The following is a 141777-nucleotide window of genomic DNA, read 5'->3' as shown; positions in this document are numbered from 1 at the left end:
TTTTTTCCTTTCGATAAGGGAAATTTTGTTAAATTCAAGGTTTTTACATCGAACAAATTCCTTGAACTATTTTCCCGGCTTCTACATTACCAGGATGCACACAGCCAAAAGAAAGAAAGAAAAAATGCATAATCAGGGAGCTAATGGCTGTCAATCCGTAGACTAGACCGCCATCCATGTTTCTGGGTAAAAAACTCCTTGGCCACCTGAGCCAAGTGCTGCATGCCACTGCAAGGAAGGAAGCCCTGTGAAGCTGGTTTTTGTAGCATAATCCACGAATGAAGCCAATGGATAACTGAGAAGATAACCTGCAAAGGAGAAGGATTAAGTTTTCTTTCAAAGACACAATCATTCCTGCAAAGCCATAACGACCAACAAGTGGCAGCCGCTCCTAGCAGGACTAGTGGTTTCATTTCTTTGTTTATACCTCATAACCAATTCCCAAACATATGTGATATGCTATGAGGCTGCCGAAGACCTGAAGCTGCATGTGTGATGGACCATATTGTGCGTGCAAAATGACAATCAAAAAACAAATGCTGAATCGTTTCATCATTGGCACAGAAGCAACACTTCTTGTTGCCTTGCCAATTACGCTTAGCTAAGTTGTCTTTTATCAACACCAAGCCCCTTCCTAAGTACCACAAAAAAATCCTAACCTTTAGGGGGGCTTTTATTTTTCATAAAAGTTTGTTCAGGTTGGGGACATCTTCATGTATCATGGTTAGATAGTAAGATTTCACTGATAATTGTCCAGTAGGGTGTATGTTCCAGTGAAATTCATCTTGCTCTTGGCTCAGCACTATATTAGCAATATGTGGATATAGATTATTCCATGCTGCTAACTTATTGCCTATGAGATCCCTACGCCACGAGATATTAATGGGTGAGGAGCTTAAAACTTCTGCTATAGTATGTTGTTTGTGTCGAGCTATGTTATATAGACAAGGATACTGCTCACGCAAAGTCATGCATATTTTGTAGTGTCAATTGATTTTCTGTGATGGATGTTTCTGCAGCTACCGTTTGAATCCATGAGAAATATGTCCCTGAACCCATTCTTTCATCATGATGTAGGCAGCAGCTTTCACTTTCAATCAAACGATTGCATTTCTTCAATAATATATGAAAGATACAAAGCACTTCATGGATGAAAGGACCAGAGCCATGAAATAATCTTCAAGAGCTCTCGGTCCTCGATATATCCATACATGCAGATGACGCTAATAAACACACTAGACATAGACTACTGATGGTCCAGACCACCTTTTTTTCAAACGACAAGCAGCTAGTAACTAAATCTTCTTTGATCATCCACAGGACAATTGAAATTACTGCATCAAATATATATCACCGAGGTAGATGATCTTAGATTTCTTGATAAACACGTGAGAGCCCGCGTAACAGCTCATTGAGCTTCTCGACACTAAGGTCATCTATATTTCCATAGATAAGCTTAGCCACCTTTGAGCTTTCTTGAATCTCCTTGGAACGTGCCATAGACTCCCACATCCTCCTATCCTGCACATCCTTCAGGTTCTTTAGCTGGATTAGCTCATTTTGTAGAGAAATGATTTTGGCCTTTTGTGCCTCATCATTAGGGATTGGATCTTCCGGTGTATTCCCTGAAAGGAAAGAATCAATAATGGGATCTGCAGATGGAGTGCCGAAAGCGAACACTTTTCCACTTTCACACTCTAGTGCAACAGCAATTTTTGCGCCAGTGAGGATGGATAGTTCAGCTGCGGTTTTGAATAGTCCATTACGCTGCTTGTGGAATGTAACGGTACTCTCACTATCTCTCTTAAGATAGTTGATACTGGTTCTCCTAGGCATTCTCAGATGGAGAATTCAAAGGAACTACTACTACAAAGCTATGGGGGATTGAATGATATTTTATTTGGGAGGCGTTGTGTTTTGATGAGAAGGAGCTTGAGAAGCGTCCTATATATAGGAGAAATGGAGCAAGTGGGGTCATTTTTCTAGTGATTCAATATATTAAAGAGTCCTTTCAAAAAAGTATAATACCATGTCACTTTTGTTTTCCAATGTCATGTCACTGACACTGAAGTCCTTGTGTTTCCTCAACAAGGTGGGGCCCATTTGTCAGTAGCTGTTAGGTAATTGTACAATTAAGTTCTGCGTGGATATTCCTTTATGCTTCTTGCATGCCAAGTATTAATATAGCGTGTATATAATGTTGCCTAACATGACATGTTGCAGTTTAGTACAATGCTTATGTTAAAGCTCTTTTGATCTATGGTTAACCGTATCCTGCCTTATATAAGCATTTCATGTGAGTCGTGTATTTAATGCTAATTAAATACAGCCATAAATTATGTCTATGTGCTGTAGTAGTATTGAACTATATTGATTGGAAATAAATTTTCTCCTATTCTTGATTTGAGCACCCCATCTACCAATCCACCAACTAGCTTCACTCTATAACTAGATCTACCATGTGGAGGAGGTCAGCATAGGCTAGGCATAGCATATAGTCGCAGTTGGAGATATACCTACAGCAGCATAAGTTTGGAAATGAACACCACCAAGGCTATATTGGTGGATATCAAAAGAGATCTAGACCTTCGACACTACCGCTTACAAGTTGGTGTGGAGGTCTTAGTACAAGAAACGGAAGTAGGGACTGATGCGGATTTGGAGAGGCCTTCATGCATGAGGAGAGAGAGGGGGAGGCCGGGAAGGGATGAGAGAGAGATGGTCGGGTGTAGCTGTATAAGCATATTGTCAATAAAAGGCCCGCTATTCTTAAGGTTTTTTTTCCTTAGTGAATAAGTTCCACTTTTAACAGCGAACTACTATTAAATTTCTTAAACCAAATTTCCACTTTTTAGACCATTTAAGGAAATTCTCAAAAAAACTTAATTGTATCCCATAATAAACATGTTTTCCCACACTTTTTCTGCACACGGGATCCAAGACAGGATTGGGGGCTAGGGTTTAGTTGGGGATCATCCTATGGTGACCCGACTCACGGTGCTCTTCATCAAATCCGAACATGTTGCCGCTCATGGTGGTGGCAGATTTCAGTGCTAGCCAATGGTTACGCCGCCTACAGTGGTGTGCTAGACCTAGCTTGGAGGTTGATGCCTGCGTGCCTGGGTCCATCTGAATCTTGTGGGGTCAGCTAGTGGTCGGTTCTGCTGTTGGGCACCTTCGGCCACTCGGTCTCATTGTGTCCTTGTTGTTGCAACCTAGTGAAGACAGCGAGGAGAATACGGGAGAGCCAAAGATCCACTTGCACGTGGGGAAGAACCGTCGGCTATCTACGGAGTTACATGTCTAGGAGCTTGGCCCTTGCGCAAGCATTCCCTCGTGAGGGGGCTCCAATGAGGACTAGGGAAAACGAGAGCTTTCCGATATCTCAGTAAAAATTTATCGAGTCAGGAGTTTGCATTCTCTACCTCATTTACCTTCCATATTACTCATTGCACTTTGCATTCCATGTTTACCTTTTCTAAAATTGCTATATGTAGTTTGTAGGATTGAAAGCTAGGATGCAAAATACTTTTGCAACAAAGATAGTAACACATGGAAAAAAATCTAATGCGCATCTAGATAGAAATTGGAATAAGTTTTTATATGTGCTTGGAGTCTTAGATTTTAGAACATCTAATTTTACCCATCCCCTCCTAGGATGTCACGATCCCTTCACACCCCACAAATCTCCCACTGTGGACATCCTTCAATATTTTCTTACACATGATTCAATGATTCAACAATGTACGAGCCATGTTAATTTGGGCTGGCACTACACGAAGTTGGGTCGTTCGTGCTTGTGTCTAGGCAAAGGCTTTATTTCCATACCCATACCATGTATGGTCAAGCTCTCCTACCGGACAATCTAGGCCCAAAGCGGCCCATGGCACGAGAAGGCCGGGCTGGGCCAGCACGGCAGGGCCAAGCTCCACCTTTATTCACCAGTGTCCTACTGTTTACCAACCCAACTATCTACTCTCTGTCAAAATACTACTACGCTGGTATGGAGCACCGCCCACCTCACCGGAGGAAGGGACGTCGAATGAGGAAGCGACTCGGCGGGCTGCCAGACCTCCTCCACGCGGGTGAGCCATGGCACCGGCAACACTCATCAACCCACCCATCATCGGCTAGGCCGCGAAAAGCTACAAAGATCGATGGAGAAGATGCACGACAACATCCCTAGATCGACTTGGCTGGCATTGACATAGCAGTAGGTTGACGCCGGTTGTGGCGGAATGGCTTCCTTGATGGCGTAGCCGACATGAATGAGAACCATGGAGACCATCATGCCATCCAACTCGAGCAAATTCACGCAAGATCGAGACCCTCCTCAAGTCAAATGCCCTTTTTGTGTGCCAACAATAAAAGCCCAGTTCTAATCGCAGTATCTGATACATCTTAAAATCATCATAAATTTTTTTAATGCATTCTAACAGGTCCGCGCAGCGCTGGGACTTGAAGAGCAGTGTGACATTATTATAGTCGACGAGCGAGCCAGTGGAGTACATCAGCGTGTCGATCAGTTCAGTGGCTGGGTTTTGTTGCGGACGTTGTAGACCCACAGGAGGAGACCCCACCAGTTGCGTTCATCTGCGGTGTAGGAGTGGTTCACTATGCCAGTGCCGATGGAGGTGCGTTGGGAAAGAAGCTGGCCCGCCTGGCCTTCAGATCCGGGGAACATGGCCCAGTTGGTGGATGCTAACCAGTTCGTCCGCCACCTCCTGTGCCCGTGCTGGTGAGGGCAAGGCCGCTGATGCAAGTCTCCTGCAAGCTATCAATACTACCGCTGCTCCAGCGCGACCTCTCATGAAGCTATCGGATGACAGAGGTGGGGAAGAGACATCATGTTTGACTTTTCCAATCGAGGCCATCTTCTTGTTTTCTATTCTGTTCGAGTTCCAATTGAACTTTGGTTCGATGATTTTGTGTGGGTTGCGGTACAAGTAGGACTTGGAATGATTTGTTCATCTGACGCGGAATCGGGTTCGTCTGTCAGCGGGGTTGCATGTCTAGACCCACAATGTAGTGCCAGAGGAGGGCGACGTACCAAAGTTTAGTAGTTTTTTTAAAACATTATAATGACAGTTAACAAAAACTTACCGTACTTTTATATTAGGTAAAGATTACCGGGCTGCAGAGAGAGATCGGCACAAAAAGAAAAGGCTTGTGGAACTGCAAGACAAAAATCCTGGCCCATTCCATAGGGCCCAAACAAACAAAAGAAGCCCACATCAGATGAGAGGGCCGATGGCGCGGGCTACTTGCACGGGCTGCAAGTTTACTCTACTGCATTTCTCTGTGCGGCGGACTGATTCAGTCAGACACATTAGGAGTCAGCAGGCCATGCACCTTTTTTTTTTTACGGGTAGCCATGCTCCTTTGGAGATGGGCCATCCAGTACAGCCACCGTTCAGTAAAAATAATGTTCTGTGCATCTAAAAAAAAGTTCTGTGCCCCAGTTGCTGGCTGCGAATGCATGCTCTCCTGGATTCACGTGACAGTGAGAGCGATTGGGATGGGACTAGAACGAGGAACACGAGACAATGTTCTTGGAACCGAAGCAAGCGCGAGGAACGCTTTTCCCAGGTAACCTGGATCATGTCCTGGACATTGTCACCTCACCTCCATGCTTCCCCGGCCAGCAAAGCGAAGCAAAGTTTTCTTTCACCCCAAAGCTAGCTAGTACTACTCTGATTCTCTGAACATTTGATTGGCTCAATGCAATTTTCCATGCACATTTTTTTTTGATGTGAGTATTGCTTTAATTGGATGTGATTCACTAGGAGGTAAAAAGAACATTTTTTGTGGAACAAAATTTAAATGTTAAACGAACATTTATTTTGGGATAGAGGGAGTATTCAATTATAAGCAGGCAGGCAGACAAACGAATGCTAAACGATTAGCTCGAGCTAACACAAGATGGTGGTATATAGCATCGGTCGTGTTGTTCGATTAGTGCAGACGTGCATTGTTGTTACTGAAAAACAAGATCCGAGTCGCTAATAATATAGTACGTCTACTCAGCAAGCACACTGCATTCATCCTGGATATATTCGTTGCGTGCATAAAGTTACGATGAATCATCTATCTATCTCTGTGAAAAAAAAACTATTGATTCTCGTCGCCCCATCACCATCAGATTTGTGCAGATTTATTATGTTAGTCGCGCTACTTGTACATTAATCCGGAGTAATTTAGTCCTGCAGCCGGCAGATACAGATACGATGAACATGACAGGAGGACCGTTTCTTGCCACTCTGTCCAAACTGGCTAGCTTGCTGATGGAACAAAAAAATCCCATATTAGTAGTTGATCGAATGATTTGTGTGGTTCAGGTAATTTGGTTTCAGATGCCAGCGGCAGCAGATCCGTCACCCTCTTCCCACCGACAAAGGACGCCCTCTTGCAGCCCTTAATTCACTCTTGTAAACTGGAATCTACCCCCAGTGTAAAAATATAGATTAAGATGTATGGATTACTCCCTTCGTTCTGAATCATTATCCGATTTAATTTTCTTCTAAATCAAACTACTGGCCGACTCTATTACAATCTATTCCTTCCTGTGCAATGATTTTTTTTGGGCAAAATCAGCACCTGAATTTTAGCACGAAGCCAATACATATATGGTTTAATGGGATTCATTTCCATCTAAAAAGCTATATACATTGACAAGACAAAACAAATAGACACTGATAACATCTATGCCTGTTTATGTATGCATGACACATTCCAGCCGAGAGCGCGCGTCGGATGCTCCGATTTCCAAAATGTGCATATTGTCCGGCGCTGCGTTTCCCCAACTGCAACCTGCAGGCAGAGCTAGACGAACCGTGCATGTACCACCATCGTCTCTGTGCTGCTCGACCTGAATGGTGCCCCTAAACAATAGTTTGTTTGTTGGATCATGGATGTCACGTGCATACGTGGATAGATGGCTTTTTATGTTGACTCTAAGCACGTGTACCATGCAGGTAGGGTCATCATTTTTCACCGGGTTTGGGGTGGGGGGAGGGGGCCATAGCCCTGCCTCCATTGAGCCTAGCTCAACTGATTAAGGATTTAGAGTGGAAGGTGTGGTTGTGCATTCTAACCATCTAGGTTTAAATCCTTTGTAGCTCGAATTTGGGTGCATATTTTGTTCTACTTATTTGAAAATTCACCGCCTAATTCCTCCTAGGTGGATCTTGTTTTTTTCCATTGTTCGACGTGACTAAGACGCACCGTAACCATTTTCTTGTTAATCGCCTATTTTCCTTTTTTTTCATGTATGCATTTGAACTCTCTTCCTTCCTTCCTTTCTTTTGATCGCCATCATATCTGAGCAGAACATGGTAAGATGCAATGCACGTAGACGCCGGCCGGGAAAGACCGGCCTCTGTTGCCATGCATTCTCAGGTTGTGTTGTGCAACAACAGCCACCAGCTTATTAGTTAGTTGGTCTGACCAGTTGACACAAATGTATGGAGCAAACAAAACAATGCATACTCTTGTTGGATCACCACCTGCACGTCTCGCCAGTTGGGGCTTTGTATGGTGATTAGATGTGTGCAGTGGACTACAGCCCAGCTAAATGTTGGCCCCGCGCTCGTTGACTTGCCATCCATCTCACACCAAATACGTATATCTTTTTCTACAATGATCACAGGTCAATCCATTTTTTTCCCCTACTACACTGCTGGTATTGTTGTTGTGCAGGAATGAGCGAGCACGCATGTCGTTACTGGTACGCATTTTCCGGATACAAGAGCCATGGTTCGAGCATCAGAATTAAACGTCGGTGGCCCTGGCAAGGGCAACAGCTTTTTATTGATGGTCAAAATTGGCACAAACCTGAATTTGCGTCAACAGCTTTCAAAATAAACTTGGTCTTGTTTAGTTGCCTAAAGTTTGGAGGTGCAAAATTACTGTTACAACATTGTAGCACACTGTAACGTTTCGTTTGTATTTGTGAATTATTATCCAAATATTGACTAATTAGGCTTAAAAGATTCTCTCGCAAAGTTACAATAAAACTGTGCAATTAATTTTTGATTTCGTCTACATTTAGTATTCCATGCATGTATCGCAAGTTTGATGTGATGGAGAATCTTCTTTTTACGTAGTGTCAAAGTCGGGAGTTTTGAGGAATAAACATTTGCCTTGTACGCAAGCACCCTTCGTGGCTACGTACTGGCGCTAGTAATAAACTAATGGTAAACTTGGAGCTGTTCGCTTGTCGCAGCCAGCATGGCTCGGTCAAAGCCTATACGTTTTACATTTCGTTCGCATCTGGGTTGGTGACTGCCTCTCACTGACTGACTCACTGACTGACCCACTGAGTGACGAGGGACTAATAATTGATTTAAAACTCCAAAGCTAATCTCCTGATCGCATCCATTTGTAACCTAGCTTTGCTGTCCATACACGCACGGTGATAAAGTATTGCTACCGACGAAAGCATGGAACGCAAGTTGGCATAGAAATTACAAACGGCAGCCTGCAGCTGAGGCAGAGGCACGGACGCTTCACCTGTAGACGGCAGCGCAGCTATACATAAAAAAAACCAGAACTGTAAATCTCTCTTTATGTTTTTTCGCAGAGATTCGGCAGTACGTACGTGCAGACAAGAACGACAGGTATGGGTCGTCCGAGCAGCGACACGAACGCAGCAAGGAGAAACCAAATGAAACCAAACCCACTGTCAGCTTCAGCAGATCAAGACAAACCCTGCTGGTAGTCCTAGCTAATCTTTGGGTGTGATGGGAAGGCGATGACGACGGAGCAAAAAGTAGACGGCAGCAGCAATCGCTGTGCCCGGCCCGGCCGGCCGGCCAGCGGTCATTAGCGCCATGATTAGTGCCAGCCGGGAACAGGACATGCGGGGAGCAAAAGCTCGAGATTAGCTTTGGTTCAACAGCTAGCTTAGCTTAGCTTGAGGGTCCAAAAATGCAACCAACAAAAAGCAAAAGCTACAACGACGCACAGTGCACCTCTTTAAGCTCACTCAAAGTTGCTGTCTGATTTACATCCTCTTTTTTTAAGCTGCAGTTTTTGAGTTTTTTAAAAGAACTATTGCTATCTTCTAGAAGATGTGTTTAGCTTTCGGAGCTTAAAAAAACTACGAAAAACTTATAAAGTCGAGCTTTTCAACTTTTATATAAACTTAACTTTTCTGATCTTCCAGTTTTTCGGAAGCTATACGAGAAGATCGCTATTTATTTAAACTTCTAATTTTTCATGCTAAGAAACTGTCAGAAATCTCAAACAAACAGAGCTAGTTAGCTAGGACCCTTGTCAACAAGCAAAGATTCAAATCGACAGATCATCACGAGCAACTAGCAAAGTCCCAGTCGTCCTACTTGTGGTCGTGTCGCCTGTCCGCGCCTGCTTTGTTTGTTTTTCTTAAAAAAAAACAGAAAATGGAAACGAATTCCATTAATCATGCGCTCCAGGCAAATCGGTGGACACCAACAAAGCTAGAGAAACTCTCTTAACCTCCTGTCATTATTCACCGTATTCAGCAGCCGCCAGCACAGTTTTAACCTCCTGTCATTTCAAAAGGAGATGGTCTAATATTCGTCAAACCTCGTGCACATTGGCCACGGAGTATTTAGGTTCACTCCATTTCTTGCAATGTTTGAGTTTGACTTCACCTGCAAAACATTATTATGGGCCACACGTCGGACAAATATTTTAATTTTGTTTTGTACATTAGACTCCTCATCTTACAAGCTCCAATCAAAACAACTTCCTTCGCACGAGGGATGCATCACATCAGTTATTTTGGTGATCCCTTATCTTTGTGCCTAGAACATGCATGAGGCCAGCGGCGGCAAGCGGGGCCCAAGCTGATCCGCCCGTCCTACAACAAGAAAAGAAGATGGAATGGAGCCCCCTATGCTTAGCTGGACTGCCGGTAGACTTAAAAAAAAAGGTTTTGAATTCGAAATGGACGGCCGTCGTCTCTCTCATCACCACCGCCAACAAACAGTCGCTGGCCCGCCACGGCCGCTCGCCCGTTCATCCGTGACAGCCTGTTCGCAGCTGTACTCCAACCCCAACGAACCCAGTATTTTTTTTTCGTTTCTATTTTCCCCTTCAAAGCTTGAAAAATCACACTCGTAGTCGTAGCTTAGGTGGCTTCCAGGCGGGCCCTACGCGCCCTTGGACGGACCCACAGTTCATGGAGCATGGGCAGCACATTCCTAGTCCGCTCGTAAATTCGTGACCCCCGCCTCCCGATTATTCTCCTCCAACAAAACTAATTTCATTATTTTTTGTATAAAAAAGAAAACAGATCATTGCGTAGTATATTCGCCGGCGCATGTGACACGAGCGTGGTGTTCACGGCGGGCCGGCGGCATCCGGCAGCTCACCTCAGCTGGGAATCGCCCCCATCATTGCGCCCGTGCGACCTCTCCTGTTCTCTTCTCTTCGGGGGTGATTGGGGATGCCTGTATCCGGCCTCATCCAGGCTCACCGCATGCAGCTTGGCTGTGATTGGATGCAGGTCAAATCCTCCGCACGGCCACAAATCCGCTGTCTTCATTGACCTATTATTTAACTGCCCAAGCCGTAACCGCAGCATGCAGCAGCGGCGAAAATTTCCCTCGGCTCCCCGAAGACGCAGACCAAGCAACGCTATACCGGTTATTTTCGCTCGACAAAAACTGGGACCGTTAGAAAACTAACATTCACTGTCACCGCGCCTCGCCCGGGCCACTCCAGCTGCCACTGACAGCGGGACGGCGACGCGGGCCAATATTCGGGGGGGGGCCCCCCCCCCCCCCGGTAACTTATAAAGGGCTGGGGGCCTCCCCACCCGGGGGGGCCTTTTTTCCCCCCCCCCCCCCCCCCCCCCCCCCGCGCTGCCCTGTCCTTTTCCTCCCTTTCTCACCACCAACAAGCAATCGGATGCCCGCCCGTACGGGCACGCACGGCTCGGCACGACCCGATCTCGCCTCCCCGGCCTTTTCACCGCGGGCTCGGCAAAAAGGGGCGCGCGGTAAAAAAATCGCCTTGCCGTCGCCGTCAAGTGAGCGCGAACGCAGGCAAGGAGGAAAAGAGGCCACAGCGGGGACCCCACGGCATCCCCACCGCAAAAGCGCACCTCGTTGCCGCGCAGCTGGACTGGACTCACTTCACTCGGGCCGCGTGCTCTCTCTCCTCTCCTGATCCGGTGCGGCCGCGGGGCGCTCGCGTCTCACGCCAGCGGTCAGGCCGCCTCCGCGCCCCCGCACGCCTCCCCGTACGCCACCACCTTATCCGGACTCACCGTCTCGACGGCGACTCCACGACACTGACAGGCGGACTCGGATGACCAGGTCCCTGGTCCGGGCCCACGTGTCTGCGAGGATGGCGGCCCGGCACGGGAGCTGGAGAGGCTGGAATAGGAGGAGGCCCCGCGCACAGCTCACCGGGAGGGAGGGATCCAGGCTGGCCACGCCCGGCGCATGGCGGGGCCCCGCCAGTCTTATACCCTATGATCCCTCGTCACCACTCCTTCCTTCCCATCGCCGGAATCGAAAACCACCTCCCCTTTTCCCCTTCCCTTCCTCTCCAATCCATCCGCCATTGCTTCCATTCCATCGATCCGCATTGCGTCGCTTCAATCCGTGGAGGAGGGGGAACTAGGAAGGCGTTGCGAGTGAGCTGAGGCCTGAGGAGGGGCAGCCGCCCCGCCGGCGATGGACCCGTGCCCGTTCGTGCGGGTGCTGGTCGGCAACCTGGCGGTCAAGATGCCGGCGGCGGCCCCGCGCGGCGGGGGCACCGGCGGTTCCAGCTCCGGCGCCGGGGTGCACCCGACAACCGCGCCCTGCTACTGCCGGATCCGCCTCAACAAGCTCCCCTACCAGACGGCCTCGGCCCCGCTGCTGCCGCCCGCCGAGGAGGGGCCCGCGTCCTGCACGGGCGCATTCGCCGCGGCCTTCCACGTCTCCAAGGCCGACCTCGACCGTGCCGCCGCGAAGCCCGCGCTCTTCGGGGCGCGCCGCACCGCGCGGCTCAAGGTGGCGGTGTACGCGGGGAGGAGGGGGTCCACGTGCGGGGTCAGCTCGGGGAGATTGCTAGGGAAGGTGGTGGTGCCGCTGGACCTCAGGGCCGCTGCCGCCAAGCCCGTCGTGTTCCATAGCGGGTGGGTCGCCATCGGGAAGCGCCGCGCAGGCCGCAAGCCGGCGGCGGCGGGGGCGGCATTCGGCGGCGCTGCTGCCGGCCACGCGCAGCTGAACCTGACCGTGCGCGCGGAACCCGACCCGAGGTTCGTGTTTGAGTTCGACGGCGAGCCGGAGTGCAGCCCACAGGTGCTCCAGGTGCAGGGCCGGATGAGGCAGCCCATGTTCACCTGCAAATTCTCCTGCCGCAGCAACAGCGACCTCCGCTCAAGGTGACCACTCTTTCTACTGTCTCCTCATTGCATTCAAGCAAATGCGGCCGATTCCTGATGGAAGAATCGATGGAATCCAATACATGCAGGTCGGTGCAGTCTGATCCGGGGAACGGCGGGCGCAACTGGCTGGCCAAGTTCGGGTCGGAGCGGGAGCGCGCGGGGAAGGAGCGAAAGGGGTGGTCGGTGACGGTGCACGACCTGTCGGGCTCGCCGGTGGCGCTGGCCTCGATGGTGACTCCCTTCGTCGCCTCCCCCGGGACCGACCGCGTGAGCCGCTCCAACCCGGGCGGCTGGCTCATCCTCCGCCCCGTCGACGGGACCTGGACGCCGTGGGGCCGCCTCGAGTGCTGGCGCGAGCGCGGCGGTGCCGGCGCAGGCGGCGACTCCCTCGGCTACCGCTTCGAGCTCGTCCCGGACCACACCAACTCCGGCGTGGGCGTGTGCGTGGCCGAGTCCGGCGTCCCGGTCTCCAAGGGCGGGCGGTTCGCCATCGACCTGACGGCGGCGCAGCCGTTCGGCCGGAGCGGGTCCCCCGGCTGCAGCCCCCGCGGCAGCGGCGACTTCGGGCACGGGCTCTGGCCGTTCGGGAGCTTCCGCGGGTTCGTGATGTCGGCCGCCGTGCAGGGGGAGGGGCGGTGCAGCAAGCCCACGGTGGAGGTGGGCGTGGCCCACGTCGGGTGCGCCGAGGACGCCGCCGCGTTCGTGGCGCTGGCGGCCGCCGTCGACCTGAGCATGGACGCGTGCCGGCTCTTCTCGTGCAAGCTCCGTAGGGAGCTGTCGGCGTCCCGCGCCGAGCTGCTGCGGTGAGCTGGGAATGGTGGCGGCATTGCCGGAATTGGAAGGAACTGTACAGCAGCAGCAGTGGTAGTGTTGTGGAGAGGATGGTGGCGAGGGGAAGGGGACTGAGGGAGATGAGGGGTGGTTCGTTTGTGATCTCGCCTGGTCGCGAAAGTTTTGGCGCGGCGATCGGGTGAGCTTTTGTTCTTGTGTTTTTGGTCGCGGAGCGGAGGTGATCACTTCTCGTGATTCTTGGATCGTTTTTGTGATTTGAGAGTAGAGGTGTTGTTGTTGTTGGTCTTCTAGGTGCTTTTTAAAGTCTAGAAGCAATCAAATTGAAGCAGTAGCAGCAGTAGAGGGAGTGACGAGCGAAGCTGTGTCGGTGTTTATGCGCTATGAATTTTGAACGCTGGTGCTGCTACCGAAGTGGTAGCAAGATGTGTTTGTGTGTGGAATGGAAACAAGACTTTGTCATCAGTTTCTTCTTCTGTACCTTTTTTGTTTGCATTCAATGCTGTTCATGTTCATCGCCTTGTTCAGTGGTGGTTTTGGACTTTTGGTTTGGGGAAATTTGAGGCTTTGAGCTTGCAGTGCAAAGGCATGGGGAATGCAGGTCGGAGGATCCGAGGATGGAACTGAGGAAGGCGACGGCAGGTCGAGGGTGCAGGGGCCCAAAGCCACATGGGTTGTCCGCGGGTTGCTGGGGAGTGCGTATCGCGTGGGCCCTGGAGTGCCAGCGAGTGGGCTTCCGGAAGCGTGCACCGTGCAGCTGCAGTTCGCTCGCTTGTGTCCGGAAGTGGTTGTTGGGATTGGGCCACATGGGTATTTTTGGATGGATGGAACCTCCCTGGCTTCCGCTGTCCGCCTGCACGCCGCTGCCGTCGCGGTGCTCCGGGTAGCTGGGCATTCCTTTTTCTGTCTACCGAACCGAGGAAGGATTAGAGAGTGCTGCACACAACTGCCAGTGCAAAGGATCCGACGCCATCTCCCATCTTCCAAAAAAACAAGAAAAAAGAAAAGGAAAGAAAGAAAAACAGCGCTTCGCAAGGGGAGATCGATTCAAACATCTTCCATTGGTAGATTTTTGGTGCCAGGCCAGACTGGATGGAACGTGCTGCGTTTGCCCGGCCGATGCGTGCTGCGGTTGGTTGCCATCCAAAGGACACGAAAACAATGGTAGGTACCAATCTGCATCAGAATTTTACCCTCCGTGCGGTGCTGTAGAAACAGCAACGTCGAATAATCTCACTCGCATCAGTGATCACTCTGCTTTCCCAGCTGTTAGCTGATGAACGAGGTGCTTGCTGCTTTGTTGGCTTTGGTTTACGAAAAAAAAAAGGGGTTGCTTCTATGACCTCATTCGTCGTCGCGTAAGTGTACACGTGAACAATTCTTATTGAATGCAGGGCGCCGCCGGTCTTGGGCCCTGGGCACAGCGTCTAGGCCCCTGGGCTCTTGCACCAATCTTATCCTGCCTACGTGGGCTCCTCAATCCATACTTACTGCTCTCCAAAATTTGTTCGTCTCTTTCGGTTAAAATACCCCATTGGACGTGGAAAACAAAATGAAAATACCACATTGGCCGTGGAAGTAGGTTTAGCAACTTTCAAATATTCATGTGCACCAACGCCCATCACACCGCGCGGAACGTGTGGTCAGCAATCTTTCGAATGAAAACTCAACGGATTATTGAGAATTTCAAGCACGCTACATGATGTGCTTAGCTTTTTCTTTTTTATAAAGGGAATGCCAGTACAAGTTTTGGTTTCCTGCATATGGCTGCATGCAAATTGAGAGGATGATTGGCGGCACAGAGTGGTGGAAGAAGGAACGGTCCATGTCGTGCATGCCTGGATATGCATGGAAATTGGAAAGGATAGGATGTTCATCAGGGGGACTCAACGACGACGACCCGACCCTCCGGCAACACGAGGAAGGCTTGGATGGGGGCCGGCCGGCCTGTCGCGGCGGCCCTTAGAGCATCTCCAGTCCTGGTCCTAGCTCTCCTAGTCCTAGTCCTAGCTCTCGTGCCTTTCCTTCGCAACAACTGCTGCTACTACCAGTACCAAGCGCATGCGTACACCGAGACCACGAAGGAGAGAGACCGGGAACGGGAGGACAGCCTCCTCCAGCTGTAGGAAGCAGCAGGTTCCAAATCAGCCCTTGTTCACTTCCCACCAAACTCCCAACTTTTGCACTATGCAAAAAGAAGATTCCCCATCACATCAAACTTGCGGTACATGTATGGAGTACTAAATGTAGACGAAATCAAAAACTAATTGCACAGTTTTGTTGTACTTTGCGAGACGAATCTTTTGAGCCTAATTAGTCAATATTTGGACAATAATTCACAAATACAAACGAAACGCTACAGTGTTGCTACAGTAATTTGGCACCTCCCAAATTCCCCAAGTGAACAAGGGCTCAGTTGCGAGATGTCTTGCCCTGCCAGGCTGCCACCTTGGCCGGTTGGCCACTGCTCTGCGGCGGACCCGGCCGGTCCATGAATAATTCCAAGTGCAGACGACGACGACGAACCAAGTCGGGAGTAATGCTGCGCGCGCGCGCATCCCGTGTGTACTGTGTACATGTCTGAACGAGCGTTTACTCGGCGATCGATCGACTGCCGGACCCCACTCATTATTTGCGCGCAGGCGCTGGCGCTGGCGCAGTGTGGACCAACGTCAACGACCTGCGTAGTATATGTACACACCGCAGTATATACGGAAGCACAACGTACTCTGGGTGCACCGAATGGGCCCACAGCGTGCCCAGGTCCTGCCTGCGGTCTTGTACTGGGCCGGTTATGGCGTCTGCAACCTACAGGATGGATGGCCCACTGCCCTCGAAAATTTGTTGGTCTCTTTTTAGACACCACATCGACTGTGGAAGTAGGATTAGCGACTTCTAAATATCCATGGGCAACAAGGCCATCACGCCGCGTGGAACGTGTGGCTAGCAATCTTTCAAATTCAAACTCAACGGATTATTGAGACGCCAAGCACGCTACATGATGTGCTAAGCTTTTTTTTTTTTTGGGGGGGGGGGGGGGGGGGGGGCTTTGTTTTGCCCCTATGTAGCCTCTCTTTTATATTGTTTTGCCCAATTTTTGACGTTATATGGTCGGGTTTTTTTTTCCACGTTCCCATTCATCGGTATGTTTTTCAGTCTATGACTCGAATCAAGTAGGTAGGTTTTATCGCAAGATTTTTTAACCAGCTGAGTTTCACTTAGCTCCCAACCTGCGCTCTTCATTTTAGTACAAGTGCAATGGTAGACATAATGCCCAGAGAGCACCTATTGCTGCACACCTATTATTGCCTCGGAGGAGATGACCTTGTGCCAGAGTCAAAAGGTCCTATGGACCCAGGACGAAGTGGGCCTCACACGGCCCAAATACGTCGTAATTTACGACTTGACGAATTTGACGGGCCTATATATAATGAGCCTCGTCAAGTCGCTATTGGACTATCCATTTTTTCTTCCATCCGTATGTGCGGGCTCCGTCAATTCCTTTCCTTTGAGTTTCATTCTTGCGAACGGCACCCCCACCCAAGGAACATATTCGACGTGATTGTTTATCAAGCTAACCAACCCTCGTTCAGAGATCTCGTATAAATCCTAGTACCTAGCTTGTGTGGAATGCATGGGGGAATTAAGAAAGAAACAAAAAAGCTCTAACTACAAAAAATTAGCATCTCACACCTCTGCTCTTTGGCATGTATGAATTCAAACGGAACCATTTGGATATTTAGAATTAATCCCTGTGCTTTCTACAACGCAAATGATGTAAACAGTTTAGAAGGAAGTTCTCCGAGCAATGATGGATCCAGTCTTATTTAACACACCACTATATTAGTAATTAGCAACTCAGGTTTAGGTTATTAGGCGACCAAGTGATCCATGACTAGGAGTGTTAAAAATATAAGACTTTAATCTCTGATAATGTATGATCGATTTACTTTGAGTGTCATGAATTTCCTGTCGGTATGAGATAATGCACGATCGATTTACTTTGAGTGTCACTGACGTTCAGGGAATCACCAGTTACATTACCTTGTCGAGGCCGTACTGCTGTAAATCACATGACGCATTAGTGAGTTAATGGATGTGTAGTCTCAAGCAAGGAACATATTCGATCTGAGCCATCGATCGATCAGGACTAATATAATCATTATTCAAAGGTCTAAACCAGCTAATAAGCGCGAGCAAAGCATAATTAAAGCCTACTGCGTGGAACGCATGGACTAATTCCGAAACATATAAAAAAAAGAAACATATGCCTGCTAGCTTTTCACGTACTATATGATCAATGTCGCTTTAGTTCTTCATCCGGACACGACCTTTCGTAATGATCTAGAGTTGTTAGTCGGAGCGGTTAGTTATTTTTTCCCTTTCTTATTCTGTTAGAGTACCATTTTCTTGTCTAGTAATGTTTCACGACAAAGCTTCTTCCATCCATTCGAAAAAGGTAGGCTCCGACTAACAACTCTAAGTCAGGAAAATGGTACTATTATTTACAAGACGGAAAATGCACTATTGGGGAATTCCACCTTCAGTACTGATTCGGTATTGCTATAAGCCTCGCGTCGTGCGCGGTCCGTGGGATTCGAACTCACAACCTCAAGTCTCGCGCGAGGCTTCCTCGCCATCCCACCTATGCAATGCATGTGGAGGTAGATATGCTTTCCTTTTGAAGTAATCCGTGGAGAGCCTTTAGTACCAGGTCATAACACCACCCGGTACTATGACTTGGTACTAAGAGGCCTCCGGGGGTCCTAAATTTGGACCCGGTACTAATGTTAATGTTAGTACCGGGTCAAAATGTGACCGGTACTAAGGGAGTGGACGAAAGGTCGTTCTTAGTGGTGGTACATTTTAAAAGATTTGGAGCTACAAATTTCTATGGCAATTGCACTACAGGATAAAAAATATATTGTGAAGACTAAACTCTAAAGAGCGAAGAAGTTGGTCGGAGTGCGGAGCAAGGTCAGAGGGTGCAATGCGTATCATATTGGGTAAAGGGTGGTTGATGGGGATCGGATGAGACTTGTGGCAAGGTATCAATACATGTGCTCGCCAGTCGATGTCAACGCATTTGGAGGGCTGTCTGTTGATAGGGTTTGGACGGCTTACGGGCGTGATTAATTAGCACGATGCCGGACAGCAGCAGGCAGGTGACGTCCGGGCATAAAACAGAGAGATAATTTCCTATTTAACATCATGAAAATAATCCGTTCCTTTCTTGATCCTGAAAATTTCTTCCTTTCTTATTTAACACTCACTTCAACTTTCATCCCTAATATGACACCGCAATCCATTCCGTTAGCTAACAGCGTTAAGTGCCAGTTGAAAAGACGCTTTTGCCCCTCATCGCTCATCATAGGGTTCGGTCTGTCTGAGGCTTTGATGCTGGCATGCTGCACTGGCCTATCGGTCAGCAGCGCATGCACACTGGCATGCAGTCGTGCCGTACTGCCTGTGCATGCATGCCTGCGTGGTGCCCGTGCATGCAAGCTCCCTGATGATAACACATGATACGACATGATTTCTAACACATTTATACAACATTTTTTTCAATATTTATACAACATGAATGATGAAGGATGTGGGAGCTTCCGCAGTAGGCTTGTAGCGTTGGTGGCTGTTGTAGATGAAGGATGTGGTGGCGGTGGCGGCGGCTGTGATGGATGTGGATGGTTGGCGTGTGCGTGGCAAAGAGGAATGGCAATGGCGAGCCTTGTGTCCGGAGCGGAAGCACAAGATGCACCTAGCCGGGTCACGGCACTCACCAATGCGGTGGTCTTGGGCTAAGCACTTGAAATATCTTGAGCCAGCTTTTGCTTTCAGCAGATGGAGCCAGGGCGTGGGCACTTGTGGTAGAGCTCTAGGTGAGGCGGCGTCATGAAAACCTGCGGTAGAGCTCTAGGTGAGGCGGCATCATGAAAACTCGTGGGCGCAGAGCCGAGTTTGGACCGGACCGAGCCCTTCTTCAATCCCGGTCTCCTTCGTTCTTTCTGGAACCAAGCCTGCTTCCCGTGATGTGACCAGTCCTTGGGGAACCTTGGGGATCTAGTTCAAGGTAAAACATTCACTGAGTTGCCAGATGAAATCATATGGAAATGGTCTACTGATGGACAATACACTGCTTAGAGTGCTTATCTAATTCAGTTTAGAGTGCTTATCTAATTCAGTTTAGAGGTTCTTATTGTGCGTTTCAACCGCAAGCCATCTGGAAGGCGCAGACTAGGGCAAGCACCGTTTCTTTGCGTGGCTGCTCATCCAAAATAGATTGCTGACTGCTGACAGGCTTCAGGCGAGGAACTAGTCGTGCAATCCTTTGTGTCCACTGTGCCGAAATGATCCTGAAACGGCAACCCACCTATGCATCAAGTGCCCATTCTCTAGGCAGGTATGGCAAAGGATCATTACCTGGACGATCGAATTGGTGACAATGCCGGCAACTAATTCTGAAATTCAGGAGTGGTGGTGCTCCTCCATCAGAGTGGTCACCAAGGACAAGAGATGAGCTAAAACGACAATACTCATATACACGACATGGAACCTATGGAAAGAACGCAACCGGAGGATTTTTGAAGGTTCTCAGTGCTCAGCATTGCATGTGTTCTTCCTCATCAAAGAAGAAATCCGTTTACGACAGTCGGCTTGTGGAGCCCTGAGAATCGAGTAGTTTGACAAATATACTTATATGTGAAATGTGTGCTGAGTTTTCTTGCATATCATGTAATCTAAGCATTGTAAACTGATCCTTTCTCCTCTCCTTATATGATATGGCAGTGCTTCTGCTCTTTACTTTTCAAAAAAAAGTCCGTGTCTTCAAGAGCGCATCGCGGTAGGAGACTTGATGGCTGGTCGGCTTTACCACCAGCAAAGGATTCCGGCGAGAGGCCACAACTTCCGTGTCTTATTCAACTTCACGGTCCCTGGAATGCTGGTGTGCACTTTTCGACTGAGCTTGCGCAACCTCCGTCTTCAATGCCCGGTCGGTGCAGCGATGAGGGCATGGGCTCTCTTCCTCTGTGTCGGAGCAGTAAAGGAGGTCAAGCTCCTCCTCCGCGTATGGTAAAGGTGCAAGCGAGCTAAGGTCTACTGCGGCTGGCTGTTGATGAGGTTGGCAGGAAGGGGAAGGTGAACGGTGAGTTTTGGCTGGTTGGAGGTGGAGGAGGTGGCGATGGATGTTGGTTCCCACCGGCGAGGCATCGGTGGGCTTGGTGGGCATGGGGAGGCAGCTGGTTCAGGCTCCATCTCCAAGATCTGAGATTCTGAGCGGCCTCAACTAGCAGAGTTGGCGGAAGGCGTGGAGGAGACATGGAAGTTGTTGGCTAGCTTGTGGTCGGAGATGATCCTGTACGTCGGGCCATTGGATAATTGTGGCGGATCCACTTCGGATTAACTTGATTAAACAGGGTTAAGTCGCCCAACATGCGACACCCATGCCTAAGCCAAGTTAACACGAAGTACCGTCGGATTTCATCCGATTAACCACGTGGACAGGATCGAGTTAGCAAACTCACACGAAGGTGAGTGGTTCCAGAGAATACAACAAGTCCATCGAGTTAAACAACTTAACCATTTAGCTCGGACAGAAAAACAAATCATCAGAGTTTTACAAGGTTTCACAAGAAACCACCGAAGGTAAAAACACTAGCGGAAGCAACGTCGGGGTCGGACATCCTGTGAGGCCAACCGGGACATCACTGATCCCTCTCCTCGCCGTCCGAGGAGGGATCCCACTCGACCGTCCAACCCGGAGGGAGTTGGGGCGGCCAAGTGCCAGCGAAAGAGGGCTCGGGAGCAGCAACTTCACCTGAAAAACAGGAGCCACAACAAGGCTGAGCTACTAAGCTCAACAAGACTTAACCGGTAGGTAGTAACTATTCCACAAAACTAGACATGCCAGGCTCTTTGGCCGAGGGGGTTTGTTTGCCAAGAAGCACTAAGTAAAACCCTATTTTCAAGTTTTAGTTCCGGTTCTAAGTTCATTATTCGGTCTAAGTTTTGCAACCTATTCTAAGCAATCATAGAATCAACCAAAGGTATATATATATATATATATATATATATATATATATATATATATATATATATATATATATATCATCAAGACCAGTTCATCCTCATATTCTTTCTTACTCAGGGTGACATAGCGATCAAGCAGTCTCAAACTGTGAGAGGCAGACGAATCGATTCGAGTTCTTTAACCATGCATGGTGAACCTAACCTCACGACATCCGCGCACCCGGAGGTCGCTTCCCGTGTCGGCCTTCCCCATCAATCCCCTAACCCGTGTCGGGCCCATTTCTTTGGTGCAAGGTTCCACAGACCCGGCCTCTGCCGTTCTGTGACCACGCTTGCCACCACGTGCGACAACCAGCAGGGGAAACTCCGTTCCAAGAACAATGGGGCGACCGCTCACGTCTAGATTCAATCCGGTACTAGGCTTCCTCATCCCATACTAAGTATGAGGTTAGTACTTTCAAACACTTGATCACGAACACCACCACTGTCGGGCCTTAGCAAGTTTCATAGACAGACGGGGCGATCAACCGACCACCAAAGAGTTACCCAAAACCCTACCCCGTCCATCGTCCTTACAGTTGTGACAGGAGGAAGACAACCAATTCCTACCACTCGCGAGTGACAGGAAATCACTCAACTTTTACCGCTTCCTATTTAAGCAAGCACCTACTCGGTCCAACAGCTAGTGTTCAGATCAAGGGATCTAAGTTATACATCTATGGTTCCAAACAACTCCTATACGTAAATGCACAAACAAGATGCAGAAAGCAGGCGTAAGTTTGGAAAATATAGGGGTTTCATGCATCCGGGGCTTGCCTTCAAACGAAAAGGAAGGAAACTGCTCGACTTCTGGGTCAGCTTCGGCTTCAGGGGGCAGGAGCTCAGCTACACCGTCGTCTTCTGGCGCCAGGTGCAGCTCGTAGTAGCCGTCGGCTAGAAGCAGCTCTACACGAAATGCAATACAAGAGTTAGCACTTAGACGGTTATTTCAACAGCAACACTTGCAAGTCTGAGCCCAGAAACTTGCGACAAGTTACACGAGGGTGGGGAGGTTCAAGGGAGTTGGTGGAGATCAAGAGGTAAGGGTCGGAGGAAAGGAACTTATGATCTGACCCTTAATCTAGAGGATTTGGTGTGCTAGGGGTCCTCAGACTCAACGCTGAAAGGTCCCCAAGTTTTAAACATACACCCTTGGTTCAAAGAAAAGATACAGCCTAGCCCTCAGGCGAGGCGGAGAAGGGTCGGCGGAACAGACAGGGTCGGGCGAGACGGAATTGGGGTCGGGTGGATAAGAGGGGTCGGGCGAAGCGGACAAGGGTCGGCAGAACAGACAGGGTCGGACGAGACGGAAAAAAGGGTCGGACGAACAGAAGGGTCGGACGAGGCGGAAAAGGGGTCGGACGAACAGAAGGGTCGGACGAGATGGAAAAGGGGTCAGCAGCTTACCTTCGTCTTACAAAGAAAGCTTGGGGTCGGGAAAGAGCAGGTTCGGCGGAGGAACTGGAACACTAAGACTTGCGGCGGAGATGTCCGGCGGTGCTCCGGCGACAGCGGTGCTTCTTGTGGGTCACCAGTAAGCTCTTATGCAGCACGGAGGAGCAAGCGGCTGGGTGGATTGGGGAAAGTGGTGTGGAGCGGAGAGGAGAGTTCCTCAGGGACTTAGTGTGGTGGTGCTGTGAGCTCGAACAGGGAGCAGAGAAATGGCAACTAGGGCAAGGGGAACTCCGGCGGGGCTTGCGCATTCCCTTTTATAGTGGCGCGGGAGTGAGAAGGGGAGCGGCGCGAAGGCTGGGGAAGAAGCAATGGAGTGCTCTGCCCGGGCGGCGATTGAACGACGAGGGCGGTGGAGCAGAACTCCGGGGATGGCGCCGGCGGTCATTGGGCACTGGCGTCAGGGCGGCGCAGGCGCGGGTTTGCCGGTGGTTGAGATTTGGCGGAGGCGGGCGTCGTCGTGCGGTGGAGCTGATGGAAGTGACCGGGAAAACGGCGCTAGGAACGAGGGCGCACAGGTGAGAAGACAGGCGGCTGCTGCTGCGCGGGTGAGCGCGAAGCAACACTCTGTCGGGGCGGCTTCTGACAGGGCGGGAAAAGGAGCTGTTGCTGCCGCAGTCGGGGTTGGCGGAGGAGGAATCGTCGTGTAGCGAAGACCGGGCGGCGCGACTGCGGCGAGGTGACGGAAAAGACGGGCGACATCGGGCTCTGCGGCCGGGATCTGGCGAGGTGATGATGGGCGCGGGCGGCGAGGTGCTGCAGAAAGGTTGCAGAGGGGCTTCCGCTGCGATTGGGGAGGAGGGCGCGAGAATCCATTCGGTCGCGGGCCGAAGACGAGGCGGAGCGGCGGGCGTCGGAGGAGTTGAGCCACGCGGCGGGGAACTCTGAAGCGGCATGTAACTCGAGTGCGCCTGTCGCGGAAGATCTGGGGAAAAAGATCTCGTGGGTCCACCGGTCAGATTGAAGGGAGGTGTTGGGGAAAGACTTAGAAGAATCCGGCAGGTGAGTTGGGGTCGGCGGGGTCGGAACTGGAGGCCAGCGGAGAGGGGTCGGGTCTCAGGGGTCGGGACCGGACTGGAGGTGGAGTACTTAAACTCGGTAAAGCTGAGACGTGATTAGGGACTTGGAGTAAGATTAACTCGAGAGATTTGGGATCAGTCGTCACAATAATCTGAAAGGACACTCGGATGCCATTGCCCGGGGCGGTGAGTTGATCACGCTCCTATGGACATTGCTCTTCCATGCTGGAATCTTTAGCAGGCCGGATGAAGCCGATGGCGCTGCTGCTGCTTCTGCTAGGGTTTAATGGGGGGCTGCTACTGCTACCATAGCAGCATGAACAGTTCTTCAAGCATTCTTTGTGGCTGGTATTCTTGATGTACCGTCCTCCTTTGTGGTTTTTGCATGTACTTGTTTTTGGATATATAACATATTGGATCCTTTTTTTAGGATCTTGGAGTCCATTTGAGATGTCACTTGTTTTCAATAATGATACTTATTGGACAATTGTATCTTGCAAAGTTTGAATATGATACTACGTTTCAAGCCTATCTAGGGCTTGTTTGTTTGAGCTGCAGCTTTTGAGCTTTTTTGAAAAGCTGCTGGTGGCTTTTTGTTCTGAAAAGCTAACACTAACTTTTAGAAGATGTGTTTAGCTTTCGGGACTCAAAAAGCTCTGAAAAGCTCTGAAAATTGAGCTTTTCAACTTCCCATATAAACTCAACTTTTCTGAACTTCTAGCTTTTCAGAAAGTTTGCTGTTTGTTTGAGCTTTTAGCTTTTCACGCTGAGAAGCTGCTAGGAAGCTCAAACAAACGGAACCTAGTCTGTTGCGCTATTCTGCTGTGAAGTCGGAACTGCACTGCATCACAAGCAAGCCTCCTCACGCACGGTGAGTACTTTGATGAGGTGCTTGACGTCTACAATTAGGAAAGTTTGGTCCAGCGCTGCTGGATGTTTACTTCGAGTTTTTCCTGGGATAGTGGCCTTCCCCTTGCAATGTTTTGTGACAAGTATGGACATTTTCCATTGATAGTTTTGGCACACTAACCAGCGCCAAAAGCCACCACCGTACTGATAAAGAAAAAGAAAAAAAAGAAAAAGAAAAGGGAGCACGTACCGCACGGAGAACTTTTGGCCGGCCCAACATCACTAGCTAGGTGATGCTTATCGATCGTTATGGTAAATCAAGCGTGGATGCATAAATCAGGACCAGGGTTATATTAATGGTCATGGTCCTTCAAAGATCTAAAGCAGTCGCAAGCTTCCAAAGCATAAATCCAGGAGGCCTAAAGCAATCGAAAGTTTTCTCATCGCTTTCTACACACATGATGCATACATGGTTTGCATAGTGACATAAATTAGCCATATGTATTAGCTTCATGATATTTTTATAATGAATATGACACAGATTTAGAGACATTGCTTTAGATTATGTTTTATAATAGCATTGGTTGGTAATTTAGATGAAATTTAGAGAGTTATTTTATGTTATTTCTCATAACGATAGAGAGTGAGTAATTTAGATATAGATATAGTGTGTTATTTTAGATTTTTTTAATAAGGGTAAGGTGGGTAATTATATTTTTAGAAAAAACATAACACATCAAATGGTTATTATTCTTAATGATGATTGGAGTCCCCCGAATTAGAATCTAGATGTTCTGATTTTTTAAGCAACTTTTAGGATTTATCTTTTTTTCTTCTAACACATCTTATGATGATTAATATAGCTACTACAAAAGAAGTTTAAGCTAATAATAATAATAAGATAGCATTAGAGATATGAATCTGTCTAAGATAAAGACTTATCTTCCACGGTTCTTAGTTGTTGCCGTTGCTACGGCAGGGCATCCTGTGAGACAAAATGGAACCATTCGGTTCCTCAGGTCTTCAAAATTCTGATTATCTGAAACTAGGAACTGATCCGTTCCGGAAAACTATCAAGACCGAGGAATTCGTTCTCGGTAGGTTCGGTAGGAAAAGTATCAGAAACCAACTGCAAAAATCGCCCTCACCAGATCAGCCATGTGTCCCGCTGCCGCTATGCTCCTTCTCGACGCACAGGAGCATGGCATCGATGGCCGTGGTAATGTGCCATCCGCGCCTACACTGGAATAAAATTAACCGGCGTGACAATCATCTTCTACACATAATTAAGAAGGATACAGAGCATGTACTTACTTGGTACGAACAGTCAAAGTAGACCGCGACATTATCAAGAAAAGAAGACTGCTAGATTCTTTGTACAGATACACAGGCAAAGTGCAGACAAGGAATAAAGAAGCCCACGCATCTCCAACCTGAGCTGGTATGCGTGTGGGCAAAGGGCAATTGCAATGCGCTGCAGATTGGTGCATGATTACTTGTGCATATGGCCTCTGATCTGCACAAGACTTTGAGCTATACATTGGTGAGGCCATTCCATGCACAGCTCAATCAACCACATTACGGTAACTCCCTTGGCTATTAATTTACTTTATCTATCTAAATCGAATTCATATGTACGCAACCGATCGAATTTGATGTTAAATGTTGATTCATTAATTTGCTGCACCAGCCAGATTCCAATTTTCATCAGTTTTTACTTAATTGCTACTACTTGTAACGAGTTTGTAATTTGGCAAACAACTAGGCCATGCATGGATCCACCAAGTCCTACCAGGATCTGCTCCAATGCTGCATTGCAGGAGCAGACGCGCTGCCCCAGCGTTGCCGTGGCAGCCTTCTACGACGCCATGGGACGGCAGATATGGTTGGGGAACACGCTGCTGCTCGTGAGCGCTGCCATAACCGGAGTCATGGTTGGGATAGGCGGCTACGGCCGGCGCTACCGCCACCACCGTTTCACCCGGTTCATCTTCCTCGGAGCCAACACACTGTTCTTGCCCATCATCTCCTATGTCGTTTCCACCCTCGGCGACAACTCCAATGATTATGTCCATTTACATAAGGACAGCACCACGACTTTGTCGGCGTTGTGCGATTCGGTATTCCACCCCTGCATGATCATAACATGGGCATTCCTTGTTCAGATCGCGGCGATCAATACGACCTCTGTGGTCGCCATTGATAGTAGAGAAGGTAGTAAACTTCGGCCTCCTCCAGAGCTACTTCTCAGGGGGATCTGGATCTTTTACCTCAGTGTCAGCATCACAAAAAATCGGTTTTTTCATGGACTCTTCCGGTTTTCACCTAATGACAATCATGGACCGCTCACACTCATCTGTTCAAAGATTATGTTCACGCCCTTTGCTCTTTTATGTGCCAAAATTTGGCTCAAATGCTATTCTTTCGAAAAGGCCCGGAAATCCTTTGCACTTGGACGCAATCCTAGTCTTGTTTTTGGGTACATGCAACAGCTACAACAACAAGAAAGAAGCCAGTATGGTGGACCAGTGGCAGGTGAGGATTCAGTTCCTCCTCCTCTCTTGGTTATGGGAGAAGATAGTAGGAAAGTGGAGAAGCAACCTTGGGGGTATGTGTTCAGCGACTCATGGGCACCGCCTATTGACAGCATTGGCTTGGTGACCCTTGACACAGTTTGGCAGTTGGACAAGATGCTTCCGACTTCAACGCCAAGACCAAAAGACTTATGCCTGTCTTTTGCATTGTTCAAGCTGCTGAGGTGTCGATTTGCGAGGTATGATCTCACTAATGTTGGCTCTAGGGGGCTCAAATTTTACTGGAACTTGCTGTTGAAGGATGGTGAACATGACAGGGTGTTCAGGATTGTTGCAGATGAGCTTTCCTTCCTTAATGATTACTACTATTCATCACTCGCAGTATCCTACGCAAAGTGTTGGCTACCTGTCTTGAGCATCCTTATCTCACTCTTGAGCATAGGTTACTGCATCGTGGCAGGTTACTTCATTGTTGTCTTTGGAGCTCAGGTGCACAAGCAAGGCCGCAGTCAAATCTATTGTGAGTTCTGGTGCAACAAACTACAGGCGGTAAGCGAATGGCGGCATAAAAGATTTGGGAGCTTGTACTTTGATGTGGTACCGGAATTTGTCCTTCTTGTTTTGGTTCTAATCGCTGAGGTGAGGGAGGTGTCTTCCTACATCTGCTCCAACTGGACCAAAGTAGCCCTCATATGCGAGTGTGTAAAATCTGCCACTTTGCAACATCCATTGGGAATGCAGAAATGGATTGTTAGCCTTCTGATGCAGTGCAGATGGAAGATAATAAATCATTGGGATGAAAAAATAGGCCTGTGCTCAGTACTGGTGCTTCCCCCAACTTCAAGGACAACCCTGCTTGGTCTCATTAGACGTCTCTTCCATTTGCCAGATGAGAAGAGAAAGGTCAAGTTGCCAGCAGCAGTGAAGGTTTGCATTATGGATGTGCTACAAAGCGCTGCCAGAAGCAATGGGTTCCATCTAGGCAATGGCAAGACATCTCTGCTCCGGAGCCAAGTTGGCAAGAGCTTCCTTTGGGCCTGCAACAGCAAGGGTACATCTGATATCATACTTACATGGCACATCGCCACATCCATCCTTGAGGTGAGGCACCCTTATTCTTCGCCGGTTTCAAATCAACACAAGATTGCTGCCACTCACCTGTCACGGTACTGCGCGTACCTTATGACCTGGTCCCCGGATCTTCTTCCTGACGAGGTTGCATGGAGCAAGGGCCTGTATGAGGATGTCAAGAGGGATGCCGTGCGTGTCATCGCCGGCCGCTCGATGGCAGGGCGGCCACTGACACCCGAAGCTGAGTACCAGGATCTGGTGAAATTGCTAAGTGAAGGTTCAAACCATTTGGTGTTGAAGAATGGCGTGTGGCTCGGAAAGCAGTTTGCGGAGTTGGCTGAGGGGGAGGAAACGGCATGGGCAATCCTGGCCGGTTTTTGGGCAGAGATGATTCTATACGTGGCGCCATCGGACAATCTGAAAGGGCATAAGAAGGCCATCGCCCGTGGTGGAGAGTTGATTACTCTCCTCTGGGCATTGCTGTTTCACGCTGGGATCGTTAGTAGGCCAGGTGAAACCGGCGGAGCTGCTACAGCTGGTTTTGTATAATAATAATCTGTGGCTGCTAGTGAGCAAAGTTAGCAAGAATGCTTCACGATTGGTCTTCTTGATGTAGTATATGTCCTTGTGTTTGGATTCTCAGTAGTTGTGTTTGTGTGTGTAACTTGTTCTAGGCACTACGCAAAAAAAGATTTGTAGGAGAACTGCAAATTGATTTGTATATAAATCTTTTTGTATGGCCTGTTCATGCCCAGCTCTTTATGTTTAGATGAAGAAGAGAAGCACATCGGACTAGTTCAGGCTGGATTAGAAACTGAAATGTGCATACGAAAATGATGAAGATGAATATAAGATGAAAATTAAAGTGCCTCTAGATGAAGGCAGCGGAAGAATGATAATAATAAAGACAGAAAAAGATAAAATAATAAGAGAGTTAAATAGAACAATGACCCAACTGAGTTCATTACTAGGCCCACAGAGTACATTGGTGAGCCTCTAGCTCCTTGCAGGGTGATTGATAGTGGGCTGTCATGGGCCGATGAGAAGAAGAACAGAAAACAGAGGACAGTCGCATGTTTTTTGCTCTGGTAGTATATTATGCCCAAAAAAATCAACCTGTGAGGTTGTCACTGTGTCACGTGTGGATTATGCGCCATGAATGGCGAATCCTCCAAGTCCCATCCGCGCTGCACGCCGCCGGCCATCGTCACTCCACTCGCCGGAGCCCACCACTCACCGTCTTCCAGCTCCAGCTCCAGTAATGAGCATCAAGCTTTGGTCCTGCATCGTTTTGGAAGTAACAATAATTGTTTCGAATCTTCAATAATCAGGACACGGCCCTACAGATGTGGTCGCACGCGACGCGCCTGCTTGCAGTTGGCGCCGGCGGGATCCATCCATCGGCCGGGCCGGTCCAGCCGGCGCCATAGGCATGGCCAGGGACAGGGAGCACAGTAACTCCGCAGCCATGGCCAGGGAGGACGAGTACGTCCAGCTGGGGCATGAGAGTGAGAGCACACCACACACACACACACCATCCAGATGCTAGCTTAGCTAGCTGATGATGCTCACATGCATGCAGACAGGCACAGATCAACAGCATCTGCCGCCCGAGCTACCGTCCATGGCGCCGGTCAAGCCTTTTTCCAGTGGTCCGGCCGGCCGCCTCGTCACCGTCCATCGCCCAGCAGAAAGCTCCAATCATGTATACCACGATCCTTTTCTCTCTTTCTGGGTATCTACTTTTCAGCTAAAAAGAAAAGGAGAAACTTTCAGTAGTGCTAACGCGAGCGTTCTCTCACCGTGTCGGTGTGGAATCCATCAGCAATTCAGGCTCCAAGCACATGTGCTTCTCCGTGCACACGCCCACACCTCAACCCGTGCTGGGTCCATAGCATTCGCCGGCAATCTACTCCAGTCTCACTTAGTGTTACTGTTACCACATTTCAATTCAAATAACTAGTCCATCAACCCGTGCTCCCGCACAGACTAATATTTTTAGAAGCTATTGTATTTAAAAATTATTTAGAAATCAAACTCCTAGCTAATAATCAAAACATAATACTTATATAGATATGTACCTATCTTTATCTAGTTGTGATTGATTTTTAATTAATAATTACTCAATGCACTTTTTCATCCATATTCATATTTTTTCCATTTTGTATTACACCTCCAATCCTGCATACATTATCTTTAGCATACAAATCAATATTTTTCATCGATTCCTCACATACATGTATAAATGGTCTAAATGGTGGCACTCATCATGTGTATATACTTTAACTTAGTATTTTTATATTAACAATGACATAAATAGGTAATTTAAAATCATATATTAATTTACTTTTTGATATTTCTGTATGATGCACGTGAAGATAATTAGATTAATATTTAGGTGTTTACTTTAGGTTATTTTTAATAACGACATACGTGGATAACATAGATAAAATTTTAGAATGACATTTTAAGTTATGCTTTATAAAGATGTGTATTAGTAAATTGGATGAAGATTATGGGGTTACTTTAGATTATTTTTATGATAACTGAGCTCGGTAATTGAAATATAGGTTTAGAGCTCATTTTTGAATATTTTCAAAATAATAGTGGTGGATAACTTTTTAGAAAATATAATAGATCAATGGCTATGATTATTAGAGTTTACAGGATTGGTGTTTGATGTTTTTAATTTTTATGAGAATTTGTCTCTTTTTTCTAGCTTGTCTCGTGGGAGCTGATGCAGAGCCTCCAATGGAAAAAAAAATGAGATTACATTGCTAAAAAACTATTACCATAAGCTAGCTCTCATTTGTTAAATATTTGAACACATAATGCTTATATAGATATATATTTAATATCTTCATCCAATTGTGATAGATTTTAGTTAGTAATTACTCTATAATATTTTCATCCACATTTATAATCTTTAACTTTTCACTTTGCATCGCAGGTATGTGCTTGAATTTGTTTAATGAACCTTAAGTTTGAGATACAATTTTAGTATAGAAATCTATATTCTCATCACTTTATATCCTTATAAATGGTGACACACCTCATGCGTATAGCCTTAATTATTATATCGTATTCCAGTAATGCAAGATATAGACGATTTAGAATCATATATTGCTGTATATTTTAATTAAGGTTATTTTATTCAAATGTAGAGTTACCTCATGTTATTTTTAATAATGGCATGTGTGGGTAATATAGATGCAAATTTAAGGGGTTACTTTAAGTGTGGTAGGCAATTCAGTTGCAAATTAGGGGCTTATTTTAAATATTATTTATAATGACATAAGTGGGTAATTTTGATGAATATTAGGGGTTACTTTACTTTATTTTATATAATGGTAGAGGTGGGTAATTTATATATAAATTTAGGTGGTTACGTTAGGCTATTTTCTTAATGGTATAGGTGGATAATTTTTTTTAAAAAAAACATAATAGATCCAATGGCTATGATAATTTGAATATATCGATTGATGGTCGGATGTTTTGCTTTTTTGTGAGAATTTCTAGGATTTCTCTCTTTTTTTAGAGTGTCCACCTAGGAATCCTAGGTGGCTTCACCTGGAGGCTTCAAAAGGAGCTTCCAATTAGCAATAGTAAGATGTTAGTATTACCAAACTCCCTTCAGTCTTCAAAATAATTGTCATTTCAGACATGCAGCCACCAAGACACTATTTGATCATGGATCAATATCATTAAATATTCAATGTATAGCAAATGCCTAAAATTTTGGTACTGCTATTGAAGACATATCTTATTTTTAGGAAAGAAAAAAGAAATGGATTTGGCCTATACAGGAGTACACAACACTGTTTTTATTACAAAAAGTTTTCTGTTATCCAACTGCTTCAAAATAAAACAAAGCTGAAGATGCATCTTCTAGCCATATACCATTTTCAAAAGTTATGCTTGAAATATCCAGAGAGATACTGATGGTCAAACAAAAATATGCTGAATACAAGTATCCGAAAACATCACTTATTTGAAGATCATGGATGGCTATGTGCATCTGACAACAATGCAGAGGCCGAAAGATTGCTTCTGTTGTTATCTTATAAAACTTTGAATAACAATACTACCATCAGGGATATTTGATTTTAACACTGCTTGAACAGAAATAGGCTGTACGCGGTTGCTCTGTAGCAATGGCAGCCACCTAACAATCTGGCGCACACCAGCTACCAAAGATGGACGCATGATTTCTCTGAGCTACCTCGCACAGGCAAAAGAGCAGAGAGCAGGTGTTTGTTTGCCCCTGTCCCCACGCACAGTGTAGACGACTGCAGACCAGTGACTTGAATGCGCTCAACAAGATTAATCGCCTCCACCTCTGATTCAGGACCAAATCGAGCGCATTCAATGCCAAACTGACAAAACCTGCTGCAAGCTTACCTTAATTAAGTGCTCAATTAACTATACAACAAATTTCATTTGATTGATTTGATTTGATTTGCAGCTCCAAATAATCTGAATCTTCCCCACATCATCAACCTCACTGGAACAAAATTTAAGGGAGCAATTGCTGTTGGGGAATGAACCAAAGGAAACCAGAACAGAAGAGGAGGATGAACATGAGGGAAGAAAGAAGTGGTTTTTTACATTTTTCTGCACAGCAACGGCGAGTAGTGTGCATCATGCTTTGGGATGTCTTGTTCTTCATCATCTTCATGGATCCAGGATGGTGCCTCCACACCTGCATTTCCAGCTGAGCGGCTTGTAGTTGGTGATGCCGTCCACCCTGTAGGTGAACATGGCGGCGCTGATGGCGGCGTTGGTGGTGGCGGCGGCCCTCTTCTGAAGATGATGGTGATCCTGCGGCACGATGGGCACCTGCACCGCCTCACAGTGGCCGCAGGACATGCACACCCTCTCGCACCTCGGCGGCCTCGATCCGATCAGAGCCCTCCTCCCTTTCGTCATCTCGCCTCTCATCCCTGCGGCTTCTTGCCCCTGACATGGATGCATAACCAAAATCAGCAAACTCTTGCAAGTGACACGGGCATAGATGATCAAGCAATGTGAAATCAATGTCGTCAGCTTGTCGATGGGATTACCTTGCTGGCGCCAATCTCTAGTAGCCTCAGCGGCACCCTCCCTGCAATGGCAAAAGGTAGTTGGGTAAGAATCAAGCTTCCAAGCAATATGATGTCACAAGAACAGTGGATGAAAGGAAAATCTTACTGGCATCTGAGTGTGCTACCTCCATCGACGAGGTGAGGAGGAGGAGGATGGAGAAGAAGAGAGGCCGTAGGGGCGTGTGAGCGCTGCAGCATTGCAAGGAATGGACCATCTAGCTTCTGTGTGTGCTTGAGTATAGCTCTTGCTGCTTAGAGACAGGTGATAGTGTGAGTGTGGATTAGGGAACGAGATTAATGCAGAATTAGAGGTTGGGTGGCTGAGCTAGCTGAGGAGGGAGGGAGGAGGAAGAAGAGGGGGAGAGCTAAATAGGATAGGATATTTGCAATTGGGAGAGAAGAGCTAGGAGACGAGATCAGATGGGGTGTGCTGGTGGGCTAAGCTTTGGCGAGCCTTTCCAGGTGACCGCTGCGTTTCACAGTAATCATGTGCAGTGACTGCCGCCGCCTGACTGGTGAGTGGGTGAGTGAGAGTGAGTGAGTGAGCCTACTCAACTGCATTCGCGCGTGTCCGGATGCGCGCGTGTGCGTGCCCGTACGTGGGGGACCGCCTGCGCCTGCATGAGGGAGCACAGGGTAATTAACATTTAACCAGTGCGTGCAAGTGTGGCTCAAGTGTTTACTCGAACTAACGGAGGCAGCCATGAGCTGAACAAGTAGGTAACATAACTCCAATTATCACTGTGGAATCCGAAAGTTTCTTAGTTACCTGCAAATTCATGTAGACTGATTCTAATGGCAACAGCTTATATATATAACTACAGCAGCTCAAATTAAAAGGAAGTGAACCTAGCTTTTCTTTTTTTCTCTTTTTTTTCAAAGCACACGTTCGCTCAACCCTACACCTATTTGTTTTAAAAAAACCATACGCCAACCTTTAAGAGATAGAGCCGGTAGGTTTTGAGATTGACAAAATCATACTAAAATAATAGACGCTGTTGATTTTTTGAATAAATCTAGAAAATACGAGCATCCGTGCTGAGTTGAGGGGATTGAGACTAGCTTAACGATTATGGGAGATGTGGTAAATTCTAACTACCTATGTTCTAGTCTAATCCTCTTTAAATTAAATTTGGGTGCATATTTCTCTAGTTAATAAGAAAACCATAGAGTTCCCTTTTTTTGGACGTGGCGTTAAAAAGAAGCATCAACCTTTAACCCTGATTCTTTTTTTCTCTGGTAAAGGTAGTGGTACCTTTGCAAGCTAGGCATGAATTTAGTGTTTTTTTCATGTAATATTAAATAATAAAGGTCAATTACCTATTACATAGGTATTTTACCTCCTCTCTCACACTTTAATTCTGGACCATTAGATGTCCATCAACATTCCAATTGATGGTTCTCCTTTCTTAGTTCCTCTGGATTTTTGCCTCCATTATTCATCTTAATTCCTCTCGCGGAACCCACACTGCTGTTGCCCCAAGCAATGCGCCATTGCTCCTATGACAACACTGAGCCAGTAGGGGGACTGGCGGGGCCATGCCCCCCTCCTCAGGGTCAAGCTTTAACTCTATATCCTAGTGTTTTGTTCATGATTAACTTGGTTGCCCCCCCTAATCCTCCAATCCTAGCTTCGTCCCTGCCCTTCTTCCATGGTACCTAGCACCTTCGCCACTAGATTTTAACCGCTTTCCTTTCACCATGATAACCCGTCTGCAGGTTGGTGTTGCCCCAATGGCAACTAGCACCCCCTTTTTGTTTTCTCCACCAACACCTTCCAGCACTAGCTAGGTCAATTTTATTCAACGAGTCCTCCTTCCAGGTTCTAGGATCCTCTGTAGTCGGAACCCCAAACCCTCGTTCTTAACATTGCCAGATTTGCAGAAAATACTGAGGGTTTTGAGTAGGTGGGCAACGGCAATGTGTTATTAGTATCTCTTTTGCACTAATAGCTGACGGTGATTAAGCCTAGCCAGAGCTTTTGCTGAGCATAAACGTGGGAATCACCGTCGAACATTTGCCGACCAACCAATACCGACGAGATAAGGGTTAGTAGATAAATTAGCTGGCCACCGTCAGCCACTTGATTGAAACCCTGGGGCAAAAGCGGTGAATCTTGTATTGTAACCCCACAAATCCTAAACCCTAAAGAGCCAAGAAAGCTTGGCCTCATTGGAGATAGAGTAGTAGATGTTGGTGGATGTGTGTCCTCATAATTGGATAGAAGGGTGATGGTGAGGTAGATAAAAGTTCAGGTAGGAGTTGTCGAATTGACACGTAATTTTGTCAAAGCTGGGGTAAGCTTAGGACAGGGAAACGAGAGGGCTAGTCAGATCAAAGTAAAAAGAGAGTGCCAAGAGATAGAGGTAAAGATGATCGGTAAATAGGTTTAACCAAAGTTCGCAGGAAACCTCTACCTATTTTTGTAATAATTTTTTAAAAATCTGTTTAATTCGCTCTCACATGAAGTCAAACCCGGAACTTTGATGATAAAGGATGACCCGCAGACATGGTGAAGTGTACATGTGATTGAATTGTTGAAGTGCACTAGAGTGAGGAGGATTCTCCCCGGAAAGCCGACAAGCGGCGCGGCCCAGCTGCTCGGTACGTGCTCACTCAGCTCCCATTACATTACACGTCTGCAGGTCTGTACACGGTACGCACGTACTGCAGTGAGCAGCACAGCACATGCGTGCTTTCTCCCTCCCCTTGGTCAGGGCCTCAGGGGTTCATTTCATTTCAGCAGGCTGCAGGCCCATGAGGGGACTGCAGAATCAGACATGCCTCTATTCCAAAAAAAAAAAAGACATGCCTTTGTCCGAAGACATTTGCATTCCAGTCCATTTTTATGGCTGTGGATTTTTATAGCCACCCGCCCTGTTAGGACTCAACCACTACAAGGAAATCACGAGTGACGGTCACAGGGACCTGAATGCGTACGGTCTCCTAGGTACTGTATCTGAGATGGCCGGCGGCCTGCTTTTAGGTCGATCGGTTGGCCGTAGCTCACGGAGCGTGGTTGAGCGCCGCGCCTGCATGGCTGCATCTATCTGGGGCTGGGGCTCTGGGCATGCCGTCGTGTCTCTGTCCGGTGGGCGCGGCCTGCGCACATCTGGGGCTCCAAGCATTCATTCACCCATGCATGGATGCATGCCGGTAGCAGCGCTGTGCTGTGCTGTGACCATCACGAGCCAGCAGAGTTTGTTTGCCCATGCATGACAGCATGCAGGGGACCTCCCATCGATCGACCAGAAATATGCATGAAGCTAAGGCTATACCACAAACGAAAAATCACACATACATCACACACACACAAAAAAAAGGGAAGCTATGTCACACCTAAATATTTTTCATCTCCTCCACACCCGAATTTTTCTCGCACAGCTTTTCCCTTCTTCTTTAAATCTGGCGAGCTCCAGTAAGCTTTTTAAGGTTCAAGGTCCGGGAGTAACTGTGTCATGCGGAATTAGAGAAACCTCCGGGCCAGGCGGCAGGCGGTGGTCACAGTCAAGATGGTGGTGGATCCCCAGTTAGGTTGTGGAGGCGGCGGGGGTATCAAGATTCAATATGTTAGCGTCGGCTCCGGTGGACAGCGGCGGGGGTGTCGAGATTCAATCTGTTATCGACGGAAGTGGTGGACGGCGGCGGGGTGTCGAGATTCAATCTGTTAGCGTCGGTGGCGGCGGACGGCGGTGAAGGCGTTGTCGGAGTCGAGGTAGCGGGAGAGGCTGTGGGGGGCGAGTTCCAGCGATTGCGGTGGTGCTCGTGACTCGCGAATGGATTGGGTCACGCGTGGGGAAGGAGATGAGGGGTGAGGAAGTCCATGGCAACCGTCTGTTTGTGGTTAAAAAGTTAAAGTGCTGAAAAGTCCTCCAATACTCTAGTAATACGTAGATGCCCAAAATCAATTAGGAGACGTACGATCCATAACAAATTACCCATGCGCGGCTAATTTGGAACAGCTAGCGAGCTTCCGTGACTGTGCGGTAGCGAGGTCAACGACTCGATCTGAGAAAAAGAAAAGGTGAATGCACGCTGGTGACACCTTACTGTACCTGCCGGCTACTAGCCTAGTGCGATCAAGACCACGATTGATGAATTGAATGGACGGGCAAGGGCAGGGCGTACGTGTGGTCGTTCGTGTGCAGCCTTACTGAGCCTGCCTCTGCAGTCTGCACGTGACCCGCTAGCTACCTCCCTCGACATGCAGATGCATGCAGGTCGTCGGCTCGGCGAGCGAGGACATCGAGTGGCGACTCTGCTCGCCGGCCGGCGACTTGGCCGGAGGAGATGTACGTTTTGCGCTGAAGCACGTCCGCCGTTGCGGCACGCAGCACGCCAGCCAGCCACCGGCCGCTCTGAACAGGCATCAACTGATCCATCGGCTCCGCTGTTTGCGCGGGCGAGGTGCGGGTCTCAGCAGGCAGTGACTGAGTTTACTCAGGTCCTGTTTGAAGAGGGGATGCTAAACTTTAGCACCCCACTTTTTAGCACCTTTTAGCACTGGGGCTTCCAAACAGGGGTGCTAAAAGGGGTGTGCTAAAGTTTAGCATCCTTATTTTCTTTAGCACACCTTAAGGGGTGCTAAAAGGTGCTAATAGGTGCTAAAAGTGGTCCCAAGCCCATTTTTTCCTCTGCTGCCCCCTCTCTCTCCTCTCCACTTTTCCCCAAGCTAATCATAAATGAGGGTGGTGTAGTCATTTCTCACCTAATGTGCTAAACTTTAGCACTGTATCCAAACAACCCCAAGTAGGAGTGCTAAAGTTTAGCACTGTGCTAAAATTTAGCATTGTGTATCCAAACGTGGCCTCAGTGAAATGCTACTGTCCTAGCTGACAGGTTCTGCGGACATCCTTCACACGATTTGACCGTGTAACATATATAATTCCTTTTACAAACATGCACGATTCCTCTGAGCTTACGACTAGTTCGTTACAGCCCAATGCAACCAGCTCAATGCATGGCGTTGACCATTTGGATTCAACGGTCACCGCCTTTGCCCTGGGGCGATGCACCACCGGAATACTGTTCCCCTCTTCGTTATAGAGAAAACGTTGACTGATCAAAGGTTAAGAGCTTCGTCGTTTCTTGCGCAGCTACATGGCATGAAAAATTTCAGCTAAATTCGTCTAAACAGCAAACATTCCCTTTTCCCATTTGACCACGGAATAAAATCCCGGTCTTTCTTCCGAAGATAATTCAACACTTAGCTGAGCTCATAACATGAACATGATGAGAAACAAAAAAGAAAAAGAGAGGCACCATGGTTTCGATGAGAGACATTGTTAAGCAAAAATCATGTTGCTAAACCTCCACTTTTGGTTGGCGAACAACTAGGTCTCCGTCATTTCAATCACGCGGCGTACAGTATGAAGTTGACTTTTAAGCTCCTCATCACTTCCTTGTGGCAATAATGCCCAATAAAGCTAGATTTAGCTTGTGTGATTTGACCACCAAAATATAGTATCATGAAAAATGATTATCCGAATAATTAGGCTGACTCCGCGAGCGATCAATCATTTTTTATTTTCCTCTATGCAATAGCCGCCACGTTGAATAATTGAATTAGACAATGTCAAAATCAAAAAGTCAGCAGCTTCGTGTTCTCTGATTTCAAAAGCACTGAACTCATTCATGAGAAAGCTTCAACATATATACAACTACAAGCAAGTCCATGCAAGCAACACCATTTGCATACGACTCACGAATTTGTCTTCTTGATTCTTGACCGTAAACGCAAACGTGTGCTGCCTGCTGTCTGTATGTATATATACTACGCCCCATAACTGTTTGCAGCTTGCAGTACTGTTGCAGACGTGCAACACAAATTTTCTCACTGAACTTTCGTTTCAAAAAAAAAAAAAGATTCTCACTGAACTTCCATTCATTCTACGTCCTCACAATGCCTGGCATCAACGGTATAACCACACCCTTGAAGCTCATCTTCTTCCTTTGTCTCAACTTCGCCACTACTCTCACTGCCGGTGATGACCACCAGTTCATCTATTCGGGCTTTGCCGGCTCAGACATCATCGTCAATGGCTTGGCCGAGGTCACGCCGAATGGCCTCCTCCACCTGACCAACGGCACAGCCCAGTTGAAAGGCCATGCTTTCCACCCAACTCCATTGAACTTCCATGAGCCTCTCAACGGCACGGTGCAGTCCTTCTCCGCCGCTTTCGTGTTCGCCATCCGCTCCATCGCCCCCGGCGTGAGCGCGCACGGCCTCACCTTCTTCATCTCCCCCACCAAGAACATGTCCAGCGCCTTCTCCAACCAGTTCCTCGGCCTCCTCAGCAAGCAGAAGAACGGCAACTCGAGCAACCATATCTTTGCCGTTGAGCTCGACACCGTCCTGAGCAGCGACATGCTGGACGTAGACGACAACCATGTCGGCATCGACATCAACGATCTCCGCTCCGTGAAGTCCCACTACGCTGGCTACTATGATGACATGAGTGGTAACTTCCATAACCTAACCCTAGCATCCTTTGAGGCGATGCAAGTTTGGGTGGACTATGATGGAGGGAGAAAACAGATCAGTGTGACCTTGGCTCCTCTTCAAATGGCCAAACCCATGAAGCCTCTGCTGTCAATTAACTATGACCTCTCAAGAGTTCTCAAGGACAAATCATATGTTGGCTTCTCAGCTTCAACTGGCATTCTTGACTCGCATCACTACGTGCTTGGCTGGAGTTTTGGTTTGAACAAACCAGCCCCCGTCATTAACATTAGCAAGCTGCCAAAGTTGCCGCGCATAGGCCCTAAGCCTCGCTCCAAGCTCTTGGAAATCATCTTGCCGGTAGCTTCTTCAACCTTCATCCTTGCTCTGGTTACTGTCATATTTCTAGTGATACGCAGAAAAATAAGGTATGCTGAACTACGTGAAGATTGGGAAGTCGAGTTTGGGCCTCACCGGTTCTCGTACAAGGATTTGTTCCATGCGACAGAAGGGTTCAAGAACAAGCATTTACTTGGCATAGGAGGCTTTGGGAGGGTGTACAAGGGAGTGCTTCGGAAGTCTAAGTCCGAGGTTGCGGTCAAGAGGGTGTCGCATGAGTCGAGGCAGGGCATGAAGGAGTTCATCGCTGAGGTTGTTAGCATGGGCCGTCTACGCCACAAGAACATTGTGCAACTACTCGGTTACTGTCGACGCAAAGGAGAGCTTCTTTTGGTCTATGACTATATGCCGAATGGTAGCCTAGATAAATACTTGCATGGCAATACCATACAAACTTTGGATTGGGCTCAGAGGTTCCGCATCATCCAAGGTGTTGCATCCGGCTTACTCTACCTCCATGAAGACTGGGAGCAAGTTGTCATCCACCGAGATATCAAGGCAAGCAACGTGCTTCTCGATGGCGAGATGAACGGGCGGTTAGGCGATTTTGGCCTTGCAAGATTGTATGATCATGGCACTGACCCACAGACCACTCATGTGGTTGGCACCATGGGGTACATAGCACCCGAGCTGACGCGCATGGGTAGAGCATCCACTCTCACCGATGTCTTTGCCTTTGGTGTGTTTCTTCTCGAGGTCACTTGCGGAAGGAGACCCATTACACAACAGGATGGGCAAGACGTCCCCTTCATGCTGGTAGATTGGGTGCTTGAGCATTGGCAGAAAGGGTCACTCCCCAATGTTGTGGACACGAGGCTTCTGAACAACTACAACGTCGATGAGGCATGCCTAGCTCTGAAGCTAGGGTTGCTATGCTCGCATCCGTTGCCCAATGCAAGGCCCAACATGCGACAAGTCGTGCAGTACCTTGATGGAAATGCAATATTTCCGGAGCAGATACTGACGGAGATAACACGCAATGGAGGGGTCGAAATGGGTGCCAATTATGTGGTGTCGCCATCACCGCCATCGTCGACAAGTTTCGGCACAATCACTGTTGATCTCTCAGGAGGAAGATGAGCTCACGGCCCATTAGTCCATTACAGGGTGCAGGAACGGCCTAACATGCATTTTTTTGTTGCCCACTTTGTTAGGAATTCAATACGGGGTACTTGTTTACTTACTATATGATAAAAATTCAGACCCAACGTATAGATGTTCAAAGTTCATATTTAAGGGGGAAATGCAGATTTGAATCTGAAAACGAAACATAAAGCCATTATTGATTGTATCCAATCATCGCCTTATTGGTCAGTTGGAGCGGGGACAGCACATCTCATACCAGTGTAGGAAGAGCCTTATTATTGTTGTTTAAGATATTTGATTTCAGCAGCACACTGCGTATATATTCCAAGTATAACATTATTGTACGTTGAGGCTTTGAGCTGTGCACTTCCAAGCCATACACAGCAGAATTTATTCTCCAATTATCACCCCTGTGCTTGACTGTATGCAAGTGTTTGATCTGAATGGTTCAAGGGGTATGCAGCTCAAGACATCGAACCCTAAATCCTAGGGATAAGTCAAAACAAGACAACTCTAAATGCTTCCGGTGAAGAAATCAAACTTTGACAGGATTATTCTTCATATAAACTCAAAGCTCATCATCCAATGCGTCCTCCAACTCTAATTATGATACAGGATTATTCTCAGGAGGAAGATGAACTCACGGCCCATTATGAGATGCAGGTACGGCCCAACATGCATTTTTCGTGTTGCCCAGTTTGCCCGTTGGGATCCAAACGTACTTGCCAGTTGACTCTTGTTTCACAAAAATTCAGAACCAATGTATAAATGTTCACGTTCATATTTACTTGGAAAATTTAGATTAGAATATGGCTGGAAAGGAAGAAAACTATTGTATCCAATCATCAGTTGGGTCTTCATGTACATGTGCCTGAACTAAAAGGCAGTTAGAGCAGGGTTTTTTTGTGCAGGACTACAATGTTCAGAAGATCGATGTCCTTGTCAACACATTGTCTGTGACGACGTTATCTGGTCTCAGTCTGTGCATTCATGACATTTGGCTGCTGTTGCCAAAAGGTATCCTGAATGCTAGGGAATCTACGTTCTTTCAAAGAAAATTGCTCAGGAATCTGCAACAGTATTTAGCTCTCCAGGGAATAGTATAACCTGCCCCTCCCTAGTGTCTGTTCACGAGATCATGCAAGAGGCATGAGCCACAAAAGCCAAATAGCAGCCCAATTCTTTAAAACCCTTTGAACAAAGACGTTAAGGGTTCTCAAATCAAACAAAAAATAGTAAAAAAAACTTCAGTAAATGAAGGTGCTTATTTCTTATGAGAAAATCTAGTTGTCTCAATCAGTACTTGGAAGTTCCGCAGCACACCCTAGGACAAACTCCAAGTCTCTTACATTGTCTGGACCTGTGCTCTTCCAATAGTCACCCCTGCCTGAATTGTTGGTCTGAATTGTTCAAAGGATAGCTCAAAGACGTACAACATAAGTTAATAATAAGACAACGCTTACGTCGCTTATGGACAGCTGCTGGCTGGAGAAATAAAAGTTAGACAGGGGACGGATTATGCTTCATGTATGCTCAAAGGTTATCATCCACAGAGGTCGTATTCAATTTTGGATTGCCGTGTGGTTATCAACAGAAGTGTGTGAAGAACGGCATGCGCAAGACTTTAGTTCTGTGGCCAAGGAACATTCACGACTTTATATCTAAATTGACAGCCCATATGAAACCAAAACTGCAACTATGCAAGCCGTGCAGGTCATACATCCTATTCAGCTCCTATGCACTTCCACAGATTGTGGCCCTTCTCGGTTCCCAGTCACCTTGGTGTTTGGCATTATCGGTGTCATAAATCTTAATGTCAATCTCCTTTCGTTCCCTTGGTTGTACGAAATACTGATGCGACAGATATTACTGCAGAAATAAATCAACACAATTAGACACTGGATGAAAACAGAACACTACTATTAATTTACAAAACTTTTTATAGAACAGAGCATAATTGGACAGGCAAGGTTTCATGCAACTAAGTGCAATATCCAAAGATCAACTGAAAATTCTTTTGAGCAAGGTTTTAGTGTGATGTATCAAAGAGGAACCAAGTGCAGCGGTAGGAACACAAGAGGAGGAGCTATATATGATTTAACTTATGTCCCTGGCAACAACACTGTCGTCACGACTTCATCTGGTCTCTGCCTGAGCATTTTATGACATTTTCCTGAGCATTTCGGTGTCCTAGATTCCAGGTAATCTCAACGATTCCACCAGGCACAACTGGAAAGATACATCCATAAACAGTCAAAACGTAGCCAAAAGGTAGCATTCATAAATTGTTGCATAGATAGTAGACTAGCCACAACATATCATTCATGAATTATAGAATTCATATAATGCCTTCACCCTTTGAGTCACAACCTAAGTTGCCGTTGAGTTAGCCAAGTTTTTTTTTTTTTTTGGGGGGGGGGGGGTAATTAAGTTTGAGGGAGCAAAAAAAAAGGTTACATTCAATTCTTATTTTAGATAAAATGTGTAAGTTCAACTATTGCACTGAGACTTTTCACTGTCAATTTGGATGTCCTGCTATGCTAGAAACTATCAGGTCGATTATTCTAATGGAGCATGACTAAAAGAAAAAAAAACTTATTTTAGGAATGCACGCATAGCCTCTGGTAGGGATACCTGTGAAAAGCTTAAAAGAATGGAACCTTGACTAGCAAGCCATGTGCCCATGCCGTATAGAATTCAGCCAATTATTCTAGAGAAACATGAATAAAAGAAAATCTCATCTTAGATATATTAAATGCACTCATACTCAGGTAGTGTGATACCTGTGAGAAATCTATAAAAAATAGATGTTGACAAGCAACCCGCGTGCCCATGCCGTATAGACTTGGTAACAGAATGGTTAGCTCCAGTGCAAAAGTATAAACTGCCGGATGTAGTGCAAGTTCGTTCAGTACTGGTGAAGCCTATCTCCTTGTGTCCTTATTGAGTCAATAATACTCATGTCTTACATGAATCCCTTGTTCTCACAGATGATTCTACACCTCCTGCTCTTCCTTCACCTGATTTTCTCAGCCTTTGGAATTGGTGGAGACCAATTTGTCTATTCAGGCTTCACTAGTGCAAACCTCACCCTTGATGGCACAGCTACCATCACACCAAATGGCCTACTTGAGCTCACTAATGGCACTGTTCGTCTCAAAGGCCATGCCTTCCACCCAACTCCATTCCACTTCAGCAAGGCATCCCACGGCACAGTGCAGTCATTTGCTCTCTCCTTCATCTTTGCCATCTACTGCGTCCAGCCCGACATCTGCGGTCATGGCATCGCCTTCCTTCTTGCCGCACACAAGAACTTCTCGTACACAATGCCGATGCAGTACATGGGACTCATCAACGAACACAGCAATGGAAACACGACCAACCACTTCTTTGCTGTTGAGCTCGACACCAACTGTAATGATGAATTCAAGGACATAGACAACAACCATGTTGGCATTGACATCAATGGGCTCAATTCTGTGAATTCCAGCAGTGCCGGCTACTACGACAACAGAAATGGTAACTTCCACAACTTGACACTTGCCAGCTACAAAGTGATGCAGCTGTGGGTGGAATATGATGAGGATAACACACAGATCAATGTGACCTTGGCTCCCCTAAACGTTGCCAAACCATTCAAACCACTGCTCTCAACTACCTACAACCTATCAAGAGTGCTTGCAGGTAAGGCATATGTCGGCTTTTCATCGTCGACAGGTTCGTTCATTTCACGGCAATATGTACTTGGTTGGAGTTTTGGCATGAACAGGCCTGCTCTTCCCATTGATATCACCAAGCTACCAAAGCTACCCCATGAAGGGCCCAATCCTCAATCCAAAGTTTTGGAAATCATACTTCCAATAACCACTGCAGCAGTTGTTATTATTGTAGGCACCATTGTCATTATTCTGGTTCGAAGGCGACTAAGGTATGCTGAAATACGAGAAGATTGGGAAGTTGAGTTTGGACCACACAGATTTTCATATAAGGACTTGTTTCATGCTACTGAAGGATTTAAGAACAAGAATCTACTAGGCATAGGAGGATTTGGAAGGGTATACAAGGGAGTTCTTCCAAAATCTAAGGTGATGGTTGCTGTGAAGAAAATCTCCCAAAATTCTAAGCAGGGCATGAAGGAATTTGTTGCCGAGGTTGTAAGCATTGGTCACCTCCAACACCGTAATCTTGTGCAGTTACATGGCTATTGTCATCGAAAAGGTGAACTTATTCTAGTGTATGAATACATGTCAGGTGGAAGTCTTGACAGGTACTTGTATGATCAAGAGAACAAGCCTACTTTGAATTGGGATCAAAGAATGCGAATAATCAAAGGAATAGCATCTGGCTTGCTTTACCTCCATGAGGAATGGGAGAAGGTAGTGCTCCATCGGGACATCAAGCCAAGCAATGTGCTCCTTGATGATGAAATGAATGGACATCTAGGTGATTTTGGTCTAGCAAGGCTATATGACCATGGGGGCGAACCTCAGACCACACATGTTGTTGGTACCATAGGATACCTAGCTCCAGAGCTAGCACGAACTAGCAAGGCAACTCCACCTACTGATGTATTTTCCTTTGGTATGTTTGTTCTTGAAATCACTTGTGGGAGAAAACCCATTGAGCAAACTGGGCAAGATAGGCAACTGATGTTGGTGGATTGGGTACTTGACTGTTGGCGCAAAGGATTAGTGACAGATGCAGTAGATGTCAAGCTCCAAGGTGACTACAATGTTGATGAGGCATGCTTAATACTAAAGATGGGATTGCTGTGCTCACACCCCTTTATGAATCTAAGGCCAAGCAAGAGGGAAGTCATGCACTATCTCAACGGCAACTTGCCACTACCGGATAAGTTAACACCAGCAGATATGAGCTTTAATATGCCCTCTTTCATGCAGAACAGAGGTTTCAACCCAGCAACCTTGACGAACTCATTATCAACGACAAATAATAGTATGATATCTGATCTCACAGGAGGAAGATGAAATGCATGTACTCTTAAAATTACCTTATTATCTTTATCATTAGAAAATGTGAATTGGTTGCACCATAGAAACATTCTGATTGTAAATATAAGAGCGCTGAAATTAGATATTTGTGTCACCCTACATATAGTTACTACTACCTAGTATAAAATAATTTGTTCGTAATGTGTTTGCATTAGATGCAAGGAAATTCCGTGCTGGGTGTGTGAATACGTCAGAGAAGTGCAATTATTACATATGTGAATGCAGATGTCACTGGTATGGATTAACATTAAAAGGTACGATACAATACAAACGTGCATAGTATGAAGAATTAAGCAGATGAACCTTGTAGATATAACTGAAATATTAGCAACAAGATGATCAAGGTTTGGCTAAGCTTACAACATATTATATGAAATCAAACTAATATAATGTAATTGCATATTAGTTGAATGCAAACTAATATAATGTAATTATTTGTCACTCTCTTGCTATCTTCATGTGCTATGAGTGCCAGTACTTGGACAAGGCTTAGCAGGAGTAACCTCGCCTCTTATCATCTCGTGCACTGTAACTGTTTCTACCTTGCTTTGGGATTAGGTTGTATATTGTTTAAATTTTCTAACAGGTTTGGTTCTTATGGCCAAATCCCTTGGCTGTATATAGCCCAACATATATTCAAATTAAAGTAGGTAGGAATCCTTACCTGAGGACTGGTATAATAATCCTTAAGCCTCCTAAAAGAATTTGAGAGCCTGTGGAGTCAGCAGGATAAAAGGAAATTTTCATACAAATCTAACAGGACACTTAAGCCAAATATGGTTCACGTATGGCAAAGAGTAGGAGTTGAAAATAGGATCAGTTCAAATTTCCTATTGATTTAAGTCAATTCAAAGAAAAAAAAATCCAAGACTCAAGATTCTCTTGAATAGCCTTGATTTTTTTTTCTGTACAATAAAACTTAGTCTAGCTAGTCTTAGACTCTTAGTATTCTCATAAACATTGACTTGAATAAAAAAAAAGTTTCATTTAGATGGTGAGGCAGGGAGAAGTCTAGAGGATGCCTGGCTGAGGCTAAAGCAGAAGTTATGGTTCAGAAAAAACAGAAAGCATTACAAAATAAGCCTCTGAGTCAAAGTCAACTGACGGTCATGGAGAGAAACACTGCACCACCATGGAAATGAATGGTCACGTAAGGGAACAGCCATCTCGAAAATGATTGAAAGAAAGGGGTTGCGGTAGCAATTGACAAATAAGTCAGGCATATCATTTTCTCTCATTATCTAGAAGCTGCTTTATGGTTGGATTAACACTAATCATATTGTGTAACACCCAAAATTCCATCATGAAAATAATGTAAGCAACATGTGGTCTAGCTCTTTCTTTTCTAAGGATTAAAATAAATTACTAATATTAAATTACGGTCTCAAATAAATGAAAGAGCACTCGAATTTAATTTTAGAGGCGACAAGTGTTTGATAAGTTTTTATTTCTCGTTTTGTTTTTGTTTGAAGTGTTGTTTGCAAATTTCAAAAATATAACCCTTTCCCCCCTCCAATCTATCCTGCGGGCTCAATCTTTCCTTCCTCTCTTCTTTTGGCCCACCTCCTCTCTTTCTTTTCCTTGTGCCAGCCCAGCAATCCCCTTTTCTCCAACCGGCCCAAGTGGCCCATTTGGCCTGCCACCGCCTTCTCCCACTGACGGCCCGCCAACCACCCATCAGTTCCTTCTCCCTCCTTTGCCCAGGCGAACAGGCGCACGCACGCACGGGCGCAGGAACCCCCCCCTCTCCCGCGACTTCTGGCCTCCCCGAGCCTTCCCACCTGCCGCGCCGCCTCCTCTCCCCCACTCCCGGCCTCAAACCGCCGTCCCCTCCTTTCCTCTTCCCGGAAACGGCCGCACAAAGCTTCAAGGCCATTAATGGCCGGCCGGCTCTCGATCTCCCCCGGGCGCCCCTTCTGCTCCTCCTCGTGCCCTATAAAGCCCCCCAAACCTCTCCACCGGAGCTCCTCTTTCCATTCCGCCACTCACCCGCCATTCCCTCGCCCCGAGCATCGCCGCCGCCGTCGGGATCTCGCTCGGTTCCTGGCTCGTGCACCTCTGTTCTCCACCGCTGGAGCCTTCCCCATCTGCAATCGACGCCGGTGAGACCTCCCGCTCCCTCCTCTCGTCCTCCCCCACCATCCACTCTAGCCACCCGAGTCCTCCCCCACCATCCACTCTAGCCACCCGAGCTTCCCCCGCCGCACCGGAGCGCCGTCCAGGCGCCAGCCATGGCTGTGCTGTGCCTCTAGTAAAAGGAGGAAGAAGGTGGTGATTTCACGTTCTAGCCCCTGGAGTTTCTGTTTATTTATGTTCTTATTCCCTGTGTCTTGCTAATCTTGCAGAGAAGCCCCTGTAGTTCTTATATACTTTCTTTTCAACCCGAGCCATGTAATCTTGCATATCTAACCCTGTACCTTTCTGTATTCGCAAGCACTGTTCTCTGAGTCTTGTGAAAATTCCTTGCTAGCCCCTGAAGTATATAGTTAATTCTGTTTTAGCCCATGAAACTTGTTTACTCCATATCTTCATCGTTTTAACTCCGATTTCAGCGATTCTTGCGCCCACGCGACCGTCTCTGCATGAACGTTAGTTTTAGGAGTTTGTTTTCAGTCTTTTGTCATGATTGGTGTACTGTTTTATTTATTGGTTGTTTTGCTTGTGTGATCGTGTAGACGAAGTGTCGTTCGAGGAAGGTCAAGTTCAGGAGCAGCCGCCGTTCGAAGAAGAGTACTCGTAGTTTGCCGAGGAAGGCAAGAGGTATTCTCCCCCTGCATATTCGTTTTCATCCCAATAATATCATGATTAATCACTTTATTAATTTCTTGTATGCGCATAATTTGATGGGAATGCCTATTAAGGACTTACCTAGTTTTTAATCCTGATCCTTGAACACCTGTTTAATCATGTTGGGTAGAATTGCTTAGTTGCTTAATTTTGGGATGGTAATAATAACTTTGAGAATATTAATCATGACCTTTTTTTATGCTATACATGTGGTAATTACAAGATCACTTGATTTAATCGGAACATGGAGAACCACCTAGGAAAACAGTGCAACCACAACAACTATCATGGCTCTGGTCTTGGCTAATTAATTAGAGACTCTAGTCTGGGGCAATCTTACCGAAAGGGCAAGAGGGGTGGCAGTAGATGGGGTATATCTCGGTCCTCTTGGGAAGTGGGCTTAGCTAAGACACTAAACCCACTAGGGAGGGTTATGCCCTGCTACTGATCCGGAAACTTTAGCGGGTTGCCACTTACTAGGGAATCTTTGTAAAGGCCTCGTAGCGTCCCTATGCAATCACACCTCGGAAGTGTGGTATTGTGCCTGGCCTGCACAGCATGGTTGGGTTTAAAGTTCTTTTGAACTTTTATGCGACTTGTGGGTAAAGATGTGCAACCTCTGCAGAGTGTAAAACTGATATATCAGCCGTGCTCATGGTTAAGAGCGACCTGAACCCTCACATGATAATTGAACTTGAAGATGAGAATAAATCGTGGTTCCTTATCTCTAGTTTTTTGTTAATGCTTTATGCCTAAGTGGGTTGGTATAAACTTACATCTAGTAAATAGGTGCTGTTAATAAAATTTGACCAACTAAAATGCTAACCGCTTAGAGCCTTTGAGCCTCCCCTTGTGAGCCTTGCATGTTCCCCCACTTGCTAAGTACCAACCATAAGTATACTCACCCTTGCCCAAACGCTGTTCAGAAGCTTGTGACGACGTGGAGTTCTTCGACGACTTCGAGGAGTTCTAGGCAGGCGTTCACCAGTCAAGCCTGTGGAGAAGCTTCGCTGTGTGGGTGTGCGTGTTAAGTTATCAGTGAACGATTAAAGACCTTCGTGTCTATCTTGCAGAGTGTAATAAATATCCTTTATCTTTATTTACGCTTTGAACACTATCTTTGTTATTCACTTATGAAGTCAACATATGTGTGAGAACGGATCCTAGCACACATATGCGATGCATTTGGTTTTGTCCAGAAACCGGGTGTGACATATTGTAGAGTTTATTTTTACCTTTTAATTTCGCAGTCAAGTTTGCAAATTGATTTATGGTCATGTATGGAATATATGTTTTCATATATAATGAAATTTATTGAACATCAGGATGGTAGCAATACAGGACTTTTTAATGGAAGAAATTTCATTAGCACTACAAGACTATAACTAAAAATAAAAAGAGAACGAAGCTACTGCAGGAAAAATATATTATCAATTATCATGTATGGAAAACACCAAAGTCTTCATTAAGAAAACATAGGCTAACTTATTACAGTGCAAACTGATAACTCTTTTCTCGAGAATATTCGAAATCATGGAAGAGGAACACAGCACAAATGTTGATTTGGATCAGATAAAACTTGGATTAGTGCTGACCCCCGAAGAAATTGTAGTATCTAGTTTGATAATTGTTTCATATTCTTTCTACATAATTTCCAACCACACATTGAAGAAATATCCACCTCATATGGCTGGCTCACAAGTGAGGCCCTTGCTCTAGGCTAATAAAGGAACATAGTTATTTGTTACCTGTACCAATTCACCTCCCACGAAATGAATCATTTTCTTTTGTGCTAGTTACAAAAGAAATTCTGAAGTAATTACATAAATTCTCATCTCAATTAAATATCGTGGGCATTTAAAATAGCATAGGTTCTGCAATTCTTTTCATGATATGATAATCAACCAAACATGCAAAAAATAAGAAATACTTTTATGCTTTAAAATATCAATAAAAATAATATATAATTGTACGTAAGTTGATCAAATGTATATGCGTCATATGAAACTTTGCTTTGTACAATTTGCATGGTTGGGCAAGCCCTACAGGATGTTCATTGCATGATCTGATTACCAATTAATAGTCCAAAAATAACTATTAATAAATTTGTTCTCCTAAATTATGTCCTTCTCACAGTATAAATTAGCTGCACAACTTGCACCAGGAAACATCACTCTCTCCAACACTTTTAGACATGGATACATGTAGAAAAACTAGTGGATAGAAAGTTGATTTTGCCTCAATTTTGTTTTAACTTCTACCAAGCCTTCAAGCGCAAAAGCACCACTAGTGGCCTATCGGTTCATCCTCCTTGCACCGTTGTTGATTCTTTACGAGATTTCCTCACACCTCACATGAAGTTCTTCCTTCCATGCCTCCTGGTTTCCTTTGGCCTTCACCTAGCAACTATCAGCGCAGATGGCAATCCACTCCTATACCTCGGCTTCAGCAGCACTAACCTCTCCATGGATGGAACTGCCACAATCACACCAAGTGGACTCCTTGAGCTAACAAATGGCATCGTTAATCGCAAAGGCCATGCATTCTACCCGGATCCTTTGTCCTTCCGCAAGTCACATAATGGTAAAGTGCAGTCCTTCTCTGTCTCTTTTGTGTTTGGAATCCGCTCTAGTTACCTCAGTATGACCCAACATGGTTTGGCCTTTGTTGTTGCTCCAAGCAAGAACTTCTCAGATGCATTGGCCAACCAGTACCTGGGTCTCACAAATACTGTGAAGAATGGAAACCCAAAAAACCATTTCTTTGCTGTGGAGCTTGATACAGCTCTATCAATCGAGTTCAAGGACATTAATGCAAACCATGTAGGCATCAACATCAATGACCTAAACTCCATAGAATCCTCCTCTGCAGGCTACTATGATGACAAGAGTGATAGCTTCCAAAACTTAAGCCTTAATAGTGGAGATGCAATGCAAGTATGGGTGGACTATGGTGGAGAAGCCAAGCAAATAAATGTGACCATAGCTCCCCTTGAAAAGGAGAAACCAGTAAGGCCATTGATCTCGAAAACCCACGACCTCTCAATGGTGCTGCAAGAGCCAGCATATATTGGTTTTTCATCATCAACTGGTGCAGTTAACTCACGACACTACGTGCTTGGCTGGAGCTTCAGCATGAACAGATCAGCTCCAAAGATTGATACCACCAAGCTCCCAAAGCTACCTCCCAAGGGTCAAAAACCCCAGTCAAAACTCTTGGATATCATCTTACCAATAGGAACTGCAACATCCATTATTGTCATGGGAGCTATCATCATTTTACTTCTTAGGAGGAGGCTACGATATGCTGAGCTCAAAGAAGATTGGGAAACTGAGTTCGGACCACACAGGTTCTCATACAAGGATTTGTACCATGCCACAGAGGGATTTCAGAACAAGAACATACTTGGTGCAGGAGGATTTGGGAAGGTATACAAAGGAATCCTCCCATCATCTAAATTGAATGTTGCTGTTAAGAGGGTGTCCCATGAATCGAGGCAGGGCATGAAGGAGTTCATTGCTGAGGTTGTAAGCATTGGACGCATTCGACACCGCAACCTTGTTCAATTACTTGGTTATTGCAGGCGAAAAGGTGAACTTCTTTTAGTATATGATTACATGTCAAATGGAAGCCTTGATAATTATTTGTACTGTGAAGAGAACAACCCCACACTGAATTGGGCACAAAGGTTTTGGGTCATCAAAGGGATTGCATCAGGTTTACTCTACCTCCATGAGAAGTGGGAAAAGGTTGTCATTCACCGTGATATTAAGGCAAGCAATGTTCTTCTTGATAGTGAGATGAATGGACGTCTAGGTGACTTTGGCCTAGCAAGATTGTATGATCATGGTACTGACCTACAGACCACACATGTTGTGGGTACCATGGGGTACTTAGCCCCAGAACTGGTATCGACAGGAAAGGCATCCCCTCTCACAGATGTGTTTGCCTTTGGCACATTCCTTCTTGAGGTGACCTGTGGGAAAAGGCCAGTAAGCAATGATACAGATTATAACCAGGAGGTGTTAGTAGACTGGGTTCTTGAACATTGGCGCAAAGGATCATTGATTGAGACTGTTGACACCAGGCTACGAGGGTATTATAATGTTGATGAGGCATGCCTGGTGCTAAAACTTGGGCTATTATGCTCACATCCATTTACTAATGTGAGGCCTAACATGCACAAGGTCATGCAGTACCTTGATTGTGATTTGCCACTCCCTGAGTTGACACATGCAGAAATGAGCTTCAGCATGCTCACCCTAATGCAAGGAGAAGGGTTTGACCCATATACGCTGTCATCAAGCATTGGCACAGGATCTGGCATCTCAGGAGGAAGATGATTTTCATGGTGTTTGATGTTACCATGAGTGATGTTAGTAGATTGGGTTCTTGAGCACTGGCACAAAAGATCACTGACTGAGGCAGTAGACACTAGGCTACAAGGTGATGACTGATGTGGCATGCCTGGTGCTAAAACTTGGGCTATTATGCTCACACCCATTCAGTAATGTAAGGCCTAACATACAGCAGGTCATAAAAGCACCTTGATTATGAATTGCCACTCCTAGAATCGAAGAATGCAGACATGAATTACAGGGTGCTCTCCCTAATGCAAGATGAAGCATTTGGACCGTATACACTGCCGTCAAGCATAGGCACAATTTCTGGAATCTCCGAAGGAAGATGATCTTCCATGGTGTTTGATGTTGTGGTGATACTTAGCACTGAGTCTTGTAATGTTTGGGCTAGTGCTAGATTATTTAAGGGCATTCTTCTCGTACTAGTCGAGCATTACAGCTTATTACATGAACTTCCTGAGCTCATCATTTTCATTTGTGTACAAAGTAGCCCTCTATCTGTATAAGTGAACTAGTCTACATGGTCTAATATATTGAGGTTACGAGTATACAATCACTAATCCTGCAGATCTATTGATGTGTTTGGATATAATGAATAAAATTTTGTAAGTTTGCAATTTTCTAAAATTAAACGGATTTAAGTAAAATCTGGACAGCCAAGTCCAACTCAGCCATCGCTTCCAAGCAGGTCCAGTCAAACTCAGCATTTAGGTGACCTATTGTATTTGGTATTCAAAGTAGAGTAATGACTCCCAGAAAGAAGGGTTGTTTCAGAGGAATATTTTTTTTTAGAAACTGATTTTCTTCCAATGGCAAATCGGACAACTAGGAACAGTTCCAATTAAAATGAAACTCTCTCGACTCAGATGTATCCTTCTATTTATCTTGGTAGATTTTAAATCTCACAAGCCTAGATATCAGTTATATGTGAGGAAGGAGGTTTATCGCCTGCTTCAACTACCGCAGCATATCAAACCATATATAGAAACAGCGCTGGAACTACATAAAACAAAAGCCAAGTGACTTGCAGAAACAGCCGAGCCACAGTACAAGAATACAATAGACAAATGCAGCGATAGCTTCACTATAAAGCTATTAGTAGCATAGGAAGTTCATACATTGTCATCATGAAGCTGGAGGAAGTCCATACATTGTCATCATGAAGCTGGAGGAAGTTCACGTAACCCATCTCTTCACGTAAACGCATTATCTGCCACCCTGCACTCAGAGAAGAGAACTGATGAATCCAACATCAACCACTGAAGTCAAATGAGCACGATCTATAAAGCACAATTTTCTCATTAATATTTGTTTTCCAAATTGCCCAGCCCACAGCTACAGTACACAATTAGGGTAGTTTCTAAGCGCCCATAAAAATGGATTCAACCAGTCCCCCAGAAATATGATTCATGACTTCTAACTAACGTTGAGTATTGTGAAGCTAGGTACAGATACAGAACACATTTCTCCAAACGTACTAAAAAACAGACATCTGCATTTCCATTTATATCACAGAAAGGTGCAATAATCAGTTCTATCTTCTAACTTATTTACTGTTGAAATTTAAACACACTGACAAGTTCTTTTTGTCGATTCTTGGATTTTTTTAGCTGAGAAATAAATCTGAAACCTATTAAGTGGGTCCAGTGCAGCTTGTGCTTTCGAGCTAAATTAGGAAATTTCTAAGTTTTGAATAATGAAGCGGGATTTCCTTCACATGAGAAGTTTATGCATTCTCTCAATTGTGTAATTTCGAGGTTCAGATTAACTGTTGCTGAGCATACAATTTTCTGCACCCGTACAACCAATTTTCTAGAACTATACAAGACTAAATCCATCTAGAATAAGAAGCGCTGTTAGAGCAACAGAGGGACTGGACAGTAGTTAGGAAAAGGATTAGTTACCGGAAGAAGGTAACTGCCTTCGGGAGCCTGGCAGTGGCAGGCGGCGTCGCCGCCGCAGCCGAGATGAATGGAGACGCAATGAATGCTCGGCTCAACGCCGGCCGCAGCGCTGCTTATTAGGCCCCTCGTCGACTGCTGTTTCGGAGCCGGAGGAGGTAAATCCGGACAGGGAACCGAGCCCGGTGAGGTGGCGAGCGGCGAGCGCTGCCGGTGCCGGCGACGGCGCGCCGCAGAGGAGGTGGGGCGTCGACGAGCGGTTGGGCGGAATGGGCCCAGGGGAAAAGAATTGGAGCCTTCCATTTTTTTTTCTCTCACAGTTGTGGAGAGCGCAGCCATATGGGCCTACCAGCCCATCAGCCCATGTCGCCTTCGGCTTCTTTCGTAGAATATGGTCCAACTCTGAAGCTGTATTGGCCCATTCTTTCTTATTTGCAAAAGGAGACAATGTAAAATGTCTTTCCAATAAATAAAGGGATAATAGTACTCCCTCCCTAAAAAAAATGCAACTCTCGCTTCCTGATAAGTCAACCAATTTTAAATTAAATTAAATTTATACAAAGTAGTACTAAAATTTATGGTACAAAATAAATATCAATAGATTAATCATGTAATATATTTTCACACTAAATCTATTTGGAGAGGTGAATGTTAGTATTTTTGTATAAATTTTATCAAATTTGAAACTGTTTGATTTCTCGAGAAGCGAGAGTTGCACTTTTTTTTAGGATGGAAAGAGTACACAACTGAATTAGATTTGGAAACGTTGATCAGAAACTATTTTCGGCTTTAGTAGGTTTAGAGAAAAATAAATAAACCTGGATGCCAAGAACAAGTTGTAGCTTAGAGCAAAACAAAAAAAGAAGAGAAAAATGCATGGCGCTTGGGCTGACCATTCTAGGCTCAAATCAAACACTCACTGTTGTTTTCTTCTTTTTCTATAAAACAGAAACCCGCGGTGCTGAGACAATCACTACATGTAGTGCTATCCATGCTTCCCTTATATAGTACCAGCTCGATAAACAGCCATAAATAAGGATTAAATGCTGGCACGTACGAGGGTTCTACAATATTTATTTGAAAACGAACGGGCACGAGAGTGTACCTATTTCATTAATAAAGTAGAGTTAAAATAGGCTGACAAGCCAGCAATTGTACATGGATTACTCACCCACTATAAACTCCGCTAAAAATGAGTGGCCCCAGCCGCCATCCATGTGGCCGCCCCCTCCTTGATTTTGGCCAGGAGGGTCAACGGTGAGGATTCTTTCCTATTAAAAACCGGGGCGTTACGCTCTAACTATATCTCCCACATGATTAGCAGTACCAAACTGCGGATTGGCTTTCTAGGAGTGTGCGGAGTTGAAATTATGTTAGCCCAGAATACTGACAGAATTGTTGTGCCGCCATTCAGAAGGACGAACACCCGGTTGCGCTAGCCAGTTGGCAACCAAGCTGCAAATTTTCTGAGAGTATCTACACTCCACCATGAGATGCATGGAGGACTCCATAGTTTGCCTGCAGAGGGTTCTACAATAATGCTAGATAGGAACAGATGCTCATCTCCATTTTCGTTCCGTTAGCTCAAGGATTAGGGTCTCGGGTTGGAGGGATCTCCTCTCCCCACCGGTTTTAGGGCGCGCTTGGTTGCGGGCCACCACCTGCCACACCACAGGTGTCGTTGTTCAGTGTCGCTGCAAGTCGTGTTATGGTTGGGGCCAAAGATGCTCTTATTAGTACCTAAAACATGCAGTGTAGGACCTAGAATGAATATTTCTAATAAATTACAAAAGGAGAGTTTAGATTTAGAATAAGAGGTACAATAAGTACTAAAGTTTTAATTTAGCATGCAGAGGAAAATAGCGATCAATAAGATAAAAATTAGAAAGCTAAATTTTTTTCAGAAGTGAATAGAGTTTATAGAGTACCAATCTATATATGGTTGTGGGTTACAAATTTATCTACAAAATTATAATGCTTATGTCTCCTGAGAGGTTGTTGGAGTAGTTTTTTATATAAAAAACAATACATAGAAACGTAACAGTCATCAGGGGCAAGCATCATGAGTCACTGTCACCCTGGGTCCCAAAGTGAAACTGACAGGAGGACTTGCGCGGCGTCAACGGGCAGCCATCAAACTTAAGTAAGCAGCTGAGCACACCATATCTGACGGCATCTCCAAAAGACAGTGACTCCTACTGGCTGCAGAGCCGGAGAGGATAGGATGCGTACCCTCTCCGCGTCAGTGATAGAAATGGGCTTGCAAAAAGCTAGAAATTACCGACGGTTAACGTCGATCCAGAAGAGCGACCTCTCGCCAACCAGTCATGCACGTCCGGACGGGCATCGAAGAATTGCTGCGTTTGGACTTTTTATTACCGTGTCCTGACTCGTGTTGATCCAAAATCTGAACTCGGGCTTCTGCGTTGAACAATACGGAAGATCTGAGAGATCTGCTTAACCTCAGTATAGGCTTCAAATCGGTTCGCGTTCAAATCGGTTCGCGAATGGTGCAAGACGTGATAGTCAATTTGATCTGAAATTGACAAGATAAATATTAAATTTCTGAGCCAATCAGCAGCGAAGCCTTTCGAACTTATGGGTAGGCGTTCTTGGAATAAACACCAAAACATATAGATTTTCAATGTAATCATGCCGTGTAAATAAACAAGAGCATTAATAACATGTGCCATCAGCTATATGAGCCGACGGGTTAAGATAAAACATTGTAAAATAACATCCATAAAAGGAGCACTTGCCAGCCATGCACGCATCAGATAAACTAACAGATCTAAATTAATGTCATGATACATGTATTGAACTTAGACAAGGTAACACGTATGAGAGGGCATCAACATCAATCTGTTAATCTAAAAGATTAGAGCATGGTAACAAGCCTATCACTTACAAGCTGATTAAGCTAATGGATCTAATCAATGTCATTTTATATTGAATTTAGACAGGGTAATACGAATGAGTAACTTAACAGACATCAAGGCCTCATACGCGCACCTACTAGCTCAATGACGTCATCACACTTTTGTGAGATATAGATGATACCCAGCTGATGTATCAGCTCTCAATAGTAGCGTTATGATGTTAAGGATCCGATGGCTAGCAATACGAGAGGCAGGAGTAAAGATATATCGGACCTAACATATGTAAAGCAAGTAAAGCGTGCAAGATCTAACCAGACAATACAATCAGATAACTGATGAACGCTTAAATAAGATCAAGGAGCCGATAAATACAACCTAATCAGATCTAAACCGTTTGATAACTGTGAGCGTTTGATAAAACTAAGAGCGATACAACTTAATAAAACCAAACAACTCAAAAACTGTGAGCAACGTCGAAGACAAATAGAATATTGGATAAAACTTAAAAAGTTCTACTTGCAATCTAAGTTAACTCGATAACTAGCTACACGATAAAAGATCAGAATATTGGACGATGCTTATAAAGTTTTGATAGGTAACGTAATGACCAAGGCTTGAGATCGAAGCTAATGCAGCCCTGCGCGCAAGAAGAAACTCGTCGGTTCCTACTCTACTCCTACTACTAGGGTTTTGGCGGTGTGATGCCAAAATGTTATATTGATTGATCGATGATTATTCTTGTTACAAGGCTCATGGGTTTATATTTATATCCTGAAGCAAGTTAAAATCCTAGTCGGTTACGACATTAACCGTTACAAGCGAATCTAAAACTACTAAAGATAAATCTTCACGTTTTCCCTTATTTGGTGGAGTCGATTTTGCTTCGGATTGGATCCTCCCGATCTTCTATCGGCTTCTAGAATCCGGTCATCTATGGCTTGGCATTTGTCAACGCTAGGTTATCAACAGACTCTTTCTCTCTCCTTCGTCGGCTATTCTCTCTTTCATCAGTTATTAGAACCTTATCTTCTTCGGTTGACTCTGGTCAAAAACCGGGTGTGAACAACTGGTGGTATCATTCGCGATGCCGTTCAAAGCACGGCTAGTATGATGGTAAAACTTCTGTGTGGGGTACGTACGTTAGAGAACGGGTACTGTGAAGACTACATACCCGTTCATGATTAATGTTCAAACAGCGATGTTTGGGTCCAACCTTTTTCTTCAAAAGCGTGTATGAATTCGACACAAATTCGCAAGGTATTACTCAGTGCTTACGGATAAGACTGACCTGGAGCAGAAAGTTTCTCATGATCATATCCGTCGATCGATCAATTCTCCAGTCTTGTCAACTCTGTTGCTCATGTACATAGCATACTCTCCCAAGCGTTTGTAAGAAGCAAACAGGGTAGTTGGAGGTCAGCATAAAGTCGATTTCATATTAAATTTCAGTTCAACAAAATTCTTTATTTTTCTTCAATGGTAGGTTAGAAACGATATTCCAGACAAATCTGTAACCCCCTAGAGTATGATGTGCCCAATTGATATATCATACTACGATGAACTTGAGACCTTAATTAGTTTTCTAGTTCATTTTCTTTCTGTAAGCTTCAACTAACCAAGCTAAAAAATCTCATACTGTCAAGGTCTGGATTAGGTTTTTGGTGGCAATGCAACGTGGAATGGATTAAACTAACTCCAAGATCCCTCCGAAGATATGTACTGGCAAAGATCCAAAAACAGCGCGGCAGAAGTGTACGAAAGAAAAGACAATTCTTGTCATGTAACTACTACATTATGTTAAAGGAATTTGGACAATGGTCGCATGTGCAACACGAGACACGGCGACTACGGCCAGATCGATGTTGCCAGTCATCGGTCATCGTCTCGTAGCTTACAAGTTGCTCTGACGGCCGGGTTCAATCGCTGTGAATCGTCAATAAATAACCTCTTACTGGAGAGTAGACTAGGAACTAGACCACAGTTGCAGGGACTGATTAATAGTACCTTGTGAACTTGGCATACAGGTTGTCAGAGTTCTTACCGCCCAGACATAATGGAGCATCTTCCCATGGCCTTCCTTGTAGCCTTCTTCCTCCTCTGCCTTAGCCTCAACAACCTTCCGGGCTTCTGTGTCGCCGGCGGCGATTCCTTTGCTTTCTCAGGCTTCGCCGGTGCCAACCTCACCCGTGATGGCACGGCAAAGATCACCAGGGAAGGACTCCTTGAGCTGACGAACAACGACGCCCACGTCCAAGGCCACGCGTTCCACCCAACTCCGGTTCAATTCAAGGACTCGCCCAATGGCACGGTGCAGTCCTTCTCCCTCATCTTCGTCTTCGCCATCCTCTCTGACCCTGCTTATTCATATATGAGTAGCGATGGTATGGCCTTCGTCATCGCCCCGGGGAAGGATTTCTCGAGCGCGTCACCGGCCCAATATTTGGGCTTGCTCAACAGCCAGAGCACTGGCCCAGCGAACGCGAGCAACCACATCTTCGCCGTGGAGCTCGACACCATCCAGAACGAGGAGTTCAAAGACATCAACGGCAACCATGTCGGCATCGACATCAACACGCTCTCCTCTGTTTACTCTCACCCTGCTGCCTTCTACGACGACAAGGACGGTACGCTCAAGAACTTGAATCTCTTTAGCAGGGACGGCGAGGAGATTCAAGTGTGGGTAGACTATGATGGGGAGGCCAAACAAATCAATGTCACTCTGGCTCCCATGGGAGTGGCGAAACCATCGAAGCCCCTGATCTCAAACACATCTGACCTCTCAGCAGTGATCACTGAGAAAGCTTATGTTGGTTTCTCTGCCGCGACTGGACCGATCAAGTCGCGGCACTACGTGCTCGCCTGGAGCTTCGCCATGAACGGACCTGCTCCAGCCATTGATTTCAAGAAGATGCCAAAGCTGCCAAACCCTGACCACAAGACACCGGCAAAGGCCTTGGAGATTGCACTGCCAATAGCAGCGTTTGTAATCTTGGCGATATGCATTGCAGTCCTTGTAATCGTGCAGACGAAGCTGGCATATGCTGAGTTGAGAGAAGATTGGGAGGTCGAGTTTGGGCCGCACCGGTTCTCATACAAGGAACTGTACGATGCGACCGAAGGATTCAAGAGCAAGCACCTACTCGGCGTAGGCGGGTTTGGCAAGGTGTACAAAGGAATTCTTTCAAAGTCTAAATCAGAGGTTGCGGTGAAGAGGGTGTCCCACGACTCAAGCCAGGGGATAAAGGAGTTCGTCTCCGAAGTTGTCAGCATCGGTCACCTTCGACACCGTAACCTTGTGCAGTTACTTGGTTATTGCCGAAGGAAGGGTGAGCTACTTCTGGTCTACGATTACATGCCCAATGGTAGCCTTGATAAGTATCTATACGGTGAGGATAACAGACCCATACTAGAATGGGCTCAGAGGTTTCAGATCATCAAGGACGTTGCTTCGGGGTTGTTCTACCTCCATGAAAAGTGGGAGCAGGTCGTCATTCACCGAGACATCAAGGCAAGCAATGTGCTCCTCGATGGCGGGATGATCGCTCATCTAGGCGACTTCGGCCTCGCAAGGCTATACGACCATGGCACCGACCTACAAACCACTCATGTGGTTGGGACCATGGGTTACATTGCCCCGGAGCTTTCACGCACAGGCAAGGCATCCCCTCTCACGGATGTCTTCGCCTTCGGCACGTTCCTTCTAGAGGTCACCTGCGGTCGGCGACCGGTCAGCAACAGCGTGCAACATGGCCGGGCATTGTTAGTTGACCGGGTGCTCGAGTACTGGCACAGAGGAGCTCTCGAGGAGACCGTGGATTCGAGGCTGCAAGGAAACTACAACATTGATGAGGCAAGGATGGTGCTGACGCTTGGGTTGATGTGCTCGCACCCGTTCCCAAGTGAAAGGCCTACCATGAGGCAGGTCATGCAGTACCTCGACGGCGATGTGCCGCTGCCGGAGCTGATTCCGGCGAACATGAGCTTGTTGAGTCTCATGCGGAATCAAGTGTCGTTCGACCAGTCTGTCCTGCAGTACCCGTGGTCGGCGACCAGCATTGGTACGATGACAGCCGGGATCTCGGTTGGAAGATGACGGTTCCGGTTGATTGTATCTAAAATGTGTGAATACGGCCTCTTTGGTTGATGTTTTTTTTTCTTGAATTGGTTGTAGTGTCACAACTTATATGTGGTGTATTTGATCACTCTTGTAAATCTACACTAGAATTAATTCACCGGTGAAAGCATGAAAAATGCATATCATGATCTGCCGTTACTGATTTGTATGCCACTTGGTATTTTGTCAAAGCCATTTTCATGGCCGGTGAATAATCTTTAGACTCATTGCATGATTTGTTTTCATTTCTATGTGCTAGCTAAATGTGCGAAAATCAAGCACTGCACCCAAAAATAAACAACTTCAAGTTTTATAATGGACAAATTATCGTAATTCATAAAAGCTCATGGAAACTACGCTAGCCATCCCATCCAATTGCATTATCCAATATTGTACTGGTTTATCGAACAGACCATGCATGGACGATAGAAAAATTTGTGTGGTGGTAGCTATTTGTAACTACTGCATTATATTCAGGAAATTCAGACAACGACCGCCATGTGCAACACGAGACGACGACTCCGGCATCCACTGGTGCTAGTCTTCGTTGTCTACTCCTAACTTACAAGTTGCTCTGGCCGCCGGCCAATCGCTGTAAATTTTGAATACACAACGTAGGGTAGACGATAAACTAAACCAAAGGTCCACAGACACCACAGTGTACGAAAAATCCTAGAGAAACCTTCGTCCATGTCAGCCAGAGCCAGTCATTATCGGTCATGTAGAACAGGCAACGACGGCAATGAAGCTTGTTACCACTACCGGTTCGAGACATGAACCAGCAGTAAACATGGACAACACATCAGTGGCGGTTAGTCACAAACTAATATAATTGTAGTGCTGCTCCGATCCGTCCATGTTTACTAACAGATTAATTTGCTGGTTGGTTTCTAAAATTGATACATTCATTTGGAGTGGCGTGGAGAAAAACTATATACATAACCATATCCCTTGATATGCAACTTTGTAGCTATAACTTTTTCATTAGAGTCATTTAGATGCACTATTGATCACTGTAAAAAAACGGTTTGTAGGACCGGTTTAAACGGCATTTGCAGGGGGCGGGTGAGCGGCCTGCCCCTGCTTTTCGCAGCTAGAAATAGCTGTTTGTAGGAGCAGATGCCGCTCCTGCTAATGCTATTTCTAGGGACGGGTCATGCCACTACCCACCTCTGAAAATCCATTTGAAGGGGTGGGTGATGGCATGATCACCCCTAGAAATAGCATTAGCGGGGCGACCAATGCCATGACCCACCCCTGCAAATGGATTTCCAGGGGCAGGTGACCAATCGGCTGCTTCAAAGTTACTAGTAACAGGTTCAAAAATTGTATAGTAAATTATTCTGGTGGAGACAATGACTTTCTTTGAGTTGTATGCTCCTGCCTCTATCAAGTTGTATTTTACTTTGTTCTCCATTTGATATCAACATCTCATATTGCTGTGAAGTGAAAACCAATCATACTTGAATCAACATTTTCCCCTTGTTGAGGCCAAATCCTCCACACATGTCACTATCATAGTACTCCCTTTTGCCTATCTTGTACTTCACTATATTCTTCCTTATGTTCTAATATTACAATGGAGTAGGATCTTGCCCTATGCAAGTTAGAATATATTTAATTTTCCATGGCTATCCATAGGGCAAAAGGAAAATATCTTCAAGATAACTGTAATTGGCTAAATAGACACTATTCCTTCCTGCCTCCAATGTAAATCCTATATCTACCATTAGTATATTTTTATCTACTGTAATCAATAGGAGCAACCCTGTTGTTCCTTCATAAAAAGGGAAAAACATTCAAGTGAGTATCATCTCCCTCCTGATAGATCAGATATAGTTCCGAAGCTCATCATTGATGATGGAGGGCATGACACAATATATGGATCCAATCCCTTGTTTTGCAAAAGGGCTAGTATGTTGAAGCTCAGTTGTGTTGATGCCAATTCTGGAACCGGTGCATGTCCATCAAGGTAATCCAAGACATTTTGCATGTTTGGCCTTGAGCTTGCAGATGGGTGTGAGCAGAGCAGTCCAAGCTTTAGCACAAGGTATGCTTCATCAGTGTTATAGTTGCCTTGCAGCCTTGTATCCACTGTCTCAAGGAGAGTCCCGTTGTGCCAATGATCGAGTACCCAATCGACCAACAACAGTTGATCGCCTTGTGCGTCTTCCTTGATTGGCCTTTGCCCACATGTTACCTCAAGGAGGAATGTGCCAAAAGCAAAAACATCAGTGAGAGGTGATGCCTTGCCTGTGCGCAGTAGCTCTGGAGCTAAGTAACCCATGGTGCCAACCATATGAGTGGTTTGGGGATCGGTGCCATGGTCATATAACCTTGCAAGGCCAAAGTCACCAAGCCGCCCATTCATTTCTTTGTCGAGGAGCACATTGCTGGCCTTGATATCCCGGTGAACGACAACTTTATCCCACTTCTCATGAAGGTATAACAAACCAGATGCAACTCCTTTGATGATTTGAAACCTCTGAGCCCAATCCAACGTTGGTCTCTCCACTTCGTAATGCAGGTATTTGTCTAGGCTGCCATTAGACATGTAGTCATACACCAAAAGGAGTTCACCTTTCCTCCGACAATAGCCAAGTAACTGCACAAGGTTACGGTGTCGGATGCGGCCAATACTAGCAACCTCGGCAACAAACTCCTTCATTCCCTGCCTCGACTCATGTGACACCCTCTTCACGGCGACCTCCACTTTAGATTTCGGAAGGAGTCCTCTATACACCCTTCCAAACCCTCCTTTCCCGAGAAGATGCTTGTCCTCGAACCCATCGGTAGCATGGAACAAATCCTTATACGAGAACCGGTGAGGCCCAAAATCGACCTCCCAATCCTCCCGGAGCTCGGCATACCTCATTCTTCTTCTAACGACTACAACTACAAGAGTGCCTAGGGTGACAATGAAAGCTGCCGTGGCAATCGGCACCAAGATTTCCAAGACCTTGGATCGAGGCTTCGGGCCGAGGCGAGGTAGCTTTGGCAGCTTGGCGATGTCGATCGCCGGAGCAAATCCGTCCATGGCGAAGCTCCAGCCAAGAATGTAGTGGTGAGAGTTTATCGGGCCGGTCGCGGATGAGAAGCCAATGTATGACGGCTCCCTGAGCACATTGGAGAGGTTGTACCTTGCAGAGACGAGTGGCCTTACTGGTTTGGTCACGGCAATGGGAGCGATGGTGACGTTGATCCTCGCGGCCTCCCCGTCGTAATCCACCCACGCCTGCATCACCTCGCCGCTGATCAGGTTCATGCCATGGAAGCTCCCGTTGGTGTCGTCGTAGTACCCCGCGGTGTGCGCCTCGACGGAGCGGAGGCCGTTGATGTCGACGCCGACGTGGTTGTTGTTGATGTCCTGGAACTCCACGTTCTCCATGGTGTCGATCTCGGCGGCGAAGAAGCGGTTCGTCGCGTTGCCGTTGTCGTCGATGTTGGCGAGGCCCATGTACTGCGCGGCCAGCGCGGAGGAGAAGTCCGTGCTGGGAGCGACGGCGAAGGCGATGCCGTGGCAGCTGAGCCCCGGGTAGGTGGTGAGGATGGCGAACGCGAAGGACGCCGAGAAGGACCGCACCGCGCCGCCGGGAGATGTGCGGAAGCTCACGGGGGCGCGGTGGAAGGCGTGGCCCGTGAGCTGGACCGTGCCGTTGGTGAGCTCGAGGAGGCCGTCCGCCGTGACGGTGGCCGTGCCGTCGAGGGTGAGGTTGGCGCCGGCGAAGCCAGAGAAGACGAACTGGTCCTGGCCGGTGGTAGCAGTAGCACTGACAGCCGTAGCAGGATTCAGGGAGTGGAGAAGGATGGTTAGAAGGAAGGGTATGATCTCTACTTGAGCCATGACCTGTGTTAATCTGGAGAAATGATGATGATCTCACGCTGTAGCTAGCTTCGTCTCATTGGAATGCTTTGTGTGTGAACAGTGACTGAACTATGCAGTTACGTTGCGTGTTTGTGCAGTTCCAAATGCATCGTTGTCTGAAGTCTGAACGCGTACTTCTTTCTAGCAGTCAGAGAAGCGATGAAATTTCTTTGTTGTGTACATTTGCGGTGCACTGTCTACTCAGTCATTGATCAGTGAAAACGATATATCTGGAAATAAAATTTCCTAGCAGGCTAGCACACCATCAGCAATTGTTGTAAGCCGTCGTTGTTCGTGGTATAAGAGTTGTTTTTGACTTCCAAGTCTACGAGCCCAGTGTGTGATTCATGTGAACAGGCGAGACGAGAACAAGCGTATCTCTAACGTTTGTGAGAAAATGTCAGAAATTCTGGATTTCCATATGAAATATTCAGACAGCACAATCCCTAGTGCAGGTCTTATCTAGTAGTCTTTGGATCTGGTCTCTCATCTTGGATTTTTGCTGATCAATCCTTTGATTCGAAATCATGCATGTAGAAGACTGAAATGCCGTGTTCAATTTAGGTTGTCCGTGTGGGCAGGATAACACAGGCTGTCATTTTCACCTAATCACGTTCACGGAAATAACTACGATGTTCGCCTTTTTCGTTTTCATGCAGAAAAAAACATGTCCCAGTACTTTAATATTCTGAACATACTGTTTTCACACATGCAAAAGCAAGTTAAACAAAGAGATGTTTCTGTAACAAAAGTTAAACACAAGCTACCTTCGAATGTCTACTTGCAATTTTTCTTTCAAGGGATTAATCATGGAATTCAGTGTACTTACACTGAAGAGTAGCCTGCTCTAAAGAAAAAAAAAGGACATGGAAATGGAAGGAAATTCACGTCGTGGTAACTTTGCCTGAAAGGTTCGACATGGTGGTCATGGTTGCCATCGATGAGGGGTAAGACATGATGTACGAGTCAAACCCTTCGTTTTGCATCAGCGCAAGAGATTCAAAGCTTTGAAGTGTCGGATTCAGCTCCGGTAGTGGCATATCTCCGTTGAGGTACTTGATGACTTGGCGCATGCTAGGCCTCGCACCGGAAAGGGGGTGTGAGCATAGCAATCCTATCTTGAGCGCTAGGGATGCCTCACCAACGTTGTAGCTTCCATGGAGCCTAGCATCCACGGTATCGGTCAGTGATCCTTTGTGCCAATGGTCAGCAACCCAATCCATCAGCAAGAGTTGGTCACCGTTTGAATTTTGCTTGATGGGCCTTTGTCCACAAGTGACTTCAAGAACGAATATGCCGAAGGCGAACACATCGGTCAGAGGGGTTGCTTTACTTGTGCGCCCAAGCTCAGGAGCTAGGTACCCTATGGTTCCAACCACATGAGTGGTATGTGGGTTGGCACCGTGATCATACAACCTCGCGAGGCCGAAGTCACCAAGTCGACCATCCACGTCATTGTCAAGCAACACATTGCTTGCCTTGATATCACGGTGGATGATTACTTTCTCCCACTCCTCGTGGAGATAGAGTAACCCGGCAGCGATTCCTTTGATGATCTTGAACCTCTGGTCCCAATCTAGAATTGGCTTGTCACTACCACCATACAAGTGCTTATCAAGGCTCCCATTCGACATGTACTCGTAGACCAAGAGAAGTTCACCCTTTCGCCTGCAGTAACCAAGCAACTGCACAAGGTTACGGTGCTGCAAGCGGCCAATGCTGACAACCTCTGCTATGAATTCCTTCATGCCCTGCTTTGAGTCGTGCGACACTTTCTTGACGGCGATCTCCATTTTTGACCCTGGAAGCACACCCTTGTACACCCTCCCAAACCCTCCGACACCGAGTAGGTTCTTGTTCTTGAATCCTTCGGTTGCATTGAACAAATCCTTGTACGAGAACCGATGTGGCCCAAACTCAACCTCCCAATCTTCCTGGACCTCACTGTACCGCAACCGTCTCCGCACCAGCAGAACCACAATGGCACCCACGGACAAGATGAGCCCTGCGGTGGCTACCGGCGGTACGATCTCGGCCAATCTGGCTCGGTGCTTGGGACCAAAGCGAGGCAGCTTTGGCAACTTGGAGATGTCAATGGCCGGAGCAGGTCCGTCCATGGCGAAGCTCCAACCAAGAACATAGTGCCGTGAGTTGAAGGAGCCTGTCGCCGAGGAGAAGCCCACGCGAGCCACATCTGTGAGCACCGAGGACAGGTCGTAGGCGGTGGAGATCAGCGGCTTGCTCGGTTTGGCCATTCTCAGGGGAGCCATGGTCACGTCGATCCGCTTCTCCTCGCCGTCGTAGTCCACCCACACCCGCATCGCCTCGCCGCTAGCCAAGGTCAGGTTGCGGAAGGCACCGCCGCCGCCGCGATCATCGTAGTAGCCGGCGGTGGCCGAGGACACGGACTCGAGGCTGTTGACGTCGACGCCGACGTGGTTGCCGTCGATGTCCCGGAACTCGTTGTTCTGGTCGGTGTCGAGCTCGACGCCGAAGAGGTGGTCGCCGGCATCGCCGTTGGTCGTGCCGTTGACGAGGCCGATGTACTGGCTCGGGAACGCGGCGGACAGGTCGTAGCTCCCCGGGGCGACGAAGAGGACGATGCCGTGGCCGCAGGCGTCAGTGTCCGGGCAGAGGATGCCGAACACGAAGGACGCCGAGAAGGACCGCGCCGTCTCCGGCGTGCCGTTCCGGAAGCGGAGGGGCGCAGGGTGGATGGCGTGCGCCTTCTGCCGGAGCGTGCCGTTGGTGAGCTCGAGCAGGCCTGATGGCGTGACCACGGCCGCGCCGTCGAGGGTGACGTTGGCGCCCGCGAAGCCGGAGTAGACGAACTGGTCGGCGGCGGCGCCGGACGCGTCGACCTTGACGCCGACGGCGATGATTATTACACACAGGCTGATGCTAAGCAGTCTCTTGCAATTTTGAAGCATGGACGAGGATGACGACATAGCTTCGAGCTGTGCAGAAGGAAAATGCAAAGAAAGATTGGTGCGCTTGGCGATGGTTCACTTGCGTTATTACTACATAGAACAGATGCTGCTGTGGTCACGGACTGTATTAATGCTCTGGCGGGAGCTTTCTGGGCCGAGCATGGAACAGAATGGGCTTACGAGGCAATGCCCTGCCTGCCATTGGGCTTTTCAGTAGTGCCAATATCCAGCGGGGATTTCTATAGTTGGCGAGCGCGTGTCGGCAGGAAGCTTCCTAGGGTTTTATCTCCAACAAGCCCGAACTTTCCTTTTTAGAAAAAAATATTTTCCACAACTTTTTATTTTAGAAAATTATAACTTCTATATATAATTTTATGTACAAAATTTCCGGAAGCAAGCCCCTACATTCCGGTCTCTAGAAATGGAGCTGATTTTCAGAGGTGGCCCCGGTCCAACCATGTAACTGCATTTTCAGGATCGGACCGGCTGCTACTTTATCCATCTGTGTCTTTAGTTTCGTCCGCCTCAAAAAAGAAAAGCCTCACCACTAAGAATCAATTGTCTAGTAGTGCCCGACCAGAATTTTGTAAATGACTTAAAAATTCGAGGTCAGTTTGCCCAGGCCAAGTCATATCTTCTCAGCTAGAGAATCAAATGAAAGCTTCAGTAGTTCACACAATTGTCTCTTGGCCTGCCAGTAAGGACAGGTCATCACATACCGCCAAAGTACCAACATGATGAATAAGTGAACTATTCAAATCGTTAGCAATCAAAGGAAGGAGCTTTAGGTAATCTCATATGGTCAAACTCCCTTTTTTTTATTTGATTTGAGTTTGACATTATCAGATTTGAGGCATAGAGCTCAACAGCTGCAATCCAACGAGGATGAGGCTGCAGCGTGCTGCCATGCAAGAAGCCAAGAGCACATATTTGTCACAAGTGAGGATGAGCCCAAAATGATGACCGCGCTAGCGACGAGCGATGACGAACCCACAAGCCCAGTGCTGGTGCAGCAATAATGCAGCATCTTTGACATTTAGCTCCGTCTGTCTTAAACTAGTGTTGTTTCAAATAATTATTTTATGATTATGAGTATTTAATATCCCGGAAAACTAAAGTAAGATCCCATTATATAGTGGTGCATAATTTGTGCTGATGAGCCAGAACTGTCATCAGCCAGTATATTTTGTAGTAGCGTATAAGTTGAAAATGTCAGAGTACCAGATTTCAACACCCCACCCCCAACCCCACATCATACACCAACCCTACTAATACCATATAAATGGGCAACATGGGATAGGCAAATTGAACGAAAGAGACCAAGCAAGAAATCCTCATACATAGAAAGGAGACCGAACCCTACGGCACACCTGGACCCTCCCGGGCGAAGCATACTTTCGTTACACGGGACCTAATTGGATCCTTGTTCTCCTCAATAGAGTCAGTAAAGACCTCAGAGTAAAATTGAAGCTACTCTTCTGGAGGGTCTGGCACATAGGAATGATGCAATATTCAGAAAAGGAGATTGTCCGATCTCAGCCTCGGTGAATTTTTTGGAAAACTATCTAGACTCTTTGAACCCAGGTATGGCTAATCACCTCTCACTTTCTACTAAAGGCAAAGCCACATGCTGTTCTGATCTGCAGCTAAATTAATATAAGTTCTCCCTACTTCAAAAAAAAGAAAGAAAGGAGAGCATGGAGAGTGCCAAGAAGCAGGCAGTCGGTGCCGTGACAGTGGTCATGCTAATGGTGGTTCTGCAGCTGATGACAGCTCCATCGGCCATGGCCCTCACACACAAGCCGCACAGCTCCCACATTTTGGTGTCCAAGCTAGGAATGCGACGGCTCCTCTTCTGCACCCAACCGTTGGGGACCTCGTGTACTTCTGTTACGCAGTGCCCTCAAGGAGTACTTGTTGCATGTATAAATGGAAAATGCATGGCTTGTGATCTCTGATGGTACGTACTAATCTTCTCCGCGGTGTTGAAGCTCTTTTTTTTTTGGCTTTTTTTCCCCATGCCATGTGTATTTTCCTACTGGCAGACAGACAGCAAGGAAATGGGTTCCACATACATTTGGTCATTGCTCTTAAATAAATGGAATGCACTGCAGGTGTAGCCAGTGCCACTCTGTCAGCAAATTAAATTGAGTGTTTACTCTGTATTCAAGTATAAACATCTTTTTTTCTCTAATCAATTGCAAGATGCTCCTGGGCAGACGAATAAATGTTTGATATTTTTTTAGAAAAAATGAATTGTCTCTGGCCTTTACGACCCAAAGCGGATCATCGAAATATATAAAGGTTTTACATAGCTTGTGCTTGCATCATGTTAGTCACCTCAGCTATCTTCTTCATCAGAGCATCAATTTTGAACGAGCTGTTCTTCATACACTATATGTGTTGATTGATTGTAATCAAATGGCATCTCAATCTCGATTATCTGTACCTCTCGAGATAAGGATCAGATCTGCCGTAGCATATAAAAGGCAGACATGGGATAGGCAGTTTGACACCAATTGCACGTAACACGAATGAGCACGGAATTTCCAGGCTCCTTCGTCTAGATGGAAAAAGGACAGCAAAGTTTAATGTAAATTGATGAGCACGACATCTTACTGAATTGACGAGTGAGTATCCACATCTATTAAATTGTTCTTGCAGATCGGGACTGCAACGAAATTTGTCAACCAGACAATGTCTGAACTGTTCACGCAGGCGTTCGCCATGCCCAGTCAAAGACGGCAAGGGGCCTTCATTACTAAATCAATGAAAATGACTAAAGAATATATTACGAGGCTTTTTTTCTTCTATTTGTTGGGCTATGAGAAGAGTAGCGTATTTTACAAACTCCACAATCCTTATGAAGTTGCACTCCGGGCTATGCTATAATTTTTCCTATATTCTTAGATTTGAGTTGCTGCAAAAGAAACTATATTGGACATTTCTGACATGTAGAATCATCTTTGAACCGTGTTTTGGTTTCTGACATGTTGAATCCAATCCACATATCCATCGAAACGTATGTCACCTGGCGAATTGAGCGTAGCTCAGCTGTAAAGTTCCTTGTGATGGAACCTGTCCATCCGGATTGGAGTCCTCGACTCGGCACTAGTGTTCGCTTTTTTCAATTTATTCCATGATTTAACTGGCGCTTTTCAGTGGTAGGCGATATGCTCGTCGACAGCGAGGCGCTAGTGGTGACTTCGTCAATCTCGAGGATTTACTAGCTTAGTCTTTCGGAGGTGCTCATAGGGGTATGGTTGCGTGCGTGTGTTCGTAGAGGCGAGTGTGTGTGCGTGTATGTGAGCGTCTGTGTCTATACTGTGTGATTCGCAAAAAGAAAAAGAAAAAAGAAACGTGTGTCCCATAAATATTACTCCCTCCATTTTTATTTGTAAGGCGCACATTCAAACTTTACAATCTTTGACCAATAATTTAACTATCAATTTTTTATTTTTATAATGTAAACTTTATATGGTTCATAAGTTTATAACCATAAACAATATAAGATAAGATAAATGATGGTCAAAGTGTAATTCGGAAGACCATGCCAAATTATACCATGCCTTATATAAATAAAAATGGAGGGAGTATATCTTCTACTGTTGTTGAATATTAGTTATAATTAAATATTATTTATTCTACAATTGTTGAATATTAATTGCAAGGGAAAGTTGTACACCTGACATAAGGCAAAGGCTAGACTAAATATGACTCCTGTTGACAAGACGCCATGCGTGCTTTAACACTGCACGGTATCAAAAATAAACTTTAAAATTTATCCTTTGTACTACCTCTGTTCTTAAACATATAACTCAATGGATTTTTTTCATTCATTTGACTTTTTCATCTTTTTTACAATTTCTTTTTGTCAATAGATAAATACACATGTCAAGCTTAACGTAGTTTTGGTGTTACTTCTAATGATACTCATTTTACTTTACCAAACTAATTAATTAAATAAATATCTTTTATCCAAGTGAAAATTCAACGGTATGGAGGTCGTATTATTTTGCTAACTGCTTCCTTCGGTTCAAAATACATGTTATTTAGGACATCGACATGGTCTGATGTGAGAATTTGATCGATGGACTCAAGGTAAATATGACATTTCAAAAAAGTTCGTGAAACATTTTGAAAGTTTTTTCACAGTGATCTAGAAACAACTATATTATGTTGCCTAATCTATGTTTTTTTCTATATATCAATTGTTAAAGATAAAGCAAATTGACCGATATAAATCCTAAAATTACATATTCTGAATCGAAGGACTACAAGTTAATGGCTAAGAAAACTTGTGTTGTTGTCTTGTTCCCCTTACTCCCTCCATGCCAAAAATAAAGTCGTTCTAGTTTTGTTTTAAGTCAACTCATCTAATTTTTATCAAGTTTATACAAAAAAATATCAATAATAATGATACCAAATATGTATTTTTATATTCATGAAATATTTTTCCATAGTATACCAATTTGGTGCCATAAATGTTGATGCTCTTCTCTATAAATTAAAATTGGTCAAAGTTAAGATGGTTTGACTTATAAAAAAATAGAATGACTTTTTCTAGGAGACAAGGCAGTATTGTTTTCTAGGTATTCTTCGACATATTTCAACTACTTTTCTCTCTCTTATATTTCTGTATGATTATGTTCAACTCACGCAGAGAGTGTGAAGTAGAAAGGCACTACTCCGATACTTTTTTTTAGATTAAGGATAAAATTCGGCCTACTATATCCACATGGTGGACATATACAACCAAAGATTACAAAGAGTTCTTAGACTCTAGTCCTCAACATTGAGGAGCTTAAAACACAAGAAAGAAAACTCTAAGATAAAGAAAATAATTAGAAGACTAAGCTTCATTCTTCTTGTTCATCCCTGCTTCGTCCTTGCCTTGTCTTCATTCGTCATCAAGCCATCACATCTTTTGTTGCTTAGAAACTTGATGCTAGACTTGGAATACTTGTCTTCTATCGCTCGCACAATAGACTCCATCTTAGGTAATGAAAGTCAGGCCAAAGGACTTCCAAGGCGACACCACCAAGAAGGACACGACGTCGAAGACGCCATTGTCACCCATCCAGCAAGCCGGATTAAGGTTTTCACCTAGAAGACCATTGATATTGCAGAGAGCATCACAGCAAACGCCTCAACGGAGGGAAATGACACCCAATCGACGTTGTCGTTGGTGACACCGACACCAATCGGGTAAAGCTTTCGCCCGTAGCTCCTGCACGACCACATCATCACCCCCAACAAGAAATCTACGGTGTTCTTGTGGACAAACCTGCTGGACTGCCGTGCATAGTGGAGCTGAACACCACCAGAAGGCACCGAAGATGCAAAGGTTGTCAACCGTTGCCCCCCACTCACCGACAGGAAGCTAGGGCGAGAGGAGCGCCGGCCTCCAGCGAGGACCCGGCCGCTAGGGCGGAGACGACGAGCCCAAGCACGAGGTCCACCATAGGTCATAGAACCGCTCGGAGAAGGGCGCCCAAATCCGACCGACACCACCACCCCCGACACCGATAGCCCACCGCCGCCCTCCAGAACACCAATGACCACAGGCAGATAGATCCGCTCGCGGAGACGCTGGAGGCAGCCGAGGTAGAGCCGGATCTACGGCGCCATCGCCGGCTGCCGCCGCTGCCATGGGATGGGGCGCATCTCGGGTGGAGAGAAGCGCACCGCCACCGCCTTCATCGCGCTCGTTGTCCACCGTGCCGCCCATCACCACACCGGCTCCATGGCCGTCGCACGTCGCCCATCGAAGGGACGCGCATATCCGACTTTGGGAGCATCGGATCCGGCCACCTTGGCACCGGATCTGCCTCCTCGGGCTGCTGCTGCCGCCGCCATGGTCGCGCCACCGAGCTGCTGCTTCCAGTTGTAGATGGAAGAGATGGAGAAGATGCCTCGCCGCCGCCTTCCTGGTGCCTGCACGGCCTTCCGATAGGGTACTCCGGCGGCGGCGAGGTTGAGGAGGACGGGGGAGGGGGTTGGTGGCGCTGGGGTCAGGCTCCGCCCGTGCCGCCCGATAGGGTCGACGTGGGGCTCCTGATGCAGTTTCTACTTGAATAAGTTCGGATTAAGAATAGAAAAGGCAGGCACTACTCCGATACAATGCCATAACTTTGCCTCGCTGTGCAGAATTGTCTTTAGCCTCACTCAATCCACGACCATGCCCAAAAAGAAGCTGCTACCTTTTGTATGCTTCCTACTCGTGGGCCTCAACCTTGTAGCCCTCACCGCCGGTGACGATCACCAGCTCATGTATTCCGGCTTCGCCGGCAGCAACCTCATCCTCGACGGCGCAGCCACCGTCACGGCGAGTGGCCTCCTCGAGCTCACCAACGGCACACTCCGGCTCAAAGGCCATGCCATCTACCCCACGCCGCTGCGCTTCCGCGACGCGTCCAACGGTGGCGCGACGACGAGGTCCTTCTCCACCTCCTTCGTGTTTGGCATTCTCTCCGCCTACCCCGACGTGAGCGCCAACGGCATCGCCTTCTTCGTCGCGGCGAGCAAGGACATCTTCTCCGGCGCCATGGCGGCGCAGTACCTCGGCCTCCTCAACGGCACCAACAACGGCAACGCGACCAACCGCGTCTTCGCCGTCGAGCTCGACACCATGCAGAACAACGAGTTCGGGGACATCAGCGACAACCACGTCGGGATCGACATCAACAGCCTCATCTCGGCGAACTCTACCAACGCCGGCTACTACGGCGACGGCGACGGCGAATTCCACAGCCTGACGCTAATCAGCCACGAGGCGATGCAAGCGTGGGTAGATTACAACAGCGAGACCAAGAAGATCAACGTGACCCTGGCTCCCCTCAAGATGGGCAAACCTGCCCGGCCTCTGCTCTCGGCAACACACGACCTCTCAACGGTGATCCCGGACATGGCATACATCGGCTTCTCGTCTTCGACAGGATTAGTCAACTCAAGACACTATGTTCTTGGATGGAGCTTTGCTATGGATGGGCCTGCACCGGACATCGACATCGCCAAGCTGCCAAAGCTACCTCGTGAGTTCCCAAAGCCAAGATCCAAGGTCATGGAAATCATCCTACCAATAGTCACTGCAGCAGTGGTCCTTTTTGTGGGCACGGTTCTTGTTCTACTTAGGCGAAGGCAGCTAAGGTACACTGAACTGAGGGAAGATTGGGAAGTCGATTTCGGACCGCATCGGTTCTCGTACAAGGATTTATTCCGTGCCACGGAAGGGTTCAAGAACAAGAATCTATTGGGGGTAGGAGGGTTTGGAAAAGTATACAAGGGAGTTCTTTCGGTGTCTAAATGCGAGATCGCCGTGAAGAGGGTGTCACACAACTCGAAGCAGGGCATGAAGGAATTTGTTGCTGAGATTGTTAGCATTGGGCGCATGCAGCATCCTAACCTTGTTCAGTTACTCGGCTATTGCCGTCGAAAAGGTGAATTGCTTCTTGTATATGAGTACATGTCGAATGGGAGCCTGGACAAGTTTTTGTATTGCCAAGGGGAAAAGGCTACTCTAAACTGGATTCAGAGGCTTGGTATCATCAAAGGCATCGCATCAGGCTTGATCTACCTCCATGAGGAATGGGAGAAGGTTGTCGTCCACCGGGACATCAAGGCGAGCAATGTGTTACTTGACAGTAGTATGAATGGTCGATTAGGAGATTTTGGACTTGCTATGTTGTATGACCACAGTGAAAACCCACAAACCTCTCATGTTGTTGGCACCATAGGATACCTTGCCCCTGAGCTTGGCCGCACCAGTAAGGCGACCACTTCGACCGACATATTTGCCTTTGGCGTATTCGTTCTTGAGGTCATTTGTGGGCAAAAGCCCATCATGCAGGATTCAGAAGACAACCAACTCATGCTGGTCGATTGGGTGGTCGAGCATTGGAACCGAACATCGCTAACTGATACGGTGGATGCTAAGCTCCAAGGTGACTACAATGTTGATGAGGCATGCATAGCACTAAAAGTAGGGTTGTTGTGCTCTCATCCCTTCCCTGAAGCAAGGCCCAGTATGCGGCAAGTCCTGCAATACCTAAACGGTGAATTGGCAGTGCCAGAGCTTGTTCCAGCACATCTAAGCTTTCAAATGCTGACATTGATGCAGAATGAAGGGTTCGACTCTTACATCCTGTCATATCCTTCTTCAGTGGAGAGCATGCAGAGCATTTCCAGCCTTGTGAAGGAAAGATGATGTGCATGGACTTTATGACGTATGTTGCCTTTTCTGTTACACTAGCATAGCTTCTTGTTTTGTGTGCAAGCATTTTTATTGTGAATGAGGTACATGAAAAAGCTCAGCTTTTAGACTCTTTGGGTACAACTCTACTGCTGAAAACGAAAAAAAAATTGACTAAGGATTTTACAAAATATGATATCTTGAACTTCTTTATGGCAAACTAGGATTTTATTGCACCCCCTCCTGGTGTAGGACGAGTAAACATGAGATCTCACTGTCAGCAAGACAAGGAATTGAACAAGTTGCAGTTGCAGTAGGGAACTAAATTCCAGAACGCCATCGGTATTCAATACGACACTTTGTATATACATGATTGGGACGGGAAAAATACAGATACAGCTAAAGGGGGTGTTTGATCCCCGGGCTAAATTTTAGCCCCTGTCACATCGAATGTTTGGACACTAATTAGGAGTATTAAACATAGGCTAATTACAAAACCAATTTCACAACCCCTAGGCTAAATCGCGAGACGAATCTATTAAACCTAATTAGTTCATAATTTGATAATATGGTGCTACAGTAAACATTCGCTAATGATGGATTAATTAGGTTTAATAGATTCGTCTCGCGATTTAGCCTAGGGGTTCTGCAATTAGTTTTATAATTAGCTTATGTTTAGTACTCCTAATTAGCATCCGAATATCCGATGTGACACGGAACTTTAGCTCCGGTATCGAAAGGTTTGTGGCTCTAATATTCAGCGCACAGCTGTATAGTGTCTTTATCAGGCTACCATCAGCTATCGGTGACTTGACTGGCTCTAGTGGACTCCATTGGTCGTTTCCTGCATTTTCTCCGGCCGGCGGCCGGCCGGTCGTCCACGTTCTTTCTGATGTTCAAACAGGCACGTCACCAACTTACTGCACACGCGCCTGCCGGGCGGCCTGGTCATCACTCATCAGTCCTACAGTCCACACTGCTGACTCATCACCAATTTTTCTTTAAAACGAACGTCCACAACTTTTCTTGCAACAACTATTAAGTCGATGTCATCCTTAAAATTTTCTTGCAAATGCTCTACTGAGTACTGACGAGATAGATGTCCATACAGCCCGGAGCCCGTTAGCCCAGCACGGAGCCTGTTTTTTTCCCGAACCTAGCTCGGTCCGGCACGAAGTTCTTCGGGCCCGTGCTAGCCTGGCCCGGTTGCCGGGCGTGGGCTGCCACCCAGCACGACGGGCGGCGTGGCTCGGAACGATTTTAGGATGCCAGCCCGAAATGGCCCGTTAACCCGTCAACCTTATCCACACCATCTCATCTACCCACACAAACACCCTGTTCGCTCCCCTACCAGGCTGCCGTGCTCCCCTTCCCTACTGGCCCTCCGCCTCCCAAGCTCCCCTCCATGGCTCCATCCTCCCCTTCCTCTCTGATCTCCACCTTCCCTCCCTGCGGCCTTGTTGCCCCCTACCCCCGCCGCACGCCACCATGCCCTTCTCCGTGGCGGCGGTGGCGCGGGGGGGGGGGGGGCGCGGGGGGGGGGGGGGCGGTCTCGCAGAGGTGGGCGGCGGTGGTGGAGGTTCGGCGGCAGGCACGCGTGCTCACCTCTTGCCAGCGGCGGTGGCCTCCGTACCAGAAAGGACCGAATTCCCCATCCGCGCCGCGGCCCGGCTCGCGGGTGCCATCCCGGCACCACGCAATGCCCGTTGCGCGCCGGTCATCCTCGTTGCCGCCGCGGACAAGGACAGCCCCGCGCTCTCGGCGGCGTGGTGGGCCTCGAAGTCGAGCGGCTCATCAGCGTCGGCCGCGTAGGTGCCGCCACCCCCGCCGCAAGACGGTGTAGGGAGCGGCAGCGGCGGTGAGGGGCCCGGCAGTGGTGGCGAAGTGGGAAGCCGACCGCGGGAAGCCAGAGCAGCAGCGCGAGTACCCGGTGGAGGCGACGGTGGCGGCATGCAAGAGCAGGCAAGCGGCGGCGTGCAGGGGGCGTGCAAGCGGAGCCCGAAGTCGGCCGTACTTTACGGGCTGGCTCGGCATGAAATGGACCCATGGACCCGTGCCTGGTCTGTTGGTGCAACCCGTGGGCTGGCACGGCCCTGCATGGTAGAGGCATAGTGCCGGGCTAGGCCCGGCACGAAGTTGGCTGGGCCTAGATGGGCCCGTGCTAGGCTGGGCCGGGTGCCCGTTTGGACATCTATGTTCCCTCTAAACAGAGCTCGAAAAAATTTGTGTAGTCAATTGAGCATATTCTGCGTGCTTTGGATTTTTCTTTCCTTCCAGCTCCCTACGAACTAACGAACCTCTCGCGCGCGCATTCTACGCTACAGAGAGAAGCTGTTCATTCGCATGAATGGTGCCGCCACACATGCTCTGCCATCCACTCCACATGCTGTTCCTTTTCCTTGGCCTTCTTGCACCCTCCGCTGCTACAGATGGCGATCAATTCCTCTACACCGGATTCGCCGGCGCGAACCTCACCCTCGACGGCGCCGCCACGGTCACGGCGGCCGGCCTCGTCGAGCTCACCAACGGCTCGACTCATCAGAAAGGCCACGCCTTCCATCCGGCTCCCCTCCGCCTCCGCGGGTCGCCGAAAGGCACGGTGCGTTCCTTCTCGGTGGCCTTCGTCTTCGCCATCGTCTCCGGCTACCTCGACTTCAGCACCCACGGCCTGGCCCTCGTCGTCGCGCCGGGCATCAAGAGCCTGTCCACCGCGCTGACGGATCAGTACATGGGCCTCACCAACGCCAAGGACGACGGCAAAGACACCAACCACATGCTCGCCGTCGAGCTCGACACCGTGCAGAACATCGAGTTCAAAGACATGAACGCCAACCACGTCGGCATCGACATCAACACCCTCACCTCATTGCAATCCAATGAGACGGGGTACTACCACGACAACAATGGCAGCTTCCAAAATCTAAGCCTCATTAGCCGTGAGGCGATGCAGGTTTGGGTGGACTACGACGGAGAGGCGACGCAGATCAATGTTACAATTGCTCCCCTTGCAATGGTGAAGCCCAAGAGGCCATTGATCTCTTACATCTACAACCTGTCAACCGTGCTAGCAGAGCCGTCGTATATCGGCTTCTCGTCGGCAACCGGACCGGGGAATTCACGGCACTATGTTCTTGGTTGGAGCTTTGGCATGAACAAGCCTGCTCCAGTGATCGACATCGCCAAGTTGCCGAAGCTTCCACAGTTGGGCTCCAAGCCTCGCTCAAAAGTCTTGGAGATAACCCTGCCTATTGCAAGTGCGGCACTAGTCCTCACCGTGGGCATTGCCGTGGTTCTACTTGTGCGAAGGCGGCTGAGGTACACTGAGCTGCGCGAAGATTGGGAGAGCGAGTTCGGGCCACATCGGTTCGCGTACAAAGATCTGTTCCATGCCACAAAGGGGTTTAAGGACAAGCATTTGCTTGGTGCAGGAGGCTTTGGCATGGTATACAGGGGAGAGCTTCAAAAGTCCAGAGTCGAGGTTGCTGTGAAGAAGGTGTCCCATGGGTCGAAGCAAGGGATGAAAGAGTTCATCGCGGAGATTGTAAGTATCGGCCGCATTAGGCACCGTAACCTTGTGCAGTTACTTGGCTACTGCCGGCGAAAAGATGAACTCATTCTGGTGTATGACTACATGTCCAATGGTAGCCTCGACAAGTACCTGTACAGTGAAGAAGATGGCCTAACAACCTTGGATTGGGCTCAAAGGTTCCGTATCATCAAAGGTGTCGCATCCGGCCTACACTTCCTCCACGAGAGGTGGGAGAAAGTCGTCATCCACCGCGACATCAAGACTAGCAATGTGCTTCTGGACAAAGAAATGAATGGACGACTAGGCGACTTCGGCCTCGCAAAGCTGTACGAACACGGCGCCAACCCACAGACCACTCGTGTGGTTGGCACCACAGGGTACCTAGCTCCGGAGCTTGTGCGGACGGGCAAGGCGACCCCTCTTACCGATGTTTTCGCCTTCGGCACATTCATGCTCGAGGTTACATGTGGGCAAAGACCTATCAAGCAAGACGAGCAAGGCAACCAGTTCTTGCTGGTTGACTGGGTGCTCCAGCACTGGCACAATGGGTCACTCCTTGAGGTTGTGGATCCCAAGCTGCGAGGAGAGCACAACTCTGATGAGGTACGGTTTGTGCTTCAGATAGGATTGTTGTGCGCGCACCCATCTGCCACTGCAAGGCCCAGCATGCAGCAAGTCTTGCAGTATCTTGATGGGGAGACGCTGCTCCCGGAGATGACGCGCGCGGACCTGAGCTTCAACATGCTAGCTCTCCTGCAAAGGAAAGGGTTGCATGTCATGTCATGGCCGTGCTCGTCAACGATGGTGAGCGCCGGCACCATATCCGACCTATCAGGAGGAAGATGACGCTAGTGTTTGTTTGATTTTATTACTAGTATGAAATCATGTCCGTTGCTTGAATCCTTGCTCTTGTTTTTGGACTCTAGTGGTTAAAATATAGGCTACATCACTTGCATAGTTTTATGTTATAAAGACAGGGATGCTGGTTATTGAGATTCAAGTTTTATTGACAAAGAATTTGTTTGATACCTACATCTTTTTTTTTGAAACTTGATACCTACATCTTTTGATTTCACGGTTTAACAAAAAAATAATAATAAACTAGCCTCCTGTCTCTTTGCTCCACACAGACAGAGAACAATGAAAAAAAGGCCTCCTAAAAACAGTCGACCTACTGTGTTTTTTTATTGTTGAGCTCTGTCAGCCCACTAACCCGGACTAAGGAACACCGCTTGCACGGCCCAATTTCCTCCACATGAATGCAAGGGCCGGCCGGCCCAGCTCAACCTCCCTGGGCCGCTTCGTGTCACTTCGACAATGACTTCGGCCATCCGTCGTCGTGAGAGAGAGAATTGGCGGTGGGCAAACAACTCTGGGCTGTGTCCTTGAGTTTGGGCCAAGTACTAAGCCTCCAATAACTTTCTAACATGGCCTTCAGCCAGCCCACCAACCGAGCGAGCGAGCAGTCACCAGCTGACGGCCCAAACGGCTCCGGGCTCTTCAAGGATCACGTCGCGTGCCGGTTCCTCCGGCCAGGCCGGCCGGCGGCCGATGATACCCGCCGGAGAAGACCTGACCTGCCGCGCCACGGTGGCCGGTGGGCCTCCGCACGAAGGAACGAGGACGGATTTCCCTCGAGCTGGATCACCGTGGAAACTGCCTGGCCGTGCGGTGCGACGCCACCATGACCACCGAGTAGGCGAGCACCGTACGTGATCGGCGAAGAAGACCGGCCGGGCAAACGACGACCGTCGACGCCGCCGTGCCTACCTCTCGTTGCTCTGCTACATGTCCTGGCTTCCAGATCCCTTTCTGAGGATTTCTGCTGCCGCGTCCTTGGCCTAGACCCATCCAATGTGCCTAGTATACGCATCATTTCCCGGCTTTGCTCACTGAAATCTCGAGACGTGATTGCCATCATGCCATTGCTATCACACTGTCCATGAGCAGTGATCGATACAGTCCCATCGTGACACCATGCGCGCACACCCAACCTGCGTCGCCATGACCTAATAATCAAACCCACATAAATGGCACCTAATACAAAGATAATCCGCCACAGTAGCCATCAAATCCTCGACACAAAAACAGTAGTAAGAAAACCGATGGTTGTTGCTGAAAGACTTGGTCTTGTGGACAGCGCCGTCAATCGAGCAAGCATATTTGTGGTGCTCCGACGCGATGGCCCCTCTAACCCCTGCTCTCCATTTCTGTCTGCCCCTCGATGGATATGCGTGGCTTGCCTCCCCGTCACAGCAGTCTGCTCTTCGACGTACGATGAACGGCGACTCACCAGCGAACGACACATCAGTGAGACCGACGCAGATCCTCGATCTTGAGGTTTCAGCTTCGGACGTGTCTTTTTACAGTATGTTTCAACCGTCAGTTGTTAGGGAACACACTAGCCTTTCAAACAGTGCAGGAGCAATCACAGGAATCCTTTTTTTACAGTTTCCAGTCCTGATCATGGAACGGGAAAGTTTTACTTTTTTGCTAGCAGAGAGTATTTGCGTCGATGCTTGTGGATCCAGGGGGTTGGACGTTGGAACATGCTTGTCCATTGTAGGGAGGCCACTGCACTAGCTCCTGTGTTACTGTCACCAAGCAAGTACCCCTGGTACTATTGCAGGTGAAGCAGCTAGCAGTAACCCAGGAAGTCAGTACAGCACTCGCTGGTTCTTGATAAAGGGATGCATCTATCTGTATGCGTCTCCAACAGCCTGCAACCAACATGCTCTATCTGACTGACCCCGGCCGATCGAGATCGATTGTTTTAGGGGGTGTTTGGGAAACACCTGTTAAAGTTTAACACCTGTCACATCGGATGTTTGGATGCTAATTAGGAGTACTAAACATAAGCTAATTACAAAACTAATTGCACAGATGGAGTATAATTCGCGAGACGAATCTATTAAGCCTAATTAGTCCATGATTTGACAATGTGGTGCTACAGTAACCATTTGCTAATGATGGATTAATTAGGCTTAATAGATTCGTCTCGCGAATTAGCACAAGGTTCTGCAATTAGTTTTATAATTAGCTCATGTTTAGTCCTCCTAATTAGCATCCAAACATCCGATGTGACACTGTTAAAGTTTAGCACCTCGTATCCAAACAGCCCCTTAGTTAGGTCGATGGGCACTGCGACAGTGGAATGATTCTCTGGGCAATACGCTGCAATAATGCCAGTGATTGCTGGGGAGAGGATTTCAGAGAAGGGTCACTGTTGCTCTGGAATCTTGTACATGGTCGCCATGATCAGAGATATGTGCTACTATTCAATCTGGTTGCAGAGGTACTGCATGGACATGTTTCCTCCCTGGGCAGGGGCTTGCTTTTCAAATCTATTTGTCCCATGCCTCCTTGCCGAAAAAGATAAGCCACTTTTAACCGAGGGGTTCTTTTTTTAAAAAAAATACTGATTGTTTTGTTTTTACTCATCGGAACATATTTTTAACATTTTTAATGATCACTTCTAGGCTAGAGGTTCTCGTTATACCATCAGAGGTCAAGTTCTTTTCACAAGGAAGCTGACAGAAATAATCACGGTCATTTCACTTTTCTTCAATCCAGCTATATATATCCACCGAACAGGACCGAAATAGCATTCTGACATTTCTTTTTGAATGGTTACAGGGGAGAGCATCCTACCTGAATTGTATTCAAATGTGTGGCAGACTACATATCAACGGTCTCATTTTTTAAGAAAAAACAAGGCAAAAATCATACATCGCTCGGTTAATTTTGAAAAACCGGACTAAAACCACGACGAGCTACTTAGCACCACGTCCTAGCACAAGGACGGACTTTGTAGCATAACCACAGATAATAACAACACCTTGTTCTAGCACAAGGACAGAATTGTGGCATAACCACACATGATAACCCACGCCCCAGCAAATGGCAAAACGTGACTAAACCACATATAACAAACACATCAAGACTCAACATCAAGCACCTCCATGGCATCACCTTGAGGTTGGTAGCTCCAATTACCTTCGAGACTTCAGTAAGCGACACCTACAGGTAGGACCGGAGCATGATTTTCATCCGGAGGTCTCTCAGTTGGGAGCACAACCACACCTCACTGACGACACCTCCAAGAAGGTGAGAGGCGCCGCCGCAGGCCGCCCGGCGTCCGGCAGCAAGCGACAGCCAGGGATGGACACAGCACAATGGAGTACCACAGATTCAGAGCCACGAAAGAAACGCCAGCAGTTGCCTGAAAATTACCATATCAAACTGGACGGATTGCCAAAACTTTCAATGATGTCAGAACGGAGATATGAATTAGTAATCTGCAGTTTATTTCAACCGTCTGACATCTGCTGAAGGAGAAGACATATCTTTCTGATTCAGATAGGCCAACCCTGAACATGTTTCACCAATCTGAACCGTACAATCATACACATAGGCGACTGCCGAATTAATTACCAGGGTACTTGCATGGACATTCGAGTTCAAAATACACCTAAATTACAAGCCGTCATGCGGAAATTAACAATATTACAGGAGAACTACAAGCCATAAACACTAGAGGCGAGCCATTGGGAATCAGCAGAAACGGTAACAAAAAATTCCATAACAATGTCCTTGCATTGCAACGCATCCTGATCAAATGGTCCACTGCATAACTCACGAACCGAGGCGGTACATGCCATCAGCCATGAACGTGCCATCCATGTAGAGCGCAGCGGCGTTCTGTGGGTGGAAGCCTTCCATCATCACAAAAGGCATGTCCTCCGACGGCTTCCAGTGTCGTTTCCTCTGGTTGATGAACCAGTTGTTGATCTGCTTCTGGTCTAGGCCTGTCGACTCCGCCAGCGCAATCTTCTCCGTCTCCTACTCGTGATATCAACATAGGATTAGTAAAAATTTGATGTAGCTTTAGTTTATGATTCCATTCTATTTCAAATTTAAATGAGCAAGACAATTCTATCATTGCTATAAACATGAGCTTCGTGGTAGCATAGTTATCTTACTGATGGGTAAGGCCACTTGTAGTGCAGCTCCCACCAGTGGAGCAACTTCTGCCTGGCCTCCTTTGGGAGCTTCCCTTTCTTCTTTTTCTTAGAAAATTCTTGCCTGAGGCTGCTCAAGTAACCACTGTACTTCTTCAGGAGCTGGTACTTGAGCTCCTTATCCTCCGCGCGTGGGTCAATCTCAGGTGGCTCGTTCTCACGGCCGCTTGGATCCATGTCATCTTCAGAAGAGCCAACCCCTTCTGATTTGCCATCTGCAGACAAAACTAGTTTTGGTAAGATCCCATGCTTTGTCACTCAGGTTTATTATGTCCAAAGTTCAAAGTATTTCAGTTTCGACCATGCTGGATGGCTGCTGGTCAAGTGGACACTTCAGAATGCCCATAACTGTGTGTAAAGAATTATATCTGTTTTGGAATGCAGGGGTAGGTCAAACAGTGGAATTTTAGAATAGCAATAGTGTGGCTACAGTCACAATTAGTAGAATATTGCCAATGCAAGTGGTAAGATAAGGGTTTTTAATATATAAAATTAAAACAAAAAATAAACAAGACCAAATGGAACGAAAATGCAAAGACTACTAATTTGTCGCTTATCAGGTGGAACGGATATTAACCTGCTCAGTTTCATTACATGAAACACTACGTACAAAGGGCAAACATCGTTACTACTTTGTAGCAGGAAAACTGAGAACAGAAAACTCACAAAGGTACACGGGAGCAAATTAAAAAAAGAAAGGACTAGTAAAAAATCTCAACAATAATAAATCTTTTGTCGGTATTCATACATTTTGCATGAATTTAATTAGCTCTTGGAAAATGTATCCTGATTTAGGTAAAAAATAATCATAGAAAAAAAAATAAACAAATGACAGTTTTTCTTGGTTATAAACAGAGAGGTATCGAAGCAAGAATGTATCCACTGTTCAAGAAGAGGGATACTTAGTAACCAGAAATATGAAAATAAAAAGAAATGAAACTGTTATTCACCATACCACAAGAATAAATTATTTCTTGTCTTAATCCTTATCGATGACTGTTGTAATTGAATATTTTTTTAGATGATAGAATAAATGTATCGCATCCACATTGCTTGTGAATAATGACATTGAAAATAAATAAATACGACGGAAAATAGTGGATCAATTAATAAGAAAGGTTATGGCCACAGAAACTGTTGGCCATGTGAGGATGAAATTGTAACAAATATTTATAATATACATGATATGAAATAAGAAATGGCATGCATCATTTTTCCATATATTCTTGCCAAAGAGGAAATAATTTTTCTTGCAGAAAGACATCTCATGTGGTTTTTCAAAAAGCATGAACTACAAAATTGTATTAGGAGTAGGTTCTGTAGAGTTCGCTGCGGTTCTGTCACAAATTTTCTCATGGATATTCTTGTTTTTGTATATCTAAAGTCACAATATTTTCTAAATGGTTGTGCCACAAAATCATATCTAAATATCCATGAGAAAATATTGACTTAGCATCATAAAAATGAAAGTTTATAGAATAGCAGAGAAATCTGAGTTAGCATTAACATGGGCAGCGCTTATACAACAATCAATTGAATTAGCATAAACTATTAGCGCATTATTTAAGAATTGAGATAAGTGAGGAGTGCATTATAATAAGAGATAGAATGTGGCTTATCTTCTGATAAATTGACAAACAAACTATACTGAGAACCTCTGAAACTATATAAATGAGATACATATGCTTTCATCAGCATTCTCAAGCTATTTATTAGGTGTTAATTCCAATAAAACAAGGTACTGCCTGATGCCAATCACTTGCCAATTTTTATAGCATGTGTTCAGGATGACCATTAGCTTCAGAAAACATAAGCAAATATTTAGCATGTTTTTTTTTGCAGAAAATGGAATGATTCCAGCCTTGTGCATCATGAAGACAAATGCTTAAAGAATCATTTGACAGAACATCTAATATGTGGTCTTGCTGATTGTGTGGAAAGGATCAATCGTGCCAAGGACACTTTCGAATAAGTTACAAATAAAAATGACCGTCCATGTGGGTATCTGGGTATGGAATTTTTGGGACACAGCAATGGTAACTTTCCAACTTTCTTATAAAGTGAAACATCTATGGTGTCAACATACATTAGAATATTAGATATAGATTCTAAGATCTACTGTTTTATTGGCAAGAGTAAAAGAAATGGTGGAGAAGTGACTCTTTATGGAAGATTTGGGATATTGTGATAATCCGATTCCTGTATCTAAATAGTAACTACATGAATTTGGACAGAAGATATACTTGGCCCTGTTGAAAAAGTGTGCCTCAAGCTTTCGATATTTGATAATTACTGGCTTCTAACTAGATGCATGGATTGGTCACATGAAAATGATCTTGATTGATTTTACTGTTGAAAATTTGAGCAAAATCAAATCATAACCTTCTAGGACCTTTTTATCAACATATTAATGTAACAGTAAATAGTCAAAGTTGTATTTGATAAGAGAGGGTCCATAGTAACATTCGAACCATACAAAGCTAATTAGCTACTCATAAAACGCCCCAGGAGTGGTTAATTTACTACTCTATTAGATGGATCAAATGCAGCAATCCTACACTGAGCTCCCAATCCTGACATTACTACTTCAATGTTCAATGAATAGAAACAACACCTATACTGGACTCTAGGTTTCACGGTACAGAAATGGTTGTGAACCAAATCATCAATTTTTACTACCATAGCACTTAATTTCTGAGTTGGGGATTTACTCTCAGCAGGAGGTTTCTGTTGTGGGAAATATCTGAACATGTACTCCAACCATATAAGACGCCCAGATCAGCCTGGCTGTGCTCCTATACACAACATACATGGCAAATCCATGGACAACCCACAGTAGCGTAGAACAGTGCCACAGATCTGCCCCAGCCGCAGCCGGTGTAACACCTTATTCTGAACCAAATCTGCAGACGCACTGTAGCTGCACGTTCAACTCCAAAACTGGCCGGCAGAACCCCCGGAAGACACGAACGGCGCCCATCACACACGCTTGTGCTGTGTTTCTGCAGCTACTGCAAAAAAACCCAACACGATTGCGTACCGAGGACAGAGCAGAGAACTGCAGCTAAATAATGTCGCTACAGTGGTATCATAGCAGGTGGTAGTCCAGACTCCAGACAGGTGAAGAATTGGTTGGCTTGTCAGGTTATAGGCAGCCATGAGCCCATGGCACCACTTCCCAATGCGTCTCGATCTCTCTGTCTAAACTACTAGAGCAGCAAGAAAAGAAGATATGGGAGAGATGCTAGCAGCTAGAGCTAGCTCCTCCTACACAAGCTAGCTCCTCTTCCCGTGTCTTATTTTTAGCACGTGTCACATCGAATGTTTAGATACTAATTAGGAGTAGTAAACGTAGACTATTTACAAAACCAATTACATAAGTGGAATCTAAACGGCGAGACGAATCTATTAAGTCTAATTAAGCCTAATTAATCCATCATTAGCAAATATTTACTGTAGCAACACATTGTCAAATCATGGACTAATTAGGCTTAATAGATTCGTCTCGCCGTTTAGATTCGTCTTATGTAATGGGTTTTGTAAATAGTCTACGTTTAATACTTCTAATTAGTATCTTAACATTCGATGTGACGGGTGCTAAAGTTTAGCAAGTGGAAGAAAACAGGCTCAAAGATTTGAGGCTGCATCCACAGGGATCTGCAGATTCGCCTGCCTTGGAACCCTAACACAAGCAAGCTTCCTGTCACTTGTCAATTGTCATGTACTACTAGTCCATTAGCTGGTGTTGGATCCATCAGCAATAAGATAATGCGAGCAGGGCGCCATCAGAGCACTAAACAAATCAACAACGGCGAGGAACGAGAGGAGGAGGCCCGGCCATGCGACACGGCTCCTCACTGTGCCCTCGATGCCAACCAAAAGCTAGCTAGATTACGTGCGCGGCTTAATGATTAACACCCCCTCGCTCGCTGATCCCCTCGCTAATTTTTTATTGTTAGCGCATGCGGAGGCTTGGCTCCTGCTTCATCTCCGATCCCTTAGCAGTGGCTACCACACGGATTAATTAATTGTTTAATTATCTGATCTGATGGGGATTAAAGTAATCCGCCGAGAAGCGAGGGAGGCAGGTCAGGCTGGCAATGATCCAGAGCAACCATTTGACTCTCTATTTTTTCTTTTCATTTGACTCCCTAACCAACTTAGCAAAAAGATTCTTCTCCATGTTGAGTTGCTCGGACTGTCCATTTCCCACTCTGCAAATTCCAACAGCCGGTTCATCTCTAAAAATCTACACTCCACTACAACAGCCTCTTCATTTCACGTGCTCTCCATTTTGAGCGTGGAACCCACGTTTGGCTTGCCAAACCTATTTGCCAAGTTTGGTGCAGTTTGGAAAGTGTATGTGAGTATTAAGCCGGAAGGCTAGGTGTGTGAGTATTAAGTCGGATGAGATAGTCATCCGGATAGCAATAGACGGATAGTAACTCTACTGGAGCATAATTTAGCAACTCTCTTGGAGAGTAGTAGATTTCCAAATTCTTGGAGATGCTCTTATCCAGAACAGCCATTCCCAGTGCGGTAAGCCGAGGGCACATATGGTAACAAAAAAAACATGAGGCCGCCGTACGGCCATGTACGAGAAGAAGTTGCTGCGGCGGCAGCTGGTGTTTCTCATTACCGGCGAGGGAGAGGCGCGCGGCGGAGGAGCCGCCGCCGGTGGCGCTGCCGGCGATGGAGTCGAGCTGCGCCTCGACGCGCTTGAGGAACTCCATGGCCTCGTCGATCGGCCGGGTCAGCTCCTCCCGGTACTTCAACAGCATGTTGCAGTAGGCCTCCTGCGCGCATCAGCCGGAGAAATCAGTAAGATGAATAAATCGAGCAGGAAAGGGCAAGATTAAATCGCTAGCCAGCGGGAGATGATTTTGCGGTAGTGGATGTTGAGGGGATTGGAGACGAGGACGACGACGAACCATGAACTGGTCGAGCTCCGGGTCGCGCGGCTCGTGGCGGCCCGGCGGCCGCGCGTCGAGCTTCGCCGCCATGGCCGTCAGCCTTTCCATCACGTCCGGCGGCGCGCCCACCTGCGGCGAATCGAAACGCGTCATTTCCTAGCAAAGATTACGCATCAAATTAAGCAAATCTTGCTCGGCACATCAAGGAAAGGAACCGCGATTTTGACGGGCGACGGTGCGGTGATGTGTGCGTGCAAGCGAGAGCTAGCAAGCAGGCAGGCAGGCGGCTAAAAAAGGCGCCTACTTTTTGGCAGTCGAGGTAGGCGGCGAGGAGCGCCGAGTACTGCGGGTGCGCCACGATCTTGGCCTTGATGGCCTCGGCCTCCGCCGGCGAGATCTCCGCCGCGTGCCTCCCGTACGGCGACTGCGACGACGATGACGGCCCAGCGGCCTGGTGCAGGAGCGCGAGCGGCGCGCCGTAGTACGCCACGCCCGCCGGGGACGCCGCCCCCGCGGCCGCCGCCGTGGACAGTGGCAGCTGCAGGAAGGACGACGACGCCGCCGCCGCCTTGGCGGAGTTGGAGCCCCCGCTGCTGCTCCCACCGGCGCCAAGATTCCCGAAGCTCTGATCCATGGAACCCTAGCGACCCAGGAGAGAGAGGAAGAATCGATCGATAGCGCGTGCACGGAGCTCGATCAAGAAGGGAAGGGAGCGCGTCCCTGTAGCTTGCTTACTTCTCTCTCCCTCTCCACGGACCACTAATGGCGGCGGCCGTGGAGCATACTCACTGTTGGAGGAGGAGGAGAGAGAGGGGAGGGGCGGGTAGTAGATATTAATGGGGCGAGCGAGTGGGAGAGGGAGAGAAGGGAAGGGAAGGGAAAGGTGTGCGCGCAGCCAGCGCCCCTTGTGTGTGGATGGCTGGTGGCGATCCCTTTTCTCGCGTCAAATCTCACTGCTCACCGGAGAGGCGGAGAAGAAAGAGGAGGAGACGTATGCGTACATGTACTCCTGCTCTGTAGCTACACTGCTACGACATGTTTTTAGCTGGAGGTGTCGCTTGCTGAAACGGAAGCACCTCCATGGGCACTGTCACATGCTATTCCATGACTAGGTTAATCAAAAGATAATGATCTTCTTGATTGAAATGGAGGACAATCTCTTCTTTTTTCTTTCAGAACAAACACGTTCTGTTTGTTATGCATGGGTCGCAAGCATCAGCCAGTGTAAGTCGCAAGCTATACACAAGACCTAGGGTTGCGCTTGCGCTGCAAGTAGTAGGTGCACCTGTCCCGTTTGGCAAGGTGTGGAGTATTTCCTGCCCATGGATTTATATATTTACAAATATGTCAATTTCTTGACTGAACTTTATGTGTGGTATGTAATTTCTTTTCTTCTTTTACTCGAGAAGGAGGGCCTGTTTGGCTCACCGGTGTTAAAGTTTAACACCCATCACATCGGATGTTTGAATGCTAATTAGGAGTATTAAACATAGGTTAATTACAAAACTAATTGCACAGATGGAGTGTAATTCGCGAGACGAATCTATTAAGCCTAATTAGTACATGATTTGACAATGTGGTGCTACAGTAACCATTTGCTAATGATGGATTAATTAGGCTTAATAGATTCGTCTCGCGAATTAGCATAGGGTTCTGCAATTAGTTTTATAATTAGCTCATATTTAGTTCTCCTAATTAGCATCCGAACATTTGATGTGACAGTATTAAAGTTTAACACCTCGTATCCAAACACCCCCGGAATGTGATGCTATTTCTTGTGAACATTTTGCAAGGACTCCCTCCTGTTTGGTGGCTTTGGAATTTAGGAGATGGGGTGCGTGCCTGCTTTGAGCTGTGATGAGTTGTTGCATCCGGGTCATGTCATCCGCCGGGGAGTGAGACCAGCCGGGAGACCGGGACAAATCGCACGTGTCGCAGTTCACTTCTCGTCCGTGTCGAGCTGGAGTGGTGTGTGCGTGTGCCCTCCGTGAACGCTGCCTTCTGTTGTGGTATTGCCTCCTCTTTTTTCACCCCTGGGAAAAGGATGAAAAGATGGATTCTCTTGGAAAAGTAAAATGTTCTCATCCCCGTATCCCTTCCACCCTTCCCATACCCCACCTTTTTTCACCGTCCCCATGTTCTTTCTTTAACCTTTAAACCCCAGCCGTTTTCTCTTTCTTTTAACTGAAGTTTTTCTTCTTTTTTACAAAGCAAGTTTTTCTTCTTTTTTAACGTACTTTTCCTGCTTGGTGTTCGGAAATAAATTTCTTTATGAATCATATTTCATAGAGAGGCTCCGGTAAATTCATGTGAAATTTTTCGTAAAATTTAAAATAGTCAGCGCACATTTATTGTCAAGCATAATTTTTTTAACTAGGGCAAAAAAATGTAGAAAATTAAACTTTGCTTCTGTGAGAGCAGTCCTTCATTTTCCCCTGAAGTTTCCCATTCAAATTTCAGTAGGTGTATACTATTTAAAAATTTGAGAAAAAGTATATATTCGAGGAATATCTATAGCATCTAGACTATTGTCATGTTTAAAATTTTTGGCAACAATTAACCTTTTGCTATGTACATATGTGATGTAAAGTGTCTATAGTGGTTGCCAACTACTCCCTCCGTTTAAAATATAGGTTATTTTTATTTTTCTAGATACATAGATTTTGCTATGCACATATAAGTATAGGGTTACGTCTAAATACGTAACAAAGTCTATATATGTTGAAAAGTCAAAACGACCTACATTTTGGAACGGAGGGAGTACTCTTTTTTAGGGTAGAGGAGTGGAAGAAGAAACAAAATCAAAATGGTAGTATCTTAAACAAAGATATAAGGGTGTCAAACCTACGATTTGATCCTTTCAGGGCACGGCTATATTCGCCATCCAAGTTATTTCTCAGTTCTCCACCGAGAACTCTTTTGTTGGTGCAATTGATGGGCTCTTGATAAATATAATAAAATAGAGGGAATATCATCAACAAACTAAAAGCATCAAGAATATTAGAACACAGTAGTCGAGTCTAATGGACGTACCATCATAGTAGCAATGTAGACAACTGATTGACCAGAGGTCAAGCAGCTAGGGTTATAGGAGCAGGTTTGGGGTCATCACACCTAGTGAGTAGATAGATATGCGCTAGATCTTAGAAAATCTAACTTCCCTTTTGTTTGCTGCGTCAAGAAAACAGTAGCTAACTGCAGGCCCCATAAACAAAGCATATTTCTTACCAATGTCAAATCACAATGCAACTTATGGGGTAAAGTTTAGCTCGAGTCACATCGGATGTTTGATACTAATTAATTAGAAGTATTAAATATGACTAGTGATAGAAATAATTGCATAAATGATGGCTAATTCGCAAGATGAATCCATTAAACCTAATTAGTTCATGATTAGCGCATGTGATGCTACAGTAAACATGTGCTAATCATAAATTAATTAGGCTTAATAGATTCATCTCGCGATTAGTCCTGATTTATGCAATTATTTTTATCACTAGCCTATATTTATAACTCCTAATTAGCATCAAACATCTGATGTGACTTAAGCTAAACTTTAACCAGATCCAAAACAACCACTTAGCAAGATGGTACGGTAATTTTTCCCGTCCCCTCGGAAGAGCGTTACACACACAAAAAAGCTCCTAAATTTTGCTGTGCAAACATCACAAGTATACGTAAAAAAAGCAGCATAATTGCTTGCTGCTTCTTAGAAAACACACTCGCAGTACTACATCTTTTTTAAGTACTAGTACAACACTATATATTGAAAGAAAAACTGTTACATATAAAATGATGGCCTTTGTGAAAGCTGAGGGGCCAAAGAATGTAAGCCTTGCATTTTCCTTTGAGCAATAAACAAAGAAGTTCTCACACGGTCATCGTTTGCCTTTCCTACACTCTACATTAAAATAAGGAGCTGGCCATGTTCATCAAACTTGTCATTTCGATCATCCGTTAGAATGGACGCTGTAAATTGACAGGATGGATGATGTGGCATTTGTAAAACCATGAAAAAGGACGGATTTCACCATTATCATATTTGGTGCCGACCGTACTTTTCCCCGTCATAGAAGCTATATATGTCGGCATGCTCTTACCACCTGTTTTTAATCAGACTATAAAATATTGGAGTACTCCCCTCCACACGCATGAAAAGTTGTATTTTAAAAATTGCATGTGATGTAGTAATATATCTTTTCCCATCTATCTAAATACCGTAATTGAGCATTCCAAAATAATATCATTCTATAGTTTGATAAATAAAATACAATGCAATAGATTTCAATTGTAAAAGTCATCCTGAAATATAATGGATTTTGAATTTATCCCAAGTTAAAATATTCAAAATTTGACCAAATTTATAGAGAAGAATAAAAATATTTACAAATGAGCATAATTAGATGGATTATGAAATATATAAATAGCAAACCTAGAACAATGGGATGCGGCGGCTACCAACTAACAACTAACAACAATTTTAGCAATAACCAGTAACAATTTTAGCAATAATCAGTAACATTTTTTAGTAAGATCCCATGTTTTGTCACTCAAAGGTTTATTATGTCAATTTACCTGTGCTCCCAAATCAAACTTCGACAACTAACAACAATTTTAGTAATAATCAGTAACAATTTTAGTGAGACAAATTTTAAATCCTAGAATTGCATTATTTGTGGGGAAGTAATATATGGAGAAGAAGTATTTCTTGAATTTGTCATCAAGAGCACATAGAGAATATTATACACTTTTTTGCGAGGGAGAATACTATACACATGGCACTACTTGCTTTATGCATTTGTGATTCGGTAAAGGTTAATTGTAACAATTTAAACAGTTGATTCAAAGTCACAAATTACTCTTGTTATTAAAAAGGAAGTATTGGTTTAACATATACATACAGTGCCAACTATTTTATATATAGTCACATCATCACCTACTTTGATCTCAATGGAGAAACATTTATCTCTATTCTCTAGTGAGTGCACTAGCTAGAATCTTTAGGCATTTAGGCTCCATAATATCTAAACAGTTGTACCCAAAACTCCTGTTTGCTTGTACCACGTTCTTCTTGTAAATCCTTTCAATAATTAATGCCATTAACAAATCTGAAACACTGCGATTGAACCCAAATTAAACTCGATGCCCGTACGACGAACTCCTGTGCAAATCCACATGCTTTCTTCAATCAAAATGCAGAATAGTCCGCCGTACGATTGAGCTGTATATCCCATGATCTTATTGTTAATCCAATAAACAAGTCTTGATGCTCCGTCGGCATCATCGCATTCTCTGTTTTCATCAGGAACTTGTGGTTGCTGATTAGCTGCAGCCAATAGGCGCCTTAATCTAAGTTATGCTCTGCTATGTTTGGTACTGACCATCAGAGACTTTCGGCAACTCACTGTCGATTGTTTACTTAGCTAAGTATCATACTAACAACGACTCGATCATGCCTTAATTCCTGCTGTTTCATGATAGTAACATAGATGAATCTAGGGTGATCTACGACTCCGATCCAGGTTTCGACATGCCAGCTAGTCAATGATATACTCCTTCCATATACAAAAGCAGTGTCATTTTACTTTATTCTAAGTTAAATTATTTAAACCTAACCACATTTATAAAGAAGAGTACTATTATTATAACACATACAGCAAAGATATACTTAGAAGATATATTTCATATATAATAAATTTTATTGTACTTATTTGGTATAATAAATACCGGTAATTTTGATATAAAATTGGTCAAACTACGAGGTGACCTATGACAAATCTAGAATGATATTATTTTAGTGCATAGAGAGTTTGTACATATAATTATTGGGTGAGACTGGCGGAATCTTATTTCTTTCACACTTAGGTGCTGTTATATTAATTCTGAAAATTAATTGACTAGCTAAGCATGCATTCATGTTGCTTTCACAATCAGAAAAGAAGAACTTAAACATGTGGCTAAGTTGGTTTAGCGGTGGGCCTTAATTGAGTAGGAACAAAGATAATTTAATGGAGCACAAACCAAATTCAATGGATCTAGTACCAACTAGACAAACTAGCTCGTACTAGCTAGCAGCTAGGGTTACAATAAAACTATATTTGTGAGTGTGTACATTAATTTGGGGTTCTTTTAATCTTGCTTCATTTATGTTAAGCGTTATTGGACTTTTCTCATTAGTGGGAGTACTGTTTCCAACTGAATTAATTTTGGACTAGCTGGTCAGTAGTACACTTGAGAAAATGGCCGGGGCGCTGATTTTTAAGCACAATAATCGGGCTGGTCTGAGCCCGACCCGAACAATAAAATGAATTATATTTACACTAAAATTGATGGGTGGCCCGACCCGAAATGAGCTTGATTTTATTGGCCTGATAGGGTTAATAGGCGGGCTTGGGCAAAGAATTTAGGCTCAAAAGGAACCGGACTTTTTGCTGGCTCGACCCGTAGTTTGCTTAGGTCTAGTTAGTAGCGGTCGGAATAATAAATGATATCTTGCTCTCCGAAAGAAAGACAAGGGATTTCCAAGAATTCAATGAAAGGATGAGGCAGCTGAGCCCTGCAAATCGTATAGGCGGCGGCCACCGGCCAAGGGCGGCGTGGATAACATTTTTGATTTGGACAAATTCAAAAATGCTGGCGCATAAGGTGCCCTGATATAGGGCAAAACATAAGGTGATGGCAGGCCAAAAGTAAAGACATCTTTTTTAGCAAACTTGTCACTTTTTTAGCGAGTATAAAGTGATGAGTTTTGTTTTTAACCATCACAGCAAATTGTAGTGACGGCTAATAGAAAAGATAGTCACATTACCCCCGAGGTCTTAGCCTTACCCGCGCAAAAAAGAAAGAAAGAAAGAACTGATGGTTTTCTTTGCAGATGACTCAGTGATAAGCTGCAAGGATTTGTTACTTTTGTCCACATCAGCATTTTACATTTTTCATGAAGGATTCCTTTTATTTTCAAGGGATCCCGTACTTGCACAAACTATGGCGCTTTGACCGGTCAGTGTGCGTACAGCTTTATGTGCTATATGTGTTTCTGTCAGTCATATCATGCATCTAGGACTTGATAATCTACGCTAAGCTCCAATTCTACGCAGCAATCATGCCAGCTTCTTTAATTTGTGTCTAGAGATCTACTATGTGTGTACCTCACTTGCCAGTTCCATCGATTTATTACGGGGCTGTTTGGATACGAGGTGCTAAACTTTAACAGTGTCACATCGGATGTTTGGATGCTAATTAGGAGGACTAAACATGAGCTAATTATAAAACTAATTGCAGAACCTTGTGCTAATTCGCGAGACGAATCTATTAAGCCTAATTAATCCATCATTAGCAAATGGTTACTGTAGCACCACATTGTCAAATCATGGACTAATTAGGCTTAATAGATTCGTCTCGCGAATTATACTCCATCTGTGCAATTAGTTTTGTAATTAGCTTATGTTTAGTACTCCTAATTAGCATCCAAACATCCGATGTGACAGGTGTTAAACTTTAACAGGTGTTTCCCAAACACCCCCTACATTGCAACTTGTAAAACCCTTTTCACATATATCTGTATGCACCGTGGATGTTATGTTACGGTCGGAGCGAATAATGACGGAGAATTGTTGATCCTATATTTTTATCATATTTTCATTGAATTCAAATTCGGTCACAAATAGTGTTGAAATCGGTGAGAGACCAACTAAGGCATGCCATCGTCTAGATGACCAGTGTTTGAAGTGAGCAAGTTAGAAGCTTTTCATGTTGCACACACATAATTGCGCTTATGGCTTATTGGACGTGCGTGGTCACGATCACGAAGTCGAGATAAAGGATGACGAATATGTCTTGCATTTTTCTCGTGTTACATAGGTGCAGTAGAGAGTATGGATACAAAATCGCGGTCACTAGGGAAGTGGCGAAGAGCAAGCCAAGCTCAGCTGGAAGCCCGGAACGATGGTACATGCCAGGCGGTTTACCGGTTTCTCCTCAAAACCGAGCTCCTTAATGATTTTTTGGTGTGTTAATTTAATCCTTATGGGAATGGAATTAGTCCTTCCGTGAACGTAGAATTGTCAAAACATAGGAATAGGAAAAACGTGAGAGTCAAGTTAGGTTGCCAGTTGCAATTCTATAGGAATTGAATGCAGAAAATTTTGTAATAGATGTTTGGTTGCAACATATAAAAACACAGGAATTTTTTTTTGAAAAATAAACACAGGAATTTGAGGAGGGATAGATACAAAGAATTAACACAGGAATTCAAGGGGTTAGACTTTATGTTAAGTTTCCACCAAAATTACAATGAATTGAGGCATTGCATAGACTTTATACAAAGGAACACACAGGAATAGAAATCACAATCCTATAAAATTCCTGTTTCCAATTCCCCTCAAACCTCACGGGAAAGGGATTAACCGAAAAAGTTATACGGTGGTCTTGACGGTTTGGGAAATATCTAGGCTTTATTTTCTTCTGACCCTAATAGGCAATGCGTGATGGATCGCTGGAGATGCTCGACACTACGGTGATCTACCATGCATTTTGTGGTGTATGTAGCGCGCACACACAGCATTAGTACGTACACAATTTCAGATCAAATGAAAGTTCTTTTTCAAAAAAATGAAAAAAATATGTAGCAGCTAAAATGATGGCAGATGCAGTATAACATCCAGAGACCAGAGACCAGGCTACCCATGCTTAAACAAAAAACAAAGAGATCATACGCCTGGAAGACATGACCATACGCCTGAGCTGAAACCTTTGCTTGCTCATTTGGCCAATGCCATATCTCCGTGTCGGAATACATACAGTATATTTGACTACTACGACCCCTACGACTGGACCGTGCATGATGGTAGATGTCTGGAACATTATTGAGCACGTCCATCTGGCAGCAGACACGCGTACATGGGTTATCGTATGTGCGGCTGTACACGTATACGCAAGCTGGCCAGGTACAGTGCGGATCTACAGTGTGCCGGCCGGACAGAGCCTCACGTGCAGACCTACAAAGATCTAGCCACCCTGGGACTGGAGACTGGAGTCCTATGCTCCTCGGTCACACGCAGAGAGAGAGAGAGGCGTACAGTATACAGTATAGTCAGTGTAGTGAGAATTTTTTTTTCAGGGGGAGAAATCAAAATCATGGTGTAAGAATGCGTGCGTGTTTGTTGCAGGTCCTGTCCGATCAGAGGGGAAAGGCCGCACTGGCTCCGTGCAAAAGGGTGGCCCTTCCTTTTGCAGCAACACTGTTCATCCACTGTAGCACTGCAGTACTCCTCCAGTCCTCCTCTCCATCATCTATATTCATCTCTCCCTCCTTCTCTCTCTCTACCGGTCCAAAGCAGAAAGCCTCAAGCCTCATACCGAGATGGGAAAGGACCAAGGAGACGGTTCATGGAGCAGATTCTTGCATTGGCCAATAATGTAACTTTAATACCATGTGACAGTGTATTTGCTTTCATTTGCACCTGCACGTAGTGTGTTTTGTACATGCAGTAGGTTATAGTTGCACTGTCCAATCTTGGCATGTTGCCGGAGGCTGGGGCATGTGGATTGATTGTGGACGGGCACGAAAGAAACCCATGGATAATGGAACAACCCACCAGAGATGAGAGGCATGGCATGGCAGCAGGCTTTGTGGTTTGGCACCCGTGGCAGAAGGGGAATCGGTACGACGATGCATGGCAACCGCATGCGTTCCATTTCGAGCGAGAGAGGAGAGAGCTGAGAGCTAGCTCCATCATTATCATCATCGCCAACATACTACAGGACATGCTTGGCGTTGGTGACCACACGGTCGATGGAGACCACTCACTCACCAATCTCTCTCCCTCTCCTTCTGGGCTCTCTTGTTCCTTAACTTTGCCTCTCTCGCTCCAGCCGTTGCTGCGCAAAAGTTGTGCAGTCGCCCAAAAGCTGGACATGCAAGGGAATCGCCCAGCACATCACTGGACGGTCACGTACTCACGTATAACAGGTCAATCTATCGATCACTTGACCATCGAAACAACGAGACCACGTTCACCGTACGTGCGTGCGTGTCAGTGTTCTCACTGGCCACTACCGCTACAGCCAATCTCTTGGTTACCCAAAAATGTACAAGGAAAAACTGTGCTTTAATTTGTATATGCTCTTATATTTGAACTAAAAGAATACTTGTAGAGCACGTATGTAGCGGAGCTACGTATCTTTATAATAAGTAGGATGATTGAACTTTGCAGGAATTCATTCAGAGTACAAACGGAAAATTTTCTGGAATTGGCAGAAACCCTTCTGAAACTTCAGCGTTGGCTTGTTCCCAATCAAATAATCTGATGCACCAGCTTTGCATGCTCAGACAGAGTATGTGGCCGTGTACGATGTACGCAGAAGGAGCAGGTAGCTGCGTGCAGTAGGACTAGTCATGCAGGCACAATAGTTTTTCATGCAAGCCAAGGTGGTCAAAAGAATCGAATCTTATCCAACACAGCTGGATGGGACTTAAAGCAATGTCACCTACGGTGTCCTTTTCGGAACCCTAACTACGACGCCTACATGCACGGCTGATGCTGCCCTACGGCGACGGCTGTTCATATGGACGGAGGATTCATTTTAAAACCAAATCCTCAAGCTCTACAGGCACCTTGGTTTGATTTATGAATTCAAGTCCATGCAAAATGCTGAAATGCTTTTCATACTGGGAGCAGGACGATGGATCGAGATCAAGATCAACGTTGTTCATCTGATCAGCTGCAGTGGATCGAGTTCGTTGGGAGCTGGATGTTTTTCTTTTCCTCGGGTCCTGAGCTGGTCAAACGGAGGGCATGTAGTCTGCGTCTCTGCTTGTCGAGATTCTACGCCTCCTACGAGCTGTCGTAGCTGCCTGACTGAAAGACTGAAACTACATGACATGCAGTTCCATCATCTCATGAATGCATGGATCAGATCAGATCAGATCAGATCCATTCCCCCACTGCCAGGGGCTTAGCTGGTCTGGTCACTGCATGCTCTCCGGTCTACCGACGAGCTTAGCTGTGCCTGCATGTCCGGTTGAGATCGACCGAGGCGCTGAAAAGAAAATGCTCAGCTGGGGTATAGTATAGACGTACCTGACTTCACGCGACTGCCTTCAGGACCCATACCAGCTAGATACAATGTAGTACAGCAGCTATACGGATACGTATTGGCCCTGACAAACTTAAAGTGACATGGCAGCTAATTGTACATGACATAAATGCACGCCTACATGCATAGCAAGGTCATCCTACTAGCAGCATTTTGGCCATGCCATGCACTAACCACGAGATTATTTATAATATGTTAAAAAAATTATAATATGTTGGCCATGCCATGCACTAATCATATCTCCAAGTTGACATTATTTATAATATGTGTAAAAAAATCAGATTTTTGCCGTTCTTTTGATGAATTATTAGGAGCATTTGGCATTACTTTATCCCTTATATCAGGAGATAGAAAAAGCATGAAAACACCTCAAAATTTACATGGCATTTGTTCTAGCACAGATTTGAGAGGTAGGAAGGGGAAACAGGGACTATAAGGGCTCAGCCCCCGGCCGTATGAGATAATTTTAATACCTTTTGGTACTATTGAACGACCAAAATTGCAAAACTCCTCTAGAAATCACCTTGAGTTTGATTTTAGTCCCACAAGATGTTTTGTTCAAGATGCACATATTCTGCACTAGTTTGGTTTCACCTCTCCACTTATGTGATAGGCTTATTTGGACTTAATTTTTTGCGGACCGTGATCTGAGAAAGATAATTAAAAATAAGGTTATGTTAGATACGGACCCACTATTTTCTATTTTTTTAGTTGTTCCCACCTATTTATTATTTGTTTATACTATTCTCGAGGTACTATAGGTACTTCCTATTTTTGCAACGTGCAATTCATCTGGATGAAATACTCTCATTTTCTCTAAGCATTGTAAAAATCATCTTGTATTATATAGCACCGTTGAGACTGAAATGAGAAGTATTTTGAAAACAAAGATTGAAATGAGAATGAAGGTGAAATCAAAGTATACCGAAATAGAGGGGGCCTTTTGAAATAGAACCACTAAGGGAAAGCAAGTCAAATATATGTGACATATATGGGGTTTATACACTTTTTTCTAGAGAAAAAAAGGAACTGCGAACTGTAGGTAAATACACAGAATTTGTACACGTTTCTTTCTTTATCTTTTTTTTTTGCATATGGAACTCGTGAAATGGAAGGAGGCGTTGTCAATATTTTCAACAGGCGAAGGCGATCGATGGGACTGTTAGTTGTAGACACGATGAATGAAACCCAGGTACAGGAATTTGTGAGAAAGAGGAAGGTGCATGCACGAGAGAATATTCCTTTGCATTTCTTGTCTCTGATTCGTGCTGCGTTCAAAAGAGGTCCTCTTCTCTCTTCTTTTTTTATCTACTTTGGTTGATTATGAACACGACACGTCATCTGTAAGCCGTAATGACTTACGGGTGTTGTGCATCCAACATAACGTCCATCACGTTCAAGATCGTGACGTATGCCAATATAAAGCCCGGCATACCGGGCCCACCCAACTTAATCGTATCACTCGAATGACAAGAACGGATTCTAAAACCAGTTTTGTCAGTGCTTCTTTTACCATTTTAAAATCCTTTTGGTACATCAATGGTAAATATTTATATTTTATAAATTGACGACGCAAGTGTTGAGCTTTGATCATCTGCAGGCTGCAAAAGGTATATGATATATATGATTATTTCATTTTTTTCTATTACACCTAAGTGTACGTGTGCTAATATATAACTATATTGGAGAAAACTTTGAAAAATTTGTTGTTAAATTCATGACTACAATTATTATTGAATGAGATTATATATTTCAGGACTTACATGTGATAATTAATAAGGATGCACGGATGAATGAATGTGTCTAATCTAGTCTGTACTAGTTTTGCACGGAACATCCGTAGGTTAGACGGCACAATAGATAGGTTCACGCACCAGTTTACATTCAGGTCATCAAGCCCCCACCAACTATCACTTTGTATTAATACTATGATAATGATGCGTCACTATTTGAGAAGAAATCGTTCTATGGTTCTCACTAATCGTCAAAGTCTTCGAGCCGCGATGTTACATGCTATCCAAATATCATACGTAATACTGGTAGTGGTAGATAAGAAACACATGTTTTAATCGCCGTCTCAATATTACTGCATCATTTCGATTCTATTACCAGCTCATTAATTGTATAAAGCAAACATGACGTACAACAGAGATCAGTGTCATAAAACCCAGCCATGCAAACTTGTACCGTGAGGTTTAATAGACTTGTGGTACATAGAAAGGTGTGGCCCTAGGCGATACAACACTTCAGCTCCAAAATATTAGTATATTACATTTACCATAATTCTACACTGTGAGGGAAAAAGGTAAAAAGGCAAAGGTAAAAGGTGAAAAGGTAAAACAGCAGTGAGTGAGAGAGCAGAGCCTTAATTCTGGCAATAATTCTACGGGCAGTCCGGTGTACTGCCGCCCTGCTGCTGCTGAGCCTGGTAATAAAAGAAAACGAGATAATGCATAGCAAAAAGAAATTCCCCGCGAATCGCGCGGGTTCTGCGCCGGACGGACGGACCTGCTGCGCGGTGCTGCAGTCTCCTGTCGTGTCGCTGCCGGGGGAGAGCGGGCCCGCCTGTCTGTGGCTCGGGGGCGTGCCTTGGAGAACGTGTGGTCGTCGCGTGGAACTGTAGCTCCCATCTCGTCTCTCTCATCTCTTCCCGGCGCAAACAAAAGATACGGTCAGGGCTCCTGTCTGTGCTGTGAGAGCTGAGCGCCACCAACTTGGGCAACCGAACGGAATGGACCCTTTCTTCCGTGTCCTTTTTCTTTCATCTTCGCCCCTGTTACTCCATGCAATTGCAGGTCCCTAATTGGAAGATGGTGGACTTCAAAAGATTCAGTGACATGAAAGACAGGAAGAATTTTCATAAGGAGTCTTCAGTCTTCTCATAGAAAAAGGGTGGACCTTGAAAATTTCCAATTCATAATAAATTTAAAAGTCCCATCATTTTCTATTTAGAAAATAGCACATGTACTTAATTTAATTCAATTCATGTGATTTTTCTAAATAGGGCAACAATTATAGTACTAGTACAATTAGATGATTTTTACGACGTTGGCTGTGCATAACAGCTCAAATATTTCAACTTAATTTTAGTATATAATACCAACCAACATAAGAACATATGCAGACAACATTGTACCACTGCACAAGCAACCAACGCTGAAGTCGAACATTGATGAAACACGGGCGGTACTCCACCCATGAAAACCGAAGCCTCAAATTTTTGTATGTCGCGGCATACGCATGCAGATGAGCTCAATGTGCAAGCATATATAGTCCACTATCTTCATTTTGATGGGGCAAGCTGATGATGACTCGGATATCGATATCAAGCTTGTTGAAAATTTTCATCTGTTTCTAGCAGATCGAATGTGATGTACCCAACAAGATCTTTGCTGCTCCAGCACCCCTGCCCTACAATATATATTTGGTCATTAGTGAAGGAGAAAACGTAGAGCCGATGAAGAAAACAAAGGAAAGAGAATGTCCACCCACCCCATCTAGCATTGGCTACTTGCCAAAGACTAAGAAGAATCATCGGTGCCACCATACCCCATCTAACTAAAGACCGCATGCATGTCCTAGGAACGTCAATGTAGTGTGGCATCACCTGGCGTTGAATTAATGGCACCTGAACAGTGACGTTCCACAATTAGCTAGTAGGGGTATCATATATCCAATCAAAATGACCACTAACTGATTGTCAGCAGGGTTCATGCGCATTTTGCATGAGGGAAATGATGAATGGAGTGGAACTCAGCCTTTCTTTTGTCCACATGATGGAAAGATCATCTCCATCCCACTTACTCTATACACTTGCTCTCTCCTTGACATCAAGTGATACTACAGGTGACATGGGTGCTCTCTCCTGCACTGCATGCATATAGGGTAACAGTTTACTTTGTTTTTCGAAAAAAAATGTTTCCAGTGATATTATTAGATTTTCGACAGTAGTAAAGTATTTTTTTGTATGAACTGCAGAAGATAGCAGTACATTTGCTGGAGGTTTTCGAACTTTAATTCAATGTGTACATAGTTTTTGAAAAGCTTTGGCCGGAGATATCACTAGAAGAAAAAGGTTAACACGACAACAAGAGGCAGAGATGAGAAAGCCAATGGCGAAGCTAGCATCAAAATGGAGGTGGTGCACAACTCAAGTAACATACAAATATATGATGAAAATTAGTCAAGTTATTAACAAAGGTTTGGTTTAACCTGGTGCCTGTGCACCGTGGTGACATAACGTGGCATCGCCCAGAAAGCAATGCAACCAAGGTGAATCCTTTTGCTTGTGATGGATGCGACGCGACGCCATGATCTCTGCACGACGAGATGGTGTGGCACTAACCGGCGCTATAGGAGCATGCATGCTGACTTGATATACTGCTAGCAGCAAGCTTACCTCGTAGCCAGATATTCCATCCGTCCTAAATTAGGATTCATTCATTTAAGTTATATATCTAGACATAATATATATCTAGGTGCGTATAAAAAACTATGTATCTAGAAAAAATTAAAACGGATAGTAATTTGAGATGGAGGGAGTAGTACTGAACCACTGATGGCCAGTCACTAGCTTAGCTGTTAGTACAAGAAATTAGGGACCGAAAGGTACTGTCTTAGCACAAAGAAATGTGCAAGAATCAAATATCACCGGCACAGTACATTATGTGCAAATTTCCACACCATTCTAGCATATGACATTGTTAGCTATAGCAATGCCTACTTTTTCTTTTTTGACAAAATCAGAACCGGGAAGGGGGGGGGACCCACCAATTTCAGCAGAATTCATCCATGAACGGCCAACTCAACCGTACGCGGGAGCGATGAGAGAATTAGTAAATAGAGAAGGGCTTTCTTGTAAAAAAACCTGAAACAAAGCTACACTGAAGCTAGCGCTACGATTCTATGAAAGCTGCTGCATCCAATCGTTTCAGACGCGAGAGAGATGAGAGGGGCATTCGGTTTTAACAGACGATTCGGCTTAGTTTTTCGGTGTTTAAATTTTTGGTTTTTAGAATCACTAATCGATCGGTGTACCAGAAAATCAATAACCGACGTGTTCGGTATCGGTTTTTTTCGGTTCAGTTTTTTAATACCGAACAGCATCGAATTTGCATGACAGCAATTCGGGCAGACAACATCAATCGATAATTACAACAGGTAGACACTAACTAAATTATTCAAACATTAAGGTCTGATAGTACACAGCAGCACAACCACCACCGGTTCATCACAGGTCACAACACAGGCTCACAAGTTACAATACAGGTACATGAGTTCAAAGTTTACATGTTCACATCACAAATTAAGTCTGCAAATAGCAACATAAATAATATGGCTTCAGGAAGTCCAGGTACCAAGGCTGCAGGCAATCATCGGGTTGGAAATTACTGGGACTCAGCCTCAGGTGTGCTCTCCTTCTCCTTGTCCTTGGAAGAAATGCTCAGACCACAAAGTTCTACAAAACAAAACATACAAGACAACAATGTTAATAATGTAACTCAGTTAGAAAAAAAATAATTATTGGGATAAAATCATAAAGATCACAAATTGATTTACCTTCTTCAAGCTTGGCCAATTCTTCGGTGTTCTCTTCAACACTAATATATTTAGGCCCACGAATCCAATCACTTGCACAAATGAGTCTCTCAACCATTGTTGATGTGAGGGAGCTTCTGAAGTCATCAAGAATCCGTCCACCGGAACTAAATGCCGACTCTGATGCAACTGTGGAGATAGGGATAGCTAAGAGATCTCGAGCCATGTGAGATAGAACTGGAAATCTATTTTCATTGTCTTATCCTCCTCATTGTCTTCCAAAAAGTACTTCTCAATTTTAGACTTGACTGTGACATTTCCACCACCATTGTTGCTCATCTGTTGATCAATGATAGACCTCATTAAGCTTTTGCTCTTTGATATTGGTTCTTGAGAATCATTAGGTGCCTGTACCTTGTCACTTGGAGCATACATATTTTTGTATTCTTCGAACAAGGAACGAAAAGAAGTGTTCATTGTTGCCCACAACTTCTCTCCTATTTCATCACCAAACATCACCATAGTAGCCATCTTTATGTAATTTGAAAGTTTATACCTTGGATCAACAGCCACATAGAAGAAGATAACCAAGTTACTCAATTGATCCCCCTTATCTTTCTCACCTCTCTTCTCTCTGTCAGACCGTTTCTCTCCATACTTCTCCACAAAATACTTGTAATACTTCACTAGCATTCTCTTACTCATTTCCTGACACAATCTATCTTCACTATGACACCAATTTCGCAGCAAGACCAAAACATCCGCAATCTCATGGAAAAAGGTGTGAGATGTTGGAAGCTTTGTTACTAAAACGCGAAGAGTAAGTTCATAGAAATTCTGAAGGAAGTCAGACATCTTCCTAACTTTCTCCCAATCTGATTTTACAGGAACTCCAGGACCCTCACTTTCTAATTCTAGCTTATAGTATGGGTCCTTATCACTGTACCTTTGAAATACCTTTTCATACTTCTGTGCAACATTTAACATAAGGTAATCGAGTGCAAACATCTAGGTTTAAAAAAGTTTTGGTCTGAACCTTTGCTAATTCAGCACATTTCTTGAATTTTACTAGCCTAGATGTTCTACCCTTGATGAACTTAACAACAGCATGGACACGAGCAACAGAAGTATCATTTTCCTTTAAGCCCTCAGTCACAATCAAGTTGATAATATGCGCAACACATCTCATATGTAAGTATTCCCCTTCAACAAAGGTACCCTTGGATTTATTCAAGACCCCCTCATATAATTTATTGCATTGTTATTTGCACTAGCATTGTTTACTACTATAGTAAAGATTTTATCAATCCCCCAGGAAGCCAAGCAACTCTCTAAGTGCTTTCCAATGTCTTCCCCTCCATGGCCCTTTGAGGAGGAAAAACCAATGATTTTCTTATGCAGGTTCCAATTTTTATCAATAAAATGTGATGTCACACACATGTAGTTTTGCTTCGTGTTAGCTGTCCATGTATCAGTTGTGAGGCTAACTCTTTCACAGTGTTTTTTGAAAAAATTCTTTGAAGTTTTTTTTTTGGACATCATACACTTTCACACAATTTCTAGTGGATGTTCTTCTAGAGGGCATAACAAATTTTGGGCATGCTTTGGCCATCAACTTTCTAAGACTAGAGCGTTCGGATGCGGCAAAAGGCTACTCATCTTCAATTAACATCTAAGCAAAACTAATTTTTAGTTCATCGAGATTGAATTTCTATGTAGATACAGTACCAACACTACTATTTTCAGTTGTTTATCAACTACTTTCTTGTTTGGATTCTTTTTGCAGACTCTCCAATGGGCATTCAGAGAGGATGTACCATTTGTCTTTGGATCACACTTGTATAGGCCGCCACCATTTGTCTTTGCATCACACTTGTATAGGCCTCCACAGTACTTGCACTTGGCCTTCTCCTCCCCACTCGCAACCTTGACCTTGGTAAAGTGGTTCCAGGCATTTGATCTTGGAACCATGGCTTTCCTTTTCTTGCTTTCATTCTCTGCATCCTCTTCCCCTGGCTCCTCCTCCTCCTCCTCCTCCTTGTCTACCTCTATCATTTCTTTCACTTGATTTGCCACGGTTTCTTCAGTATCCCCCATCTACGAATGAAAAGTATGGGGATTCACAGATCAATCATTGAATCAACAACAATGGAGATAGCCAAGCCGAATAGGAGAAGTTGAATAGGAGGAGACGAAGAGCACAGAACATACGTTGGAGGATTCCTATGTTGTTGCTGCCATTGTACCGGTCGAAGAGGTCAACGTGGGTTGGCGCCGCCTGCCGGCTCGCCGTAGATTAGCACGTTAGCTGCCGGCTCGCCGCAATCCTCCCGCCGGCCCGCCACCCATCGCAGATCCTCCTACCTACGTTGCGTGCGTGTGCCTGCTAGGCCGCTGCGCCGTGGAGGTGTGCTTGTGTGGAGGGGAGCCGCCGTCGTGGTGCGTGGTTTGTCAGGCTGAGCGGTGCTGGAGCCACCGCCGCCACCACCTAGCCAGCCTGGCGCGTGGGATTGGAAGATAGAATAGCGTTAGGGTTTGCTAGTGGAGTGTGTAGAGCGTGGGATATTTTCTTATGAGTTTGGGCTGAGGTGGGCCAAAATACTCAGGCTATCGGCTTGCTTGGGCAGCTGGGCTACGACCTGCGCGCTAGATCAGCTAAGATTCGGTCATTCGGTTTGTTCGGTTCTGTATAGTACTAAAACTAAAACCGACACCAAACATCGAACTTTGCTGGATTGGAAACCAATACCGAAGTGAATAAATTGAAAAACTGACATTTTAGTTCGGTTTGGTTCGGTATTTTTTTGATCGGTTTTAAAAGTGGCCAGGGGGAGAGGAGGGGAGAGAAGACAGCCGAGACACCATGAGGAGGACGACGATGGAGCTGTGTGTGAGCCCACCATTCCGGGTGCACGCAGCCCGCGGGCCCACACCTGTCAACTCGAACGTCCCTTCTGTCCCCTCTTAACTCGCTCAGTCCGTCCACTGGAACTCTTTGTTTGGCCACCTTTACCCCTTTTCCTACCACTGTAATCTCTCTCTCACAGACACAGCCGAGTTTCTGAAAGTACTGCTAACACCTAGTTTCTTTCTTTCTAATAAATAAAGTGCATCTGGTTTCTTTTCCGGTCCCTGTTTCTTTTATCTTCTCCCATTTGGTGATCGATACAACATGACACGTTGATGATTGACCACCACTACTGTGGACGGACGCAAAAGATGGGCATTTCAGTGACGGTCTCTCTTTCTGAATCCGATTCGAGACACTTGAATTGAGATGTCGATTTGATCTCCGGCTGCAACTTGGGCGCCCGTAAGATCAGATCCCACCTGAGAGGCTGAGACTGGAATATAGTGGAAGGATCACCTTCCATCTGTCAAGCTACAAATGGTCCGGGCCGGGTGATCGATGCTCCTCGACTGTGACAAGCAAGAAAGACAGAGCTAGAAGAAGGCACCTGTAGTGGTCTAGTCTTTCGGTCTGTCCTGCACAGTCTGTGCATGCACACTGCACTTTCATTCATTTGTGTCGAGGGGAATTCCTGGATGCATTTTGTTTATGGAGAAAATTCCTGCAACACTTCTTTTTTGATAAGTGAGTGTGCATCAACCAACAACTTGAAAGAACATGAGGCCCATTCTGGCATTAAGGCCTAATAGAGAGAGAGAGGCCCAGCCAGGTCGCATGACGATTCAGTCCACGACGTGTTACGCAGCCAGGCCTAATGATGATGATGATGGATGGACGGACGAAGTAACCGGAAATCCTATCCATCTTCTGATTTTCTACAACCACACTATTCTAGCCCATCATCTCTACCGTCGTCTCCATGGGCGCCGGGTTCCATGACTACATCATGGACCACGGTGGGAGCCGCGATCCGAGCTTCAATCGGCTGATTGCAAAGTGCCAGCCAATAGAACACTCTGTCCTGGTTGTAATATGGGCATCCCTTGTTCAGATCATCATAATCAATTGCAGCACAGTAGTTGCTGTTGATGAAAGAGAAGGTGGAAACGTAGGCCCTCCTTTTGAGCTGCTGTTTCAGGGGTCTGGACGTTTTACCTTGGTATCAGCTACGCCATTGGTTACGGCATATATGACATCGACGACCTGATTGGTGTTTCACTTGAAGCCACACCTTTTGCTCTCACGTGTGCCAAAATGGTATTGAAATATTATGCATAAGAAAAGACGCGACAATCCTTTGCACTCGGACGCAATCCTTATCTAATTTTTGGATACATGCAGCAACCACTGCTACAAGAAACAAGCCAACAAGGTGAGCCAGCAACGGTAGCTGAGGATGCACCTCCTCCTCCACTATTGGTTATGGGAGAGGAGAGAAGACGCGTGGAGAAGCAGCCTCATGGTTATGTGTTCAAGGATGACTCAGGATCGATGCTGCACAAAAGCAATGGATTGGTGAATATAGACAGAGTTTGGAATTTGGACAGCATGCCTCCAATGTCGTCAACTGTAAACCGACTAACAGACTTATGCTTGTCATTTGCACTGTTCAAGCTGTTACGGTGCCGATTAGCAAGGTACAAGCTCACTAGTGCTAGATACAATGATACTGTCAGCTTTTTCTGGAGCTTGTTGCTGAAGGATGACGGACATGACTGAGTATTTCGAGTGATTTCGGATTGTTAGAAGACGTGTAAGTGATGTATGTACCGTGCGTGTACATGAGCCCTGGCTGTGCGGCAGGTCCAGGCCAGCTCCCTGCCGTGCCCTAGATGGATTAGGATGGACAGTCTTATCCACCAAGAGCTGCCTATATATTTGTACATGTTGTATACCCTAATCAATCTATTATTCCACGCAATCCCTATTGCTTTCGTGGTATCACGAGTCTGGATTATTCCCGATTCCTTACCTTCCGCATCCTAGCACGCCGTCGGCGCTGCCCTCAGCGCGCCCGACTACGGCGCTGCTCTCAGCGCGCCTGACCGCTGCTGCCCTCCATGGTCGGCACCCTGCCGCCCGAGTCCTCCGCCGCCGCGGCTTACGCCGCCGCTGCCGAGGCCGCCACGCGCGCGGCTGATGCTAGCACCACTGCTGCTGCTCAGCGTCTCGCCGCCCGCAAGGAAGCCCGCGCCGCCGCCCTCGCCCGCGTCGTCACGGCTGAGGCTGAGGCTGCCGCTGCCGCGCAGGAGCGCGACGTCGCCGATGCCCGCCTTCGCAAGGCCCTGGCGCGCGCCGCCCACGAGTGCAAGGGTGCCCCGCCTGACTCCGACGAGGAGGACGCTAGCGCCGACCTCTCCGACCTCCTCGACCAGGCCCCCGAACGCTCACCAGGACATGATGCTCCACGAGGCCGCCGCCGTCCTCAACCTGCAAGCCCAGGCCGTCGCCATGCAGAACATTCGGAGCCTCATCCCCATCATCCTCAACACCGCCGCCAACAACTACTCACGGTGGTGTGAGCAGTTTCTCCTCACCGTCGGCAAGTATTCGCTGCAGGATCACATTCTCCATGACGTTCCCGCCTTGGCCTTTCCTGATTGGGGCCGGATGGTCTGCGTCATCCGATCTTGTCTCTACGACACCATTGCCATCGACCTCGTCGACATCATCATGGATCGCGGCGAGCGCGACACCACCGGCTGCGCCACCTGGCTCGCCATTGAGATGCAATTTCTTGGCAACTGGGAGACACGGGCCCTCTACCTCGATGCCAAGTTTCGGACCTTCGTCCAGAGCGACTTGTCCATTACGGACTACTGCCGCCGCTTCAAGAGCATGGCGGATGCCCTCGGTGATCTTGGCGAGCAAGTTTCCGACCGTACCCTCATCTTGAACATCATCCGTGGGCTCAACGAGAAGTTTGCTGCTGTCGGCCGCAACACCTGGTGCTCTCGTCCTCTTCACTCCTTCCTGGAGGCCCGTGACGATCTGCTTCTCGAGGAGCTCACGATGGCGCCTCCTTCCTCGACTCCGTCCACGGCGCTGCTCACCGGCGTCAACATTGGCTCCTCCTCTCGCCCCTCTGCGCCTCTCCACCAGTCTGCTGGGCGTTCCGGCTCCGGGGGCAGCAAGAGGGGGCCCTCCTCCAAGCAGAAGCGGGACAGGGGCCGGCGTGACAGTCAGCAACGGCAGGGCAGTGGCAACGATAGCAAGGCCCTTACCGCCGGTGCTTAGGCCCCTGCTCCTGGCACTACCCAGGAGTCCGGCGGTCCCTGACCCTCCTTCTAGAACCCCTAGTTCAGTACAATTTAGATGTACCCGGGCCTTCGGCAGCAGGCCGCCGTTCCTTCCCGTCCAGCCGCACCCACACCGCAGACCCTCCTTGCCTAGTAGCAGGTGTTGTATGCTCAACAGTAGTAGGTGCGGCTCCAAAGCCTTCAGGCCCCCCTTATGGGGCACTAGGCGCCCTACCTAGGGCAGTAGGTGCCATAGGTGCCCCCGGGGTTCTACAATCCCATGACGGGCCTGCCCTCCTCCTGGGATCAACAGTCTCTCGGCTCGACGTTCATCACCATGACCCTCAACCAGCCGTAGCCGACTGACTAGTATCTTGATTCAGGTGCCACCTCACACATGACTTCAGACACTGGTACTCTTTCACATTTTTCTCATCTGCGGTATCTCTTTCCTTCATCAATTGTTGTCGGTGATGGTTCCTTGCTTCTTGTCACGGCTACTAGCGCAGCTCACTTTCCGGGTTCCCTGTCCCTTAACAATGTTCTAGTTTCACCTATACTTATTAAGAACCTTATTTCTGTTTGCCTGTTTACTTATGATAACAATTGTTCTATTGAATTTGATCCCGCTGGTTGCTTAGGGAAGGATCTGGCGACTCAGAGGCTGATTATCTGGTGCAATAGCTCCGGGCCACTCTATCCCCTGCGGTTCCCTGCTGCCCATGCTCTCACTGCCGTCTCCACCTCCTCAGTGTTGCATCGCCGTCTTGGACATCCCGGCCATGAAGTCTTGTCCAAAGTCGCTTCGGTCATTCCTTTTTGTACTAAGGACATTCATACCATCTGTCATGCGTGTCAGTTAGGGCGGCACACTCGCCTCCCTTTTCAGTCCTCTGCTTCTAGAGCGTCTAGTACTTTCGACCTTATTCACTGTGATTTGTGGACATCTCCTGTTCCCAGTGTGTCTGGTTATAAATACTATTTGCTCATTCTTGATGACTGTTCTCATTATTTGTGGATGTTCCCTATATGTCTCAAATTTGACACTTTTGCGACTCTGGCTAACTTCTTCTCCTTTGTGCGTACTCAGTTTGGCGCCACTGTGAAGGCCGTTCAATGTGACAATGGCCGCGAGTTCGATAACTCCAGCACACGCACCTTCTTCCTCACGCATGGGGTTCGTCTTCGCATGTCCTGCCCCTGTACATCGCCCTAGAATGGCCGGGCCGAGTGCATGATTTGGAGCGTCAACAATGTTGTCCACTCCCTTCTCTTTTAGGCTAGTATGCCTCCCTCCTATTGGGTTGAGTCTCTACACACTGCTACACATTTACTGAACATTCTACCCACAAAAACCCTTAGCTCCTCCACGCCCCACATGGGTCTGTTTTGTGTCTCGCCGTCTTATGACCATCTTCGGATTTTTGGTTGCACTTTCTATCCGAATCTTTCCGCTACTGCGCCACACAAACTCGCTCCTCGCTCCACCCTGTGTGTTTTCCTTGGCTATTTTGCTCATCACAAGGTATACCGCTACCTTGATCTCTCGTCCAATTGGGTCATCATCTCTTTCCATGTCATGTTTGACGAGACTACCTTTCCCTTTTCTCAGCAGCAACCGCCCCTAGCTAACGAGGACTCTGATTTTTTGTTGGAACCTTCTGATGTGGTGCCGCCCCTATTGGCTCGACATTGTCTCTGTTGCATGCAGGACACTTACCCGGCGCACCTTCGACCTCCCCGATCAGTCGGGCGAGTGCCCCGACCGCACCGGCGAGCTCTCCGATCGGTCGGCTAAGCGTCCCGACCGCACCGGCGACCGCCCCGACCGCACCGCCGTGCGCTCCGCTCGGTCGGGCGAACGCCCCGACCGCACCAGCGACCTCCACGATCAGTTTGGCGACCGTCCCGACCGCACCGGTGACCGCCCTGCTCGGTCGGGCGAGCGCCCCGACCGCACCAGCGTGCGCTCCGATCGGTCGGGCGAACACCTCGACCGCACCAGCGACCTCCCCGATCGGTCGGGTGATCGCCCCGACCGCACCAGCGACCGCTCCGCTCGGTCAGACGACCGTCCCGACCGCACCGACGAGCTCTCCGATCGGCCCGCTTAGTGCCCCAACGGCACCGGCGATCGCTCCGCTCGGTCGAGCGAACGCCTCGATGGCACCGGCAACTGCTTCGATCGGTCGGGTGAGCGCCCCAACAGCACCGGCGACTGCTCCGATCGGTCGGGTGAGCGCCTCGACTGCGCTAACGAGCTCTCCAATCGGTCGAGCGAGCGCTCCAATCGGTCAGGTGAGCGCCCACGGTTCTCTCCCCGCGTAGCCTCCTGCTCTGGCCGTTCTTCCTTGCGGTGCGGTTCCCATGCGTCCCGTCGCCAATCTGCACCCCATGATGACGCGCGAGAAGCTGGGATTCCATCTACCAAAACTTTTTCATTCCTCCTAGCTGTCACCAGTGCCTCGCACTTACCGGGGCGCTCTCGCTGATCCCAATTGGCGCCGGGCCATGCAGGAGGAGTTCGACGCGCTGCTGGCCAATCACACATGGGATCTTGTACCATGTCCTGCTTGAGCCAATGTTGTTACTGGCAAGTGGGTCTTTAAGCACAAGTTTCATGCCGACAGTTCTCTGGAGCTCTACAGAGCATGATGGGTGCTTCGCGGGTTCACTCAGCGACCTGGGATTGATTTTTCTAAGACTTTCAGTCCTGTCTTCAAACCAGCCACCATCCGTACATTGCTGTCCCTGGCTCTCTCTCGTCATTGGCCGATTCATCAGTTGGATGTGAAGAATGCTTTTCTTCACGGGACGCTTTCAGAGACAGTCTACTGTGCTCATCCTGTTGGCTTTGAGGATACCGCCTGTCGTGATCATGTTTGTCGGCTGAAGCGCTCTCTATATGGACTTAAGCAAGCTCCTTATGCTTGGTACAGTCACTTTGCCTCTCACCTGCTGCAGCTTGGCTTTGTGGAAGCCAAGACCGACACTTCCAGTTTGTGTACCACCACGGCGACGACATGGTCTATCTTCTCCTTTATGCGGATGATATAGTCCTCACAGCATCTTTGACACCTCTTCTTCGTTGCACTATTGATGCCTTACAGCGGGAGTTTTCGATGAAGGATCTTGGTGAACTTCATCATTTTCTGGGTATGCATGTTCAGCGGTCTGGTGATGGCCTTCTTTTGTCTCAGCGCCAGTTTATGTTGAAGCTTCTGGAGCATGCTGGTATGACTGATTGCAAGTCTTGTTCCACACCAGTTGATACAAATCCGAAGCTGTCTGCTACTGACGGTGCCCCGCTCATCAATGGGACTGATTTTCGAAGTCTCATTGGTGCTCTACAATATCTCACCTTCACTCGTCCCGACATTACTTATGCGGTTCAACAGGTTTGTCTACACATGCATGATCCTTGTGAGCCACATCTTGCCACCTTGAAGCGCATTCTGCAGTATATTCGTGGCACTCTTCACTTAGGTTTGCATCTCTAGCCCTCTACTCAGTCGGATTTGCTAGTTTACTCCGACGCTGATTGGGCTGGTTGCCTTGGCACCCGGAAGTTCACTTCCGGGTATGCAATTTTTTTGGGCGACAACTTGGTCTCTTGATCTTCAAAGCGACAGATTGCAGTCTCTCGCTCAAGTACTGAGGTGGAGTATCGGGCGATTGCCAATGCCATTGCCGAGGTCTCCTTGTTGCGCCAACTTCTAGTTGAGCTACATGTTCCTCTGCGTCACACCGTCTTGGTTTATTGCGATAACATCAGCACTGTCTACATGTCTTCGAACCCCGTTCAGCATTAGTGCACAAAACACGTGGAGATTGATCTCCACTTTATTTGTGAACGCGTTGCTACTGGTGATGTCCGCGTTCTTCATGTTCCGATGAGCTCTCAGTACGCCGACATTTTCAGCAAAGGCCTGCCTTCTTCAGTGTTCACGGAGTTCAGGTCTAGTCTGAACATTCAAGCTGCTGACGATCAGACTGCGGGGGCGTGTTAGAAGATGTGTATGTGCTATATGTGCCGTGCGTGTACATGGGCCCTAGCTATGCGCTAGGCCCAAGCCGGCTTCCTGCCGTGCCCTAGATGGATTAGGATGGGCAGTCTTATCTCTTGATCGGTTGTGTTTCTATAAACCTTACTAAGAGCTGCCTGTATATTTGTACATGTTGTATACCCTAATCAATCTATTATTCCATGCAATCCCTATTGCTTTCACGGATGAGCTCTCTTTTGTCGATGATTATTATTACCCATCTCTCCCGATATCTTATTCCAAGAGTTGGTTGCGCATCGTGGGTATCTTTATTTCAGTCTTGAGCATAGCTTATTGCATCTTTGCTGCAGTGCTTCTCACTTTTCTCGTATTGGATGAAGGAATTAACTCTCAGATTTTGTGTAAGATCAGTTGCACGAAACACCATCTAGAAAGCAAAATGTGGCACAAATCTTATGGAAGCTGGTACTTCGATCTGGTGCCAATATTTTTGCTTTTGGTGCTAGTTGTGATATCTGAGGTGAGGGACATTGCTTCCTACATCTTCTCCAGCTGGACCAAAGTAGCCCTCATGTGCCGCCTTCTAAAACAGACCACATCTCAGCATTCACTTCCCAAGAATAAATGGATTGGCCTTCTGTTGCGTAGAAGATGCAAGCTGATGAGGCATTGGGATGAGAAGATGTGCCAGTGCTTGGAGCTGGGGCTTCAGCCAAGAACAACCCCATTTGTTTTTCTGTGGCGTCTCCTCCGTTTACCGGGCCAAAAAACAAAGGTGAAGGTGCCAGAAGCAGTGAAAGTTTCCATCATCCATGAGCTGAGAAGAAGCAAAAATGAATGCCTGAGCGACGGCACATCATCTCTGCGCCTGAGCCAAGCTGGTGATAACTTTCTCTGGGCCTGCAACAACAAGGGTACATCTGATACCATACTTACATGGCACATCGCCACAAGCATCCTTGAGGTTCAGGTACCCCAACCGACATGATCAAGAACAAGTTTCTCCACTGACTTGCAACTCGGACGATAAGATTGTTGCCACGCATCTGTCACGATACTGTGCGTACCTAGTGACCTGGTATCCAGAGCTGCTTCCTGACAACGATGCATGGAGCAAAAGCTTGTACGCGGACGTCAAGAGGGAAGTCGAGCCTGCCCTCACCAGCCACATTGCATCTGCAGCGATGTTAACGCCGCTGGCTGAGTATGAGCAGCTAGTTGATTTGTTGTGTGCAAGCACGAAGCATGAGGTGCTCAAGAATGGCGTGAGGCTTGGAAAGGAGCTGGCAGAGTTGATTGAAGACGAGGAGATAGCATGGAAGTTGCTGGCCGGCTTCTGGTCGGAGATTATCTTGTACGTCGCGCCGTCGGACAATCTGAAAGGGCATTCGGAGGCCATCGCCCGGGGCGGTGAGCTGATAACGCTCCTGTGGGCATTGCTCACCCATGCCGGGATCGTCTGTAGGCCCGGTGAAGACCGCTGCCCTGATGCAGCTGGTGCTACTACTACTGTTTAATGGAGTCGTGTGATATTTTGTTATTCATGCATGTATTCTTAATCGTGGTGTGTGTGTGTGTGTGTGTGTGTGTGTGTGTGTGTGTGTGTTGTGTTCTTCTTTAGACGTTTGCATCTTGCTGACTGATGTTGTTGTGGTTGTATCTTGCTAAGAATTTGATTGTTAAACTTCGATTTCCTGTCCTAGAGTCAAAAGAGACTAAAGATTAAAAACTGTGGCGTGGCTTGTTGCTACTTACTTGTGTTTTAGATGATTACTGCTAGAATATATTTATATGGCAACTTAATCCTGCATATGCAGCTGCACGATCGAGTCGGCGGCAGCGTGACTGAAAGCTCAAAAGCTGTGCCCTGAGACAACGGCAAAGACAAGAACGGCTCCTGGCTGATGGTGGCAAAGCTGGCGAACGATGGTTGGCATCATGTACATGTACTATGCATTATCAGTGGCTGCCTGATCCGAGCAAAGAACATATTCCAGGTCTCACTACGATAAAAATGATATGCTAGCACACGGATATTAGCATACTCGCTGTCAGAATTGGCACCCGGCAGCACAAAGGTGCTAGGAGCTGGCCTGCAAGCACCTTTGTGCCGCTCAGATAAAGTCGCGAATAATTTCTTCCCCAAATAATCTTTCATTTGGAGCTTGTCCGAGAGGAGCTCGAAAAAAGCTCCAAAAACACCGAATACAAGGGAAGGTTTTTGTTCTTGAATTCTTCAGAGGAGGTGGCTCTATAAGATTTTGCTCTTGAATTCTTTAAGTTTGTGTCATTCTAACCTTCATTTTCAAATTCTATCTACCATGTCTAGCTTCATTAGTGTTGTCATCGAGATCTAAATCTAGATCTAGAAGAGAGAGAGGAGGGAAGAGAGAAAATAATTAGAGCTTGATTATTTTCTAAATAAAATTCTATGGTCATATTATAACCATTACAAAGCCATTTTGTCATCTTAATATCATTTTTTCTTCCTACTTATTAATTATTACATCCATTGTTTAATTGAGTTTGATTTAATATAATATAGAATTGGATTCGATTATGCTTCTTCTTACATATTAATTATTATATTCATAGTTTAATTGAGTCTGATTTAATGTAATATAGAATTGAGTTTGATTATATTTCTTCTTACTTATTATACATCCATAGTTTTATTGAGTTTGATTTAATGTAATATAGAATTGAGTTTGATTATGTTTCTTCCTACTCATAAGTTATTAGATCTATCTTACTATTACTAATTGGAGGCTCCTCTTGAAGTCTCTAGGTGAAGCCACCTAGGATCCTAAGTGGACAGTCTAAAAAGAGAGAAATCAAAGAAATTCTTACAAAAAAGCAAAACATTTGGCCATCAATCGGTAGACTAAAATTATCATAGCCATTGGATCTATTATATTTTCTAAAAAATCACCCACCTATGCTATTATGAAAATAGCTTAAAGTAACCCCCTAAATCTATCTATATGTAAATTAACCATCACTGCCATTATATAAAATAAACTAAAGTAATCCTAATCTTCATCAAAATTACCCACTTATACCATTATAAAAATTATTTAAAATAACCTCCTAAATTTGCAACTAAATTGCCCACCACTAATACTTAAAAAATAACTTAAAGTAACCTTTTAAATTTATATCTATATTATCCACATATGTCATTATTAAAAATAACATAAGGTAATAGTCATGAAAATGTTATAAAGTAATTACTAACTAAAATCTATCACAATCGGATGAAGTAATATGATCTACATAAGTATTATGTTCAAATATTTAACTAATGCGAGATAGCTCAAGCTAATAGTTTTTTTAGCAATGTGGCTTCATATTTTTCAATGGATACTCCGCATTAATTCTCACGAGGCACACTAGAAAAAAAGATAAATCGTAGAAATTCTCACAAAAGTCATAGTCATTGGTCTATTATATTTTCTAAAATATTACCCACCACTATCATTATGAAAATATTCTAAAATAAACCCTAAATCCATATCTAAATTACCGAGCTCTGCCATTATAAAAATAATCTAAAGTAACACCATAATCTTCATCCAATTTACTCATGCATATCATTATAAAGCATAACTTAAAAAAACATTCTAAATTTGTATGTAAGTTACCCATTTATATTACCTATTTATGTCATTGTTAATATATAATAATAAGTGAAGGTATATACGCATGATGAGTGTCACCATGTAGATCATGTATACATGTATGTGAGGAAGTGATGAAAAATATTATTTTTTTGTTAAACGCATTGTATGAAGGTGTGAAACAAAATAAAAAAAATGTGAATATAGATTAAAAAGTGTATAGAATAATTACTAATTAAAAATCAATCACAACTAGATAAAGAGTATTATGTTGATGTATTGAAAAAATGAGAGAGTAGTAGGTGAACAATTTTAATCATTAGCTTAGGAGTTTAATTTCTTAATAATTTTCAAATTCAATAGCATTTAAAAATATTAGCCCGTGCGGAAGCACGGGTTGATGGACTATTAGTTTTAATTGAGTTTGATTTAATGTAATAAAGAATGAGTTTGATTATGTTTCTTCCTACTTATTAATTATTACATCATAGTGTCGTTGTCAAGATTAGCGGATCAAGACTTAGACTAGTAAATTTCTTTTATGCGTGTAAGGCTTCGGATGGTGGCGTGGGAGACATGGGGTTTAGACTGGTTCGGGCAAGGAAAAGCCCTACGTCCAGTATCGGGAGCTGCTAGTGTTGCCCATGCGGGGTCTGTAGTAGGGGTTACAGGAGGACGAGAGAGGGAGCTGATCCCAAGTCTCTTGGGTGTGCACTGATGCTCTAAGGAGAGTACGAGTGTGTTTTGTTCGATGAAGAGAGTTTCCGTCCCCGTCCTAGGGGCCCCGGTTCTCCTTTTATAGTGCAAGGAGGCCACCGGGGTTACCAGTGAGATCGGGCGTGCGGAGAAGTAAAAGAGATAAGCTAAGTCAAGTGAGGTACAACACAAGGGGAGGGACCAAGTCCCTAGGCCGCCGGCGTCCTCTCTGGCCTTCGGCTCCTGCCGGCGCGTTCGTCGGAAGAGGGCAGTCGCCGTCGAGTCCTGTCGACGGTCTCCTCGGTGGCTGTCGCCGCCAGGCGTGATGATGGTGTTTTGTCGTGGCACCAGTGTCTGTTGGGGGAAGGCGGCTGATCCTGCCATCTTGCTGACGGCCCGCGGAAGGCGGACGTTGCGTCCCTGTCGCCGGATGCGCGGGACGCGAGAACGGGCGCGGCTTCCTCCTGCTCCGGGCGGTGCAGGCCATGAGTGCCCTGTAGCGAATCGGAGGAAGTCGCAGCCACTGTAGCCTCTACTGTGCGGCCGCGCATGGATACTTGTGGCGGGTTGCGTCGGGGGCACGGACGCCTTTTTGCGTGTCAGAACTGCGACGCATTTATGGTGAGATCGACAGGGGGACCCACGAGATCCGCGCCCGAGGCGGATACTTGTCGGGTGGGCCCGGGTGAGTCCGACCCCCTGTGCCCTAAGTCGGGCTAGGCGGAGTCTCGCGGCGGGGGGTCGGGCGCTCCCGACCCCAGACCCGCGGGTCGGGTGAGGTGGAGTTCGGTCTTCAAGGGGTCGGGGTCGTCTGACCCTGGGACACTGGGTCAGGCGAGGCGGAGCGTGGTTCTCTCCTCCCGTGTTGGGCCGACGGCAATTTTCATTACCTTAGGTGGGCCTGGGCCTTTATGATTTGTTGTTTTCATGGGTTTTAGGAGGTCGTTAATATTTCCCCCAACACATAGTTTATGGCAAATCTGGCAAACGATGAATGTACATGCATGTACTATTGAATTGAGTAATATAGAATTGAGTTTGATTATGGCAAAGCTGGCAAACGATGGTTGCAATCATGTACGTGCATACTATGCATTATCAGTGTCTGCCCGGCCCGAGCAAAGAACATATTCCGAGCCCGTATCAGATCAGAGTAACCATACGATCCAGCCTCCAAATTAAAGATCCAAAGCAGGAGCAAAGCTTGAAACTTGTGAGCAGGAAGCACTGCCGCTTGATTTGTGGATCACAAGGTGAGAGCGTACGACTGATTTGCAAAAGAGAAGGAGAGGTAGCTGCTACTGAAGAATCACTGTGCTTGCTATGTGGATCACATGATGACGCAGCCCTCTTTTAGCGGCTTCGATTTGTCTCTTTCATTATTCTTTATCCGTTTTTATTTTTTAAAAGACTGGCCGAGTCATCGCTACCCTGCTGATTCCTCTAATAAGAAGCAAAGTATTCGCAGCAGCTAAAAGTGGTTTGCACATAAAAGTGGTTATGCATGTGACTCAACCTTGCATATATGATGCCGCATCTCTCTTTCAGCTGCTATGTTTCTTTGGTTACCTGGTGCTTTTTTCAAAGATCATTAGTAGGACCGATACCTGCTGTTTCGTTAAAGCTGCAAAGTGCTCACATAGTCACATCACCAGTCTGCCCGATTAAAATTGAATAGTCGAAACTAAACAACTTTCGTTTGGTTTCCCTGCTCTGTTTCAGCAATTTCTCAATTTCCGACATATGTTTGACATGAAAATTGATACGCTTATCGCTTCCGACGACATGTACGCATACATGGCATGCATAGTGACACACATGATGCATGCATATTTACCAGTGCGTACGTGTGGGTAGTTTAGAAGCATATATAGAAGTATACTTTGTGATATTTTTCAATTATAGGATATGTAGATAGCCAAGATAAATATTTAAAACTTACTGTATGTTATTTTAATAGCAGTAGATGTGGGTAATTTAATGAAAATTTAGGTAATCATTTTAGATTATTTTTATGATGCCAGGTGGGTAACGTAGTAAATGTGGGTCATTTATACATAGAATGAAAGATTATTTTGGACATTTTTTTATTATGGAAATTATGTATTTTTAGGAATATAAAGATTCCAAAAGAAGACTCTAATTGGTAATAGTAAGAAATAATTGTATTTTTATAATGATAGATGTAGGTAAATAAGATGCAGATTAAAAAACAACTTTATGTTAATTTTTAATAATAACGTAAATGGGTAATTTTGATGTAAATTGATGGAGTTACTTTAAATTATGATGTAGGTGAGTAATTAGATGAAGATGATGGGTTTATTTTAAGCTATTTTTTATAATGGTAGATGTGAATAAGATAAATATAAAATTAGAGAAAAACTTAGACTATTTTTATAATGGTAATGTCACAACCGGTTTTAAAACAAAACCAACTGCTACTTATAAATATGTCAGGATCTAGTTTCAAACATGTAGTGACATCATCCGTGAATAACAGTAACAGTATCACATAAAGAAATATAAATTATGACTTATGAGTCTACGAGAGATATACAGCTTAATCCTAGAAACGGAGGCTCCAAACTTCACAGGCAATCAACTGGGGGTTGCGTATGCCTAGAACTCAGCATCATCTTCAAAAAATTCACACACCTTCCTCTTCTGAGCAGCAGTAAGCAAGGGTGAGTACACTTATGGTTGGTACTCAGCAAGACCACAAGAAATAACCAGAATAAATGATTTAAGTCCATCTTCAAGTTTATTAATCATGTGAGGGTCCAGGCCGCTCTTGACCGTGATCACGGCCGATATATCAGTTTTATACTCTACAGAGGTTGTACACTTTCACCACAAGTCACATAAAAGTTTAGAACAACTTTGGACCCAACCATGCTTTGCAAAAATAGGCACTTATCACACTACCGAGGTGTGACTGCATAGGGACGATACGAGGCCTTTACAAAGATTTCCTATTAAGAAGTAGCCCGCTAAGGTTTCCGGATCAGTAGCAGAGCATAAACCTCCCTAGTGGGCATAGTGTCTTAGCAAAGCTCACTTCCGAAGAGGACCGGGTTATACCCCATCTGCCGCCGCCCCTCTTACCCTTTCGGTAAGACTGCATCAAACTAGAGTCTCTAATTAATTAGCCAAGACCAGATCCATTTAGTTCTTGTGGTTGCACTATTTTCCTAGGTGGTTCTCCACGTTCCAATTAATGGATGCATGATATTCTTATGATAAGCATCGATAGAATGATGGTTAGGGACACTTGCCTTTCTCCAAAGAATAGTTACTCTTACTGCTCTTCAGCTCTTGCTCTCTTGAAACTCTTAATCTTCAAATCTTTTGAACCGCGATCCTTCTACTCGAAGCAATCACCGGCACAAACATACAAGTAGACAAACAAGTACAACTAAGAATAATACACCAAAGCAAAAGAAAAGCTTTAAAAGAGCGTAATAGGCTCGATTCTAGGATCACGAAGGCGCACAAGATACTAAAGACAGAACTATGGTTGAAAAGACAAAGCTAGCGAGAGGTTCGAATTATAAGAGGGAATAAAAAGACTATATATGCTAGGTTCATTTTAATTAGAAAAACATATGTAAAGAATATTTAAGAAAGGACACGGTTGGAATTAATGCAAATTATACTTTATTTGCAAAGACCGAGGTAAAAACCTAGTCAAGTTTTATTTATAAATGTTCACGTACAAATTACACCAATTACACACTTAACTTTATAAAGGTGAGAACAACTAATACAATAAACACATATGTCGTGTTGGCTAAACAAACGTCATTTAAAAAACACATTTCATATTGACATTAGTCATTTTATCAATACTTAGGAAAAACCGAGTTATAACTTAACAATATTTCAATTACAATTATTGAAGTATAGATTATACCATTTAATATTTGGCTGCCAGGCTACTAAATCCGACAAGAGTGAGTCCTTAGAACCCATGAAAGTGGTGGATTATAAGGGTCATCATCCTCACCTGACCTGAGCACATGAATAGACAACAATTTTTCTTTGATATCGGTGCCAAAAGACTTGTTGTAGCTAGCAACTGACGGAGGCAAAGCAGAACCCTCAGGTAAAGGTTCCACTCTGAGAAGCAACAGGGGTTCGCTATACGCCTCTCCAGCTGTGCCAACAGTATTTTGCAACTCCATCAAAAATTTAACAGAGGCACCGCTGGAATCAACAAGTGCTAACTTAGGCAAAAATTTGACAACATTTTTACCTGGCTCAACAGGCACCAGATCAGGCTTGTCTGTCTTACCGGCAACAGCAACCTCCAGTTGCACCTCTCTCGAAGGAGACTTAGCCTTAGCTTCAGGGCGCTGAGAGGCAGCAGCAGCCTCGAGTTGCACCTCTTTCAGAGGTAACTTAACCTTAGCTTCAGGGTGCTGATTCGAGGCTAGAGACAAATCCTCATCCAAAAAATCCTCATTTTTCTCTTCATCCACGGTGCTGACAATTCTAGACGCACCAACTGACAATGGCACCGATAATTTCCCGATCTTTTTGCTAGCTTTCTTCAACTTCATACCAGCAAGAGCACCGGCAGCCTCGAGTTCCGGCTTTGTAGCTTCTGGCCTAGCCTCGAGATTGTGAGTTGCGGGCACAGAGCTCTTAACAACCCCAGATTTTTGACCAAGGACACTTAGCTGATCATCAGAAAAGCTTTGGCCGAGCAAGCTTTTCTTTTTAAGGATCTTGAGGCTGGAGGTCTTGGACTTCTTGCCAACCTCATTCATAGGCTTAGAGGCTAAGTCCTTAGCTTTCTTCTTCTTCCCTTTGCCACCATTCCTACCAATCTCAACTGAGCCAGTCACGCCAGCCTCGCGCATCCGCTTGGAGGATTTGTGAGGCTTGGCGCGAGGCTTGACCTCAATACCCACTTCCGAAAGAACACGGTTCACTCAGAGACCGAGTGTAACAAACTTGCGAGCAGACAAGTACTCGATCTCACTACAAGGTCCAACAATATTCACAGCTCGCCTTTCAACCTCATCAACAAAAACGCCGGCATTCACGCTCTCCGGCAAACTCAATCCAAAAATAGGTTAAGGAACTGGCCTAGGGTACCACGATACAGACTTCATCACAATTTCCTTTGGCGCCCATCCGCTAGAAAGGGGCCAAATGTCTACCGCCAAAAATTCCTCAACCAAATCTCGCCCAGTAATTGATGAGGAGGCAAGGACAAAAGCATCTTCACATTCTTGTAAAGCCTTTAACCTTACGAATGGAGGAGCAGTTGTAATGTCCAAAAGTGACAACGAGGTAAAAAATGGATAAAATGGCTGACTATAGCCATCAAAAATATCCATCCTAATATAGAACCAATAGTTGAGCTAGTCGTCGTCCCATCTATTCTTTTGTGCCGAAGAAAGCTCGACTCTGGTAATTTTCCTGCTTTCGTTCTTCCTTCGTGTCGTGAACTTGCAGCAGTCAAATTGTGTTTCAAAAATGCCATCCTCATCATCAAATTTCACCCTTTTCTTCTGAAAATGAAGCTCAAATAACCTCGCAAACCCATCAACATCAATCGCACCTCCAAAAGTACGCTGAACCCAGTAGAATTTGGAAAGTTTGGCATTATATCTTTCCAAGATCACAGGCAATGTTTTATCGCATGGAAGCTGCATGCCAGCGGTAAAGAAGTTTCTAAATACCACAGCCTCGCCAATCTGTGGTTTCGGCACTACCTCATCACCAGGAGGCTTAGCAATACCCTTGGGGAAATATCCTTTACTGACATAGAAATCAATAGTATTCTGCAAAGCCAATGATCGCCCAAAGCGCAGAGTAGGAGGTACTCTTCCTTGCCAACATTAACTCTGATGGGTCAGCCTCTACATTTGAAAGATCTTCCCCACTCTCCAAATAAGAAGAAACCAAAACTTCACTAGCCTCAACATACTCTTGTCCCTCAGCAACGTCATCACACAACCCTCGTTTGCTCCGCTTGTTCTTCGGAAGACATCAACCTCGCAGTTTTCATAATCCGAGGCATGTGAAAAACACAAGAAGAAAATCAAAACAAAATAATAAAACAAGAATTAAGAGAAAATGAGAAATTTAGACAACATCAATACCTTCGAAGCTTTGAAGATCAAGGGCAACAGCAGAGCAAGGACGAATCTTAAAGCACCAAGCGGGCAGCGTGCAAAGTAACAGCAAGGTGCGAGGGTAATCAAAGGCGACTCGCACCCCCTGCCTTTTATAGGCGCACTAACGGGCGCGAACGGGCATCTCGAACCTTGAACCGAAGCCGAAGCATCAACCAATCAAAAGTTGACACGTAAGGCGCAGAAAGTAACCGTTGGCTCATCTCTCGTTCGACGCTCGAGGGTGACGTTTTTTGGTAGAGCGATCCTTGGTCGCGGGTTTAGCCCTTTGGAGTCGACCCTCGCCCACGAGGGGCTACTGTTGGGGATCGCCCAAAAACCAAACAACCTCGAGCGACGATCGTAGGCAGAAACTTCCTAACCTTGCAAGATCAGGGCCAACAAATAAAACTCAGTTAACCTCGCAGGTTCTGAACAACCGTATAAACTCGGTTAACCTCGCAACTTTTTTGTTACTTTGACTTTGAAGCTAACAGTTATTGGCTGATGGCTAAGTTATAAATTAACTTACCCTTGAGTGTTCGAAGCTAGTCTTGAACACTGAGCTTTTCACTATGCTTTTTACTTAGGACCGGAACTGAACTAGACGCCATGAGGTTGGACATGTATCTCGCGTTCGAGGTTGAAGGCACGAGGTTAAGGAGCTCTTTCAACGCGAGGCTAAGGGTGCAAAGCTGAAGGCTTAATCTGGCACAGAGAAGAAGTCTCGAGGTTAAGTACACAAAGGCGTGAGAAACGTGACTACATGAAGACGTAAGAAGCATGACTACATGAAGGCGCGAGAAGCATGACTACATGAAGGCATGAGAAGCATGACTACGTAGAAGAATTCAATTTGCACACGTTACCCCAATGATATTTATGTATGGCATATCCTAGGAATGTAGTAGGTGAGGAAAGACATTTTTGAAATGTAAAATGACCTACGGGTCACTACAAAATGGGAGTCCTACCCAGTTGTAAACACCAACTGATGGTTTTCAAGAGATTACAAGTGTTTTTCCCACTCCATCCGTTGTGCTCAAATCCCTTGAGACCAACATAGTACAAGTCCATAGGCAATATATTCGACTCGAACAAGCCAATTTAGTTGAAGCCCTTGTGCAGAAACTAAAGGGCATGGATGATATTACCATCAAGACGGTGAGTATTGGATGCGAATTTATTTCTCTCATCTTGCAGTTCACAGTTATTCTCTCCTATTTCTCTCATCTTCGACATTGGGGTTCATATGTGAAGCCTTGTCATCTCTTTTGTTTTATGTAGACTACATAGTCGTTTGTAGTGTTCTTATATGGTTTCACATGAATTGGAACTATGTTTTGTAGCTTGCCCATGCGAAAAAAGTTTAAATGCAAGTTTGTTATTCCCCGTTACAACGTATGGACATATTTGCTATTTAGCACCTATATATGTCATTATGAAAATATTCTAAAAAGTAACTATTCTAAATTACCCATTCATGTGATTATCAAAGCTAACTATAGCTATAATACCCTAGCTAGCTCAATATACCATAGTAGTGGAAACTTTTGGTCTACGTCGCTCGGTTGTGGTTATAATTAATTGTGGTTATAGTTAATGGGCTCTTAATTTACTAGCCGATGATGGACTTGTTAGCTCCATCTTCCAATTACCTTAAATATGAAAGGAAAACAGTAATTCGTTTCCCAGGCATACCATGAACAGACATTATTGCAGAGCGGAGAAAATGATGAATGGTGTTACTATATATGACTACGACGGGCAGCTTTGGAAGAAAGGAACATATTCGCGAGCAACCATATAAGCATCAAAAGCAAAGATAGGGAGCAGGAAAAAGCAAGCGCATTCAGGAAAAAAAACATGTGGAGGAAACCCAACGTACTTGGGCGACAGAATAAAGATGAAACTGCAGGATTGAGCAACACTAACCATCCATAAGGAAACACATTATTCCGAGAGCGGGCAGGCAGCCGTATCGAACTGGTGTCAGTCAGTTAGATCTCCGCCTTACGGTAAAATATTTCTATGCATTTCTGTTTTCTGTTTAGAATTAAGCAGAGATTGCATGATGCTAGTAAGCAGTCATCCCATATGTTGAACACCTTATATGCCTTAGTTTCCATTCCAGTGTGATTAGTTCCTTTGTGTGCTTGTACCAACAACTTGCTCTAATCTTGACATATGGGAATTAAATCAGCTGGCCCATGGCTGGAGGGAATTCCACCATAAACTGCTCCTACGCTGCACCGGAGATTACATGCGATGCCCATATGGTCCTCAATCGACAAGAGCTTGGGAGAGAAGATGTGGCTTATGAACTCACTCCTGCTCATCAGTGCCGTCCTGGCTGGAGTCATAGTCGGGATAGGCATCTACGGCCAGCGCTACAGCCACCACCGCTGCACCAGGTTTATCTTCCTCGGAGCCACGACCCTGTTCTTGCCTGTCATCTCCACTGTTGTCTCCATGGGCGCCGGGAACAGTGCCCTCTTCATACCCAAGCGTGACATGGTCCTGTTTGCAGACTGCCAACCAGGAATAAACTCGGTCCTGGTTGTAATATGGGCATCATGATCAATACCAGTGCAGTAGTTGCTGTCGATGATAGAGAAGGTGGAAACGTAGGTCCTCCATTTCAGCTGCTTGTTCAGGGTGTCTGGACCTTTTACCTTGGTATCAGCTATGTCATTCCCGTCACTGGCGGATTTGACCTAATTATTATCGCCCTTGAAGCCACACCTTTTGCTCTCACGTGTGCCAAAATGGTATTGAAATATTATGCATATGAAAAGGCGCGACAATCCTTCGCTCTCGGACGCAATCCCCATCTTATATTTGGATACATGAAGCAACAATCGTTACAAGAAACAAGTCACGATGGTGAACCAATGGTAGCTGAGGATGCACCTCCCCCGCTGCTGGTTATGGGAGGAGAGAAAAGACACGTGGAGAAGCAGCCTCTTGGGTATGTGTTCAAGGATGACTCATGGACAACTTCGCATAGCAATGGCCCGGTGACTATTGATAGAGTTTGGAGGATGGATAACGTGCTTCCAACATCAACACTGAAACCACAAAAAGACTTATGCTTGTCATTTGCATTGTTCAAGTTGTTGCGGTGCCGATTTGCAAGGTACAAGGTCAGAACTGCTGCCTCCAAGGGCACCTTCAGTTTTTTCTGGAGCTTATTGCTGAAGGATGGCGAACATGATAGGGTCTTTTTGGTCATTTCGGATGAGCTTTCTTTCCTTCATGATTATTATTATTCATCCCTCCCGATCTCCTATTCCAAGTATTGGTTGCCCGTTGCCGGTATCTTGATCTCACTACTGAGCATAGCTTACTGTTGTGCATTGATGATCACAGTAACGCTTGCGGGAGTCCTGCTGTATGATCCATCCGAGCGTGATCAGATTGGGTGCACTGTTTTTTGCATTCGAGACCAACTGATGACCAACACTATGTATAAAGAATATGGGAATTGGTACCTCGAACTGGTACAATAATTTTGCTTTCGGTGTTAGTCATGATGTCTGAGGTGAGGGACATAGCTACCTACATCTACTCCAACTGGACTAAAGTTGCCGTCACCTGCCACCTTGTAAACCATGCCTCTTCGCAGCATTCACTTCTCAAGAAGAAATGGATTGGCCTTCTGCTGCGTTGTCGATGCAAGCTGATGAAGCATTGGGATGAGAAAATAGGTCAGTGCACTATGCTGGAGATTCGCCCGAGAACAACCCTGCCTGTACTTCTCAGGCGTCTCCTCCACTTACCAGACCACGAGAGGAAGGTCAAGGTGCCTGCAGCAGTGAAGGTTTGCATCATGGAAGTTGTAAGAAGCACTAGAAATGGAGACCTTAGCAATGGCACAGCATCTCTCCGCTGCCGGGGCCAAGTTGGTGAAAGGCTCCTCTGGGCTTGCAACAACAAGAGTGCGTCTTATACCATACTGACATGGCACATCGCCACAATAATCCTCGAGGTCAGGTACCCACACCGGCTTGATCAAGAACAAGGTTCTTGTCCAATTCCGAACACGGACTATAAGATCATTGCCACTCACCTATCAAGGTACTCCGCATACCTTGTGACATGGTGCCCTGAGTTACTCCCTGATGATGATGCATGGAGCAAGAGCCTGTACGAGGATGTCAAGAAGGATGTTGAGCATGTACTTGCCGGCTGCACAGCAGGAGACTCACTGACGCCAGAAGCAAATTGCCAACAGCTGATCGAAGTGCTGAATGCAGATGCGAAGCATGAAGTTCTCAAGGAAGGCGCTAGGCTTGGAAAGCAGTTGTTGGCGCTGGTGGTCGAAGGTGAGGATACGGCGTGGAAGTTACTGGCTGAATTTTGGTCGGAGATGATCGTGTATGTCGCGCCATCCGACAACCTCAAAGGTCATTCGGAGGCCATCGCCAGGGGTGGCGAGCTGATAACTCTGGTCTGGGTGTTGCTCTTCAATGCTGGGATCGTCAGTAGGCCAGGTGAGGACGACGGCGTTGCTCCTACTTCTGCTGGCGTGGTTTAGTAGAGTCTCCTATGTTTGGAACTACTGTTTCCTCCTTGTTTCGGATTCTTCATCGTGGTGCGTTGTCTGCAGTTGTTTGTGTATGTTGAGTTCATTTCAAATACCAGAATTTGTGAACTTGTGGCAGCATGTGACTCCATCTTGGTAATCTGATCATCAATTGTAACAAGTCTATTTAGAGGTCCTATAACATTGTCGAGACTCGATATTCAGATGTAATGTTAAATTATTTCTACGTATTGTGATCAATATATGTTTTAATTTGGTATTGTAATGAAGTGCTAGTATATTACACTGTTACTAATTGGAGGCTCCTAAGTCCTCGCGATGCGCTCTAGAAAAATAGATAAATCTTATAAATTCTCACAAAATTAAAATCAGAAACATCCAACCGTCAATCTAGTAGACTCTAATCATAATAGCCATTGGATCTATTATGTTTTCTAAAAAATTAATCACGTCCCTCATTATAATAATGGTATAAAGTAACTCCTAATTTTATATCGAAATTACCCAATGCTAGGTGGGTAATTTATATGGTTGGCATCGTAACGACACATCCAGTTTTTAGTTGTGAGTCCATTGAGCCGGTTATGATGCTTGAACACAACCAGTGGCGGAGGATGGAATAAATTTAGGAGGACGGAATAAATTTAAGGTATGACGAAATCAAAAATTGAAAGTAACCAAAAAGATATCCTTTGCATTATAGTAGCACGAAACAGTGAAGGACGGAATAAATTGCAAGCACGATGATCAAACATTTAGAAGATAATAGCTGCAGGTCAAGGGATGATCAAACATTTAGGAAACAACACACGAAAATGCACAACCACCGATTAACCAAAACGAAAAGGAAATTAAAATGCATGCCTAATGATTTGATTTCAAATAAAAAATGCTAAAAATGAAAATTTGCGATCTGTACCTCTCAATTTAACCTTGCCCTTGCCCTTCAACTCCATTTTAGCCTATGCACTTCTGATTCCCTGCGCTGTACGCTGCTTCTCTTGCCGGCCGGCCGACGGTGCACTTCGGCACCTGCCGACCTCACGCTTGCTGCCTGCACCCGTACGTCCGTCGCACTGTCGCATCTCGCAGGGCGCACCGTCGTAGCGTGACCTCGGGCCTCGATCGACGTCGCCCGTGACTGGAGATACAGCCTTTGGTGCTTTTGTGCTCCCGACTTTGGACTTTGTGATGACATCAGCATGAGCTTATCGACTTGCTCCTGCTCCTGCTGTATGGCGACAAAAAGCTTGTCATTTTTTTATGAAACGGGAGTGGAGAGATCCCCACTGGTTATATATTATATTAAGAACAGGAAAGCGTCAACTTACAAACAAAGACTTAAGAAAAAAAACGAAAAAGATCAAAAGGTTATGAGATCTGCTCTAGCCATGTAGACCTTCGAGGTTTCCAATCCTCTTTTCTCTAAGAATAACCTGAGTAAAAACCAATTTGAATTTAATCAAACATGTTTGCACGGATGGGGTGACCCCTTTAAAGATCTAATCATTCTTGACCATCCAAATACTCTAGCTCATGGTGATGATAATTTTCAAAAAAATTTGCACCTGCAGCTGAGTTTTGAAGCTTTCTAAGATTGCATAGGGTTCATCACAAAGGTTTGCAAACAGGCCAAGATGAATCCATGAAACACCCAAAAATTTAAAGAATTCAAATCCACTAAAAATTGTTCAATTAGGTTGTCATTTAAATTTCTAGGCATTTAAATTTGCATTTTCTCAAATTAAATTAATTCACCATAGGAGTTTATTGTGCATTGCATGCTGATGCATTTATTTTTGATTGATTGTGTTTGGTCAAGTTCAATTTTCAAATTCAAATTTCAAGTTCAAACTCAAAGTTTCCAAGAATTCAAATCCATTTCTCAAACTCAATCTATCTCGGGCTGCATCTCCTTTTATTCTTCTTTGCAGCCCAGTCCAACTCTTTGTGCTCAACCCAACTTCCTTTTCTTTTGCAGCCCACAGCCGCACCGGCTCGCTTCGCCCGTTTTCCTTTTCTCCGGCCCAGCTGCACCGCTCACCCGACCCAGCTCGCGACCTCCCTCTTTCCTCTCGCTGATGCGCGGGCCCTGCCTCTCAGCGTCACCTCCTTCCTTTCCTTTCTTCCACCTCCGGCGCCTTCCTTTTTCCCGCTCACGCCCGAGCCCCCTTTCCTTTCTTCCGCCACCGCACCTTCCTTTCCCCGGCGCTCCCTCTCCACATCTGCCTCGACCTCGCCCACCTCCGCCCCTATATAAAGCGCCGCACATCCCCCGACCTCCAACATCCAGCAACAGCGCCCCTCAAACCCTAGCAAGCGTCGCCGCCCAAGCTCCGGTTTCGCGCTGCCGTCAAACCCTAGCAAGCGCCGCCGCCCAAGCTCCGCTTTCGCGCCGCCGTCAAACCCCGCCGCCCGTTGAGTCTCGGTCACCGTGAACTGCCGAAACGGGATCGCCTTGGTCTTCTCGTGCTTCTGGTGTTCTCCGCGCGCGAAACCACGGCCGGGAGCTCGATTTCGAGCAAATCCGATGAAGCGCCGCCGCGTCTCGCCATTCCGCCGCCGCTGACGCCGGCACGCGCAGCGCCAGCTGTCCGCTCGCGATCGAACGGCTCAGATCCGTCGTGTACTAGTCAACCGCGCCACGCCGCATCACTTTTGCACTTTAGCCCCTATCTTCTTTGCGAATCAACCCGCAGTCCTGTTTAATTTAAAAGTATTTTCATTCCAGTCCTATTTTATTCGTTTTAGCCCCCGACATTTTCAAAAATCAACCCGTCATCCACTCTTTCGAGTTTTTACAGGTTTAGCTTTCAGTTTTTATTTATTTATGTATTTTCCCTCGGTTTTTCACAAAAATGCTCCTGGAAGTTTTGTTTTTCTCATAAAAAAGCCCCTAGAACTTATTTTAATCATATCTTTTGCATCTTAACTCCGCTTTTCGCGTTCTTTATATCCACGTGTTTGTTTTAAAGCGTAGATTAATCTTTCAATCTTGTTTTCTCTATTTATTATGATTGGTGTACTTTTTTCTTACTTTATGCCTTTGTTTGCTTGTATGTGCTCGTGTGACGCGTGTAGACATTCAGCAGTTCGAGGGATTTGAAGATCAAGCTTTCGAGGAGAATGAACAGCAAGAGCAAGGCCAAGAAGGCAAGTCGTGTCCTTGATCACTTCTTTAAATCCTATTCACCTTTACTTTCATGTTCAATACAACATTGCTATGCACATAATAGTTGTAATCTTGATGGGTCCCAATTAAGGTTCGCCTAGATTTAATTTACCTTTACCTTGACCAACCGGGTTTACTTTTATGTTGGGTAGCTCATGCTTATTGCTTACCTGGGATATGGTGGTTTAACTGAATTCAATGATTAATCTTGCTTTACTTTCGTTATATCTTTCTCATTAACACAAGATCATAAATGTTTAATCGGAACATGGAGAACCACCCAAGAAAAAACAGTGCTACCACAAGACTAAATGGCTCTGGTCTTGGCTAAATAATTAGAAACTCTAGTCTGGGGTAATCTTACCGAAAGGGCAAGAGGGGAGGTGGCAGATGAAGTATAACACTCGCTCTCTTAGGACGTGGGCTTTGCTAAGATACGATACTCACTAGGGAACTGTTATGCTCTGCTACTGATCCGGGAACCTTAGCGGATTACCACTTACTAGCGAATCTTTGTAAAGGCCTCGTAGCGTCCCTATGCAATCACACCTCGGAAGTGTGGTATGGTGCCTTGCAAACACCGCTTGGTTGGGTCCAAAGTTCTTTCGAACTTTTACGCGACTTGTGGGTATAGATGTGCAACCTCTGCAGAGTGTAAAACTGATCGATCAGCCATGCTCATGGTTAAGAGCAGCCTGGACCCTCACATGATAATACTATTGAAAGATGGACTTAAATTGTTGATACTGCATTCATGCATATGTTGTTTACTTTATTTATGTTCTTGTTTAATTTCGGGTGGTATAAACTTACACTTAGTCAATTGCTAATAAAATTTGACCAACCTAATTAAAAGCTGATGCTGATTTAGCCTTAGTCATACCTTGATTGGCCTAACACTACACTATTACCCATGACTTATTGAGTACCAACCATAAGTGTACTCACCCTTGCAAAACCGTTGTTCAGACCAAGATAATCTGGTAGAATACATTGACGACTTTGAGGAGTTCTAGGCATATGGTTCTTCAGTCAGCTGCCTGTGGTGTCATCGTCGTCTTCGGAGTTCGCTGCGTATTTACTTAAGTTCGTGCTTATTTGAGACTTTCAGTCATGTCATAATGTTTAATACTCTCTTTATTCGCTTTAGCACTGTCTTTGTTATTCACTTATATCATACATGTGTGTAACTTGATCCTGGTGCACATGTATTGAATGCACACGATGTTGTCCTTAAAAATCGGGTGTGACAATCCAGCATTCTTGTGCAAAAGAACAACCAAGTAAAAGATGGAATAAAGTTTCCTCAGCCCCCTGATGACATAAGATGCAGTCATATGATGGAAGGAACATCTTTTTTCCTCTTAAGAATGTTCCTTGTGCTGAGCCTGTCTTTAAGTACCAACCAGAAAATACTTTGTGTTTATTCTAACATCTTGATTTCCATAGCCATCTGAAAACTTAATGAACCCGTGAATGGCCAATGAGATGGAGATATGCTTTTGATGATGAGAAAAAAGGATTCTCCCATATATATGACTAGAAATCTTGATCATTATTTAATATTATGTTCTAAAAACTGTGAGTTAGATGAACCAGTTGATCAAGGGCTTGAGTTGAAAGAGGTAGGTGAAACAACTGTTGTATATCCACTATTTCCCGAGCTTTCTGAATTGTGATGTGTTGCTTTTTGGTGAAGGAGAATAGATGAGGGTATGCTTGGGTAGGGACTTGTTCTTTCCATAAGTCATTCCATAATGAACATGTCTGACCATCATTGATGTTAACCATTGCCATGCCTTTAAATTTGTTCATCAGTTTTAGCACATCTCTCCATTAGAAGGAACCCCTCTTGATGTGGTTTGGAATCCTACCATTAGAGTAGTATTTCTCCCATATGAGGTGAACCCAGGAAATGTCATGTCTATTGAAGAACTTGTGCAAAAATTTTAGAACCAGAGCCTCGTTTTGTGTTTTGATATTCAGTACTCCCAAACCCCCCTCTTTCTTTGGGACACACACCATCTCCCAAGTTGCTTTAGGTGGTGCTTCGTTGTTAATATCCGATCCTCTCCAAGGGCAGTGCTTTCTGTACTTATCAATTTGTTTATATACTGATTTGTGAAGGACAAAAGTACACATGTGGAACATAGGCTGGAAACTGAATTAGTTAGTTGCAGTCTCCCAGCTTGAGATAAGAAAGATGAGGTGCTGATTAATCTCCTTTCACACCTAGACACCGTTGGAAGGAATTCCTCCACTTTTGGCTTTGTGAGCCCTAAAGGCAGACCCAAATAAGTGAAGGGTGAAGCTCCTATAGCACAACCAAAAAGCTGGGACAGAGTTTGGATCCTTTCATCTGTAACATTAATTTCATCTGTAACATTAATTGGCACCATCATGAATTTGGAATTGAGACATGTGGAGAGAGCAAAAGACTCAAGGATGTCTTTGAGAGTTTACAGTTGTGATGGGCAACCTTCCATAATAATAAGCGTGCCATCAGCATATTGTAGAATAGGAAAGTCTTGACTATGGATAAGAGGGATTGGTAATCTTAAGAGTTCCTGCCTCTTGGCATCATTAAGAAGAGATTGTAAAAGATCAGCTGCAGGACAAAAAGAAGTGGAGAGAGGGGGTCCCCTTGTCTCACTCCTCTTCTATAGTGAAAAGTTTTCCCTGGTACTCCATTCAATAAAATTGAGGATGTGCTTGGATTGAATATTTGCTGCATCCATCCTAAGTTCCTAACCATACTGACCCAAAACATTTATGTTTCGTGATAGTCAGCATTTCCTCATGCTCCACTATGTCAAATGCTTTTTCAAAATCTAATTTAAGGATCACAATTTTCTTCTTAGATCTGTGACATAAATGCAGGTACTCAAATGCTCAAGCCAAGCAATCTTGAATGGTCCTTGTTTTGATGAATCCATATTAATTTTTGTGGATATTTTGCATAATGACTTTCTGCAGTCTATTTAGTAGGAGCTTTGTCAGGAGCTTCATGAAGATATTCAGAAGAGAAATTGACCTGAAGTCTGATACTTTATTACGCATTTCAAAAGGCGCGCTGGTCCTTTGCGCTCGGACGCAATCCTGGACTTATTGTTGTTTACATGCAGAAGCTACGAGCACGTGAATTAAATCAGAATGGTGAACCACCGGTAGGTGAGGATGCACCTCCTCCCCCACTCTTGGTTATGAGAGAAGAGGAAAAACAAGTGGAGATGCAGCCCAGCGGGTATGCATTCAAGGATGACTCGGGGACAATGGTGATCAACAACAATGGCTTGGTAACCATTGACAGAGTTTGGAAATTGGTCTATGCTTGTCCTTTCCAATCTCCACGCCAGAACTAAAGGGTCTATGCTTGTCCTTTGCATTGTTCAAGTTGCTGCGGTGTCGATTTGCAAGATACAAGCTCACTAATGCTGGCTCTATGGGGACCCTCACCTTTTTTTCGGAGCTCGTTGCTGAAGGCTGGTGCACAGGACAGGGTATTTGGGCTGATTGCCAATGAGCTTTCTTTTCTTCATGATTACTATTACTCCTCCCTCCCAATCTCCTACTCCAAGTGTTGCATGCCCATCTTAAGTATCTTTCTCTCCCTCCTGACCATAGGCTGGTGCATCCTGTTTTTAGTGCTAGCCATGGGAGATCTGTTCTCAGGCCCGGAAGATTTTTGGAGTGATGATCAACTAGAATGCAAAATATGGTGTATTGATCAACACTTGGTTAGTGAGGAGTCCTCTACGCATGTAGGAAGACGCTACCTCGACTGGGTGCCACTAATTTTGCTTCCTCTTAAGTATTGCTGCCACTTACCTATCACGGTACTGCGCATACCTGGTGACCTGGTGCCCAGAGCTGCTTCCTGACAATAATGCATGGAGTAAGAGCCTGTACGACGCTGTCAAGAAGGATGCTCGGCGTGCTCTTGCTAGCCATGCCGCCATAAGATCTTCGACGCCAGAAGATGAGTATCAGAAGTTGGTCGAATTGCTAGGTGCGAACTCGAAGCATGAGGTTCTCAAGAAAGGTGTGAAGCTCGGAAAGCATCTGGCGGAGACAATCGACGATGAGGAGACGGCGTGGAAGTTGCTGGCCGATTTCTGGTCGGAGATGATCCTGTACATCGCGCCGTCGGAAGACCTCAAAGGGCACAAGGAGGCCATCGCCAGGGGTGGCGAGCTGATAACGCTGCTCTGGGCGATGCTCTTCCATGCCGGGATCGTCAACAGGCCTGGTGAAGAAGACGGCGCTGCATCTACTTATGCTGCTACCGTTTAATGGTGTCCTCCTCGGTTGGTCTTGCTCTGTTGTGCCATCTTAATTTGTTTTTTGCGTCCTCTTTACGTTGTTGTTTTGTGGCTGTGCCCCTTGCTAATCTTAGTCTTGCATTGTTTCCAAGTCTGTTTGATGGTGTCCTGCAATTTTGTAAAGACTCGATCGAGAGTATTACTGAAGAACTGTGATACAACTTGTCACAACGTGCTCGCAAAACAAAAACTTTTACTCCACAACGTATGCTTGGCTATAACGTGTTTGTCTTTGTGACCAATATAATGCTGACTGCAAGTGCTGCGTTGCACCTTTTGTTTAGAATCGGATGCGCATAGCTTCTTCATTTGTATGCTCCAGGCAGGGGCAGGCCTAAGAGAAGAAGGCCGGGTCATGCTCAATATCTCTAAGTGGGCCGACAATGAACCTTAGCCCAAAGTTTAATCTTCGGCCTAGTAACGCCCAGCATACGAACCCGTCGTCGCCCCTCTTGAGGGCCTCACGATCCTGAACCGGCCCAGTTTCAAGTGTGACACAAGTTGGCAATCCAGCAGCCATCTGCGTTGGTCTATACATAAGGTTCAGTGAAGCATGCTATCTAGGAATATATAGGTGATACCTATTGGCACCTTCGAAGAAATGCTCTTACAATATACTGGTAGCACAAGAAATGAGTTGAAACAGACAAACAATACGATTTCTCCCTTTTCCCACACTCATGAGGCCCATTTGCAGCTAAGAATTTTACATGTAATTTACAATAAAACATTCAGTTCCTGTGCAAATATATAGGAAAGATTGTCCCCTTCTCCATATGGAGCAGAAATATACAGATGAAACACTGTTTATGTTGTTACATTTAATGACTTCAGCGAGTTCTGTAGGCTGGTAAGTGCAAACTCAAATGACCAGAAAAGTGATCTCATCACCAAAGGATATATGATAATAAGAACTGAAACATGTCTAAAAATCTCATGATTTTATTATTGACTTGTATGCATCACCATATATATGCAGTTGACATAATTTATTCATTATACATGCATGTATTCATTGAGGCGGCAGTCGTCTACTAGTACGGGCTCTGTCCGACAACGTTGCCCGGCGGGTTGTAGTTGCAGGTGATGAAGACGCCGCCGTCGTTGTCGCAGACGACGCGGGCGCACCCGACGGCGGTGGAGTCGCGCCACACCACCTGCGTGTAGTGGCCGCACGACTGGCCCTCCGGCGCCGAGCAGCTGTTGCTGCCGTGGTCGTACCACTGCTTCTCCGACACCCACGAACCCACCGCGTCCGCCGCCGACCAGTCGGCGCCGGCGGAGCCCCAGAAGATGTTCTCGCCGTAGGGCCCGCCCGAGTGCACCAGCGCGCAGTCGCCCTGCCTCTGCGCCGCGTAGCTCTGCGCGTACGCCGCCACCGTGTCGTCCCAGGTGACGGGGCCGACGCCGACGTCGGACCGCGCCGCGTTGTGCGGGTCCACGTAGTCCTGCGGCGAGTTCTGCGCCGCGCATGGCGTGGCGGCGAGGACGGCGACGGCGACCGCCACGAAGGCCAGGCACGCTAGCTTCGACGAGTACACCGCCATTGTTGCTGATAAGCTTATGAATTGAAGCTCGTTGTGATGGATCGATGCATGAGCTGAGGCGAGTAGCCGGGGTATTTATAGTGTTAGCGAGCGAGGAGCCGAGGAGAGCCAGCTCGGTGTGGTGTGGCTTGCTTGTCCAAGCTAGATACCTCTAGTAAACTTGCTGGTAAAAGAAATGGTGATTGGTTGCACTTGGTCACAGTCAATGATGGCGCCTAGAAGGTTAAAAGATTTCCAAGAGGGGCAAGAATTCCATGGACCATGGATGAGGTCGCCTTCCGATAAG

General features: G+C 45.8%; 12 protein-coding genes and 2 long non-coding RNA genes across 15 annotated transcripts; 8 read left to right on the top strand and 6 right to left on the bottom strand.

The window, feature by feature from the left end:
- Positions 1–1368: 1368 nt before the first annotated feature.
- Positions 1369–1836, bottom strand: LOC106804136 (agamous-like MADS-box protein AGL62). The gene has a single exon (XM_014804671.1). The coding sequence runs from the start codon at positions 1834–1836 to the stop codon at positions 1369–1371; it is 468 nt and encodes a 155-aa protein (XP_014660157.1).
- Positions 1837–11465: 9629 nt separating this feature from the next.
- LOC101777215 lies at positions 11466–13636 on the top strand. Its single transcript, XM_004955363.4, has 2 exons — positions 11466–12364; positions 12454–13636. Exons 1-2 carry the CDS (start codon positions 11670–11672, stop codon positions 13172–13174), a joined length of 1416 nt encoding a protein of 471 aa, XP_004955420.1. The 5' UTR covers positions 11466–11669; the 3' UTR covers positions 13175–13636.
- A 12365-nt stretch (positions 13637–26001) lies between these two features.
- LOC101776805 lies at positions 26002–28887 on the top strand. Its single transcript, XM_004955362.3, has 2 exons — positions 26002–26126; positions 26309–28887. The coding sequence occupies exon 2, from the start codon at positions 26316–26318 to the stop codon at positions 28695–28697; it is 2382 nt and encodes a 793-aa protein (XP_004955419.1). The 5' UTR covers positions 26002–26126; positions 26309–26315; the 3' UTR covers positions 28698–28887.
- A 3672-nt stretch (positions 28888–32559) lies between these two features.
- On the bottom strand, positions 32560–33696 carry LOC101776407 (EPIDERMAL PATTERNING FACTOR-like protein 2). Of its 2 annotated transcripts, none has more exons than XM_022823954.1 (3): positions 33358–33696; positions 33212–33252; positions 32560–33107 (listed from the first exon to the last, which is right to left on the bottom strand). In XM_022823954.1, the coding sequence occupies exons 1-3, from the start codon at positions 33428–33430 to the stop codon at positions 32823–32825; spliced, it is 399 nt and encodes a 132-aa protein (XP_022679689.1). In that variant the 5' UTR covers positions 33431–33696; the 3' UTR covers positions 32560–32822. The 2 variants fall into 2 exon arrangements, with proteins under 2 accessions (XP_022679689.1, XP_004955418.1); XM_004955361.3 differs by having other exon boundaries at positions 33339–33694.
- Positions 33697–39473: 5777 nt separating this feature from the next.
- LOC101780077 (L-type lectin-domain containing receptor kinase IV.1) lies at positions 39474–46252 on the top strand. The gene is made up of 2 exons (XM_022824601.1): positions 39474–41026; positions 44083–46252. Exons 1-2 carry the CDS (start codon positions 39489–39491, stop codon positions 46145–46147), a joined length of 3603 nt encoding a protein of 1200 aa, XP_022680336.1. The 5' UTR covers positions 39474–39488; the 3' UTR covers positions 46148–46252.
- On the bottom strand, positions 42681–44083 carry LOC111256443. The gene is made up of 2 exons (XR_002676540.1): positions 43943–44083; positions 42681–43388 (listed from the first exon to the last, which is right to left on the bottom strand). It is a non-coding gene; the product is annotated as an uncharacterized LOC111256443 (long non-coding RNA).
- A 4804-nt stretch (positions 46253–51056) lies between the features above and the next one.
- LOC101776002 lies at positions 51057–62445 on the top strand. Its single transcript, XM_022824007.1, has 2 exons — positions 51057–53298; positions 60114–62445. The coding sequence occupies exons 1-2, from the start codon at positions 51313–51315 to the stop codon at positions 62190–62192; spliced, it is 4065 nt and encodes a 1354-aa protein (XP_022679742.1). The 5' UTR covers positions 51057–51312; the 3' UTR covers positions 62193–62445.
- Positions 62446–63703: 1258 nt separating this feature from the next.
- Positions 63704–69250, bottom strand: LOC101775595. Its single transcript, XM_014804750.2, has 3 exons — positions 67042–69250; positions 66144–66147; positions 63704–66042 (listed from the first exon to the last, which is right to left on the bottom strand). Exons 1-3 carry the CDS (start codon positions 69024–69026, stop codon positions 64024–64026), a joined length of 4008 nt encoding a protein of 1335 aa, XP_014660236.1. The 5' UTR covers positions 69027–69250; the 3' UTR covers positions 63704–64023.
- A 1081-nt stretch (positions 69251–70331) lies between these two features.
- On the top strand, positions 70332–71206 carry LOC111256444. The gene is made up of 2 exons (XR_002676541.1): positions 70332–70592; positions 70692–71206. It is a non-coding gene; the product is annotated as an uncharacterized LOC111256444 (long non-coding RNA).
- A 3734-nt stretch (positions 71207–74940) lies between these two features.
- Positions 74941–81760, top strand: LOC101775194. The gene is made up of 2 exons (XM_014804749.2): positions 74941–77158; positions 79560–81760. The coding sequence occupies exons 1-2, from the start codon at positions 75190–75192 to the stop codon at positions 81572–81574; spliced, it is 3984 nt and encodes a 1327-aa protein (XP_014660235.1). The 5' UTR covers positions 74941–75189; the 3' UTR covers positions 81575–81760.
- A 3254-nt stretch (positions 81761–85014) lies between these two features.
- LOC101774786 (homeobox protein rough sheath 1) lies at positions 85015–91586 on the bottom strand. Its single transcript, XM_004955358.4, has 5 exons — positions 90967–91586; positions 90681–90791; positions 90389–90545; positions 85711–85964; positions 85015–85570 (listed from the first exon to the last, which is right to left on the bottom strand). Exons 1-5 carry the CDS (start codon positions 91294–91296, stop codon positions 85364–85366), a joined length of 1059 nt encoding a protein of 352 aa, XP_004955415.1. The 5' UTR covers positions 91297–91586; the 3' UTR covers positions 85015–85363.
- Positions 91587–112268: 20682 nt separating this feature from the next.
- On the top strand, positions 112269–113445 carry LOC101779675. Its single transcript, XM_012843532.1, has 2 exons — positions 112269–112550; positions 112603–113445. Exons 1-2 carry the CDS (start codon positions 112269–112271, stop codon positions 113443–113445), a joined length of 1125 nt encoding a protein of 374 aa, XP_012698986.1.
- Positions 113446–129767: 16322 nt separating this feature from the next.
- Positions 129768–132656, top strand: LOC105913678. Its single transcript, XM_012843385.3, has 2 exons — positions 129768–129919; positions 130105–132656. The coding sequence occupies exon 2, from the start codon at positions 131434–131436 to the stop codon at positions 132439–132441; it is 1008 nt and encodes a 335-aa protein (XP_012698839.2). The 5' UTR covers positions 129768–129919; positions 130105–131433; the 3' UTR covers positions 132442–132656.
- Positions 132657–140865: 8209 nt separating this feature from the next.
- Positions 140866–141556, bottom strand: LOC101773986 (pathogenesis-related protein 1). Its single transcript, XM_004955356.2, has one exon. The coding sequence runs from the start codon at positions 141489–141491 to the stop codon at positions 140979–140981; it is 513 nt and encodes a 170-aa protein (XP_004955413.1). The 5' UTR covers positions 141492–141556; the 3' UTR covers positions 140866–140978.
- Between the last annotated feature and the right edge of the window lie 221 nt (positions 141557–141777).

Source organism: Setaria italica, chromosome II, assembly GCF_000263155.2.
Source record: "Setaria italica strain Yugu1 chromosome II, Setaria_italica_v2.0, whole genome shotgun sequence".
Classification (NCBI taxonomy): domain Eukaryota; kingdom Viridiplantae; phylum Streptophyta; class Magnoliopsida; order Poales; family Poaceae; genus Setaria; species Setaria italica.
The sequence above is the reverse complement of the archived record's forward strand: the minus strand, read 5'-3'. Positions and strand labels throughout refer to the sequence as shown.

What these genes read in the sequence shown, in the direction of transcription:
- LOC106804136 (XM_014804671.1), bottom strand. Translation starts at nt 1,836, where the DNA reads ATGCCTAGGAGAACCAGTATCAACTATCTTAAGAGAGATAGTGAGAGT.
- LOC101774786 (XM_004955358.4), bottom strand. Translation starts at nt 91,296, where the DNA reads ATGGATCAGAGCTTCGGGAATCTTGGCGCCGGTGGGAGCAGCAGCGGG. An exon ending in CCTACCTCGACTGCCAAAAA is followed by an intron (nt 90,792 to 90,966) that starts GTAGGCGCCTTT and finishes GATTCGCCGCAG; the next exon opens with GTGGGCGCGCCGCCGGACGT. An exon ending in ACAAGTGGCCTTACCCATCA is followed by an intron (nt 85,571 to 85,710) that starts GTAAGATAACTA and finishes TATCACGAGTAG; the next exon opens with GAGACGGAGAAGATTGCGCT.
- LOC101775595 (XM_014804750.2), bottom strand. Translation starts at nt 69,026, where the DNA reads ATGTCGTCATCCTCGTCCATGCTTCAAAATTGCAAGAGACTGCTTAGC.
- LOC101775194 (XM_014804749.2), top strand. Translation starts at nt 75,190, where the DNA reads ATGCCCAAAAAGAAGCTGCTACCTTTTGTATGCTTCCTACTCGTGGGC. An exon ending in CGACTCTTACATCCTGTCAT is followed by an intron (nt 77,159 to 79,559) that starts ATCCTTCTTCAG and finishes TGGTGCCGCCAC; the next exon opens with ACATGCTCTGCCATCCACTC.
- LOC105913678 (XM_012843385.3), top strand. Translation starts at nt 131,434, where the DNA reads ATGATGTCTGAGGTGAGGGACATAGCTACCTACATCTACTCCAACTGG.
- LOC101779675 (XM_012843532.1), top strand. Translation starts at nt 112,269, where the DNA reads ATGGTCGGCACCCTGCCGCCCGAGTCCTCCGCCGCCGCGGCTTACGCC. An exon ending in CTGACTCCGACGAGGAGGAC is followed by an intron (nt 112,551 to 112,602) that starts GCTAGCGCCGAC and finishes AACGCTCACCAG; the next exon opens with GACATGATGCTCCACGAGGC.
- LOC101773986 (XM_004955356.2), bottom strand. Translation starts at nt 141,491, where the DNA reads ATGGCGGTGTACTCGTCGAAGCTAGCGTGCCTGGCCTTCGTGGCGGTC.
- LOC101777215 (XM_004955363.4), top strand. Translation starts at nt 11,670, where the DNA reads ATGGACCCGTGCCCGTTCGTGCGGGTGCTGGTCGGCAACCTGGCGGTC. An exon ending in AACAGCGACCTCCGCTCAAG is followed by an intron (nt 12,365 to 12,453) that starts GTGACCACTCTT and finishes CAATACATGCAG; the next exon opens with GTCGGTGCAGTCTGATCCGG.
- LOC101780077 (XM_022824601.1), top strand. Translation starts at nt 39,489, where the DNA reads ATGTCCAGCGCCTTCTCCAACCAGTTCCTCGGCCTCCTCAGCAAGCAG. An exon ending in GGAAATGCAATATTTCCGGA is followed by an intron (nt 41,027 to 44,082) that starts GCAGATACTGAC and finishes GTACTGGTGAAG; the next exon opens with CCTATCTCCTTGTGTCCTTA.
- LOC101776407 (XM_004955361.3), bottom strand. Translation starts at nt 33,447, where the DNA reads ATGGTCCATTCCTTGCAATGCTGCAGCGCTCACACGCCCCTACGGCCT. An exon ending in GGTAGCACACTCAGATGCCA is followed by an intron (nt 33,253 to 33,338) that starts GTAAGATTTTCC and finishes TTGCCATTGCAG; the next exon opens with GGAGGGTGCCGCTGAGGCTA. An exon ending in TAGAGATTGGCGCCAGCAAG is followed by an intron (nt 33,108 to 33,211) that starts GTAATCCCATCG and finishes CATCCATGTCAG; the next exon opens with GGGCAAGAAGCCGCAGGGAT.
- LOC101776002 (XM_022824007.1), top strand. Translation starts at nt 51,313, where the DNA reads ATGAAGTTCTTCCTTCCATGCCTCCTGGTTTCCTTTGGCCTTCACCTA. An exon ending in CTGGCATCTCAGGAGGAAGA is followed by an intron (nt 53,299 to 60,113) that starts TGATTTTCATGG and finishes ACCTTGTGAACT; the next exon opens with TGGCATACAGGTTGTCAGAG.
- LOC101776805 (XM_004955362.3), top strand. Translation starts at nt 26,316, where the DNA reads ATGGATCCACCAAGTCCTACCAGGATCTGCTCCAATGCTGCATTGCAG.